This window comes from Hermetia illucens, chromosome 5 (assembly GCF_905115235.1).
Source record: "Hermetia illucens chromosome 5, iHerIll2.2.curated.20191125, whole genome shotgun sequence".
NCBI classification, from domain to species: domain Eukaryota; kingdom Metazoa; phylum Arthropoda; class Insecta; order Diptera; family Stratiomyidae; genus Hermetia; species Hermetia illucens.
Window position 1 is genome coordinate 105,234,684 of NC_051853.1, and position 121,512 is coordinate 105,356,195.

Consider the following 121,512-nt stretch of genomic DNA (forward strand, 5'->3'; position numbering starts at 1 on the left):
GTGCAGCAAGCAATCAAGCATATGGTGAGAGCCATTAGATTTCTAGACAACAAATCGCGGGAAGATGAGAAAGATTTGAATAGAGCCTTAAAATTACTCCTTCGACGGTCACGCAGTCGACGGAGGTGACACCCAACCGTAGGAAGGAAGACGAACATCCAGGACATCCGCAGGTTCCCAAAGAACAAAAAGGCGTACCACCCGCTTTGAATAAGGGGACTAAAACCTGGGTAGGCGGGAAAATAGCGCCTAAAACACCAAGGGAGCCGATGTTTCAAAGGTAAATGACGGTTGGACGAAAGTTGGACAAAAGAAGCCAAAAAAGGAGGAGAGAATGAGGATCCGTCCCGAGGCAATCATTATTTCAAGCACGGGTAATATGTGCTAGCACACATATTAAGGGGGTCATCCCGTGTGTCGGGTTGGAGAAATCGATTTTTTTTTTGCATAAATTATATCTATATATAGTGGAGAATATGTGGGCAAAGGGATTTTCCGATATTCGGAGTCCTTCAGAAATTACAGGGTAAAACAGGTAAGGAGTTTGCAGCCGCGGCTAGAGTACTGGATGAGAAAGAGCATCGAATCTTTTTTTGCCTGTTAGTTTTTTAACTGAGCCTTATAAATTCGAACACAGGTATAAATATAAAAAGATGGTAGACCAATCAATTGTCTAAACTTATTTGCTGTTTGGAATAAAAAGGATAATCCAGTCTAGAGTGAGCACTGAAAGGCGTTGAAGTTATACTCAGTTATATTTTGTTGTAAGTATTGTGCTGTTTGTGTGTTCAGTGATTTTTTTAAATGAATCGTACGAAGCGAGATCGTTTTAACGTTCAACGTCATGCTCGCACTAAAAACGAGTATTTCATGGGAGTCGATAGTTATCAGAGAAGAAAAAGGACTTCGCATCAACATCAGCAAAGAAACTTTTAGCAAGCACGAACATGGATGTTCCAATTGCGACAAGTTTTGCATATTGTATATTGGATTTTGCTGGAGTTTTCTCCGGTATTTGTGCAAATTTCTGCAAATAATAAAATATACGTAGTAGTAAGAAAGGAATGCGTAGGACATGTCGAGAAAAGAATGGGAACGCGGCTTAGAAATGCAAAGAAGAATCACAAAGGCATTGGTGGAAAAGGGGCTGGAAAACTTACTGATTACTGATTACTGATTACCTTATTACATTTTCTGGGCTAGCTATTCGTCGATACGCAAATTCGATAGAAGGAATGAAGCAAGAAATTTGGGAAACTTTCTTCCATAAATGTTCTACAGACGAAAATCCTCAGCATCAAAATTGTCCAGCAGGCGAGGACAGTTGGTGCAAATGGCGCAAAGCGGAAGCTAAAGGAGAACTGGATAGTTTTCACCACGAGAAGGCACCTTTGACTGAAGAAGTTCAAACAGTCATCAAACCAATCTACGAAAATTTGTCACGAGATGATTTCTTGAACAGATGTTTAGGAGCAGAGACCCAGAACAACAATGAGTCATTGATCTGGACTTTCGCCCCTAAACACCTTCATTCTGGGGCCAAGGTCGTAGAAATAGCCACTTTTTTGGTTGTAATTATTTTCAATGAAGGATTCAATAGCATTCTCAAAGTCCTAGTGACAATGGGATGTCAAGTTGGTCACATATGTCAGGTTTATGCCGACCGTCGTAATGAAGCGCGAATTTGGCGGTCCGAACGACGATCGACTGACTTCGCTAAAAGAGCCACAATTGACACCAGAGAGCAACAATTGGCCTTACAAGACATTTTTGAAGAAACGGAGGGTGCTCTCCATGGACCAGGTATAGCAGATTAATGGTGAGCTAAAATTTTACTGTTGATAATCACATTTAAATTTTCAAACGCGTTTTTCTCGAAACTGCATCTTGAAAATCGGCTGCCACCATAGCTCAAAATCTATCCAACCAAATTCTTTGAAATTTTCACGACTTCTTTAGTACATATTTCTACGGTCCGCAAACTAGGATAATTGCAATCGGACGGGTAGTTTTTTTTTTATTCATAAAAAAAGCTGTAAAAAAACACCAAAATTCAAAAAATTAAGTTTAAAAGCCCACCAAAAATTTACCTTTTAATATTTTCTAATTATCCTAGTTTGCGGACCGTGGAATATTGTCCACATTAAAATGCCGTTTAGTTTTTTTCCCTCAGATGAACACAGCGCCCTCCAGCGTGGCAGCAGAAAAACACCTTTTTTTGGAGATGGGTGCATAAATTAACACCTATTCCGAAAATTAGCTACGAAATCAAGCTGAAAAATTTATCACATATACTAGAGATATCAATAAACATATGGTGAAAAAATCACGTTTCTATCTTTATCCAGTCCTTCAAAATAATTTTTCAAAAAAGGCAAAAAAAACGGCCTTCACACGGGATGACCCCCTTAAGAAGAATGAAAGCTGACCCTGATCTCAAAGACTCGGAGGGGAATGTAAGCAGGATCCGGAAGAACCAAAAGGGATATCTCATGCTGGAGCTGAAAAGGTCCGAAGAAAGCAAAGCCGAAGGCTTCCGCAGCCAAGTCAAAAATTTACTTGGGGAAAGTGCTTCCGTGCGTGCTCAAAAGCATGAGATTGCAATACCGTGCAAGAACCTAGAAGAGGTCACTTCTAAAGCGGAAATCTGCACTGCCTTAGCGGAGTAGTTCAAGCTGGACGACTTGCAGGAGACATCCATTGTAAGCCTTAGAAAGACGTAGGGAGGTATACAGACGGCGACCATCCGGCTGCCAGCAGAATCAATTAAGCTGCTAGATGTCAGGAAAGTCCGTATTGGATGGGTAGTTTGTCGCCATAGAGAGCAAATCTCATTGAAAAGATGCTTCAAGTGAGGGGGATTGTAACAAGGATCCCAAATGCATGTTGTGTGATCGAAAGGAGGGCCTGGACAGCGGGCATATTGCCGGAAGCGGCAAGTGTTTCGAGTTAAAAAAAGCGCTAAGTGAAGCGAGAAAATGAGGTTGGTCCAAATCAACCTCAATCATTGTAGGATCGCGCAAGATCTGCTTTCGAAGACCACCCAAGAATCAGAGGTGCAAGTGGCTATAATAAGTAATCCCTAACAATAATGTATGGGTAGCCGATCCAACAGATGTGGTGGCCTTGTGGGCATGCGGGGACCACGCCATACAGGAATGTATGAGACAGTTCACAAGTGGGTTCATATGGGCAAAAATTGACGACATATACGTCTACAGCTGCTATGCTCCCCCAAGCCTGACCTTGGTTAAATTCGAAGGCATGCTGGACAAGTTGGTTCTGGATGGAAAAGAACGGAAATCAAGAGTTATCGCCGGTGATTTCAATGCATGGGCCACAGAATGGAGAAGTTCAATGACGAATGTAAGAGGGCGTTGTCCCCTGGATGCTTTCGCGCAGTTATATATCATATTGACTAACGATGGTCATTTTAATACTTACCGGAAAGGGGGGTTCAGTTCCGTTTTGGATCTGACTTTTGTTGACCCTTCACTAGGTCGCGATACGTCCTGAAACGTCAGCAAACAGTACACCCATAGAGATCACCAGGCAATAGTCTTTCCCCTGAAGAGCAAGTCAAGCGGCTGAAAATCTGCTCACCCAAAAATGAAGAGAACGTCAGGTTGGTCTGCGAAATCAATTGGCGAGCAAACATTCATAGGAAAGAGCGCTCCATATCACGGAGTGTATCACATGCGACCCATCGATGCCGTGACGTTATAATTTCCCCGTAGAAGACCCAACTGCTGGTGGGATAGTGAATTGTCAGATCTTCGGTCGGTGTGCCATCGAACCAGATGAGCGCCTCAGACAGCAATATGTAGTGACCAGGAGGTGAAACAGCGTTCTTACAAGGAAGACCGAAGAAACTTGACGCTCCCTATACAGCGAAGCAAGAGAGGCTGTTTCAAGCAATTCTGCGCAGAGGCGGATTCTGATTTAGAGGTCAGGCAACTCCACAAATTACATATCCCAATCTCCTACAGAAAATCGTTCAGGGTTTGTTCCCTCAAGAGAACACAAAGAGTTACAGTCTACAGACATCTTTTGATGTGACTTTAATACCCCCAGTAACGACGGAAGAAGTACTGGAAATTTGCGGTAGGCTGGGGACAACAAAGCGTCCGGCCTGGACGGCATACTAAACAAAGCCCTTAAGCTGGCCGTTAAGTCGAGGCCAGACATATTCGTAGAGTTGTTTGAAGTATGCTTGGCAGAAGGCATCTTTCCTGAGACATGGAAAAAACCAAGGTTAGTGTTGTTGCCTGAACCTGGTGAACCGTCTTCCTACAGGCCTATATGTCTATTGGGCACTATGGAGAAAATGTTGGAGCAAATAATCTACAACAGATTGCTCCTGGCTGTAGAAAATCTGGGAGGCTTATCAGACCGACGATTCCGTACGTACGTACAACGGTCGACGCCATCAAACTGGTCACTGGCTTGGCTGAAAATCCGATACACAGAAGAGGCGGCACTAGCAGGTATTGTGCTATGATTACCCTTGACGTGCAAAATGCGTTCAACTCTGGCAGTTGGAACCTTATTAAGAGGTCATTGACTGCGATTGGTGTTGTACTCAGTTACTTAACTGCGATAGTCGACCGCTACTTAACAGATAGAATGCTCTGGTACGACACAGACAATGGAACCAAAGAATACATTGTCTCCGGGGATGTTCCACAGGGCTCTGTGCTTTGACCGCTATTGTGAACATCATGTATAATGTCCTCAATGTCCCAGTTGCTAGCGAGGCAACAATAGTGGGTCACGCCAATGACATAGCGGTGATTGTTGTTGCAAAAGATCTGGCGGATGTGGAATTATATTCATCCGAAGCTGCTATAAAGAAGTGGCTGAAAGATGCAGGTCTTGCGCTCGCGGAGGATAAAACAGAGGCGGTGCTTACCACGAAGCAGCGTAAGGAAACCACTAATTGTATCAGATTGGGGAAGCATATCATCACTTCACAGCCAGCAATTAAATACCTTGGAGTGTCGGCAGATTCGAGGCTAAATTTCAAGCAGCACTTACAAAATGTTTGCACGAAGGCGTCCAATGTTATGGTCCTGACAAGGATGATGTCAAATGTTGGGGTCCGGCGATCCACTCGTAGTCTGCTTATAGCTAGAAGAGTGGCCGCTATACTGCTTTACGCAGCGTCAATGTGGTCAGCTTGCATTGCTCAAAAGATGAGCGCGGTGTATAGAAAGACCGCCCTAAGAGTGTGCTGTGGTTATAGAACTATCTCGAATGATGCGGCCTATATAATACGTATCTATGATGGACCCGATTTTTTCTCTGAGCGGCAAATGAAAAACACCGAAAGGGAAGAATTGTTAAGCAGGTAGCAAAAACGGTGGGAACAGGCGGACACCCCTCCGGACGGAGGCGCACATCGGCACTATATAACTTTTGTTTCTTATGCCACCCTCTGCCGCTACCCCGAATTTCATGTCATTCGGTCTTGACTGAAAGAATTCGGACGTTGCACCTGATTTTCGGCTTTAATGACTGGACTAAGGGCCTATTTTGGCTCTTATGATATCTTCTATGTGTCTTGGCATTGACTCATATAATTTTGTTAAATTTTCTTGCCATTATACTAAATTTCCAAAGTTGTTTCCTTCAGACCCTTTAAAGTTACAAGATATTTTTCTCGACATTTTTGTCAATAATTTGCAGTAAACTCTCAATTGGGTTGAGATCTGGACTATAGAGGAGAATTTAGCTCCGTAAAAAATATTTTAACAAGAATATTGACCTTTGGGAAACGGTAAATACCGACAACTTTTATAACTCAAATCATGTTTAACCTTTTCTAAGATATTATCTTAGAAGGTATTATTTACACAATTTAATCTGCTTACCTCTGATGGTAAAACATACTTGTGGCGGAAACCTTATACAGAGTTTAATCCACATAACATTCGGGCCACTATCAAACATGGTGGAGAGTCAGTAAGGGTATGGGGCCATTTTTCCAGCGCAGGAATATGGAATATTTACTCTTATAGACGATAAAATCGATAGATTCTAATATTTACAAGTGCTGCAAAGTGCTGAGCAGCTGAATATATTACATAAATTCGCCTTCTATCAGAACGATGATTCCAGACACATTTCCTATGTTCCTGAAATATGGCTCATCTATAACTGCCCGAAATTTATGAAAACACCTTCTCAGTTACCAGATCTGAACGATATTGAACCCGCTTGGGAAGAATTGGCACGAAAATTAGAAAAAGGAGGCTATTAAGCAGGAATAATATTTCTTCAAAATTTGGTGCAAATTTCGTGCGGTCGATACCCCGCAGAAGCAGTGATAAAAGGAAAATCAAGTACTTGAAAATGTTGAAATCCCGTTTCTTTAGCATTTGCCCGATTATTTGTTAGACTTAAATTCTTGCTTATGTGTTGTTGTTACGTTTTTCACAAGGATGTTTAATAAAAATATATTATGTTATATACTTCTCTTGAAAGGTCTATTAATTATCTAAAAAATGCATACAAATTTTGAACAACAACCTGATAAAATGGTACAAAAAGAATGTCCAAAACATGAATATTTTTCGTTATCCAATATATGAAAATATTCCTATCAAAAGTGCTACTGATTAATTAGATTTTACAAGGCTATAAATATGAAAGCGCATGATTTGTTTATATTATTTCATAAAATGTTAATTCAAAATGAAATGATCCTCGCAACAATATAATCTTGACTATAATGGAATTGGATCTAGTTGGGCAATGTCTAGTCATTTCTCCCGAATATCTTCCATCAAGACTGCTTAAAAATATTTTAATTAATATTTAATGGAACGGTTAATCTGTATCAACATGAACATATTGATCCACTCAACTAGTAATCAAATTCCATTCATTCCCCCGCCACCACTAACCGAGTTGATGTTTGCTCTCTTGGATGTAAATGAAATCCCATCTACAAAGTCGTAAATAATTAATACGATACCGATGAGTCTTCTTATTTTGAAGGGTTGAATTTTCGTCAGCCAAAAAATCTTCTTCCTTTTTTTCATTAGCCTTTGTCCCGCTCACTTATCATCGACTTCAATGTTCAGACCAATCTTGGCGAGTGAATTCTCATTAGCACGAATCACATGACCATACCATCGAAGACGCCCCTCTCGCAATTTTTCTACTATCGACGCAACTCCATATCCATCGTGCGATCCTCATTTCGGATGTGATCAAGGCGTTTCATGCCACTCATCCAACGCAACATCTTCGTCTCCATTACAGCACTAATATGCGTCAGACATCTCCTTCCACCAACCGCCGCTAACAAGACCTAGCTTCAGAAACGACAATCTGATGTTTACTAGCCACTTTATCTCTCTCTTGGACGTCGTCCTCCAGGACATTTCCTATAAAAACCACCGTGGAGACTGATCTAAAACATATATTTTCTCTAGTATTCCGATCCACGATCTCAATTCGCGAAAGAATCCCCAGTCTATATAACACCCACAGCCATAACCATCTGTTCAACACAAAACTAAGCCCAATACATATAGAAAAACCGTAAAATGATCTCGCAACGCCATAAAACAGCCAGTCATATTCTTCCCCAAAGCATCACTTCTCCAAAACAGCAAATGTTCTTGTTGTTCGCGCTTTCAAGCCGAAGTCATTGTCCCAATCGCCCCCATTAAATGTACAACAACGCAAAACCAATCATTGCGACTCGACTGTTCAGCACCACTCTGCACAGCCAGATTCCCCGCCTCGATTTCACTAATCAATTTCGTCAAAAAAGTTACAAATTCGAGTAAGCAAAGCAAAACAAGAAGTCGATCAAGCTCGAAATTTCAATATCTTAAAAAGACGTTCTGCAACCATTAATCATTTTCTATCCTTATTTATTAATGACTGTTAGTAAACACGTGCACCCCTCCGTGAGCTGGAAGTGTACACAAACCACGACTGTCCCTAAAAAATGGAAATCCTTTCCTTTTAATAGAGATATGGCTATGTCCATCCTCTCAAACTCCGCTAAAATCTTCGACCAGACTATCAAATCAACTATTGATGATCACTGCGATAGAAACAAAGTTATCCTAAATTTTTATTCCGCCAATTAATCAGATCACTCGGTTGAACCCACTCTTCTTATCCTTAAGACCGACGTTCAGAATTAATCATAAGACACCAACCGCAGACTATCTACTTGATATAAAGAAAGCTTTCGACTCCATATGTCACTGCGGGCTCACCTACAAAATAAAGAACATCCTTGATTTCTGCTCCTTTAGCTTCAACCGCAATCCCACGATAAAGTCCAGCAACAGCTATCCTCACTATAAATTAGGTCTACTGAAATCCCGTAGGGCTCCGTCTTTTCAGCAGTTGCCAAAGTCCCACAACCTAATCAAGATCTTTCAATATGCCGACGAACTCATCATCCACGGAAGGTATTGTATATGATCAGATTCGTGTGAATTCAAATTTTTAAGACTTGCATCGATACTTTATTAATTGGAAAATTGCCCCAAATCCACAAAATGTCAGACGATTGTCCTTCACGGGACTCCCAAAGTGACTTCAGATACCAACAATTTGTACTTTAGCCAGTTCCCGTCCCACACCCATTGAAGGACAAAAGAAACTTTTAATCATCATCATCAACGGCGCAACAACCGGTATCCGGTCTAGGCCTGTCTTAATAAGGAACTCCAGACATCCCGGCTCTGCGCGAGGTCCACCAATTCGAAATCGCTAAAAGCTGTCTGACGTCCTGACCTACGCCATCGCTCCATCTTAGGCAGGGTCTGCCTCGTCTTCTTTTTCTACCATAGATATTGCCCTTATAGACTCTCCGGGTGGGATCGTCCTCATCCATACGGATTAAGTGACCCGCCCGCCGTAACCTATTGAGCCGGATTTTATCCACAACCGCCAAGAGCCAAGAGTTCGCAATTTTTCTTGCTAAGAACCCAAGTTTCCGAGGAATACATGAGGACTAGAAACTTTTAGTGGCAACCCATTATTCTCAGGCGGACGTTGAAGTATCTGTCGTCCGCGCAGTCAAAAATGCTTGCCACTGTTGGCCAGCAGTCGAATCTACTCAAGCTAGAAAAAACAAGCATTCTAAACGCACTTGATGGAGTTGTTGGTATCGTAATAGGATAGTTTGTTAATCCATAAATTTGTTCCCTTTCAGTCGCCTTTTACCCCTCATGGATTCAGACACAATTAAATGCGGGATAACAGAATCTGTCTTAATACGCACCAGGGACGTTGCCCTGGTGGTCACGCTACCTCCAATCCTAGGATCTAATTCAAAAACACTTCATACATTATGAATTACTGAAATGTTTAGGTTATTTCGCTAACACTCACCGCGCACATGGAACCGAGCATTTCGTTAACCCGAAAAATGTGATTAAACGAATCAAATTCTCGTTCTACGCCCTCTTTCAGTGGACAACGAGGCATGACCCATGTGACTCCCACCTCTTCTTGGCATCTCAAACTTTTACCAAAGGAGATAACTTCTATTATGGAATATTCAGCAGTCCAATGACTGCACTGAAACTAATGTTTTACATTCTGTAATAGTACCATGTCTGGTCACCTTGTCCTAATAAAAATCATGTTTTTTGTAGCTAACTTCTTTTATATCAATAAAATATAGGGACGAGCAATAAGTTACAACTAAATACAAATTAAACTTAAATCTCAACAGTACGAAACATATTGAAATCACTACAATACACGACACCGGAGGGAGAGCAACGGTATTTACAATAAAAATATTTATCTTAGAAAAACGGTTTTCTCTTCTTTTTTGAAAATGGATATGAAGGAGTATCCGTATCGACAATAAGGCTTTCGGTGGACAGGCTGAAAAGAAAAATTCATACAATTAAAATAACGAGCCAATGGAACCTATTGAAGTTAATTACAATGATTTCTGTGGAGTGGTATGCTTCTCGAGTACAACTGTCTCATTTCCAATGTTATCTGATACATTCATAGATCCGTTGACCTCTTCCACCGACCTTTCTTCCTTTATTTTATTTATGCAAATAGCTGTGCATTTGCAGTTTTCGCTACACTGGCTTGAATTTTTGCGACAAGAGCATAGTTTTGATGCGCAATTACCTTTGCAACTACAACGAACCGATCCATCGGAACTGCGTTTAGCCCCTCGGGAGTTGGTCTTTAAGTAAAACAAACATCAAAATTGTTAGAAATCAGTACAAAAAAAGGAAAAAACTTAAATTCAAAAAGCTAAAGAGCTTTTTTCATAAAATATTTTACTTACATTTCTTTGCTTCAATGGAGTTCCGCGCCAGTCTGGGTCTGTCAAGGAGTCATCCAAATTCATTTCTTCCTCATCGGCACTGTCCAATATTTCATCTTCCTATTTACGCAAGTAAAAAAGAAATTAATTCATATCTAATTATCTTTAACCGGAAAACACTTACCACAACTTCTACTTTTGTTAAATGTTTGTTCATGGGTTTCTTGAACTTCAACTGTGTCTCCAGCTCATTATACAACTTCTTCCATTGTTCTAATTCTTCACGCATTGCCTCCATTTTATCCAGTTGTTCCTGCTGGATCTTTTGACTTTCAGTCATTTCGATTGGTTCTCCAGTGTTCGTCCTAGGACAACCGTTTAATTCCTTCAGAAGAACAGTCACCTTTTCTTCATAGCCCTTCTCAATAGAGGACATTTCTTCTTTATACTTCTGTTCCTTCTTTTCTAAATCATTCTTCAATTCGGCAATTTTCTCCTCTGCGATTTCACAAGATATTTTCAAATCCTCCAGTTTCATGTCTTTCACTGCATACTCTTTCCGAATTTCCACAATAGTGTTGAAAAGGTGTTTTAGAGCGGCGCGAGCTTCAGGCATGCTCTGCATTCCTTCACCAATAGCCTTCATTTTCGACTCAATATCAGATGATATGATTCTTTGTTGAAGGTCATTAATTTGAGCATTCCGCATTTGTATCTCATCCTCGATCGAAGAAATGTCATTCGCATCTCCCGTGCTAGAATCTTTGATTTCCTGTAGGCGAGCCGTGAGTGCCGCTCGATCTTCCATTAATTGTTCTATGGAATGGTTGGCCTCAATCACAGACATTATTACCTCTAGCTCTTGATCAATCCAGGAAAGTTTATGTTCAATTTTCCCTGACGTTGCGTTTTTCCGCTGAGCTTGAATCGCTTTCTGCCTATCAAATTGCTCTTTAAGACGTTTATATGCAGCCGTTTGTTCCGCCATTCTGCGTTTCAACACATTTTCTTTTTTACTATGCATGGACTCCATTCTGATCATCTCATTTTGCCGTTTACGATCTTTCTCTTTAAGTTGCATGAGTTCTTTCTCGCGATTCAACTTCCATTTCTGGAAGTTTTCGCTTTCCGTGCGCATTGCGCGAACAAGCGCCACTTTTTGTGCCTTCATGTCACGGATTTCCCTATTCATGTTATTAATCTTCTCCGAGTCTTTCTCACGGATCTTTATCATATTCGCCTGTTGCTTGTTTTTCTTACGAAGTTCAGCTATTTGTTGTTCCAGCTGCTGCAACCTAACCCTGCGTTCTTCCGCCAACTTCGCCGAAGGATTACCTTTCATACTCTTTAGCTTGCCCGTTAACTCAGCTTTCTCAGCTTCCAATATTTGAATCATGTTTTCATATTCCTTAAGCTTTTCCTCAGACATTTCAGAATTGTCCTCGTATGTGAATATCTTCGTTAGGTTTGCCGTGCATTGCTGATGTAATGCCTCCTTCAATCCCAGCTGTTTATCCAATTCTCGCAGTTCTTTTTTCAAGTCAATTTGCTTTTTATTGTACAAGTCTATCTTTCTTTGCATATCTGTCGCCATTGAACCCTCAATTTCCAATAAGTTCAGGCTACTACCAGCATTGGACATCGATTTTTTGTGATCCAGCAGTTCCACCTTATTCTGTTCCAACACACCAGTTATATCCTCTACGGCTTTACAAATATCGCTGAACTTCTTAGCGAATTCAACGACTTCATTGGGGCAGGTTTCTTCATTGAAATTTTTATGAAGATCTATAACTAGCTGATTAACTTCTGTGACTTTGTTATATAAATCGTCATGAGCAGCCTCTGCAACTACTGCCCTCATTTCGCTTTCAGCCACATCATGAAGAGTTACTTGTAGTTGAAGTTGTAAATTCTTATTCTTCTCTTTCAAATCATCGATCATTTTTTGCATATTCTCCACATCTTGTGAAGGCAATGCCGACTCCGACCCCCTGCCACCTTTGCTCAGAAGATCGAGCCTCAATTTTTGAACCAATGCATTCAACCGATTTATTTCAGCCGCTTTAGGATCTTGATTCACTATTGGTTTATTCTTTATTTTCCTAGCCCTGTCAGCATATCGTAAAGTACTTAGTGTTTCGTCCATATTATAATCTGCTGGACTGACACATGCAATCATCAGAGTTACTGAGTTCCCTCCAAGGGAGTCTTGAAGTAACCTTGTTAGTTTTGAATCCCGATAGCCGACGTAACCATTTCCTTGCGAACCTGGTTTGAATAATTAAATGACATGAGGCCAAATTTTTAATTTACAACAATTTACTTCCAAGTGCTGATATCACGTTCCCAAGAGCCAATAGCCCTTGATTGATCTTAACTCCTTCTTTGAAACGATCACCGGTCGCCTTCGTCTTCTTAGATCGTTCCGAGCCAGCCAGATCAACCAAATGAAATTTCGAACTAGTCGAGGAATTTCTGAAATAAACACAAACGCCAATTAAGTACAGTCCCAGAAATGACGACACAAAACATACGCATCACCAGTTTTCATCATTTGAATATTTATAGTGAAAATAGCATGTGAGCGGCTCGATTGGGCATTCATAGCTGTTGCACCGACAGCTCGACCCGATGATCCCTTTATAAGGCAGTCAGTTGTCTCCTTTGCTGTACTCACAGGCATCTCAGTTAGTCCTGGAATAATGATTCCCTTTTGACCGTCTTCCCTGATATCTACAACTGATTGATCACGCGGCGAATTCGATAACAAATCATACAATTGCTCCTGATAAAGTTCCATAAAGGAACATGTCACAGAAAATTCATGATCAGTCATATTAGCGATTTGTTTGAATATATCGTACATGGCTCTCGGTATAACACCAGTATCAGTTCCGAAATTTCCATCGAACGCAGTACCCATAGTGTGCGTCTTGCCAGAACCAGTTTGGCCATAAGCCAAAATTGTGACATTGTATCCTGAGAAGTAAAGAACACGATATTTGAGTAAAGTTAATCAAACAATAAATCTGGTCAACTGGATTCAAATAGACAATAGATTCAAAATGTCTACTAATTGCACCCTTCTTTGAACACATGAAAACATGATCATCATTCTCGCTTTTTTCCATACGCAATTTATTGCAGCCGTTGATTGCAATGCAAGCATACTTAGTGTACATTGTGAATTTGACACCATCTCAATTGGTCGCCCAACGTACCATCAGATCAGATTATCGCAAAGTACCAACTATTTATCGACTTTGGTGCAACCAGAAACATACTACGTGGTCCGTTATATTCATGCATTAGTTTCGACGCCATCTGGTTTAAAAAATCTCGACAATACGTTCACCTTACATCAACAAATATGTCCTTAAAGTTAAAAATAAAAAGGCAGTTGGAATGGAACTAACAAAAGAACTGCAGCAGATTAAAAAAGGAAAATTAGCGTTTTCTGCAAAATTTGACTACCATCCAGGCTTTCTTCTAAACCCAATTACAACAAACGAATTTACCGTAAATCGTTCATCCGATTACCAGACACTAATTTAACTTTTCCCTTTGCTTGGCACTTAAGTGGCAAATATTAGCATACAGTCTATTTCAGATAAGTGTCTCCATTTCCTGAGAGAGTGTTCAAACCAATTCATTTTAAAGTCGCCAATGTGTATAAAATGAAATTCGGCAGTCAAAGGATAGTATAGGACCCAGAGCCAAAGCGTGGATTGGTACCAACGATGGAGCACAAAACCTGGGAAACGCCTGTTAAACCAATATCAATAACTCTGCTACCAATTTCCACCTCCACGTGGTGATCACAAGGAATTCTTTCTGAAAGATAAACTGCAGACGGAAAAGGGCGAAGGCGGGCCACTCACTCCTAAAAACCGGACAAACTGGGCCAACTGGTTTTCAAGGTTGGGGCTGGGATAAGGCAACCATATAAGGAGGACAGGACTGACCCAAACACGACGAATTCAACAAAGGAAACCAAATTGACCGTATGTTAATTGAACTCCGCCATCGCTCAAAAGGCCCATACACTCTCAAACAAACTACACAACAAATGGATACGCAACGTTGCATTGCGCAATTGCACACCCTACGCACTTAGTAAAATTCTTTTCAAACTTTACAAGTTGTGAATGGGACGGATAACATGTCCTCAAGTGCTATTGCATCTATTGTTATTGCGTGCATTCTAGATCATGGCGATATTACCAGAATGTGATGAAAGAATGGCTAAAGATAAGAGTCTATTTCACGAATTACATTTACCTTCCTCTCTTGATTACCAAAATTATTAGAGGATAATTTCAAATCTGGTATTAAGTTTGAATTTTCCAACCTACCTGGTGAGGGGATCAGGATGAGGGGATATGTAGAAGAAAGAGAAAGGTTCCCCTTTTCTCCTCCCTTAAATGCCATGGCTGCCCAAATTAGGGTCATTTTCATATCGAAACCTTAGGGTTTAATTTTGAACCGTATCCTCGCAAAAGTAAAGGAGAGTATGAAGTGAGAAGCGAAACGTTCTCTCTCTAAAATCTAATTGAAAAATCGCGGCGGTCACACCCCCAAAAAAGTTACGGCGCTGCAAATGGAAAGTATTTTGATATCATCGAGGTGAAATTTGATTTGCCAGCCCAACCTCTGGAGGGGGAGGCAAAAGATAGGGTACGTAGGAGGAAGAAGTTCCCCCTTTTAATAACTTTTGAAGATTGGAAGATTATGGTACCAGGAAAAGGAACGATTTTCATAAATAAGCTTATCGGTAGGGTAGGTAACCCCGCAACTGTGTGGATCGGGAGGGGCTAAAGGGGCAAGCGGCGCCCCCTTTGCACATCGCAACGATGATTACCCTGCCAATAAGCTCATTTATGATACGGAAAAAAGGCCCCTTTCAAGGCGTTGTAACTTTTTAACAAGTAGTGACCGCTATTGGTCTTTAGTAGAAATAGAACGGACTAAGAAAGAATATTGCGCATGGCTATACACACTACAACGTGTTGCGCAAACGTTTCCGTTGAGCAAAATATTTCACACATGTTTGAAATTCATCAACAAAACGTAAAACGTTTGCGCAACGCATGAAATACGCCCATATATTGGAAAATACTTGCGCAACAGCATTGACTATCAGATGTCCTAGATATGGAGTAGCGACAACCTTCACAACCACCTGAAGAACGTTATCATTGTTATGGCCAGACATATTTGGCCAACCGCAAAAAAATTCGAACGACTATTCGAACGAAAGAACGCTGCATAACGACCAACACAGCAATCTCAAACAACACGGTCCGGCACAGAGACTCATCACAATCTACATCGAGCGCAGGAAAGATTTGACAGACGGCAAAAAGGAAGTCTCAGAGAACCAACCGGCCTATGAACTCTAAAAGTACAAGAAGCAATCCGATCAGGCGCTCAAGTTTTACCAACAGGTCAGCGGAATGAAGTCACACACCTCGATACTCATCCTAAAAGGACAGAAATCTGATTTCGAACAATATGAACATGCTAGAGCGATAAGTTGAATATTTTGATAACTGCTCAACAACCAGAATATGAGCGAGTTTGAACCGCCAACTGAAAACAGACAAATACTCCCACCACCAACCATGGAGAAAACGATCCGTGCAGTTCATAAGAAGAATCATAAGTCGCCGAGAGCCGAATGAATTACATCCCAAATAGTTAAACACAGAGACGACCAACTATACCAGGCGGTTCATCAACTTATACTCAAGGTGTGGGACAGCGCATTATTTCTTGATTGACAATGATTCATTATCTATCCCAGTGATGCCGGATAACCCCACTCCAGGTAAATCAACAACAGATCAGATTTATTCTCTACGGCTGCTCAATCATGTATCGATTTCATCCTGGCCTTGAAAAAAATGATTCGCGATGCTGATGTGAATGAAAGTCATTCTCCTCTTTAAGTCCACCCAGCTGCTGGCCTATTATGATGATATCGACATAATGAGAAATACCCAAAATATTCAAATTGCCTTCACTCACATCGAGCGGACGGTGTGTGATCTTGTGCTCTACATTAATGAAGTTAAGACGAACTACCTGGTGATAAATTCAATATCAAGAACGGGAACAACACCATTAAATAGCACTGGTCAACTGGAAACCATCTTTATTATAGGAGACTACAACTTTGAGACCGTTAATTTCTTTTATGTGGTGTCGAAAATCACAACCGATAGTCAACATAGCCTATTTTGCAATATTTCGCAAAAACTGTTCCGATCGAAATGTCTCATATCATAGAGTCAAAGGTTTTACTATACAAGACAATTGTACTCCTAGTCCTCATGTATTCCCCGGATACTTGGGTTCTTAGTAAGAAATATTTCGAACTCTTAGCGGCGTTCAAGAGAAAAATCCTCCGAAGAATTTTTAGCCCCCTAAAGGAGAATGGACAATTCCATAGCCTGTAGGACAATGAAATTTATAAGTGATATCACGTCGTCTAGTCGTAACTCAATAGGCAACCTATAGTAGAAGCAGAAGGTGGCAGACCACGCCCCAGATGGAGCGATCCCTAGGCTTAGATGCCAAACAGACATTAGGGATATGAAGTTGGTGGACTTCGGGGCATGACCAGAACATCTAATGTACCTTTCTAAGGCAGATATAAGCGGATACCCGCCGCCGTTGCTAATGATGAAAAGTTTTCTCTGCCACCGCCTGATTATAGGCAAAACGACTGAACACCACCTAACGACCTTTTTAATATCCTAGTAGCAATTTCAACTTTACCAAGATGGTGTAAGTTTATCCAAGATAAAAATAATAACCCCGAAGGTGGGTGAAAATCTGACACTTTCGACTGTGCGCAAAACCACTCCTCTTAAAATCATCAACTTCCCAACTATCCAACGATGTTTCGCAAACCACACTGTTGACGACTTCATCATCATTACGGGTGACCTCATACCCTTGCCGACAGACGACAATCGATGCAAGTAAGTAAAGGTTTTGGTACACTCATTGCATGTACGTATGTCGAGCGTATTATCAATTTTTCTGGCGCTTATGACCTTGTATCTAATACATAGTTTAGTATGAAATGGACTTAAGCGACTGCTACTCTAGAATCATTAAGGGTCTAACATATCCGGATTACTCAGAGTCTAGTGAACAACCAGTGTTCAGCCGGGAGCATAGTGAGATTGCTTATTAAATGACACAGCTACTCACTAGGCACGGGCATTTTTGGTCTTAGCTGCACAAAATCGGAAAATCACGGTCGGTTGGTTGATTGCGTAATTCCTTTTGTGGAAAAGATGGTAGCAGACAAAACATCCTTAAATCAAAAAAGATTTAGATCCAAAGGAACCACACCGGCATAGTTGAAGTTCCCTGAGTCATACATTATGTGATCCTGAATTAAATAAGTCTAGTGTAATATAATGTGTAAATTGTTTCAAGTTAGTGTCCTAGAAGCGACATGAGAGGAATTTAGCCGTTGATCTGCCTCGGAAAAGAGTTGAGCACTCTGTCCGTAAATGCATTTCATTTCCCTACCCAGAAAAAAACTACCCACAAAGCAACCTATGCCAGGCCGACAAGCGCTTCATCAACCGCGATATTTGGCTCTAAAATAACAATATGCCAATGAAGGTTTCTGAAAGCAAAAGCCTCTGTCACAAGTTTCGGCGAATAACTATGAATGAGAAAAGTGAAACGAAGAAAACGATCGTTATCACTAGTACAAAGAACTTTACTATAAACTAGACACTCGGGACATCGAGAGAGATTTGTATCGGTAACGCAAAAGGCACCACGCGGATGCCCCCTTGTATTGACTACTTTTGCTGCGTTAATGACAAAAAGGTAACTTGCCGACGAGCAGCGAGTTGCGTCAGAGTGCAAGAATATTTTGAGCAGATATCAACGGAAGAATTTTCTCAGCACTTCCGCAAGGACTGACATTTGGAGAAAATCCGGCTAACAACACCACGGCAAGAAGTAATGAACTGAATGGAATCGAGGCATGCAACGGAACTTCTTGGGAGTCTGAAATCGACCACCCTGAGCCAGTCAATTCTTGAATTACGTTATTAATGAGGATACAAAATCATCTGAATAACATGAATAGCAACCACTCCAATATGTAGGGAGCCCGGCGGATTTTTTTTTTATAAACGTCGTTTACAGATGTTGTTACATACCATGATATCCTTGGCAGAGTTGCAAATACGTTCAAAGCTATGACACCATTACGTTGCCAGTGCAGGCTCAGTTGAGATGAACTCCTGACTAACGCCTGATCCCGGCTCTGAACAGAAACTTCCATAAGGATTTGTGTCAACCAACGCGTGACCTCCCTACTCGCATAGACAATCACGGGGATCATTTAAGACGACAACACTTTCCAGTGGAGATAGCGGCTTGCAGCTGCGACCCAAATTAAAATGACAACAGCAACAATAAACACGACGACACAACCGACAATAGCTGCAATTTTTAGAAGGAGCAACAATTCACAACGCTCACCTCTTCTGCCAGCTAAAATGAGAGATTTCACCATAAATCCCTTTGCAAAAAGCGCCAAGTTACAACGTTCACCTACTGAAAAGCTAGAAACCCCGGCGAAAGCGACTGGAAATCAAAAAGGCAGACACCATAGAGGCTAGAGTTCTGGCGGCCAAAAAGGAGAGACGTCATCCAATTCTAGATCGGAAAAGGGGCCACGAGAAAAGATGGCAAACTACGAGCTGCATGACACTTCTTTGTTGGGAAAAAAAGGGTCACAAACTCCCCAACGAGGCGGAAATTTAAGTCATCTCATCGAAGAGACAAGGGTAGAGGAAGAAAAGCTACTCAAAAAGTCCGGGGTGGTCCTACGGAAAATGAAGGCTGCTAACATCGTCCAGCAAAATATCTTCATGAATGTCAAAAGTGGCATAATGGAGATGGAAGAACTACTGCACCTTATTGCACACCAGCGAAACTGCTAGAAGACAGCCGAAGGGGAGCTGAGGAAAAAGCACATCGCTAGTTCAACACCTAGTTACACAAAACGCAATGCTATCAGCCCAACGAAGGGGGAACAAACAATCGACAAAAGGAGGCGAAGGGAAAATAGCGTGGATCTGCCGACGAGCACGCAGCAAGAAGCGAGGGAGTAACCACGCGTCGAAAAATGGAGAAAAATCAGCAAAAACAATCTAAGCTTAATAGTCCACAACAACGTCAAACCAGAAGACGCTGGGGTAGATTTTAAGTCTATCCGGCCAACTCGAACCGGCAATATACTTGTCGAGCTTGGGTCGAATACTTATAAGAAGAGTACGTTCTGTGAAACAGTCCAGAGCATTCTAGGTACAAAAACAGTGATTTCCAGCCTAGAATCCATGTCCACCCTTGAAATAAGGGATCTGAATTGTATCACTAATGCAGAGGAGGTGAAGGAAGCGATAAAAAGGGATTACCCAGATTTGAGCAACCTTAAGGCGGGAGTCACATCAACAAATTGGCGATTGTCACTATTCCTGAGGAGGCAGCGAGCCAATTTCTCCATTGCGGAAAAATAAAGATTGGGTAGATATTTGGCGATAAGGCGAAGGGCAGTTCCAACCCGCTGTTTTAAGTGCTTGGCATACGGACATAGCAGGGACTTGTGAGGGGGAAGGCAGAAGCACTTTGTGTTACAAATGTGGCGAACCAGCGAAGACTTATGAGTCGGCAAAGTGCTGTGTCCTTTGCAAGGGCCACGGTCTGCAGAAAAATGTGGGTCATATTCCCAGTTCAGGGCGTTTCCAGGTCTTCAAAGAAGAATTACAAAAAGTGAAAAGTCAAGCACCGTGATCCACATCCTGCCCCTGATGGGGCAGATGGTGCAAGGAAGAATACCTGATTTGTTGTTCCTCAGCGAACAGTGTTGAGATAGGAGCCCACCATTGTGGTATGCCGACACTACTGCCATTTGGGTGAGAGATATGGTTAACTTACGAGTGCGGGCCCATGATGGAGAAGATGGCTTCGTTTGGGTTCGTTGCGCGAAAGCGACATTTTTCAGCGTTTACCTCACATCGAAAGAATCTATGTAAGCTTTTCGCAGCTTCGGAGGACGAGATTAGAAACACCGAAGAGAGAATTCTTGTCAGAAGAGACTTTAACGCCGGAGCCCTCCAATGGGGAATGCCTCACAGATTCTCGACACACCCAGATTTTGGAGATGGCCACCAGGACAGGGCCAATTGTTCTAAATACTGGTAGCACTCCAACATTCCGATGCCGTGGCTGCGAGGGCAATAACCCTAACGTAACTTTCACTACGAAGGAAATGCCTCAGACTTCTGCAGATTGCTCAGCGTGCAAAAGACCAAGACGAAATGACGCTTAGATCCGCAAAGTATAGGCGTGGGAAAAAGGAAATTCGCCATGAAATCAACAAGCAGAAGGCACGCTGCTGGCAGGAACTAATCAGCGACTTCAACAGAGAGCCACAGGGCGGATATAAACTGGTTACCAAAAACCTCGGTGCTCATCGTTCACCATGTTCTATAGAAACAGCGAACGACAGACAGCGCAAAATGAAGGTAACATCATGGCCGGCTCGAGGATCTATCCTTAGTCCGGAACTTTGGAACGCCTTATATGATAGTCTTCTACGACTCCAGATGCCTGATGAATCACATCTGGTCGGATACGCGGATGATTTTGCGGCACTGGTTACCGCACGCACGGTTGAGCAAGCTCCGGGCACACTGGGAATGGTGATGCGCGGAGTAAGCAGATGGATGGCTCACACTGGGAATAATGGCGCGGCGAGTAAGCAAGTGGATGACTGAACATGGACTCTCCTTAGCTTTGAAGAAAACTGAAGTCGTTGTGCTGACCAAGGAGAGGGTTCCCACAGTCCTCTCTATTCAATTGGTGAAACAATGGTCTTGTCGAAGCCGCGGGTCAAGTACCTCCGCACAATAACAAGCACGGAGATGAGCTTTTTCGAACAGATTCGCAAGACCGCAAATAAGGCTGCGGCTAGAATGTTTGCAATTTGCCGGCTGATGCCCAGTGTCATAGGTCACTTATCTAGCAGGCGTCGCTTGCTGATAAACGCAGTTTAGTCCGTCCTACTCCATTCCTAAGTATGTGCTGATTCCCTCGGTAAGGAAGTGTACCGCAAGCGCCTAGCGCAAATTCAAAGACTAGGGATTCTACGGGTTGTGTCCGCCTATTATACCCTCTCGGAGCTAGCAATAATTGTAATAGCGGGAGATATTCCGATCGCTCTCCATGCTGCCGACCGGAGTCTTATATACCTCAGAAAAGGCGGCGGAAATAAAAAAGCTGTCGTTTGTGAAGGGAGCCTGTACTCCCTACGCCTGGCAGCAATCTTGGAAAAGAGAATTGAGAGGCAAATGGACCGCGCATATCATAAAAGACGTGCAGCCTTGGTTCAATCTAAAGCACGGTGAGATTGACTATTATCTAAACCAGCTGCTCAGCGGACATGGGCATTTTCAATCTTACCTGCACACAATCGGAAAACCACGAGCACCCGACTGGATGATGCTTGCCACACCTTTTTCTTCTGCAAAAGATGGGAGCACCATCATCTCCCGGTGGAAGGGCGTGGCCACGTGGAGACGAGTGGTACGTTACACTCAAGACATTCTTAAGGCGAAAAAAAGAGAGATGGATAGGAGTAATGTCAGGAAACTGAAACTCCCTGAATCCACGGGGTTTTGCTCCTACATTGAATAGACCTGGCCTGAGGTAATCTGTCAAACGGTTCGGAATTATAGTCAGTAGACGCGCCAGGGGGTGTTTTAGCCGATAGTCTGTCAGAGACAGGAGTTCGACACTTTGTGCGTAATTGCATTTCGCCTCCCTACCCAAAAAAATAGGATTCGCGGATGATATTAACATCACAACACGTTCAATACACGAAGCCAAAGTAACTTTTCAAAATCTGAAGCCTCACAATAAGTTGAACTAAGAGTCAACGAAACCAAAACAAAATCGAATACCCATGCAAGATAATTGACGCCCACACGACAAAACATGATAATACGGGGGACGGCAGGCAAGCAGACGCATTTCGACTGCGAATAAGCCTGACAAATTAAGATTTTTACTCGACTCTCCTGAATTTGAAAAGACAAAGTGTATACAGGAAAAGAAAATTCTACATACACAGGGCTATCATCAGACATGTCTTACTATTTCGATGTGAAAATTGGACTATGAAAAAGGCACCTGATTATGTCATTAACATCTTTAAGTGTCTAGAGTTGCGGCACATACTTGTTAGATTGGTAGGTCCCTTGGTAGAGGAGGGATTGAATCAAAGAATCAGGTCCAACGGACTTGTTGGTCGCCTTTGACAACGCAGTTGTATTCATTCTATTCAAACTCCGCAGCTGCAGCGGACAGGCATTGTGGAGCGTATAAAGTACGCACGATCCCGGAGAAGGCAACACACCACAAAAAAGATTATGAACGAGATAGGAAGTCAGCAGACAGAGATTTTTGGAGGCAATGATCCGAAGGACAATGCTCTTTTTAAGACTGACACATTCTATGTCATGTATCAAACTAATCTACCGGAAATTGCCAAATTAATTATAATTGAAATATGAAGTGGTAATAAGATCCATCTGCGAAAAAAGATCGTTATAGGCTATACAACTGAATATTTAAGTTCTCTTCCAATTTATCCTCAATTTCCCCTTAAACTTCTTCAAAAAAAATTACTCTTGCAGCCAGTCAATAACTAACAAATAAATATCAATGAATGCAGCTTTGGCGCAAATCACATCAACGAGCAAAGTTGGGACTTGCGTCGGAAACAAGCTGGTTCCGCAGGACTTGCCATTAACATCGTTAACTTACCTTTGAAAAGCCTCTCTATCATCGCCTGAACCGAATCCGTGTAAATGAATTCTTGGGTGACCTCCGGTGCATAAACAAAGTTGAATGTGTAACTGTCATTGTTTTTGAAAACAACTTGAGGCTCATTGGGAACTTTATCGATGATGCTTTGGCAACCTCTGTCGAGTTCAGACTTAACGAGGGGCCTGATTCTCACAGCGACCCGCACACTATCAATATCCGACATCTAAAAATTGTAAGAAACATTAGAACATTCGAATTCGTTGCGAAAACTTAACATCTACTCACAATTCTAGTTCGTTAAGTCGCCTGCGTTCGCACAAACTACAACGAACTTACTAGCACCTCCCGACCGGCCGGTTACCGCCAAATTCAATTCGTCCAGGGCCAGGTGAACACTTCACTTCAAACTATAGCACCTTTCGGTTATATTAAAATATAAAAACAGTCCTAGCTAGATTATGACTTTCAACTTTTTCTAAAAATAAGTATAACGATTTCTGTTAAAAGTACAAACAAAAAAATAAGCAACAATCGTTTGGATTTGGTGATTGCTCTACGAAATGCCGAATACTTTCCGTTTACGAGCGATTTTCAAACAGCCACTACTGCCAATGTTCAAAAACAAATCTATTAGTCAACATTTTTGACGTACAGAGGGAGCTCAATATTGTCCCTGATAAAATATATATTTCAATCTTAAAGTAAAGTTAAATCGTAAAGATTGACTATTTCGAATTTTTTTTAAAGAAACCCTTAAATGCCAAAACTATTCTTTATCACAGTCCTGTAGGTGTTTTGTTGACTGCTCATGTTTGCCAACTATTCAAATTGATCAAGCAGCAACTGTCAGTGTCAAGTGATTTTGTATACGCAATCGGTAGTCCAACGGCTTAGTAAAATGCGAATTTTATGAATTAAATTTTATTTGCTTTCACAGGTGAGAATATTGATATCAATTTCCTTTATGTTTCAACTTCAATAGACACACGTATTATGCAGTATTGCCACGTAACTTCAAATCCCAATTGAAGAACCGCTTGTTTGACAGTCATTTATCGTTAGCCCGCGCCGCAACGCTCAAGATTTATTAACGCATTTAAAATTTTGGCTTGTTTTTCGTAGTGGATATAACACAGGGCTGAGTTTGAGACATCATAACTATTCCCGAAAAAGTGACTAGCTGCTCTAATCCCCCCTAAATGAGCCGAAGTAAGACTCAAAATTTATTCCAATCCGTATAGCCCGAGTGTCTGGAAGTTAGTGACCTTACTTGCTCAATACGTACGTTTTTTGCTTTCATTTATCAACTTCGTATCCTTCGCTAAATTGAAGGTCTTATTCTCCCAAGAACATGACTGACTTCTTACAAACAGCATAAGCTCACTGGCGTATCCTAGCTTGAAGGAACTCCCTGCTCCGGTGTCTTACAGCTCTTCTGATTAGTTTATGTCCAGCTTCAATTGTATAAAGATTCAACAAAAATTTTGCCCTAGCATAAGAAAGAGGTGAAAAAGTATAATTGAAAACGGTTTTCCCTAGTAGCTTCGCTGATCTGAGATGCAGTAACCTCTAGGAATAGCGAACAAAATAAAACAACCTGTTCGTTATTATGAACCTGTTCTGCTGCTTTCTTTTTCTTTAGCATTTGTCCCATTCACAAGCGCAGTCTACTTGTCGTGACCGGGTTCCCCATTTTATTTCCTCAAAGGCTTGATCTGGATACAGCCGCAAGGCTTTCAAATCCCCATCTAGCGTGTCAAGCCACCGTTGTTTCGGCAGGCCTTTTTTTGGTCGCTTACTATCGACTTGGATGTTCAGACCAATCTTGGCAAGTGAATTCTCGTTGGTGCGAATAACGTGGCCATACCATCAAAGATGCTTCTCGCAGTTTTTCCACATTCGGGGCAACCCCATATCGATCCTCATTTCGGATGTGTTCAAAGCGTATCACGCCACTAGTCCAAGGCAGCATCGTCGTCTCGATTAGCGCAACACGCCGTTCATTGGCTTTTATAGTCGGCCAACACTCAATACCATAGAGGGCAACAAAGCGAACGATATTGGAGTAAATTATAGATTTGAGACATGCGTTGATACGTCGATTACAAAGAAAATCAATTGTCATTCAGGTTGCACTAATGCGTGAAGCAATTTCGTCACGCAGTTCTCCAGTGGCAGATAACATTGACCCGAAATATATAAATCACTCAGTTCTGACAATGATAGTTTCATGTTTAATGAGATCAGGCGACAGAAATTCTGTTTTATTCAGATTCAATCTGAAACCGTGCTGCATCAGGTGATCATTCCATTTTTGGACAAGTTGCTCGAGATCATCCTTGCTAGGAGACGCCAGGAAAACATCATTTGCATAACGCATTGTATAGGGCACTGGACGTTGGGTATTCCATGTGGCAGTGTTCATAACAAGAATAAAGAAATGGGCAGATATATATATCCACGACACTTCGAACTTTACTCTTCGAATCCTGGTAGAGCAATTTAACACAGCACACAAGTTCTTCTGACAATAGGTGTCGTCGTAGAGCATACCAGATGAGTTCATGTGGCACACAGTCAAAGGCCTTATCTAGATCCAGAAGTGCAATGTAAAGAGGACGATGTTTCTCACGGGCTTTCTCCATGAGTAACCGCGCAATTTGTATTGCGTCAGTAGTTCCGCAGTTCTTGACAAACCCGACTTGATTCACGGTTATTTGAACAATGTCACGAATACGGTTGTCAGAAATGCATTCAAAAATCTTCACGGTATGAGAAGCAACCGGATCGGTCAGTAATTTGAACATTCTGCTAGATTACCTTTCTTTTTCCATATTGGAACCTGTCAGATGGTGTTCTACGTTCCTCAATAACCCGATTTAAGAGCTCACTGAACCATAGTGTTGGGTCTGGAACGTTTTCGAGAGCTTTTCATCGTCGAGAAACTTGTGGCCGAGGCGTTTCTTTTCAGAGACTTTCATTTCGATATCGTCATTCCAAGGCCAAATATCCCGGTTGATGAACCGCTTACCTGGCTTGGTAAACCCGAGAGTGGCATAGGCCGCTGGATGGTGTTTTGAACATGGTGGCACAATTATTCTACACTTGTAATGATTGGCAATCGTGTAAATGAGAACATTTTTTCTTTCATGAAATCGTCACCATTTAGTGCGTGGCGGGCCAGTGCGTTCCTCACTCTGTTTTATTGGTGGCTTGATTCGCTCGACAGCAATCGACGATCGATGTTGAGGTGCGTTCGTTTCATAGAGGACGGCTTTGCAGTCAGTGACGATGGTAAAATGTGGGCGTCATATGAGAATATAGTTGATTTGCGTTTGCCCACTATAAAATATAGAAAGACGAGACATTCGTTTGATGAACCATCTGCACTCCAAACTTCTTCCCCCGTGGTACCTGTTTCCGTCTGCCTTTTCACTCACATGACGGTTAAGGTCGCCCGCCATGATGACATATTCATCAGCAGGCACATTTCAGGTCTTTGTATCGAGAAGTTGCCAGAAGGCATCAGGTCGACCTGTCTATTGTGCGTATGCGGTGAAGAAGTGAATATTGCGATCAGCTGATATAATGGCGAGCTTCATTAGCCGGCCATCCAATCGCTCGATTTCTTTAATGGCATCACAGAAACCCTCAGAGATGGCAATGTCAACACCATATTGAGTGTATGGGCCACCAAAATAGGGAAATTTATAGTTATTTTTACCGCTTTCGTGTTCTATGGGGCAGCTTTTGCATTATCAATAACCAGTTTATATTTAAAAAACTTAGAACATTTTTTTTCTAGTATTTTTATTAAATCTACTTACCACATGCATTTATTTACCTTGCTAATTCTCATATATTTTTCCTAAAAATAATTTTGAAATGTTTAATTGCTAATTCATTATGTATGCAAAACAGCAATAATTTGCAACAGCATAAGCCACCTAAAAGGGTTCGTCATAGGTACTATATGCTGTATTATACTCATAATAGAAATTTCCCCTGCTTGTTGTAAAAGGCGACTAAAAGGGATAAACATTTGTGGGCTAGCAACCTACCAATTTCGAAACTCTACTGCTACGAAACGCCGACAATGCACAATTATGACCTGGAAAACGGGCCATGAATAGTTTCTGGAATGTGCGCACGCTCCTCGACAACGGTAACGAAGGTTCCCAGAATGCTCGCTTTCTTCAACTCGAGCGAGAATTCCAACGATATGGCTGAATTTCCTGGTCTTAACCGAAGTAAGATGCTGGGACTGTGGAAAGTACTCTTCTTCCTCTTGCAGCAATGTGCTTTTGTACATTCAGTACAAGCAGTAGCAGATGCGAATCCGGATAAAACTACACGCAGTGCAGGAGAGGCTTCCTAAAGGTAACATTGTGGCCGTCTTGGCGGCCGTAACGATAGTAGTGGAAGGTTTGTGAATTTCTCCAGCTCCTATCGCTTCGTCATTGGGACTATTATTCAAGCACAAAGCTTATCATAAGGCCGGTTGGGTTTCAACTAACCGACACCGTACGAGCAATCAGTTTGACCACCAGGAGTAGATGTGCGGAACAATAGAGGCGCTAACATCGCCTCAACAGGGATCAGCAGCTGATGGTCGGTTTCATTTATATGATCCAGCTATCACTCGTCAATGGAAGCATTGGACCGCCATCTCCTTTCTCGGGTGATACGTTGGTCGTTGGTCCCGAAAGGGTGTCAGGAGATTTGGCTGACCGCGGAATCTTGGAAGTAGATCAATGAACAGAAGGGATTGAAGGCTCTATTGACCGCTGCTAGTGATGGCGAGCTGATACCGTGTGAAATCCCGGGAAGTTCATCGTATTGTGCGCCGTGACAAAGGAAATTTGATATTGCACAGGTCAGAGGAGTGGAAGATGCCGTAGAATGCAATGATTTTTCAAGTGAATATCGCATCATGTGGTGGGAAATCTTTTGATTCGGCAGCTGAGGAAGTGGAAGGAACACTTCACCATGATTCTTAACCGTATCATTTCCGATGAAGTTCCTTTTTTGGATGAAATGGTTAGTCACCCTAACATACGGCAACGATAATCATTTCGGCATCAATGCACCCAAACGGAATAAAAGAGTTGGGCATGACGGTCTCCCCACAGGCTTATTTATCTCTGTATCTGTGGTGGAAGAAAGAGATTATCGTTAACATTTCAAAGAATGACACAAGTCTCGAGTGTAACAATGGGAGGGGTATCTGCGTGCTACTTGCTGCCGCAATGATAATAGCCAAAATAATTCTGGAAGGCATCAAAAACAGCTCGAAAGCTTGATCAACAGAGATCCAGCTGGTTCCCGCTCTGAATCTACCTGCATTGACCACATCAACGCCATACGGGACCTTTTCAAAGTGCGCGGAGTTTAGATCTTCGCTTCAGCTGCTCTTCATTTATTTCGAGAAGGAGGGAATTATCTGTTAAGCTCTACGCAGGAGGGGCAGTTCAGAGCAATTCATAACCACCCTAGATCCGTTTTTGCTCCCCTATCTAAAATCTGAAAATGTAGTTATCTCAGCACCAATATCAAGTTGAGACTGTTCTATCTGTGTTGCTATATTGTTGTGACATGTCGTCCTAAAAGCACTTGGCGCAGAACAGAAGATGAGGAGTCCAAGCTTCATGGCTCATTGATATACTGGATTTGCTTTGGGCTTTTGTAGTGCGAACTAGAAGAAAGTGTTCGTAGTATCGAACTTTATCTACTGGATATTGAGATGAAATTTATTTCCAGGAATAGATTTCATATAGAAGCATTATCATGATTTTGAAATAGAACACAAAAACATGTTGAATATGGGGCACATCAGGTGCCCTTACGCCCATTGTTGGCAGTTTCTGGTAATGTTTTCCATCTCACCAGGATTCCTAGGAAGTGGAGTTTAAAGGGGCGCTCCCCATACATGCAAAGGAGCGATTTAAAATTTTTTTTCATCGGATATAGTCATGTAGGGTATCACATGAAAGGTCTCGATTAATACTTTCCGAAACTGACATTAGTTATGGTGTGAATTGCAAAGTGCGTGAGTAAAGAGTCAAAATGCGCGCACTTGAAGTGAGACAGGACTCATTTTCGGAAACTACCCAACCCAAAAATCAGAAAAGTGCGCTTAGATCAAATCTAGGCCTCAAAATATGTCCCATTTCGATATCTGCTCAAATAAACTTACTAATAGTATATTACCAACTTTTAGAAATTTACTGAAAACCCCCCTTAAATCCATCCTGGGACCCTGATAGCTGATAGATAGCATTGGCCCTGGATATTTAAATCGTTCAGTTCTGGGCAGCTTACTGCCATTAGCAGAACCGAGCAATTTAAATATCTCGAGTCAATGCTATCAGCCAATGGAGAACTGCGTTATGCTCCTCACATAAAGAACACATAACACCTTTTATACCTGAAGCGTTCAGCTTCCGGTTTCCCGACTTGTTTTTTAAATCGAGTCGAAATTGTTCGAGATATTTTGGTTTTGGTTCGATTTCGCACCACATATTATCATTATTTGAGCCGACTCTCATGTTTATGGGTGTTCAATATTACGGTTACGGTTACGGAAATTCATCATTGCAAATACGGCGCGATGGTTGAGGGGGTAGAGCGTCAGCCTCTCAATCTCGCCGCTCTGGGTTCGACTCCCAGTCGTCAGGGTGTTTATGTTCGTCTCGTGTTTGGCTCGCTGCTGTGAGCCTATCACTTACACAGCCTTAAGTGTATTGATAGTCAAACTAAAGTACAATCTGACCCCTGTGGATGCCCTATATTCCACCAAGGAGTAAACAGAAAACATTAAATACCAATGGAGATGTTTGTGATTATATCTAATATGATAGATTTTTGAGCCAATACTGGTGGTGGCATTGAAAATTGCACCATTATTTTGAGTACATCCACATATGTCCCTCGTAGCCACTAAACGACACTTTATTTCAGTTATTACTTAATTGAATTAGTGAAAACGATAATAGCAGCTATGTACTTATGATTACAAAATGAGAGTTAAGAATCAGTTCAACATCTCCAACAGAAAAGAACAGATGCTCCATTTCACGATACCAATTTGTGCTACCTAAATTGCGCGGCTATGATCAGTATCAGTATAAGTGGATCAGGAGCAAAAATCGACCTTCTCTTTTCCGATAAAGCTTCAAGATGTTCTTTCTCGCCTGTTATTTCTTTATTTCATCGTTTTCTACATTCGTCACTACTACCTTGATCTACTATAACTTTGCCAATAATGGTGGGGTTTCGACCAACTTATTCTGTTCTGTTGTATTTCAACTTTCGCTTTGTGGGAGTATTTTTGGATGTTATTCTTTGAAATTTTAACAACTTTTCTTAGAACTCGTTTCACCGTCATTTTAAGTTGAGTGGATGAAACTATTCTAGCATCTATCCAGCGATACTAAAGGAGCGAATAAAGCACTTAGAGCAACTTCTACGTGGATGTCTTGCTCAAGGCTTTATGCCTTCCTCTTGGGAGAAGATTAAGATAATCTTCATAACTAAGCCTGGGAAAGATGACTATCCAAATAACTTCAAACATTGAAGGAGTGTTTGACTCTCCACTCTCCCAAAAGCTCTGTGATGCCGCCAAAGTACATGGTATTAATAAAACTTTAATTAAATGGATCTATGCTATGCTATGGCAGAGACTGCTATCTGCTCAAATGGGTGGAGGGTATGCGGATGATGTGGCTGTGCTAGTTGTTAGTTGAGATCTCGGAACGGCGTGTAGGAATATACAACGTGTCGTTGATTTGCTTGACCATTGGGGCCTCAGGCATGGACCGTCAGTAAATCCGAATAAAAACTCAATGGTATTATTTATAAAAAGGAGGAAATTGCAGGGCCTTGGCTTTTCAGAAATTAGGGCTGCAACCTTCCAACTCTCCGAATAAATGAAATATCTGGGAGTTATTACAGATAATAATCTTCTTTGAAGCAAGCATGTAAAGTAAAAATGAAACGAGCTTTGCTCCGAAGTGGAGGCTTAGGCTTCAAGTAGTAATGCGGATATATTTTGCTATCATTGGGCCAACGTTCGCTTATGCCTCCGTATTGCGATGGGGTAAGATGAAACAAAGGAGTTTCCGCTGTAAACTAGCCACACTACAAAGAACTGTGCGTCTGGGTGGCACGAACACGACATCCGGCGTATATTTAAATGAATTACTCAATTTGCAACCCTTTGGTTTGTTTATTCATAGCACTGCAATGAGAGCAGTTCATAGATTAATTTGATTAGATCTATGAGGGAACAATGGACACGAGGGCACAGCATTGAAAGAGTTATTAGGAAAATTGAATCCAGTTTTCGCAATGCCTTCAGTTTCTCGGATGTATATCATGAAGTTATCTTGAAACGAAGAGAAAACTGGATGAACCAAAGGAAGGCATGCCAGGATATACCGGTAGCAGTGTTCTGGAGTCTGGAGTCAACCTCTCGAATGAAAACCAGCAGTAGGCTTGGAATAATATACAACGGTCCTGGATGACTGACGAGCAATCTGCAGCAATAGTCAAGCTGCATTTAAGAAGTTGAGCAGTCCTTTGATCAATTAAAAAATCGTTCAGGAATATAGAAATGGATTGAACGCTGTTTCTAGATTCAATACGGTAGAACAACTCTGGGAACTCGGTCATTGTGGTACAGAGGGAAATGAACTCTGGGATGCTTTAGCAGGAGACGGTTCAATTTGCCCCATATCCGGACCGGAACCAGCAATTGGGATGTCAATAGCATTGGCTAATTCTGACATCAAAAACTGGGAACAAGCTTCCCATAATGATAGGTGCCTGAACCTTAATGCTACTAAACACATCAAACTTTTCCTATCAGAACAAAACAAGCATACGGCAAAGTTTATCCTGTCCGACGTGGATATAAAGTTTGGTGCAGAATGTGGAAAGCCGCTACCATTGTTTCTCAAAGGCTCCAAGTCTTCATTAGCATCTGTTTTCGCCTTTTCATCGGTGCACTCTGGCCTGAGGAAATCTCGAACGATGAGCTGAATCTATATCAAGTGGATAGGTCACACTTTTAGAAATTTGATAGGTCCCGAAACTTGTGTTAGTGTAGGATAAAATTTTATTGGTAGGTGTTTTTCTTCTGGCAGGTAAAGTTCATAGGATGCTTGTATCATACAAGTTTATTTCAACCAAATTAGCAGTATGAGTGGCAAAAAGAACACCTTAACTCTCGATATTTAATTTGATATTTTAAAATGATACTATGCACGGGCTAAAGCTGCGGGCATCACAAAAGATCGCAATTTAGCTCTGCAGTTCTGTCTGGCAGATGCTCTTAAAGTACTAGTGCACCTCCACCTCCTCCCTCTAGACCTCGGAAGGTCACGGTTAAATCTCACATATGCCAAAGGGATTTCTATCGTAACTGAAAGTCGGATACCAGTGAAAGAGTACCTGAACCAAATCAGGATAATAATCACGGGCGGGCACGATGCTGACCACATTGCCTCCTAGTGTACTGTTACGATCTTGAATGAAGTCTCCTAAATTAGTTCAAGGCCCAGACCCAATTGGATTATCGCACCAACGATTATTATCATTATCACATTACCATCACTCAGCGTGATCCAACATCAAATTATTACGCCTCAATACCCAAAGTGATGACAGCACGATTCCTATGATAATAGGTGTTACTAAACATCGCAGAGTAATACTAAAATGAATCGTTCAATTCATCAAACCATTCTTCATAGTACAATTCGCAGAGGCGACTGTCGGGTGCGACTTTGTAATATCACTATTTTAAAAAAGTGATGTGACATCACATCTCCTACTAAGGTGATGGTTTGCACCTCTCTACTTTCTATACCACATAACGGGACAGATTGTAAGTTGTTGCGGGTCTATAACGCCCAATTAAGAATGTTTACGTTAGAATGTTCACTCACACTAATTGATTTGAAAGTGAAGGTGACTTCTGCTTACACAATTCTAAATCGCACCATGTGTGGTTAAACTTTAATCATCCATGAAATGACAATTTACCATGATGTTCAGGAACATACTACACCCAACTAGAGAATATATAATTGTAGTGCTCATTATCATTCAAAATATCCTTGTTCTTCTTCTATGGCGCTACAGTCTAGTCCACTGAAGTCCGCAATGTTATAGCGAAATTAATTTAATCTAGTACAATTGCTGCAAACTACTGACCTGGATAATGAGAAGAATATGGAGTACAAACAAAGGGATATTCCGCAATGCAAAGACAATCATTAAAGGCGTACAAGCCTGACATCAAAAATAAATCCCTGAACGAGAGCGCTTCACCTATTTCTTCCTTCATTATGTGGTGACTTATGACAGCATTAACAAACAGAGAGTCTTCAGCTATTATCAGTATGCGTCGTCGCAAAGTCCATATGGACTACAATAAACTGCCGGTTTAGAAGATTTTGAAGACCACAAGTGGAGTCCGTTGTGCTTTGTGTTCGAGATTGGTAGAGCACTTCCTTGAACACCTCGATTGGGGAGACGACATCCTCTGGCCTCGTTATCATGTCGTTCACCTTTGTTCAAGTGGCTATACATTTGGCCAAAGAGACGAGAAGTACACACATTTTCCGATATTAAATACCTATTCCACATAACAGCCTAATATAATTTTTTTCCTGGGAACAAATAAAGTAGATGATACAAAGCATTTTTTAAAAAGTATATTTTCTTATGAGTTAAAATAGTTTGCAATCAGTTAACGATAAAGTCTTATTTTTTGTCGGGATTAACAATCGTAGGCTTGATTATAAACTTCCTGCGATCAGCACGGGCAATCTGAAATTTAGAAAGACGTGCATTAATAATTTAATGCTTTATGTCTAGCACATAAAATGTTAGCAACAAAGCATGATAATGCGAACGGTGGAGTTAACTTTAGTGTAAGCGGAATATTTTGTGTAAGCCCACAAGCAGGTAAATTATAGCAGCATTTATGATATCATCAAAAGTAATTATTTTCGTCTTCTTTTTGTTTTACCCATAACATTTACAAGAACAAACTAATGGGAGGTCAGCATTAAAATGAACAAAGCATTCAACATTTCAAGCAATTGCCTGTCCGCAGATTATAAGAAGTGAAAATACACGATTGAATAATAAAACTTATTAAAGGGATGTCTACTAATTGCTTTATTTCCCATAATGATACACTCACATAACCGATGCCTTGGAGTAGTATAGCTATTTGTTTTATCCCTTATGCTCCATGTTCCAGGTTTGCAGTGCATATTTTTTCGAATACCAATGCGGGCGGAAAATTTTCTGGTTTATAATTAATTTTTAGATAACCCAAGAGATATCCTTCATGCAGTTAGATAATTATGTACAGATTAATATTGCCTCATCTGCTTAATGAGAATTTCTATTTGTTTAGCGGAAAATCAGAAGGGTGTAAGCGTAACACTTCTCGATGGCGCACTCCACATCTTTCGTTATTTTTCGCAAATCAGGAAATATAAAGTAGAACTCCTCCACCGAAATTCAAGTTATGGTTATTCCCCAATTCTCTCTATATGAATGAAAATCCATTTATACTCACACAAATGTAGTCGCATAAAATTTCTCATCCCATCTATTTCTATACAGTTAGTAATTGTAAATGCAAGTTTATTTTTTACTGATATTCTGTTCATAATTTATATAAAAACTAAACTAAGGGAATGAACAAATTTTAATCATTCGTGGGTATAGTTTTTATGTATGTATGTATGCTTTGTAAACCCAATTTAATAGTCTATCTAAAAAAGAAGAAGAAAATACATTTCAAATCATATTTGCATCATGAGAGTGAGGTACTCAAAATAAAGTGTAGTGTTTTGAAACCTTAATACAAAATCATACGAAAAAAGTAGTTACCGGTGAGCAACCGCAAATGTTTTCATCGTAAAATGTTCCTGTTGTACATTCATGCACCTGTTTACATCGACATAGACAGTTTTCTGGGTCCCAAATGCGGTCAATTGTCTATTAAAAATAAAGAAATTCCGTTTTCATTAAAAAATATATTTTTAGTGAAAGACACATTCACTTACGCCCAAACATTTCTCCCTGTCCTCGTAATTTGTGCAAGAACATAAACATTGCGACTCGATATATTTTTGAAACGAATTACAGTCCTGGAAAATAGATAACATTCTATTTACTTCAAATAATAAAATAATATACTTTCAGTTCTTATTGAACATTAACTGATTTATTAAAAAGTCTGCGAAAATTTTAAATTTCAAATAAAAAAACAATAGTTCAGACGACCAATTATCATATATTTAGAACCTTTTGTCATGCCCATGCGAACAAACTCAATACATTTTTCCATTCAGTAATTCTCAAAAGGATCATTTGTTACTTCAGGAGTAACTGCCGATAACGCTTTCGTTACTTTCGAACATCTTTGAATAATACTAGTCAGTATTTTAGAGTACACAACAGTCATTCTCGTATGATTTGTTTTGAAGCCAAATAGGTTTTTTTAAATATTATTAAAACCCCAAATATAATATGAGTATTTTATTAAGTTCTTATTTCCATATTTGCGGAACTTATCATCATCATCAACGGCGCAACAACCGGTATCCGCTCTAGGCCTGCCTTAATAAGGGACTCCAGACATCCCGGTTTTGCGCCGAGGTACACCAATTCGATATCCCTAAAAGCTATCTGGCGTCCTGACCTACGCCATCGCTCCATGTTAGGCAGGGTCTGCCTCGTCTCCTTTTTCCACCATAGATATTGCACTTATAGACTTTCCGGGCTGGATTATCCGAACGCGGCCAAAAGTTCGCAATTTTGCTTGCTAAGAACCCAAGTTTCCGAGGAATACATGAGGACTGGGAAGATCATAGTCTTGTACAGTAGGAGCTTTGACCCTATGGTGAGACGTTTCGAGCGGAACAGTCTTTGTAAGCTGAAATAGGCTCTGTTGGCTGACAACAACCGTGCGCGGATTTCATCATCGTAGCTATTATCGGTTGTGATTTTCAACCCTAGATAGGAAAAATTGTCAACGGTCTCAAAGTTGTATTCTCCTATCCTTATTCTTCTTCGTGTTTGACCAGTGCGGTTTGATGTTGTTGGTTGATTTGTCCTCGGTGCTGACGTTGCCACCATATACTTTGTCTTTCCTTCAATGGTGTTGAGAGTGATCCTGCTGCTTTTATCTGGCCTCGCACATTGGTCAGGGTCAGCCTAGTCAGTCTTATCAATTTCGGCGGGATGCCGAATTCTCTCATGGCCGTGTACAGTTTTACCCTGGCTATGCTATCATAGGCGGCTTTAAAGTCGATGAATATAACTGGTGTCCATATTCCAACAGTTTTTCCATCGCTTGCGCAGAGAGAAAATCTGATCTGTTGCTGATTTGCCTAGAGTGAAGCGGAACCGATTATTGGGTGTTTTCAGCTCTCTCAACTGGACAATCCTCATATAAGGTTTTAAACATTTCAATTTTAGACACTGATAATTTTTCGTCTTAGCTTAACTAATAAAAAGTTTGCTTACCGAAGCTTTCTTGCGACAACTGCATCTGCACCGCTTATGTTGCTCCACTACAACGAGTGCCTTATTTTCGTGTACGAACTTTCCACCACCCACGTATTTTTCTTTAATAACCTAAGTAAATATTTTTTAAATCGTGTTTTGCTGATCAATTGATACTACCTCAAAAGTTATTTGTTCAGTTTCAATAGGTTGACATGCCAACTGTGCATGATTGCAGCATCCACCACACCGCTTTACCCTAGTACACGACGGAATGTATATAACATTACTTGCATGTGGTTCATCCGGTTGAAGCCTAACAATTGTATCACTGGGTATACAAACAGCTGGAACTGGTCTTCTGCCAATACCTTATTTGAAATACGAAATATTAATTCACAACACGCATATGCCGATGCGACATTTGAACAAAATACTTACTTCGTTGCAGAACGTCTACATCACCTAAAATAAATAATATAAATACCGATCAATTTTCATCACAAGATTAAAATAAGAAAAGCTTAACAAGATGGACTAATAACTATTACTAAACTTGCAAATACAAGAAAATAGAAATGTGCCTCACAAAAAAGGATTCTACCAAAACAACATAAATATTGCAAAAAATACTCTCAAATGGGTAAACGACAATTGTATCCACATACTACTATATATTATGGAAAGATTAAAAACATTAAGAACCAGTCGAAAATGCGAAATTTTGGGTGCACAACCTTTTCAGTAATGTTTAACAAACAAATAGAAACGCACAGATATATTTTAATAAGTCCTTCCCTAATCGGATGAGAACTAATACAGTGGGAGTCCGGCTGTTCACTTAAATATGATACTCATTCGATGATGTTTTACGAAAAGTCAAAATTTGTTAATACATAATAGCATGGCTTCAACCTTTTCAATACTGTGGCCTATATTATGATTTATGTCCCTGTGATATTTTGTACTTCAATAAGCAGCTAAAATATTAAAATTGTTAACTTCATTTAAATAGCTATCAAATGCATATGGCTGCTATTCACACCTAGGTGTCATCATTTACGATTCGTTTAAATGCGCTTCAATTAACCCCAGGGCTCCCTGAGACTCCCGCACTCGTCCTTTACTGTTCTGCGCCAAGTGCCCTTGGGGCGACTCACTTGTCGGCCATCTTTGGCGAGCATGGCGTAGCGAGTAATGGAATTGTTAATAATAATAATAATAATCGTTGGCACAACAATCCATATTAGATCAGGACCTTGAAGTGTGTTAGAGCACTTCGTTCAAGACCGTAATAGTACACTAGAGTAGACTGTAGGAGGCAATATGGTCAGAAATTGCACTCGCCCTAGATTATCATATTACCCTGATTTGACTCGACAAGTTCTTTCTTCGAAATAGTATCAAGCAGACACGCCACATAGGCTTGGAATTTCTGAATGATAGTAAGGATCACTTTCAATGTGCTATCCCCATGCAACAGCACAGAACAGACTCAACTTGATCATGGTGTTGTGATAATTGAATTTTGAGATTTTAGATAAAGCAGTGAAAGCGGATCTAGCGCTGTTAATGCATCGACGGGCATCCAGTTCGGTACCACTGCCGTCAAAAACCACACTTCCTAGAAATACAAATTAATCGAAGCCTTCGAGACTCTGCCCATTAATGCAGATAAGGAGAGCATGATGATCCGTCAGACTGAGAACTTTGATTTTGTTTTGCGTAGAGCACGCCAAATACTCCTCTTGCTCACGCTGTCGAAAGCCTTCTCGAGATCGATGAAGAGCAGGTAAAGCGAAGATGTAAACTCTGCCCACTATTACAAAATGATCCGTAAAGTGTAGCTACGGCCAATGAAGAAGAATTCAAAACGAAACTAACCTGTTCTACCAGTCAAACTTTCAAGATGCTCTCTGATGCGTCCCAAGATTATTTCAGCTATTATATTTGCGATGGTAGGGAATACGCAGACATCCTTCCAATTGTCACATTCAAAATGGGTGCCCACGGTCTGTATTCGGAGTGTGTTCCTGCGTAGCCCCTTTGATGGCGGTCCAATGCTCATCGACATTTCCTGGGGGGTTAGTCAAGGTTCTACCGTCCGACCAGCAAAATAGCTTTCCCACTTGTGAACGACCACTGGATCGATTTTGAACTTGAGGTCGCAGCTCTCCAGCCCTACTGCAGACATAACACGCGACGACAAGACAGTTCTTAAATCTAATACTGATCGCAAAGTGATTAATCTGATTGCTCGTATGGTGTCGGTTAGTTGAAATTTGGCAAGTTGTACTCGAAAAATGTGCCACTAATGACGAGGTGGTGGAAGTTGCAGAAATTCACATACTTGGCACCATTATCGTGACGGTCATCAAGACAGTTTTTTCCCATCACACGACCAAGCATGTTGTTTTCAGGGCCCACTTTTCCATTCAGATTATTCATCACCATCTCAATGTCACCTTTAGGAAGCTCCTCCTGAAGTACATGTATCTTTATATGCTCGAAGAAAGCATTCTTCTCTGGATTCGCGCTTGCTACCTATACTTGATTTTACAGAGTACAAAAGCACATTGTCGCAGAGGGGAGAGAAGTACTCTTTAGAATCCCATCATCTTATTTCGCTTAGGCCCAGAATCTCCAGCTTATATCGTTGGAATTTTCGCTCGATACCGTTGTTAAGAAGCGTACGCGTATTTCAAAAATCAATCATAATCCATAGCCAAAGATCGTACCCGTAAGGTAAATCTCTATCTGAGGCGTTATTGACGTTTCGGTAGCAGTATAGTCTCGAAATTTGCAGATCACGAGCCCACAAGTCTCCATCCCTTTTAGTCGCCTTTTAGGACAAGCATGGAAGACTTTGAGTCTATTCTTAAGCCCCAACTTAAAGGTAGTTCATTGAGTAGATATAAAAGAGGATTTATTTTGAGGTCTGGAATTTACGTACGGTCACCATCAGATTTTTCAGTTGGTTAGGTTTTGAAAATTAATTCTATCTTTCTTCACGTTTGTATATTTTAACGCCTATACTTCTCTATTTCGTAGCAAATGTCAAATCTAAGACCTATTTCGTAAAGTACTAATTGAGACCTATCATTTGATAGCTATATTCAGAGAAACAAATATTTCCAACCTCTCTTCGTTTGTAGCAGCCATCCTCCCTTTAAATCCCAAATCCCAGACATCATGTCATTCATTGGATTCCACAGTATGTCTGCCGTTTTTGAGAAAAAAAGCTGTGCCAGACATACGATAAAGACGATTTGAATAAGTTTTTACTTTCATACAAAAGGCATGATGAACAATAAAAACTAATAAGGAAATATATATATAGTTGCGAGAGAGGCGTCTTCGATGGTATGGTCACGCAATTCGTGCAAACGAGAATTCACTTGCAAAGATTGGTCTGAACATCGAAGTCGATGATAAACGACCAAAAGGCAGACCTAAGCAACGGTGGTTTGATACGCTGGATGGGGATTTGAAAGCCTCGAGATTGCACCCAGATCAGGCATTCGATAGAGCCAAATGGCGAAGCCGATCACGACGAGCCGACCCCGCTTGTGAACGGGACAAAGGGTGAAGAAAAAGAAGATTTTAATGCGTAAATATCATAGGAGGTGCATCAGGATATTTTCAGATTGGGTCAGTTGGGTAGTTTCTGAAAATCAACGTGCAATTTTAATCCTCTATACTCCTCATTTACTATTAACGTGGCGAAGGCCAGGTATCAAGGATGCCACCAGTAAACTTGCATTTATTCACAGTTCTAGCATTAATAGGTGGAACAGTTCCGAATAATTCAATGTGACGGACAGAGCCAAAGAGAGGGATACACACGGGGTCCAATAGACCCCAATAACTTCAAGCAGCTGCCACTTTCTAAATACTTATAATTCAAGTCTAAAAAACATGTCAACGAATTCTATGATCTTTTAAAAATATTCTAAAATAGTTTTAAAACTTACAGTCCACAACTGTCAAAACAATGGTTAAAGTGAATTCAGTTCAATTTCTTCATTGAATAACTTTTATTATTTGCGCTTTTAACTTCTATTACAACCTATTGTGTAAGTAAGTGCTCACCACAAAAAGTGTCAGAATTATAAAATAAGTTCAAATAATAGGCTCACATATATTGCACTGCCACAAGTACAATCGAACTTTGTGAAAAAACATGCTTTCAGTTCACCGGAAATCTGAAAACTTGAATTTATCGGACATATGTACTCTCGATTCCCTCATCGACGTTTTTGTTATTTTATCATGCATTATGATCTTTGCAGAAATGAAAGATGGAAATAGGAGAAGACAACGTTCTCAGACAATTCACCAGGCTTTGCAACACCGACTTCGCTCTTCTACAACATTATCTGGCATCAAATGCAGTTCTAGAGTGGTTTGGCCGAACCATACGTGGACGTACGAACATTTGTGCTTACTACCGGTAATCATTGTGTTTTCCCCGCATGATTCACACTCAATCAAATTAATTATAAATTCCCGATACGAAAGTTGTTAAATAATTTCAAGAATGAAGTAGCATGTGGACGATAGTTTGATAATAAACAAAAGCAAATGTTGAATATTAATTTGAAGTGCTTTTATGGAGTTTCTCATATATATTATATTTTTAAATTATAGATACGACCTCTGCCAACAATACGAACATGACTTTGAGAAGGCTGAAAAATGTCCGGCATTCGAATGCAAACCATCACATATGCAAACGTGAGTAAAAAAATATATATACAAACAGATGTTAGTGGCTAGCAGTATTAACTTAAAAGCTACAATGTTGATAAAAAAATTGAATAATACTCTGTATCTGCCTAGGTTCCTTTTTTGGAGAAATTGTAGACTTCGCTGATGCGATATTGTATTTTCTTCCTGAAGAAGTTATATGGTTTTAACCATAAGGGAGCATGAAGTCTTCCAATTACCAGACTAGTTTCTGTCAATGACGATTTCTAACGATATAAGAAGGGACTTCTTCCAAAATAATTTGGGGTTTAGTAACAAAAAAAAGTAGAGCACCTGCAAATTTATTCTGGGATTTCTTCGGCTGTAATGGGTTGAATTTAATTGTGCTTGAGTAACAATTGGAGGTTTGAAATAAAATCCCAAAATCACTTCGCTGGATTAATTGCGAAGTTTGGCTAAATTATATGATTTATGAAGCACGACGAAGTCAATAAAGTAAAGCAATTTGAGTTTGCACAGAAATCCCTTTTTTAAGATCGAACATTTTAGGGTAATTTACTCTTTCTTGAGCCTAAATGTAATGTATTTTCCATGTATGGAAAAGTTAAAAGCTGGGAGAAAGTCTTACACAAAACTAGAGCCGAAAAATCAAAAAACATTATAAAATCGGGCGAGGGAATTGTATGATGTTGAACTGTTATGGAGTTGACGGCGTTGAATAATTTGGTTTTCGTGGAGGGGAATATGGATGCGAATACGTACATAAAATTTAAAAAAAAATCATGCTAGCCCAGAGAAATTGGGTATTTGCCAAACATGCAAAATATACTAAAACAATGACTCGCAACATAAAGTGCGGAAGCCACGCCTTTGCTTATTGTTCAATTGTCTGAAGGTAAACGAAACTCCTCTACAATCCTCAGATTGCAATATTATTGAGAACCTGCGGAATTACGTTGATGATTGACTTCGCGGACGTTCCATTTGAATTTATGGAACGTGTTATCGAACAATCGAAAACAATCCAGTCAAATATGTCCGATATCTGATCAAATCTATGACCCGAAAAGTGAAGATTGTATTCTTATATGAAGAATTAACTAGTATTTTTTTTTTTTTGATTTTTATATATTACGATTTTTTAACTCTTAACAGATTTAAATTTCCCCTGTGAAAGTAGAGTTTCTTTTGTAATTTGTTCTTAGTAAGGGTTTTATTTTATCCTTTTTCGTTAAATTTCTTCGCATTGTATCCAATAGGCTATACGTTACGTTACTGAAAAAATGCATAAAACTCCTTTTCCACCTTTCTGAACATATATAATTCTTACAACCTGCTGAAGGTAGATCGATTTACCTAATCAACCTGTTGAGTAAAATTATCTTTATCAATCGGACTTCAAATTACTCCTTATTCAGCGCCACTACCTTCCCCCAGTTGTAGTTGTCCGTTAATTACAATAGGTTTTTCTCTGATTTCGTTTTCCACGGAGCACAAGACCTGAGCACCCTGTTTATCCTATCGAAGCAATGAAAAACAATCCAGCGCTAAATTTTATTATAATGAAAATTACATACGATTTAGACACTAGGTCGATGCCCCATACTGAAAGGAGTAAGTAGGGGACATACCATATATGTCCGAATATCTGGAGCCTTTCCAGTGATGGAACAAGTGGAAATCACACAGCGACAGATGTGAACTGTATGTGCATTCAAAACCTCAATATTTCCCTGCCATTCTTTGCTTATCTGATTGCTCTCAGGAATGTAATGTTGCGACCAAGTCAGTATTGCCTGTCCTGCCCCTTCTGAGTAGGAGTGTTCTTTCTGACATGACATTGTCATGTATTGTGGATCTGCCCTTTTATAAGATTGCCCGCTCGAACTTATAGTTTATATTTCAATAGCCATCACATATATTAAAGAAGGGAAGCCAGTTATCTACCAAAGCGTCTACATCTTTCTTGTTAAAATGACCGAGTTCGACAAAATAATATTGTATATTGATAATTTATTTTTTTTCCAGGAGAATAGTTGCCGCAATCGACAAGGTAAATTCTCAGATTGAAAGCCAATCACTAACAATTGATACTCTGACGTCAACCCCTCTTCAAAGAATTGTAACCCCTACTTTACCGAAGGTAGGGAAGGAAAAAATATTTATAACAACTCCAGAAATTTCACCAACGTTCTCTACATCACTTCCCGAAGATAATACGACGCCACCGCAGAATATAACAAGGCATGGTGAACAAGAAGATGAAGCACCACCTACCAAGAAAACCAGATTTGACAACAGTTTAGATTGTGCAGGTGATGCAGGTCCTTCAAAGAAAAAAAAATATATGCAAAAATTTACTGACAAATCGGACTGTGATACGAAAAAACTAAGTCTCCCAGAAGTTGGCCATGGCGATGGTATGTTGTCCTCCCAAGAAATTCAGGACATGCAGTTATCCGATACTGGTTATTCGGATTTGATGTATTTCGAATCAGTTGGATTCTTACGCTCCCAAAACAAATCTAAATACCATGGAATATCGAACGCACAAACTTCGAGTGGTAACAACTCTTCATCACCAGTAACAAGTTCTAGTTTACCTAATGATCTCACAAATATGCCGCATATGCGGAAAACTAAATTGAAATTATCCTATCGAATACGACGTCATGACAATCAATTGCAAATCGCATTAATCATCTACGAACATTTATCACGTAATCCCGCTTCACGACGGAATTTGCTTCAAGAATTTCAAAAGACTACTGATGACAATGGCATTCCAAATACGAAACCTGGCGTATCTCAGTCAGCTAAAAAACCGATGAAATCATTAAAAAGATCACTAAGATTATTTTAAATGCGATGGGCAAGAACATGATTTTATATAGTCGATTAAAATCTAATGTGGACTGTTAAATATGTGATTTTTATATAAAGTACATTTTTATGAACAGTTGATATTGTTTCACAAAAAAATGACAATAAATGAGTATTTTTAAGAATGTTTTAAAATGTAGTCTCTCATTCACTCACCATTTAAAATACCGTCCCTGGGATCTATTGTCTTTTTATCCACGAATCGGTCAATAAATTCCGAAACATTTGAAATACTGCTGATTTGCATCATTAGATCTAATGGTATCTGAAAGTAATGGAAGCAATTTAATTGAGGCATTGTGGAGATAGAGATATAAATTGGTATATGTACAACGGAAATGAAATTTTCTATTCTATTCAGTATGTATGGTACACAATAATAAGCTAACCACCAACCAGGGGAAACTTCCCGAGAAGATAACGCTTCATGCATTTAGTATGGCAATTATGTACATACATTGGGCCCACTTACAGTAAATTAAATTCATAGGGCTTTGTAGGTTCCATTTGAGTGCAGTAAGACCTCATTCTCGTATGCCGATTTCAACGACTTTTTTTCCAGGTCAATTATGAGCTCAAATAATAGTTTCCAAAAAACGAACTCGGAGGCATTTTTTTTGTAATGCTGCGTTCTGCCGATAGGAGCATAATAAGCAACCGTTCATGATTCAATAAAACAAATCTCATAGCCAAAGGAATTTCCACGGTAGTTCCTTTATGCGCCCGGCTTTTTTGCGATGGCTGATTCCTTTGAACCGCATGTCACCATAAAAATTTGCTCTTTGGCATAGAAGCCCTCAAATCTATACGGAAAAACTTCATGTTTGTGCGGTTTTTCCATTTTCAAAAAAGTAAGATGTCATTTGATAACAAAGCACGCACTGGGCGTTCTCCGACGACCTCGTCCATACGTAGATTTTTTTCTCAGAATATAATCTGGTAGGCTCTTAAATAAATAGTTTTCGGACTTTGCACCAAGAAAATCGACCGTTGAGAAGTGGTTTGCGCGGTGCAAGCTCGAAAGAGGCTGTTACCGACGAAAACATCTAAGACATCCACAAAATAATTTTGTATGACCGCAAAGTAAAGTTAATCAAGATAGCTGAGGCTCTCCAGACATCAAAGGAACGTATTGGAGATATTGTGCATGAATGTTTGTATATGCGAAAGCTCTGTCCAAAGTGGGTGGCGCGCGAGCTCACAAAAGATCGAAAACAACAACGAGTTGACGATTCTGAGCAGTGTTTGAAGCTCTCCCTCCACAAAAAACCTGAATTTATGCGTATTTGACAGTGGACGGAACATCGCTCCATTATACCAGGATCAAAACAATCGTCATCTGAGTGGACCACATGTGGTGAACCGATTCCAAAGCGTGCAAAGACTCAACAGTCGACTGGCGAGGCTATGGCGTCAGTGTTTCGGGATGCGCATGGAATAATATTCACCGACTATCGTGAGAAGGAAAAAATCATCAGCAGTGGCTATTACATAGCGTTTTTGGGGCGTTTGAAGAATGAAACCGCGAAAAACGGCCCCATTTGAAGAAAAGGAAGGTGTTGTTTCATCAACACAATACACCGTGTCACAAATCAATGGAAACAAGGGCAAAATTGCATAAATTGGGCTTTGAATTACTTCCGCATCTACAGGATTCTCCAGATCTGGCCCCAAGCAACTTTTCCCTGTTCTCAAACCTCAAGAGAATGCTCGCTGGAGGGAAATTTTGCGCGAATAAAGAGGTAATCGCCGAAACTGAGACCTATTTTGTGCCTAAAGGCGTACTATAAAAGTAGTATCGAAAAAATGGATAACCGCTATAAGCGTGGTATCGCTCTGGAAGGCTACCACTATTTTCTATGTTAGCTTACGAATTTTTCAACGTGATTGTTTGCAAAAAATTGATTTAAAGGGCAATAAGGGAATATCTAGCACGCATTATCTAATAAAAGATGTCTCAATAAAAGGTAAAGCTTAAGACGATTGCGAAGTTGATATCGTGCCAAGGACGTGATCAATTAGGTTTTATTAAAAAACTTTCTTCATAAGGGAATTTACATTTTTGTCCTTGGTCGCTCGCTCATTTCTTGGAATGGCTATATTTATATATATCTATATTTTTGGCAGAACAACGAAGCCAGATATTCTAACCATTAATACACATTTATGAAAGTATAAGAATGTTTTCTTTTATAATTTTTTTTCGTTTGCTAGTGACACAGATTTACGCGAAAAAAGGGTTTGAAAACCTGTTTTTAAAAATCATTTTGAATCGATCGGAAAACGAGATTTTCACAACAGAACTATTTATTATAAGAGAGCGGAAGGTCGGAATCGCAGATTGACACGATTTTTAAATATGTAATTTTCAAACCCATTTGCAGTCAATTAACTAATCAGATCCGCCTTTAGTAAAGGTTGAGTTTTTAACCCCATCCCCGAAAGAGATGGAAAGTTTATAGAGAGGCAAGGAAGTGCCCCCTCTTTAAAGCCGATATAAATTCGTGGGGGTCAACCCCTCCCCCGGAAAGGCAGGGAAAGAAGAGAGTACGCAGACGGAAGAAAAAATTTGTGGTGGTCATCTCCCGTAGAAAGGTTATGGCGCCTCGAAAAGGCGAATTTTCGAATCATTAAAAAGCTTATTGGTAGGGTAATAATCGTCGCGACATGCAAGGATGTTATAAAATGGGGCCGCCCCCTTTTCGGGGTGCCATAACCTTTCAACAGGAAATATCCGCCACAACGTCTTTCTTCGTCCTACGTACCCTCTTCTTTCCCTGCCTTTCCAGGAGTAGGGCTGGCCAATCAAACTTTAAATGATGATATCATTTGTAGCCCCACAGCTTATTAATATGGGTGACCGCCGCCATTTTTGACGAGATTTGAGAGAGCGGATCTCGGGCTTCTCCCTTCATACAATTCGTTATCCCTGGCAGGATATAGTTCAAAATTAAACTGTAAAGTTTTGACATAAGAATAGCCACACACTGAGGTGCCATGACTTTTTAAGAAAAATGGACCTTTTTTTTCTTTTATTGTACATATCCTTCCTATTATCTCCTCCTAACGTAGTACAGTTGAAAATTCAAACTCAACCACGAGGGTATGAGAGGAATCATAGCTTTTTAAGGCAAGGTGACCGCTACAATCCCTCCTCAAAAATGGTCCATCATAGGAGAAATGCACCCAAGTCTATGTTCATAAACATCTTAAAATATGAGTTTCACTTTAGCAAATTCTTTTTCTAAAAAAAATTATTTTCGATTCAGGCTAATTAATAAATTTAAATAAGGGGATTTCTTAACCACAATTCGTTAATTACGTATCAGATAGTTATGCAGACCTTTGATGAGTTATAATTAAATCTCGACACTGTAGAAATATTGGAATTTATCTGCTGAGGGTAGTCATTTTCCTATAATTTATCATCAAAGTTCCAATATACAAGTAATTATTCAACTAGTAAAAAAATGTCTCCACACTGTGCACCAACTACAAAGTGGAATATTGAAGGGTGTTTTATAGTTTTTCTTAGAGTATATCTATCTTTGTGTAAATGAGCATTTTTAAAAAATCCCCCTTCACAACTCATAATTCATTGCATAATTCTAGTAAGTTGGAAAAATTATATACTATCACGAGGAGACGTAATCATTATTAATATGTATATTTAGTGACGAAAATAATAGTACCAATAGAAATGAACTTATCTACTTACATTTAAATTTTTGCAAACTAGGCATTAACTATTATAAATTATTTGTTTTCTCGTTATTGTTGATATCATTTTTTTTAAGTCTTACAAAAAGAAAATCTACACGTTATGAATCCTGAAAATGACCTTGAAATTCCCGTTATACTCATTACACTTGATTTGACGTTGCAAAACTGTTTGGGTTTTTCTGGGTTTGGGTTTTTCTCAGTAGTGCACGTTGGTGCACCATAGGGTAACATAAATTATCATGATTGTTTTTTGTGGACCACAATTTTTGCATTTGTTTTGGTCAAATAAATTGAAATCATTAATTTTACTGCCGACTTTGAGTTAGTAATCTCTCGACTCCATCTCATACCATTTTATCTAATATTCGGAGTAAAATCAAGCTTGATTACCTGATATTACGCTTCTAGATTAATCGAGCAGAGGCGAAGAAGCAATCCCACTAAGTTTATAAAAGATAGTATAATGGAGTTCTATCCTAGCCAGGCCTGACGAGAAGAGGGAGGGAAAGAAACCATTCTCCCTGGACCCCGACTCTCGGAGGCCCAAAATAGAGACCTTAACAAAATTTGATAAATATTTTGGTAATGTAGGATGACCACTATTCATTCTCTACGTGCCCATGTATGGCTATTGCGAGATCGGTCCATTCGATACAGAAGTTGTGTGGATAGAGCGATTATTGCCAAAGAGCGCGACAAATCCATGCTGTGTGGAGAAAAGGAAGATTTGAGTTTCTGTAAGTAAGACTTAAGAAGAAAAATATAAGCCTAAAAAAACTTCAAGTTAGTTTTATAGGGAAGTGAGAGACTCTGGAAAGTGGTCTGGTTAGAGACGAACATAAGGCTGTGATGTATTTATAGAGGCAGGCAGGCAAGACCAGACGCATTTACCTATTTTTACGGAACATGCACTAGTGAAGAGATCTTCCCAACGTTATGGGAGATCCTCCCAACGTTATGGGAGTGACAGAAGCTTATATTAACACATAAAGCTTGTAAATCTTTAGGCGAGCCATCGTTTTACTGATCCATACATCCTTTAAGCACCATGGGGAAAGTGCTAAAGAGGATAATAACCGCCCTGAATAGTTGATGACCTGGTAGCTTTTTAAATTGATAGTATGATTTTTATATAACAATCTGACTGTTGATACCATAAAATTGGTTATCGGCGTGGCGAAAAATATGTGTATGTGGGAAATGCTTCAAATTCGGCATGTTAGCTCTAGTAGGAGTATATTGTCTCCGGGAGTATAAAATATGACTCTGTACTGTGGCCGCTATTGTGGATCCCCAACAGTATACTTATTAGCTGCTGCAGTACGCTTATTAGCTCTTGCAGTATACATATAATATTTATCAGTTCCTGTAGAATATATTTGTTACAAACATTTAGCCATAGAATGGACCAGCTGGGAATGATGCCGTATACACGAGTATACTTTTAGGTTGCTCGGAGCTAAGGAAACGACGAGAGAATGAGGATGATTTACCACAGATCCGAAATTTTCTGTGGGGTTCGAAATAGCAAAATACAAAGAAATAACTAAGTAAAAGTGTTTAAAGAATAGCCTTAAATAATTTTCAGTCCACGGCCAGATTTTCCTTGTACGGCCCTAGTCCTAGCTGATCTTTGAGCCATTCTATGCAACAATGTTTTAATTTTGAGCCTCAAAAGATGGTCCTTGCGAGAATGGTTCCCAATAGAAAAGTGGGCGGTTTGGAATTATTTTTCAAAGACATAGCGCAGTATTCGAAAAGAACTTCCAGACTTTTCAAAAGTAGATACCAATTATTCATAATTCATGTCAAAAAAAGACGGTTGAGACGTTGTACTGGACAATTGAAACAACCAAATTGACGTTAATAAGGATGAACTAAAACTGCAGCTATAGATAAAGAAATGACGCACTTGTTCATTTCATTATGAAATCGTATATAAATCATCTTCTTTAGCCCTTTTCCTGTTCGGTAGCGGGGTCTAGATCGTATTCGCCATTTTGCTCACTCAACGGCGTAGTCGGCTTGTGGCTGATAGGCTTTCAAATTACCATCTAACGTACAAAGTCATCGTTGTTTCCGTAGTTCATTTGTTCGTTCCCCACTGACTTTGATATTCACGCCAATCTTAACTGTTGAATTGACGCCTGTCTGGTAAGTTTTCCAAGATGAATGCAACCCCATATGGTTCAAGAATGTCCTCATTTCGGACGTAATAAAATTGCTAATAAATATATATAATTTGGTAAACTATATTAATTTTTGATGTATCTTAAAGGAAACATGAAACTTAATTTTGTTTTTCCTTCCCGTAATTCATTTCAGTTTTCGAATATTCTTCGAACAATTTTTGCCTTTCCATAAATTTTCAATCAGATTCAAGCTTAGATCGTTGTCATGAATGAATATCTGTGGACTTAAAAATATATCGTTCTATTATGTTTTTTAATATATTAAGACAGACATACACATTCATATTTCCATTTATTCTTACTAATGTCCCCACTTCGTACTTATATATATATGTTATCCTATATTGCCTCCACGTTGTTTAACTGTCGTTCGTCATATATGTGTTTTGGACGAAATTCTTTACTTATCCCGTGATGCATGAATCTTGTCCCATCGATTCATCGCTGAAAAATATCCTTTTCCAAAAATCCAGACCCCTTTTTGAGTGCATTTTCGCAAATGATAAGTGCGCTTTAATATTTTGGCAAGAGCGCTTTTTCGCAGCTGACCCGTCTAGAAAACTGACATCATTGAGTCGTCTTCTCACAAGTCTACTGAACACATAAAAAACTTCTTTTTTCTTATTCGCTGGTGTTGATATTTTTATTTTTACAAATACCGACATTTCGGGAACCACTTGTTCCCTTCATCAGTGACAAGACTTGTTAGCACTGATGAAGGGAACAAATGGTTCTCGAAATATTGGTATTTGCAAAAATAAAAATATCAACCTCAGCGAATTAGAAACAAGTCGGGAAACCGGAAGCTGGACGCTTCAGGTACGAAAGGTTTTGTGTATTTCTTAGTACGTAGCATGTAATATATGCATATGTCCACTTTCGGGTGATATTGACATTGATAGTCTTCAATTTTCAAAGAAGCAACAATTTCGACGTATTATAAATTTGTTAGTAATAGTGCGATTTCCATCAAACTTGGTATGATCATGCTCTACATTATAGCCTACATCACTGCATAATTTCGTGCCGCTAGGATGAATTTGAGGGGGGTTTCCAGCCAATTACAAAAAATTATAGTAATATACTATTATTAACTTTCTTTGAACAGATATCGGGATGAAAGGTATTTCAGAGCCAAGGCACCATATAGTGGCGGCCTCCTGATTTTTTTCAGATTTTTCGGTTGGGTGGTTTCTGAGAATGGTCCCCTTAAAGAAATGATCACTTTCAACCCCCCGCACTCCCCACATTTCCAAGAAATGTCAAAACTAAGAGCGGCTTCGAAAAGTACTAATCGAGACCTTTAATTTGATACCCCACATGACTATATTTGATGAAAAAAAATTTTACACCCCCCTTTTGCATGTATGGGGACCCCCCTTAAATTCAACGTAAGAGGATGTAACTCACTGTATGTGCGAGCGTTCACAGTTCCCACCTTTCTACCAAATTTAGTGTCAATCGCTATAACCGTCTCCGAGAAAAATGCGTGTGACGGACAGACAGACAGACAGACAGTAAACCGATTTTAATAAGGTTTTGTGTTTACACAAAACCTTAAAAACAAGTTTTTTATTATTTAAAACAATTAATCAGTGGAAACATTGCATAATTATACTCAAAACTACTAAACACGTTAATTCTCATTTGTTATTTCGGTTCTTATTTCTAAAGGGATCTTCTGTACCTTTTCTGACCATAGCTTTGTTGAATTGGATTTAATATCTTTAATTATACATAATTTTTATTTTTTCAGCTATCTTCACTTGGAATATACGTTTTTTCTTCGGCCCATATTAAATATTAAACAGCTTTCAAACAATATTCAAGTAAAAGAAAACCAACAACAATCATCAATTCCATTCGCCAGAATGGCATGATCAATATAAATAAAATGCATGCATTTACCCATTGAAGAAGTCAGGGCTTTCTTTGCATGAAATTGGGAGAAAAATAAGATGCATGGTTGGAAAGTGTCAATAGCCCAATTAGCGGTGTAGTGCGCCGATTTGGCCTATGACGGGGAACGCAGAGGAGGATGACTTTGAGCGTACCGCCCACACTGTGTAGCTGCTCCCTGCATTCCCCACTAGTATGGAAAATGTCACTACTATGTACAAAGCCGTAATGTCCGCTTAGCTGTCGGTCAGAATAAATATGTTATGCTTGTGGCTCGGATCATGCCGAGCCATCGTGCAATTCGGTCTTAGACTCCGCCCTGGTGGGAAAGCCGACAACAAAATTCCTCTCGAAGTTCTGTTTTCGTGTTGGATAATCCATTGAAAATACCGAGGATTCCCGACGTACTTCGTCTAGGATGTTGCTACCGCCAAAGGGCTTCGCTATCCAACTTGCACACTAGTGTAGTGTGACAGCACTGCAGGTTACAGTGTATTTAAAATGTAGTTACTGTACTGTCTGTAACTACTCATTAATAATAATCGTTGGCGTGACAATCCAATTAGATCAGGGCCTTGAAGGGTGTTAGAGCACTTCAATCAAGGCCGTGATAGTACTATCATATATATGATTACAGTACACTCTATGATGCAATGTGATCAGCATTGAACTCGCCTGTGACTATTACTCCTGATGTGACTCAGGTATTCATTCGCAGCTGAGTGAACTAGTATTCGATATCCAGTCACAATACAAACCCCTCTATTCCCAGTGAGATTTGAACCATGACTTCCATACAAAAGCTACTAACCGTTGAGCCATCCGGGCAGATAACTACTTATGGAGTGTCGAAAATTAAAAAATGTGGTTAGCTATACAAGGAACTACAGGGACTACAAGGGAGCAACGAGGTCGATATATTTTGGGGATTGTGTCAAACTCTGCTCTTTCTTCGAGACAAATCACAATACAATCAGGAACAACGGTATCAGGATGAACCGTTCATAGGGTGCTGAATTAGTTACTAGCATTAAAGGGAAAAAATGGAATAGAGTCTGCATATTTTAAACTGAGGAGTGATTAAATGTTATTTTCTCAGAAGAAAAGAACGGCGTTTACGATAATTTAAGTGAGAAAATGCTGATACTTTCATGGGGTTATGCAAATGCAGATCATATGGAGCACGATATGCTGCAAAAAAGGATGTAATTTATCAGGGAACGTCTGAAAAGCATGTTATATAAAGTTACTAGAATTCAAATTTGTTTAAATGCAGAAAAAACTGTATAACTAAACTCTATATTTCCACTAGTTAAAGTAAGGATCGGTACAGCTAAGGTTTGCATAAAATAGTTGAAAACAACGGTTATTGCTGTTTCACATGGGCTCACACTAACACCGAACTTAAATTTTGTTGGAAATACCAACCAACCAAAAGTATACCAAGAAAAAAAATACAAAACAAATGAAATAAAAGGCCTTCGAAGTCGCTTGAAAAGTCCATCCTCAATAAAAATAAAACTAGGTAGCTTAAGTACTGAGGAAGAGAGTAAGTAGCTCTCGAAATACGTATTTACTAACTATTAAAATATATTGTAGTAGGAGAAAGCTACCTAGTTTTATTTTTATTTAGAAGAACTACAAGCATCGGAACAATAACTATCCATCCTCAATTTTTCACATATCCGTAAATCAACTGCCCTATTAAAATGCCAATTTTGCATGTTAGTGGATTTTGTCTAAACGACGTGACCTTTTGCACCGTCTTATGTCACTCTGATAAAAGCTATTAGTTTCCTCGGGATGTCCTTCCTCAGTAGAGCATTCTAGATACACTACCTGTTCACCTTGTCAAAAGTTTTCTCGAAATCGATGAAAGGCAGGTGGAGCCGAGGTGGAAACTCCGCACACAATGATCCAAAGGGTGTTAATGTAATTGGTACGGGAGATTTCTATAACGAAAGCCAGCCGTCTGCCGATCAAATCTTCGAGGGTGTTCCTTGGTATGATCTAGAAAAGATTTAGCTAGTACCTTTCTGGCAGTAGGAAGCACGCAAATAGCCTCCCCAGTTGACCCATTCAGAACGGATGCCTTTCATCATAATTTTATCGATAATTCCATTCAGCCTGCCATTTAGAAACATCTCAGATTTACTATTGGGGCTGCATGGTACAGTTCCACAGGGAGAACATGAAGGCCACGAACACGACCGTTAAAGAGCTTACGATCAGCTACAAATTCTTCCGTGATTCAGTATGCGGACGGCAGCCGTATTGAAATACTAACGAAAAAACAAGCGAAAATTAGCGTCTATTAGATGTTAACGAGATCCCTTTTGAGGCTGATGTTAGGATCTCATTTGTTGGTAAATCCATTATGATTGACTTGATTACATGGTCGTTGCGGCTCAGTAGAAACCCATCATCCATTACTATCACAATGTCATCTTTAGAAAGCCTCTCCTGAACTGCGTGTAAATCCTCAAAGAAAGTTTCCTTCTCCGTTAGGGCGTAGCATTGCACAATTGTGATGTTCCCTATCCTCAATTGGAATTTTGCAGTTAACATCCTACCAGAAGCCGACTCCTAAGTTATGGGAGCACACCTTGCTGCAGTCGTCAGCAACAGCCCGCCCCGGATTCGAGAAGTATTCTTCAGAATCTCAATTCCCTTTAGGGGTGTATCGCTAGAATCCCGGTCCAATTTGGAGAAAACGAAGATTTTTTGGGCCCCATAAGAAAATCATAAGAGTTTTTGATTTGTTTTGTCAAATTTTTTTTACTCAAAATATTTGCTCCTCATAGATATGATTACTACTGGATGCAATATTAAAAATGCTGAACCAACCTTTTGGAAATCCGATAAAATTAATTGAAGTTGCGATAACCTGTTCGTATAAGTACAAATAAGTAAGGACAGTTACTCTTATGGCAATAGAGAACAGGTACAAATGAAGAATTTGAAACCGAGAAAAGATCAGGAAAATAAAGCATTTAATAGCACAAAACTGTCCAATGTCTAAGTCAAATCATTATTTTTAAATTTGTTTATGGTACGAATATTTTGCGCATTTAATAGCTTGGAAAAAGAAACTAGCAAATATCTTCAAAATATTAGTGAAAACATTACGCCATGTGAAAGGAGTACGGTGCATCCATAGAACGCTAAACTGATATCCTATCCATAAAGAGATATCTAAAACTTATCTAAAGTTAAAAGTTGAAGAAAACTGAACCATTTCATCGTTGATCAAACAGATGACAAAATATTTGTTTCTAATACCGTTCCCCAGTTGTTTGATGAGTAATTTCTTCCACCTTATTAACATTCCTCTAGAGAAAATAAATTAATTGCCACTTGGAAACTAGAAAATATGTTCGGCATATATTTATGTAAATAGCGGAATTGAGACGGTGGTAGACGGATGTGTTGGCTGTTGACTGTTGCAGGTATGTGATGAATCATGCAAATTCTCAATCTTACCTTGCACACGACTTTTTGGCGCCTGTAGCATCGGTATAGTGTTAACATAATCTAAAAACCCGTTGGGAGCAGCGCTACCACGTTGCACTTGGATTCGCCATGCTAGTATGCTAGAGTATCTATATACATACAATGTCGCTAAAGGTGGTGCGTTTAAATGGCTGTTAATTTCATGACGCATTCTATTCGACCTTTCCCAATGCCGGCTATTAACTTAATAAATTCCAAGAGAAGTTTTGTTTTCTCCTGTGAGATAAGTGACATATTCATACATATCAATGTAAATGTATGCGGTATGCGTTTTGAAATGTGGTGTTCGGTAATCGTCATTAGTTGCTACAGTAGCTCCGCATATCTCTGTCAATAGAAGATTTAGGACCAAATACTATATACTAATTTTTGGAATCGTCCAATACTTTGTTCACGAGTGAAATTAATACGATCGCAATGACCCGTCATGCTGAAATCCATGGTTTTAATAGCATTAATCTTAAGTCTGATTAAACAACTGAACGCGGGTAAAACCAGATGTCACCTGTGCAATCGAAGAGTATGGTAGCGGATCATTCTGAAAACAACTTCATATCTTGTTTCGATCATCTTATTTGAGACAAGATGTGGAGTTGTTATCAGAATGATCCGCTACCATACTCTTCGATTGCACAGGTGACATCTGGTTTTACCCGCGTTCAGTTATTTAATTAGACTTAAAATTAGTTGCACTAATTTTACCATGGGTTTCGGTATGACGGGTCATTGAAAATAGCTCCACGTTCTTCAGAAAGAGCAAAGTCAAACACAGCACTGGTTACCGAAAAAAGTAGAGCGCTCCCTTATTACTCATACTAAACTCTTTTTGGAAATCAGTAAGCATCGATCAGCTCTTGGTCTTGGTATGGAAAGATTAAAGCTACTCTTTCGGGATCTTAACATTCGTATCTATCTTCGATTTTTTGGGGTGGGTCCTAGTTTCACACTCCTTTGAAACAGGCGTGAATATAAGTCATTTCATCCATTCACCCCGGGTTTCCGAGCAAGAAAAGATGGTGGGATTTACGGTTGTTCTAATCATCCTAATTGGGGTCTATCAGATGAAGATTTCAATAAGATGATTAACCATATATAAACTCGTTAAGGGATTTATTGTTTCCGAATCTTGTAGGCTTCTCCGATAACAAAAACACGCACATAGCTTTCTTTTCTTCTACAAAAAAAAATATTTTCATACATATACATATTCCGGAAGCTGTTTACTCCTTTATTCAGTGCTTTCTGCTAAAGCGCTAAAGAAAGGAGTAAACGAAATACATATGTATATGCATGAAAATATTTTTTTTCTAAGATGTAACTATTCCGGTGTTTTTTAGAGATTCTTGTTTAAGAATATATAAAATGAAGTTACCTTTAAGGGGGTCATCCGGTGTGTCGGATTCGCGGAATCGAATTTTTTTTGGCATCAATTGTATCTAGATATAGTGTAGAATATATGGGTAAAGTGATTTTTTGATATACGGAGTCGTTCGGAAATTATAGTGTTGAACACGTGATAAGTCACATGCCAGATTTATGTTGATCGGCGTAATAAAGCTCGTATTTATCGGTCCGAATGATTTTCGAATGACTTCGCTGAAAGGACAAGAATTGAAGCCAAGGCTATACATGTGTTTCTTCAAGAAACCTAAGGTTTATGGACTAGGTATAGCAAATTAATGGTCAGTTAAGGTTTTATGGCTAAAAATCGCATTCTACTTTTTAAATGCGTTTTTTTTCGAAACCGCATGTTGAAAATCGGCTGCCACCATAGCCCAAAATCTACCCAACCAAATTCTTTGAAATTTTCACTACTTATTCAGAACATATTTCTACGGTCCGTAAACTAGGATAATTGCGATTCATTAAGTAGTTTTTTTTTATTCATTGAAGAAGCCATAAAAAAAACACCAAAATTGAAAAATAAAAGTTTAACACGGCACCAAATATTTAGTTTTTACTATTTTTAATGATCCTAGTTTGCGGACTGTAATTACTGTCTGTACGTTAAAATGCCGTATTTGTATCTTTATCCAGTTTTTCACAAAAAATTTCTAAAAAAGCCAAAACGGCCTTCACACAGAATGACCCCCTTAAATATCAAGCTAAATTTCTTAACCATTGCCCCAAACAATTAGACAAAAAAGCATAAAAATCTCGAATAATAACCAGCAATCAAACGAGTTATTAGAATTTTTTTTATGCTGCTACACTGCGTCATAACAAAATAATCATCCCGATATTAGACTAAAACAATGTGTCGAATAGCCAGGAACAATCTACCGTTCAGGCCGTACAAACGTAAAATAATGCAACTCTGTGGCTGGAGAACACAGACGTATGGCTCGAATGGTGCAGGCGCCTGTCCCGCATTGTGTGCTTTTGAACTAGAAGAGGATCGTCCTCGCAAATAAGAAGCTTTGACCATGGATTAGATACGTAGGTTCTGTCAACAACACGGAATCTGGTCCGCAGAGTCTCATTATGTGACGTTAATCGTCAAGCGTAATTTTCCGGATTTGCTGACATCAGTATCTTAATTTAATGAACTATCGGATATTCCACTGCTGGAACAGGCGACTTCGAAGCAGTCCATGTTATCATTATTTGTTGTTATTTTTTTTAAGTTTGAATTTTTACTACGAAAATCCCTGATTATGGACTATTTCTTGTGTGACCGTGCAAACCGTGTAACAGGTTGCTGGAATAAACAATCAACAAACAAGCTTGACGCTTCGGGTATAAAAGTTTTGCGTTCATCTTATGGGAGAAATTTCCTATGCACATTTTCGCATTCGAACATACCTAAAAATTCCAAATGTTCCTTGATCTATATTTTCTAAACTCCAACTCCTCCGTGTGTGTTTAATAATAATAATCGTTGGCGCAACAATCCATATTGGATCAGGACCTTGAAGTGTGTTAGAGCACTTCATTCAAGACCGTAGCGGTACACTACAGTACATTGTAGGAGGCAATGTGGTCAGCATTGCGCTCGCCCCAGATTATTATCCTGATTTGACTCAGGTATCAGCTGTCACAGCTGATTCGATGGTATCCGACTTCAAATCATGATACAAATCTCACTGGCACCAGTGAGATTTTAACCGTGACCTTCCATACGACACACTTGTGCTCCAACCACTCAGCTATCCAGACACCGTGTGTGCTTCAGGAAAAGCTATAGCCTCTGAGCACTCAGGCCATGGTGGCCCATTGTACTTGACTCCCGGAATATCCCGGATTCGTTAACGTAGCGCATGATTTCCGTCAGTGGAGATGATGCTGCCCGTTGCAGCTGGAGAACATCAGCACCGAACATCTGATGTCTGATACGTCCATAAGCAGGGCATTCACATAGAAAATGCTCCGTGGATTCCGCTTCCTCATTATAGGAGGGACACGTATCATCTTGAATAATTCCTATTCTGAACATATATCCAGCTAGTGAATTGTGACCTATCAGAATGTCTACAATACTCCTGCAAGTCCTCCTGCTTTTCGACAAGATAAACTTTGCGGTATGCATGTTTGGTTCTGACAGGAATAGCTTGGTGAATCTAGCAACATTTAGGCTCTGCCACCTATCATTGTTGTTTCCAATTTTTGAAGACAGTCTTAGCTAATACTATTGATACTCCAATTGCTGGTTCCAGTCCTGGCAAGGAGGAAGTTGAACCCTCTTTTGCTAAAATATCCTAGATTTCATTCTCCTCTACGCCACAGTGACCAGGTACCCAGAATAGTTCCACCATATTCAATCTACAGATAGAGTTCAAACGGTTTCAGCATTCCTGAACGATTTTTGAGGTGATCAAAGGACTACTCAATGCCACTAATGTATCCTGACAATCACTGCAGATTGCTATGCGCCTACTCTTCAACCGCACCGCAATCACCCAGTTATCGTCCTTAGGATTGCTTATACTTCGGCTTGAAAAACTGCTGCATATTGTCCCAAAAAAACCCACTTCTCGTTTTTATTCGAGAGGTAGACTCGGGCTCTAGAGTCCTGTTTTGTTTTTGAGCCATCTGTGGAGAAGACTTTCGTTTCAGGGTAACTTCATATCTTCTACCAAACAGATGTATGGAGACCCGAGGATTGTAAGAACTGGATTCAGTACTCCCAATAATTCTTTCAATGTTCTGTGATCCCCATGTCCATTGTTTCCCCATAGATCTAATTGAATGAGCTGCACTCATTGCAGTGCTCTGAATAAATATATCCAGGTGCTACAAATTAAATAATTCATTTAGAGTTGCGCCGGATCTCGTACTCATGGCACCGCTAATACCCAGACACACAGTTCTTTGCATTGCGGCTAGTTTACGGTGAAAACCTTTTTGTCTCACCTTAGCCCACAGCATATGCTTGCTCCATAGAAGTTTTTTACTTAGAGTGACTCAGGGATATCCAAGACATCTCACTTCTTCGGAGAGTTGCAGGGTTGTACCCTTCATTTCTGGGAGGCAAAGTCCATCTAGTTTTCTCCTTTTTGTGCCGTTCATATAAGTTTACTCTTTAGGATGATGACATCATACGCGTCATACGAGTGCAATAAATTCACGCGGAATACACACTTTTTACCTTCTATAACTTTGTTAATAATAGTTGGATTTTTTTTCAAACTTTCCAAAATTGTGTATTATATTATTATTTATAACGGTACTTCTAAGATGAGCTTAAGGAGGGTTTTCGGGCAAATTTGGGAAAATATAGCAATATGATATTATTAACTTTATTTTAGCAGATAATTGTATTTTGAAGCCTAGATTTCGTATGGATGAAAGTTTTTCAGATTTCTCGGATGGATAGGTTCTGAGAACGAGACCTGTTTCACTTTTCGGGACACATATTTTAAGCCCTCACACCCCTATGTTACACCCAATATCAGAAATAAGATCAGTTTCGTACTGATCGAGACCTTCCATTTAATACCCCACATGATCAAATTCCATGAAAAAAAAATGTACACTCCCCTTTCGCATATATGGGGAGCCTTTAAAACTAGTGTCGATTTTAATAAGGTTTTGTTTTAAACCTTTTAAAGCCTCAAAAAGTAATACAATCATATCGATTTAATGGGTATATCATCACTTAACACTTATAATCGATTCTTTTAATATTATTTATATATTTATATTAGAAGGTTGGGTTTGCAGAAACAGACAAATCGAAGTTCTAGGAATATGCACTGGAAACAGAAATATATTAAATAAAATCGTAGGCCATATATATGATTAAATTAATTGCTGCTAATTAAATGTAGAACCTAAAAATGAATCAGAGTGAAATTATGCGGTGTTTCCAACGATTAATTAATTGAAATAATAAAAACTTGTTGTTTCTTTTTCGTTGGTGTGGGTATTTATTCTTGCAAATACCGATATTTCGGGAACCACTTGTTCCCTTCATCAGTGCAAACAAGTTTGCTCATCTGTAGACATTAAGGTTCTATTTATACTATTCTAAATCTATACTATATACTACGATATTATAATATCGGTATTTGCAAGAATAAATACCCACACCAACGAAAAAGAAACAACAAGTTTTTATTATTTCACTTAAAATGAAGCTATAGACTGGGATATATATAGCATATGAATAAAAATATATTATTGTATTTAAGAGAGCTACGGTTTTGTTCACTGGAAAGCCATTACTATTGCAAACAAAAATTTGGCATGGAATTCTTATTCATTATCGTCAAATTATTGATCTATTGTTTGAAAAAGCTTCGATGGGGTAAAAGCAAAAATTTTCCGCGAAAATTCGGTATGATGTTTTTTTTAGGCTCCTGAGCATGTAGCACCTGATCCTTTGATCCCCTTTATATGGAGATTGTCAAAAAAATAAAATCTTTCTCTTCCCAACTGGTGGGGTACTTCTTCAAACTTAATTTTCACAATCTGTTGTTAGCAATCCTGAACAAGACACGACTGCTGAGAATGCTAGTTATAGTGATTCATATACTGATGGAACCTTGGACGTCTTTATTCAAAGTGATTATTGTCATTCAAATAATTGAAATTTATTGTTGTTGTTCTTTCTTATTTTATTTACTTTTGAATTACCACTGTGTTTAGCGCCATACTTAGCAGTGCATATAATGTTTTTTTCATTTATAAAACCCCAAAACTCCAAATGTAATGCACGTCTGGAGACGCCATTGATTCTGAAATTCATTTTTACATAAAAGTTGTAAGTAAATGATCGTCAGAGATTTATGGTCTGGTCGAGAAGATACTCAGAACTTAATGAGATTCGTTTAATAATACCTTACATGTAATTATACCCGAGTTTTTATGTTAGTTTGGGAGATTACTTCTTTCCCACTTTATGATGCAAACTCTCTTACAGAATGATGCATTTAGTTCGTGCTGGTTGCATAAATTATCAAGTCAAAAGCAATAAAAATGAACTAATAACAGTTATATATTTCCCCAAGGTAGCAGTAAAATGAAGAATTTAGAGCCCAACTTAAAAGATCATCATATAACGCCTTATATTTACCTCTGGGTTCCGAAATAAAAACTCTTGGGTTAAACGTTAGTGAAATCTTTCAAGAGCAAGGTAAATCTCCAAGCCCTGCACTCTCCGGATATGAAAGATACTTTCCAAGCTGGTTTGTCACTGTATAATGCATATTTCCAATACCAGTCAGAAACTTGACCTAAATATTTAGTCGAAATCACAAAATGCATTGATAATTGGTTTTTCCATAGAAATTATAGCATGTTATTTTCTACTTTCATTCATAAGAAATTCAATTATACTTTGTGTAAATGTTGGGAAGTATTACTCAACAAATTATAGTTAAGTTGAATATTTTATTTCGAAAAATGAAACAAAAAGTTTGGGTATTCTCAGCTAGTTTGCACTTAGCCTTGAAAAGTTTGTGAACCTATGGTGTCATATATACAATGACGATTTTATACATATATATATGATTACGTAGGTTGTTAATCTAACCTAACAGAAGTTGGAGGGAAGGGAAATATAATCTAAGGAGCAGAAATCGTTCTTTAAAACTATTCAACCAATGAATAACGTCGATATTATTAAATCCCGATATCTGCATCGGACTAATACCGTAAAACTTTGTTATTTTTGGCTTAAATTATTCCAAGAAATTCTCAGAAGTTCTTCGAAGTACTGTCCAAATTTGATTGAATTCTAATCATTTTTTCCTACTAAAAAATCTCAGAAAAGTATGTGAAAATAAATCTTCTAATGTGGTCTCCTCCCTTAATCCCACTGTTGGTATAGTTGTAATACTGATAAAGTCAGATGAAGTATTAGATATAAAGTCCCTATAAAAATTTTTGAAACTTGTATTCTAACTATTCTGTCGGATAATATCCAAAAAATGCACGATTACTCCTCTACACAAAGTATAAGCCAAGAAATATAAGCTACTTTAATACTTAGCCAAATATGGTTAATAATACTAGCTTATCACATTTTCAAAATTCACTAAAATGCTCTTAAGTCCATTTAAGACACCCAAAAATTAGTAACAGCGTTAAGCTTACACCCAATTACGGTATCTACTGAATAAAGTTGATAATAGCATATTACTGTATTTTAGAAGTTTAATTCCGCCATGCTATTAACATAGTATGCTGGTCCCAAGCCCAGGTAAAGGAGGAGGGTTTGAGGCAACGTACTCTGTACTATCCTCAGTAAAACAAAAATAAAATGCTGAGATCAGGGAAAGAGGTAAATAGAGTATAGTTGGGGTTATTCTACTATGCTAAATACTACCTGATCTCTCTTGGTGACAGCCCCGCGACAGGTCGACCAAGAAAATGCATCCAATGTCGTTACTAACATGATGATCGAATTGAATCACAAATCTCGGAGAAATGCTAGGGCGTCCATCTCAGTCGACGCGGCAGGACGGGCCCCGGTCCTGTCGAGAAATGGGCAAGGGTTCTTGACGCATGGACGGCGTCAGGACGTAAGCAAGTTAGTCCGAACACAACGAACACAACAAATACGTGGGGTCACCAAGCCGGGTAAGCGGTACATCAACCGAGATACTTGGCTGTGGAATGATGATGTTGAAATGAAAGTCCGTGAAAAGCCGAGAGCCTCTACCACAAATTTCTCGACGATAAAACGCCTGGTGTTCATCAAGGAAGCGCCCTGTCTTTGTTCTTGTTATGGACACCGTGACACGGGATATCCAACGTCCAGCGCCTTACACATTGCTTTATGCAGATGATGTTTCCCTAGCATCTGATAGCAAAAATGATCTCGAGCAACTTGTTCAAAAATGGAATGATCGCCTCATGCAGCACGGTCTCAAATTGAATTTAAACAAAAGTGAGTTTTTGACGACCGATCCCCATGAAACAGACACACTCACTGTCATTGGCAGTGATCTGCCCAGAACTGAGCAATTTAAATACCTTGGGTCAATGCTACCAGCCAATGGAGAACTGCGTTATGAAATTGTTCCACGCATTAACGCAACCTGGATGAAGTGGCGTTCCACAACTGGTGTTCTCTGTGATCGACGTATCAACAAACGTCTCAAATCTAAAATTTACCGCAATGTCGTCCGTCCAGTCGCTCTCTGTGGTTCTGAGTGTTGGCCGACTATAAAAGACAATGAACTGCGTCCTGCGGTAATGAAGACGAAGAAGCTACGCTGGACTAGTGGCATGACACGTTTAGATCACATCCGAAATGAGGATATCCGCGATCGTTATGGGGTTGCACCGATCGTGGAAAAGTTGCAAGAGAGGCATCTTCGATGGTATGGTCACGCAATTCGTGCCAACGAGAATTCACTTGCCAAGATTGGTCTGAACATCGAAGTCAATGGTAAACGACCAAAAGGCAGGCCTAGACAAGGGTGGCTTGATACGCTAGATGGGTATTTGCAAGCCTCGAGATTGCACCCAGATCAGGCATTCGATAGAGCCAAATAGCGAAACCGATCACGACGAACGGGACTAAGGTTGAAGAAAAAGAAGAAGACTGTATTTTAGAAGTTTACCTGAAAACCGCCTTTAAGTTCAATGTAGAAGTACGAAATTTGGGTCAGTATAAGTAAAAATATCAAACATAATTCCGAAAAGTTTGAAGGCAATCCAACTATTATTCACAAAGTTATAGAAGGTTTTATATTTCACATGAATTGAATGAAAAATATTGCACTCTAAGACGCATATGACGTCATCATCGTATAAAGTGAACCCATGTGAACGGAGAAGTTGGTTTTTCTAGAAACATCAAGGAATTTTCTGAATTTTTAGCTGCGTAGGGAAAAACACGCATAGAACGTTTCTCATACTTTATACCCGAAGCTTCTAGCTTCCCGAATTCGGACTTGTTTCAGTCTCGAGAGCGGAAACTATAAATAAGTTAAATAGCTAGCTGATAATAAATTCACAATACACTCATTTTCACATGATATTTATATTCTATTAATGAGTAAATATTTATTCTTTCAGTTTATCTAAAAGGCAAGTGCGTCAAAAAAATAAAACCATATCTCTTTGCTTCTGCAGTAATATATTCGTACCTCGTTGACATTATAATCAGGAACTTCATCTGGTGGCTCCGAAAATTGTACATACGTATTTCCATCAAATTTTCCTCCATTATTTGTTGAATAATGGAATTTCTCATCTATTTGTGCACGAATATGAATCACACTTATCGAAATAACAATAACATTCAAAACACTATGTAAGCTGATCATGTTGATAATTTCTGGCTATTATTCTTTCAAGACACAAAATCAAATACTGATTTTTTTGTTTTAAATCTTTGTTATACACAAACGTTGCTTTTCAAATTCTTATCACTTTTTTGAGATGCACGCTTTACCGTTTGTTACAATACTGACTCGACACTTCAAGCACTAAACCACTAATTAAAGTGAATTTCAAAAATCTTTTAATAAGAGGAAAGGTAAATAGCGATAACAATTGTCATGTTCCATTGGTAGCGTAATAGTAGGCGATTATGATGCATAAGAATTTATGTCAACAACCTTATCAAGATGATGTAGGAAAAAATAAGAAGGGAAAAATAAAAATATTTTTCATATCTTGCATGAATCCGAGTTACCTGTAGGGATTTTCCTTAACACAGGTCAGTACGATTTGTTAATTGTCTTTGCTATCGGTGTAAATTTTATGTGATTCAATATTTTGACCCATTTATCATTACGGTATCAATATAGCTTTTCCATTCTTAGCCTGAGTCATTTGGTACTGAAGCCTATTGCAACATCTTTTATTTGAGTCAAGGTAGATGATAACACGTTGTTGTTATAAGTTGACGTACGAAATAGATGTGCTCCGTAAACAGAACTAATAAGTATGTACGTAATTGGTAATTGTTTAGGAAAGGTGCTCCCTATCAGTTATCATATAAATATGTTGACAAGGTCATCAATTCGATCATTTATGAATACAGAAATTGCACTTCTATTGTTTAAAATTCAAAGCATGAAAAGGATGAGAATTTCATAATTATTTGGAATAACCGCCCCTGTGCCGATTTTAGTGATCTTGACACAAGTTATAACGGATTTTAAGGATTTTAGAGGGTAGATAATGAGCCCAACAAGGAAAACCGTGTATAGAAGGAATAAACTCAAAACAATGAACGGCGTCTTGCGGTAACGGAGGCGAAGATGTTGCGTTAGACTAATGGCGTGACACATTTTGATCACATCCGAAATGAGGATATACGCGATCGACATGGGGTCGCACTGCGCAACTGCGAGAGAGGCGTCTTCGATGGTATGGCCACGTAATTCGCGTTAACGAGAGTTCACTTATCAAGGTTGATATGAACATCGAAGTCGATGGTAAACGACTAAAAGGCCGGCTAACGGTGGCTTGATACGCTGGATGGGGATTTAAAATTCTCGTGATTGCATCCAAATCAGGCATATGATAGAACCAAATGGCGAAACCAATCACGACGAGCCAACCCCGCTTGTGAAGGGGACAAAGGCTGAAGAAAAAAAAGAAGTTGAAATAACCCTGGAACTTATGAAGGAAGTTTGAACGACGAACAACTGGCTCATTTTCACTCTAGATTCTACGGCATTGTTCAAATTACAGAGCGATTCGGTTATCCTCCCATGTCGTGAAGGCATTTGAAAACATTTTTTGGCCATGTATCAATCCGGGTTCGTCAAAAACCGCGAAATTAGGGATGCAATACATTCTGCGCTGAGAAGGCATTTCACCGCGTATCACTTATCTGATATGAATTGCGACAACGCCAAGTGCTAGACCGAACCCAACAAAATGGGCACCATCACTATCAGTGCTAATAACAAGCTTTTGTTGTTTTTTTTGGTTGAAAAATGCTCTAAGACCTTAAGAATGACAAATCAACGGATTGAGCTGAGGAAAATATTTAAAGACTTCTATTCCTGATGAAGTACGATGAAAATTTGAAACGAGCAAATCTTGACCGATTGACTTGAAATTTTAACTATACATATATTTAAAATTATATTGTTCATTGAAAAACATAGGATATTTGCGATATATAACATAATTTTTTTATAAATAAATTTCGGAAAATTTTTGTAGAAAACTGTTAATTTTCTTCCTAAAAAGCCCACCGTTTTTGCAAAAACCGACATTTTGAAAGAATCCTATGTTCTTCTACAGCCATATATGTATATATATAATTGAGAAAAAAAAACTATCTGTTCCCCGTAAATTAAAAATTGTAGGCGCAATTAGTTCGGCTGCGACGCCTTAAAAAAAAAATGTTGCCGAAGAAAAACTATGTATCCGCCATTTTCTTTTGCATTACTTTGAGGAAAATAATTTATACAGTTTATCAGATGTACAATCTTTTTTAACATTTCGATTTACTTCATTATTCCACTGAACCAACGATGACTTGCTCCATGAAATTGCTTTATGCATCAGCACAATTTGGATGAAGTTACACTACGCAACGGGCTTTCTTTATGATCGACACACAATGACCTTGCCCGTCAGCTATGGTTCTAAGTGTGCAGGTCGGCTAACAATGCGATAAATGAGCGATGTAACCTGCGATGATCACGTCCAAAATAAAGATATCCGCAATCGATATGAGGTTACATTGATCGTAAAAAAAATCATCTTCAATGATAGTTAAGCTTGGCTGAACATCGAAGTCGAAGGTAAACGACCAAAAGGTCGACCTAAATAGTAATGGCTCGATGCGTTAACTGATGGTTTTAGAGCCTCTCTAAATTATCCGGAAATAATTTAAAAGGTTGATTATAAAGGGAAAACATTTTTAAGTGCTCCAAAAAGTTTTGAATGGGTGAATGAATATGGAGTGTTTCAAGCAGGGTTGGATTACATTGCTGCAGGCTTTGGCTTATCATATGTTCTACTAAAGTTCAGTTCCGAAAGATCAATTCTAGTCGAGTATCGTTGGAAAGCCTAATTATATACATATATTTTTAGTACATTCAAGGGTGCAAATAGGTGAGTAATTTTTATTGATCGATTTTTCAAAGGCGTTGATCAATTCATCAATCTGTGGAAACGTGGTTTCTGCCGACAGTAGCAACGAACTGGATGTCGTTTGATGCATTAAAAACGCTAGATTCGTTTTCGCTTCCCGCATTTGCAAATGCAGTTATCTCAACACTAAGATCAAGTTAAAACTGTTTTGTGCTAATGTTGTTTCGGCGTTGCTATTTGGGAGTAGCACATGGAAAGTGACCACCACTGCCACCCGAAAGCTCCAAGCCTTCGTGAACACCTATCTAATTACCAAATGAAAAAGTGGTTGGCGAACATGCCTGTCATCCGTGGGCCATGTGATCGAAAGGCGGAAGTGGCAATGGATAGGTCGTAATAAAGAAGGGGCGACTCTCCCATTGTTGGCTACGCCATGCACTCTACGCCCACTCCCCCCAAAAACCTGTTGACGAACAGTAGAGGAGAAGTGCAGGCGTCCCAGGAAGTTCTGGGAGCAGTTGAAGCCTATTCCAATAAACAGGATTTGGACTTTGCAACACAAAAATCATTGAGAAATGGTTGGCTAAGTTTAAACGAGGCGAAATGAGCACCGAGGATGATGCACGCAGTGGACGCCCCAAACAGGCTTTTACCGACTAAAACATCAAAAAGTCCACAAAACAAATTTGGATGGCCGCAAAGTTAATTGATCGAGATAGCTGAGGCTCTAAAGATATCAAAGCAACCTGTTGGATATATCGTTCATGAATGTTTGGGTATCCGAAAGCTCTGTTCAAAGTGGCTGTGTGACTGCACAATTGTCCAAAAACAACAACGAATTGACGGTTCTGAACAGTGTTTGAAGCCCATCCTTCATTAAGAAAAACCCGAATTTATACACCTGGTATATGTAGTGGGTGTATTCAGCGTTTTATATCAAATTTGCGGGACTAATCCCGTCCTGAAATTACGACTAAGAATACATGGATCTTTTGTAGCCTCTGCTGCTGTCTGCTTCATAACATATCATCCGCCAAAGGAAACGTAGTTCCGAATTTCGTCCTGCTGCTTTTCAACAGCGTTCTGGTTTAATGGTGTGGCTCCATTTCTACTCCTTGGGAAGCTGAATTAGATCGGGTCTGTTGTGATCAACATTTTGGTTGGTGATGACTTAGAATGAATTAGATCGTGTCTACTGTAGTTTCACTCGATCATTTTCCAAGACTCTCTGCAGAGTATACTCTTAATAAGGATGGTAGTTTACCACTTAGTTGTAGTTCACCACAAGGTTTTGACGGAGAATTTTGCAGACGGAATTATGACGGCTGGGGTATGTGCTGGGTGATATCCTCTTCATAAGTAGTGTAGTGCAAAGTTTTTAAGTCAAGCACCCCCTTCCTCCCTTATGACGTGCGATAGTCATTCTCAATTTTTTAGCAGCTCTATTGTGCAGGTTGTTTGTTTATAAGAACTACCCCTATCCGTCTATTGACAGACTATATAGAAGGAGGGAAATGGCGAACGTGTTGATTGATACGATTTAATTATTCCCGAACAGCAGAAGGATAAGATCTAGACGTCGTTCAAATTCACTCAGTAACTTCGATTTAACAATTGCTAGCTGTTGTTGCTTGTGATATACCATACCCTCAATTTGGAACTCACTGTAGCTGTATCCTCGGAATTTTTGCTAAACCCAACTGAAGTCCAGTAAGGAGCGAAGTAGGTTTTCGTCTTTAACAAACATATACGCTTCCAACAAGTCTACAAAGATGAAATGGGAAACATTATTGGAAATAGAGGTCAAGTTGAAACCAGATAAGCACAATACTGCGATTGCTTTTTCAAACCCAACATGATCAACACGTTAGAAGGTCCACCTCAGAGATATAAAGGGATGAGCTAGGTTCTGCGATGCCATTGATGATATACGAATTCCGAGCTACTTTTTAAAGGTAGCTGAGTCGCCGGACAATGTTTCAATAATCTGTAGTAATTGGTGCATACCAAGTGAATGGCGCAAGAAGATAATTTGTTCAATATACAAAAACGTAGATAAATTATGCTGCCACCACTACAGAGGAGTGTCAATGTTAAATGCATAGTATACAATTTTGACTAAAATATTAGAACACTGACTCGAACAGCATGCATATATTATAACTGACCTTAGAAGCGGACAAATTAAGAGACCAGATATTCGCAGCAAAACAGCTTCAAAACAAGCCAGGAAACCGGAAGCTGAGCGCTTCAGGTATGAAAAGTTTTGTTTGCTTCTTCTGTGAGTATATTTGAGTGTGGAACTATCCCATTTGTACGTAGCCCATTATGTATATGCATTTAGCATGTCTGACTACCCACTTTAGTGTGATATGATGTGATATTTGAGCCACTGTAACTTTGGTACTAATAGTATGATTTTGATCAAACTTGGGGATAATATGCTCCACATTATATTTACTACTACCAACTTTTATAACTCTGGGATAAACTTAAGGGGGGTTTTACTCAATTTTCACAAAAATTTGGTAATATACTATTATTAACTTAATTTGAACGGATATCGATATGGAGAGTGTTTTGTGGCTTGGGTACCATATAGACGCAGCTTCATGATTTTTTTCAGATTTTTCGGTTTGGTAGTTTCTGAGAATGGGTCCGTTAAAGAAATCATCACTTTCCACCCCCCCCCCCCCCCCCCGGCTTTCTAACAAATCTCAAAACTAAAACCGGCTTCGAAAAGTACTAATCGAGACCTTTCATTTGATACCCCACATGACTATATTCGGTGAAAAAAATTTCTACACCCCCTTGTACATTTATCTCACTGCATGTCTGGGCGTTCACAGTTGCTGATAGACGGAAAACTCAATTTTAAGCAGCACATAGAGCATACTTGCGAAAAAACATCCAATACGAGTATGGCTCTCGCAAGGATGATGCCGAACGTAGGAGGACCGCGGCATACTTGCAGGCTGCTCATAGCCAGGGTGGTGAGATCTATCATGCTGCATGCAGTGCTAGTTTGGGGAAACGCGCTGCAGGTTTTAGGTAATACATATAAACCGAATACGGTTTACAGAAGAACAGCCTTAAAGGTGTGTTCTGCCTTCAGAAGCGTCTCAAACGATGCAGCGTTCGTCATCTCGGGAATGATGCTGATTGACATCCTGGCAACCGAAATAATGAACACCAGGTCCATCTCTCCCTTATCGCATATTCAGATCCTCAAAACTCATTTCTATACTTTTACTTCAAAATCAATTAAATTTAACAGGAGCTTTATGCACAATTTATATATAGCAATCACCAGCTGAAACTTGAAATATTTGCGTCTACCGATAGAACATGACAAAAAAAGGTTTTTTGTAGATAGTAATAATTTATAATAATGAACTCCATAGAGGACGAGCACTATGAAACCGGTTTCACTATACGCCGAAGAAGAAAAATTATGGTTTGTAGAGCACGTAGAGGTCTGTACAATCATTCATATCCATATCACTAAAACCGTACTAATATTTTGTTATTTTGCAATCAGTTTTTATTATAATTTCAGTCTCGTAAATTTCCAACAACAGATTCGCACACTATCGACAGCAACAGCCACTAACGACCACATAGCTGGAATTTCCATAACAAATTCATTCAAGGCTTTGAATTTTCACTTCACTTTACAATAAACGCACATCAGTAATAAAAATAAGAATATTAAGTACACCCACAGGCAGTATATATTGAGTACACTTGTTACGCAGATAACCGAGAAACAAAATTAATTTCTGAACAAATAGAGGAAAGCAGTTGATTTCTGATATTTAAATGAACGGAAAAACAGGCAGTATGGAGCTCACAATAGGGACTTTTGGGAAAAATAGATTCAGTAAGAAAACTCAAATTACGTGCAAACCACTTCCACCTGCTACCAGCTCCGAACACTCACTCGTCATTGGATTTAACCGAGATCACCTGTGTCGCACCTGAGCGACTTAAGCAAGCAAACTGACTGCCGAGCTCTCAACTCAGTACCGACAACAGATACTAGAGATAAACACCACGAAGTCTACCACTACCAGATATTCACTCCGCCAATGTAACATTCACGATTTTTGAATCGAGTTTTAACTGCATGTTTTTCAATGGTAGCAGATAAAAGGTGAGTATCCGCGAGTTCGCGAAGAGAGCCCTCTAACAGAAGAGCACGAGGTACTAATAAACTTTAAGCCGTCCGTGGAATTTAGATAAAAACACTCTGCATATAACTACGAAACAGTAGCTGCAGCTTCTATCAGATATTGGGTGCCCAAGAGGGCAATAATTCACAAATTTACAAAGATAGTTAATGAGGTCTTTGCGCATACGATAAATAACCGCCACCCACTTTTATTCCACGAAGCAATCAAGAATATCAAATTGTTTACATTGATTTGACTATGTATGTATTTCAATTCCGACGTAGATACTATACTATAGAAATACTAACATATTACGCATACAGTGCGGACCATCTGCATATTGCATTTAGCTTTAACGCTGACAATTGTTTAATATTACATAATGTCACATAAAATAATCCAATTGTGTTTGAATGACCTTCGATTATACTGGGAATGCAGCAGGTGTGAAGCGCCCGAAAATACAAAATTCATTCATAGCACTTAGGCCAAGAAAATAAACTAACAGAATCCATATTATTGACAATAGGGTTACTTCCGTCTTATGCTCCATACCTTAGCCAAAAAGTTGGGAGGATTTGTTATGTGACTTTGGTGATACCAACACCGAATTCTTTCAAGAAAATTTTCGAGAATATTTCTACATAAGTATCTATTTCAGGGCTTTGAGCTCTTGTTAATCACCTCTAGAATGTTCATTCCTTTGTAGGGTATAGGCACTTACAGAGTCGATTTTTCGTATTGCCAATTTTTCCCTATTTGATCTTGAATGAAACTGTGCTTCAGTTTTATTATCAATACATTGAATGTTGTGCAAGGGATAAGTCTATAGCAACAGAACAGTACAAAGATGAATACAAATATCCATACCAAGCGTGGTTTGAGCACGGAACAAAGAAATCGAGAAACTGGCCCTCGACTATCGCACCGTCGCCAGCATATTTTACAGCAGTTCAACTACGTTAAGTCACATGAGCTTGATGGTCAACTGACATCACTGTTTCAATAAATTCGTAATCCATCAAATTTAATTTTCAGGGTATCGATCCTTTGTTGCCTTGCATAGCACGTAACTTTGGCCTGTTGAAATCCCAAGCCCGTTCTTCCTGGAAATTCAATATTTCAAAGAGTTGACTCGTTCCGCCCTTTTGTTAACTTTCAATATACGGGTATAATTTTCATTTCATATCCTCTATAATATAAAGAGATAATATACATAAAACCAATCAATGAAATATAGGGTGTTAAGAGCAAATTCGAAGGTGGCCTGAAAATTATCTGTCCCGTAACTTGCACAGCCTTTAGAGTCGATTCGTTATCTGTCTGTCCGTCTGTCTGTCACACCCGATTTATTCGGAAACGGCTGGACCGATGGTCACGAAAATTGGTGAGAGTGTGCGGACTGTTGTTTCCTTTATATATAACAAGTGGCTCATGTTGAGTTTAAGGGAGGCTCCCCATACATGTGAATGGAGGGTGCAATATCTTTTTTTGCAGTATGTGACCATGGGAGTAACAAATGAAAGGGTTCATTTACTTTCCGAAACTGCTCCCATATTTGATATCGGGTGAAACGTAGGGGAGTGAGGACTCAAAATATGACCATCAAAAAGTGTAACAGGTCTCGTTCTCAGAACCTATCCAACCGAAAAATCTGCAAAAAAAATCACATTGATTCATCTCTATGAAATCTAGGCCTCAAAATATATCCGGTTCCCATATCTGCACAAATAAAGTTAATACTAGTATATTTCCACATTTTAGAAATTTACCCGGCAGCCCCCCTTATACCCATCGCGGAAGTACAAAATTTGGCATGGGTGTAAGGGATAAGATTGCACAATTTGGTCAAGCTTGGAGAAAATCCAGCTATTATTAACAAAGTTACAGGGGGTGAAACTTTGCCATTTTTTGTGAATTTCGGGCATTCTACAACGTGTATGACGTCATCATCCCATATCAATTCGTCAATACCACAACGAATATGATGATGAATGGGGTCGCAAGAAATTATTCTGTTTTAGTTTTTTAGTCATTTGTATATGAACATCATTTACTCCTAACAGCCATGTGTATATATAGGTATGTCAATAGTATATGCGTGCTAATGAAGTTTGCGGGTAGTATCTAATTCAGATAGATATATTTATTAAACCAGTCGTGTATTAACGTACTATATATGTACATATGTATGCTTTTGTGCACGAAGTAAATCGGAAATATGGATACGATCAATTTATATACGTTCATATGTATTGACAGTATTCGGAAATAGGTAGTTTGTTTGTTTAGGGTGAGGATAATATCTATGGCTGTAATATGTACGTATGTCTAGTAGTTTGGAAAAATATGAAGGAATATGTTAGATTTGTAGCTATGTACGGATAGAAAAATTAACGTAGAAGTTTTTCACATAAGATGAACACAAAACCTTTATACCCGAAGCGAGAGCTTCCGGTTTTCCGACTTGTTTTTATAATCTCATGCTATACCGAAGGAGGATTTAAGGGAACGTATGTTGTACTCTCCTCAGTGGAACAAAAATAAAATAGTGAGATCAGGAAAAGAGATAAACAACGGAGAGTAGCAGTTGCTCTATATACTGCATCCTATCTGACGTCTCTTTGCGTAAGGTCTCGCGGCCTCTTGACCAGGAAAACGCATTCAACGTTGTTACAAAAATGCTCTTGCATTAAAAAGGCTCGGGAGCACAAGCAAATTACCTCAAGCGACAAATTTGTGTAAGAAATGTGCCTTCTTTCAACTACTAGCCATAAAGATTTATAACGTACATGCCGATGACTATATCGTCATTTTAGGTAATCTTAACGGTCATTTGAGTGGAAAGGCAGACGGCAACTGGTGTCATGGAGGAAAAGGATTCAGGACATACGATGAGGATAGCGAGCCTATAAGACATTCTCATCGTCATTCACGGCGAAGCCATTCCCTATGAGAACATTGCATCTCAACATCGACAGTTGATTGCTGCCCTACGAATTAAGCCACAGTTAAGACAACGTGAGGGATACCGCTCATGACTATATTTGGTGAAAGAAAATTACACCCCCTTTTGCATGTATGGGGACCCCCATTAAATTCGACGTAAAGTGATGTAACTCACTGTATCCGTGAGCGTTCACAGTTCCCAACTTTCCACCAAATTTGGTGCCAACCGCAACAACCGTCTCACAGAAAAATGCGAATGACAGACAGACAGATATAGCAGCAAAGGATAAACGGGCCAGGGAGAAGTAACTTCTTCATAATATTTAATATTTTACTTGAATGACAATTATTCTCGTTAATTATGACGTCAGCATCTTATTAGCATGGCTTCAGATGCAGCAAATTCGCGCGAAATTGCTAAGTTTGAACTGCTATAACTGTGGCACTAATATTTAGATTTCCATGGAATTCGGCATTGACCGTGAATTAATATAAAGGAGCAAATGCCACCTTGTAACCACTCCGGTCACGCTGCTCCCAGGGCAGAGGTGAGGCAGCATCTGATCAGTTGCCTCTGCCCTGGACAAAACCGCAAGTCATATACTTTTTGCAACTTGAGTGCCCAAAAATGATGGTTCCGTGGACCACAATCGCGGAAGTATGTTGCTTTTCAACTGTTCCGGTCTGCCAATAAGTGGATGGCGGACTTAGTAATCCCTCGATTCTCAAACAAAATTCTAGTTTAGCCTCGTCCGGTTTAGGCCTGAATTTTACAAGGCGGTTTTTGTCTTCATTATAATTCATAAACATGTCATGTCTTGGAATTAATATAAGGTAGCAAATGCCACCTTGTAACCACTTCGGTCACGCTGCTCCCAGAGGATAGGTGAAGCAGTGTTTAATGAGTTGCCTCTGACCTGGACGAAATCGTAAGTCATATACTTTTTCCAACTAAGTTGGTATCCAGCTAAACAAATTGTCCAACGCCTTTGATATTCCGTCCATTGATGAAGGTAGAACGGCTGCAATAAGCCGTCAGACTGAGAACCTTGATTTAGTAAATATATATCTTTAGTCCGACGCCAATGACTTCGCTTTAGACTTCATCTGAAATTTTTAAACGGTGCAGCCCGTAACATTTTTCCTTGTCATATGTCGCTCTAACAATAGCTATGAGTTTTACCGGATTGTACCTCTTATGTAGAGCAGAGGGGAATTACAATTACCGTTCCAAGGAGCTCAATTAACGCGACTACGGATGGAAGTTCAAGAGGAACAGAATGTAACCGATTCAGATCTTCAAAGTTAGCTCGTAGCAAGGGATAGCAGTTCCTCCACCAGAGATCTCTCTGCGGTCCTCGAAGAATTGTTTACCTGCTGCTTGGCTTCAGTTAGAGTTGGACAATCCAAAAGAGTCTGGTGGTATAGTCCTCTCTAGCCAAGTGCCACGCGAAAATCGGGTCTGGCCAAAACAATTTCGCGACCAGATATTGTTGTAAGAAGGTCGGTTCTTTCTCGTCTTAACGCAAGTGGTGAAGTCAGTGAATATCAAGTAGTGGGGGTAGATTCCACTCTTCCAGTATCGTCAGTACCTCTGCTTGGAATACACTGGCAAATCCTGGAAAACCGCATAACTCGGTTACACTGTGCGTACCTCACCGAAGTCACTGACCATCTTTGATCCGTCGATTGAGAATATTGTGTCATAATTTGGAAACGTGTCCACGGTTTTCCACTCTCCCTGGTTGGCAATCCTGCAGAAAATTTCCATTTGAAGCCCGAATTGCATGTAAGGTAGTTTACTCAGGATGCTCTAACATTCCCGAGGTGCTTCATCTACGATATTACAATGCGGGAAGGCCTTCATTATTCAATATGAGGACCTGCGCGATATAAGGTATTTAATATAGAGATAAATTGGGACGAAGTGTAGCAGTACAAAGCTCTAGTTGTACCTGAGGCAATGTCTTTTTGCTGTAATTTGCAGGGGCTTGAAACTGTAAAGGGGATTTCAAATGCCTCCTCCAAGGCTCCAACCTCGGACATTAGTTCGTCTGTCATACCAATGGGGCCATTGGGAGCGCTGGGGAGCTTGATCTTGATAACTTGACAAGATTTCCTTCAACCGATCTTCCTGGGGTCTCTTAACACCCCCACAGCGGAATTCAGACTGGAAAGTATCCATCTGCGATCCGAAAAGGATCTTCGATTAGACGCTCTCCAGTTCTCCACCGTAAAAGTCCCATTGTCAGTCACAATTTCCCGGGCTGTAGTAAGTAGAACGTTGTTGTGATATTCCTATTACATATTGATAGCTTTGTATTAATAATGAAATCGAAGAAAAACTCACCACTTTCGTTGGTTTCCGAACTGCCCCAAAGAGTGTGTCCCGCATTGTTATCGCAACATACAAACAGGTTGCCTTCCTTGCTGCGATGATAGACGGTAGATGTTGTAGCTCCTCTGGTGGTGCTGATCCATTATGAACCATATAAGCCGTATGCTTCAGTTTTACCACAGTTGGTTTGCTAAAAATTAGATCAGAATACAGAAAGGAGTGCAGACTCTTTTTACCGAGGATACATGATCTAGGCTTGTCCCAATCAGTGTCTATTTGTTTTGGAGCCGTTGTACGATTCGGCCTTGTCTTTATCTATTCGGAGCTTATCCTTATCCTTGGATCCTCTGGAAACTAAAGGTGAGCAACTAGCCTCCTGGAAATTTTATCGCATGTGACAATATTGAACTTCACGCTCTCCCAGGCGCCGATGATTTTAATGACGCATGAACCAAGAAAATCTGGGAATTAGTACCCGCGAACCATCTGGGGGAATTAAAACGGGCAATACTGCTTTCCTTCCAGGAAATGCTAACTGATGATAATCAGCTCTAACACTGATCCATACTTCTGGCGCCAGCTTATCCCTAGCGGAGTTATCGTCCACAGCGCCATTCGTAAGTGGCTCCTGGCCACATCGGTTTCGCAGTGCACGCTCCGTCGATTAGATGTTCCTGCTTCACTATCTATAGAGGTGGCTTGACGAAAGTCAGTCATAGTTTCTGTTCGATAGTGGAAACCCGTATCTGTAAAAGCTCGGTATATTAGATTTATTTCGTTACTAAAGGGAAACGAAGGCGAGTTTGAGAACAATGGCAAAACCATTGCAAAAATTAAATCTTCAAATTAATTTAGAAAGTGCTGCATAGTTTGCTCAAATGGAGAATGTAAGGCGTTATTAGTAGTAGTTTGCGTGAAAAGTTTCCTGACAATGCATATCAGCTTGCTGCTCATACCGGCATATGACGTCACGTCCGACAAGGCTGCATTGAACGCTCCGCCAAAGCATCAAACCTATGTGCCGCTGTAACTACACCAGGCAAAACGCAATTAAAACATTGGCACGTATTTGACACCAACTTCACTTTGTTACAAAATAACCTGAAATACATTGGGCTTTGCTTCATGTCGTGAAAAAGAAAAGATTCATTTTTATCTGTTCATATTTCGTGAATGTCAATGATCGCCCCGTGAGAAGTCCACCGGGTCCAAGTGTGTTCTGTTTGCAGTGACAAATAATTTTCGTTCAAATCAATATGGGTGACAATTCCAGTGCCTCAAATTCGAATGACGAACGCGAGCTGAAGGAGATTCGAAATTTACTTTGGGGTCCAAGTATCCGATTGGATGTTTTTAGACGATGGTCGCAGGGTTCGTAATTAGTTTAAGTCAATTGCTGCTATAACGGTGTGATTGGAAAGTGTTTCTAGGAAGGCTTCAGTGTTTCTTCCGGGGCTTATTGGAATATTGAGGAGGGGACTTTGTTTAGGTGTGTTACGTCAACAGCTGTATAGATTTTCGGATTGGCGTCAGATTTGTTTACGGTCGTTTGCTTCCAACAAAACCCAGTTCCGGCTATTGAATATTCCCTCTTTTGCCATTGCTGATTCATTTACGTTTGTGCTCTAAATGTTTCTTTAGCCATTAATTCATGTTTTAGTTTCAAAAAGTTCGTTGCCTGCCTGGAGCAAATGCTTTAATCTCATCTGGGACTGGAATAATATTTCATTCGCTAATTTATCATCGCAGTGCTTCAAGTTGGAAATTCTAATGCATACCGAGCCCGTGGGAAATTTAGATGGAAACGCTAGCGAAAATTTATTGTGTGAATGACCCCTTTGAAATTTAGGAATAGTTGCTTTTAGTCATCTGCTTTAACTATGAAGCAGCAAGTTTAATTAATTTTGGTCTAAGCAGGACACAGGGTGATCTCAAATTTTTGCTTTTTTAGTGGGAAATTTATGGCTTTGTGTGTATTCAACTCTCGGTTTCCTGACTTCTTAACGATAAACAGTTGTGTTTTAGAAAGTGCTTTAAAATTAGGAGCTTAGATCTAATTTTTATTCATGAGGGTTGAGGCTTTATCGCTCTTCATTCTTGTAAATGAACAGCCTACCGTCTTATTTAGGTTATTATATCTGGTAGTAAGAAAATCTTCCAATAGGATGTTGGCTTGTCGACTGCGTTAATTGGGAGCTAAAAATCATCTTTTTCTTCAACCTTTGTCCCGTTCATAAGCGGGGTCGGCTCGTCGTGATCGTTTTCGCCATTTAAATCCCCATCCAGCGTATCAGCCTGCCTTCTGGTCGTTTACCATTGACTTTGATGTTCAGACCAATCTTGGCAACTAAATTCTCGTTAACGCGAATTACATGACCATACCATCGAAGAGGCCTTTCTAGCAATTTGTCCACGATCGGTGCAACCCCATAACGATCGCGGATATCCTCATTTCGGATGTGATCAAAACGTGTCACGCCGCTAGTGCAACGCAAAATCTTCGTCTCCATTACCGCAAGACGCCGTTCATCGTCTTTTATAGTCGGCCAACACTGAGATCCGTAGAGAGCGACAGGACGGACGACATTGCAGTAAGTGTTAGATTTCAGACGTTCGTTGAATCGTCGATCACAAAGAACACCAGTTATGGAACGCCACTTCATCCAGGTTGCGTTAATGCGTGGAACAATTTCATAACGCAGTTCTCCATTGGCTGATAGCGTTGACCCGAGATATTTAACCCGCTCAGTTCTGGGAAGATCACTGCCGCTGAAGGTGATTGTGCCTATTTGGGGATCGGTCGTCAAAAATTCAGTTTTGTTTAGATTCAATCTGAGACCGTGTTGCATGAAGCGATCATTCCATTTCCGGACAAGTTGCTCGAGATCATTTTTGCTATCAGATGCATATCCCGTGCCGCTCGACGGTTGGTAGACAAAGTACCGTTCTTGTCATTAACGCAACAGAAGTGTTCGATATCCTGTATGCGTTCTTTACGGCTTTTGGCAAGTCGATACAGATCTTTGTCGCCATCCGGAGTGTCCAGTTTATCGTAAAGATTTTTGTAATGGTCTGCTCGGGTGACAGCTACTGCTTTGCTTCCAGGTTGACGTTCTTATAAATTTGCCAATTGGCCAGCGTTTTATCGTCGAATTTGTGGTAGAGGCGTTTCTTTTTACGGACCTTCATTTCAACATCGTTATTATAAAGCCAAGTATTTCGACTGACGTACCGCTTACCCAGCTTAGTGACCCCGAGGGTTGCAGAGGCGGCTTTGTGGATCGTGTCTTTCATTTGGTTCCACGATTCCTCCACATTCGTAATGGTCGGTAATCGCGTGATTGAGATCATATCTTCTTTCTTCCCACGAAATGGCCACCATTTAATGCGCAGCGGGCCAGTGCGTTCCTCACGCCGTTTTACCGGTTTCATAGAGAACGGCTTTGCAATCAGTGACAGTGGTAAAATGTCGGCGTCTTATGAGAATATCGTCGATTTGCTTTTTACTGTTCCCAATAAAAAATTTAGGAGGATGAGACAATCGTTTGGTGAACCATGTATTCATAAGTACAAGGTCATGTGTGTCTGCAAAATCGATTATACGCTCGCGCTGTGCGCTCCGAACCCCTTTCCGCCATAGGACCTCTTGCCTTCACCCACATGACCATTAAGATCGCCAGCAATGATGGTATAGTCGTCAGTAGGCATGTGATACGTCTTTTCATCGATAAGTTGCTACAAGGCATCTTTCTCGGTATCAGGTCGACCTGTCTGTGGTGCGAACGCGGTGCAGAAGTGAATAGTGCGATCAGCTGATATAATGGCGAGCTTCATCAGCCGATCATCAAATCGTTCGACTTCTTTAATGACATCACGGAAGCCCTCTAAGATGACAATGCAAACACCATATTGAGTGTGTTTGCTACCAAAATAGAGAAGTTTATAGTCATTTTTGCCGTGTTCACGTTTTTGCAGACAGCAGATATCAATGCGCCTTTTCCGAAGGGCTCTTGCGAGTTCCTCGGTCTTTCCAGTTAGGGTGCCAACATTTAGCGTGCAGACACGTGTTCGTTTTGTTCGGACTGACTTGCTTACGTCCCAACGCCGTCCATGGCCATTTCTCGACAGGAGCGGGGCCCGTCCTGCCACGTCGACTGTCGTGGACGCCCTAGCATTTTGTTGAGGCTTTGGAAGCTAAAAATCTTGAGCTCCTTAATTCGCTGCTTCCGTAGTCATCGAAATTCCAAAAATTCTGGATGTTGATACTTTGCTTCAAATTGGATAAGTACAGAAATATTGGTAATTTCTATAATTTACCCCAGTAATTTGCCAAAAAAATTGTTTCACATTGGCTGGACGACGTTCTCAATAGCTGATAAGGCGAAAAAGCTTCACGCAAGCAATATGGATCCTACTTCGGATTTATGTTTGCTTGGACGAAAGTGTTCTTGGTAGCTTACATTGCTGGACAATTACTAAGTAAACTTAGTTAAGTAAGTAATATCAAAATTATCCGTTGAATTACTTTTAGTCGCCCTTCATCTTGGTGCAGCCTGTCTCGCATCTTTCACAACATCCTTTCTTACGCCTTCCTTATTATTATTCTGTTAAGGGGAAGTCCGCACCGCACTTACTACTGCAATATATATTCAAAGTATTATCTTCGGGCTGCAGCTCCGTTTTTCCTGCTATGGACCTACAAATCATCAGAGCCCTCGTAGCTTTCCGAAAAGTGTTTCCGACATGCATCTTCCAGAGCAATTTTTGGTCTAGTGTAATTCCCAAATATTTGACCTCTGTTTCTTGTTTCACCTCCATGTCACGTAACCTTATGGCTCTCAAGTGATCAAGTTTACATTTTCTAGTGAATAGTGGTTTTGGCTGGCTTGATGCGCAATCCATCCTTCCTGCACCAGGCACTCGTAACTCTTAGTTCAGTTTGGAATCTATCACATTGGGTATCCTCATATTTGCCCTTACAAATTAAAACAATCGCATCCGCGTAACCTTGGATTTGTATTCCAGTATTTGTAGCACGTCCAGGAGCTCCCATACTCCACATTAGCGGCGATAGTACCCTGCCTTTTGGACAACCGTGAGTAGTATTCATGACAATAGCATTTGTACCTGCCGGCACTTCTATTCGCGTACTCTCTAGCATTTTGGCCATCCAGAAAGCCAGGATGTTTCCCACTCCCTTGCGGCTTGTATCTCTGTGTGTATGTGTTGTCAAATACTTCTTCGTTATCCAAAAACGCACACAATGCTATGTCTTTTTATTCTATGGCATCCCGTAGTAAATCCGCCAGCTGATGCAGAGCAGTTTCAGTTGACCGTCCTGCCCGGGAAGCGTGTTAACATTGATGTAGGGGATTGCGGTTTAGAACGTTAGTTCTAATGTAGTTGTCTATGACTTTTTACCCGCTTTCGCAATGAAGACAACTTTAGCCTGCCTCTCTGGATTAGTGCTGGGAAGATACCATCTGCTCCGGGTGATTTCAGTTGTTCATATGCAAAAGCGGTAATACTCGTCGAGAAACTAATAAATAAATAATCTGGTTGCAGCTTCCCATATTTTTTTATATATATTAGAAGTGTGAACTTCTATATACTTGTTTAGAAATGCTCAACTCTGGTCGTAAAAGCAGATTTTAACTCAAGTGAAAATAATATGCAATACTCTCCAAAACGGAATAGCTATGGAGTGAAGTGGAGTTTGAATTGGATTTTCAATTCCTTCACCCAAATTTTTCGGCTTTTGTTTCAATTACATTGCTTACCAGTCCCAGTTCGTCGAAGCAAAAAGGTGTTTGGTGGTAGCCAGAAAGTCGGCTGTCATTGATTACGTTGAGATTAAACAATCTCAACAAAGTGTAGTGCTTTTCGATGAATTGGTTCTGTAAATCAATATTTCGAGCGGGCATGATAGAATCGGTTTTGGGTGATTTTCTCGGTGCTCTGATTGTCGTTATGACGGTTCTTAGAGTCCCAAAATTCGGTACAAATTCCTTAGATTTCGCGCGTATGGCGCTGTCTACTTATTCCACGAGATTCATGAAAATGTTGAGGCATGACTCTGTTAAGATAGACCGCGGTGATGTCGAATTATGTCAAATTAGCTTGAAAGTGAAATTAAAAGTGGCTTAGTAAGTCGTTTCTCAAGAACTATATCTTTTACGATATCTTTCATTCTTATAGCGGTGCAGTTTTCGATGTTTTCCGTCTACCTCAAGAAGCAGCACTTATATTAGTTCGATTTTGTCCTTATACGAAGTACTGTGCGAATGCTGTTAGTGAGAGAAGCTTCTCTTTCGTTTTGAAAATCCTTATCCACAAGGTCTCCTAAGATGCTTGCTCGATACTGCAGAATTTTCTGAGCAAGCTACGATCTCGTCCTTCAGGGCTCTCGGGTAGAATTTTTGATTGGCAGATGATTTGGCGACCACGTATGCCTTGCAACTGAAGCGAGGAGCAACGAAAGCGTTCCGATCCATTCCTCATCAGTAGTCCTGATTTAAGTTTCTTGAAGAGTTTCGTTTTTTAAACTTGCAATCATGCGCGATTGCCTTCGACCGAACTACCTCGATCAAGGTCCTTTTATTCCGCTCAGGGACATCGTCTTGGGAAGAATATATAGATCATCATATATTGCTGAATATCCGCTTCTTCGAGGATTTTAGACTTCTCGAGTGGTAATTGGAGTGTTCCATGGTGCCTGTCCACCATTCCGGAGAAACTAAAAATTATTGTCGGAAGGACATGATACCGGAAAAGATCACTTGTTGCATCAAGGTAAAATCTCAGAGTAATTTCCTTCCACCGATATTATTTCTTCTTTTTATCGATTAAGTTCTTCATTCTGCCTTATTCGGAGACGTTAGCGAGTTCAATGAACTATGATATTTTGCTTCAAACACATAACAATAGCGCAACTACGCAGATGACATCTGTTTACTCTATGGTCTTTGGCAAATTGCTCTGAATTTAAAGGAGGCAAGTAGAATCAAACTAAAGATGGGCTCCATCAAATACAAAGTTTCTTCGTCTGACTAGTCATCGTACTCTTCCTATCTGCATTAATGGGCAGAATATCGAAGAGTTGCCCCTAAATACACAAAAGTGTCAGGTTTTGTCTGATTGGCGTTTTTGCCAAGATACCCTGTTAGGTGGTTTTGTAGATTTATTTGAGCACTAGACAGAAGGAACTTCAAAATCGTAAGATCATCAAAGTTTATTGGAACGTACTTGGCGCCGTATGGCGATTTGAAATGAAAGAAAATTTGATAAACAACAACGTTATATTCCCAAGACTTCTGTCTCACTGAGATTATCTGATCAATCATTAACTTCCCACATAAAAATTCTTCCTGGTTTGAGTGTAATTCCGTTATATTTCTAGCGATTAAATTATTTAAAATAATAAAAACTTGTTTTTCCTATTCGCTAATTTGATTTATATTTTGAAAATGCCGATATTTCGAGAACCATTTGTTCCCAACTCACTGTTAGCACTGATGAAGGGAACAAGTGGTTCAACACTAGCGAATAGAAAAAACAAGTTTTTATTATTTTAAATTCTCCAATAAAATTTTTGAGAAGGTTTCGAGCCTTCTTTCTGTTATTTTCAATAGCAATTTGTAACATATGCAGAACAGTTCTCGTTTTTTTTATAAATGGGACTATGACACTTTTGCGTCAATCTTCCCGGCATATTTTTTTCAGAACGAACCGTATTTAGGAACTCATGAAGCTTGGTCGACATCCTCATACTCCTTGCTTTTAGTAGCTACGGAGGTATTCCAACTACAATCGGCGCTTTTTTTCTGATTGTCTTCTCCGAGAGGTGGTGGAGGCATCCTTCAATGTGCAAAGATTGTGTTGTCGCATTAAGTAGCTCCTCAAATTATTATAGACTTTTTATCTGCTCCATGTTTCCAATAAAATTCCTCGCTGCGTTCCTACAAAGTGTATTTTCAGTTTTTAGTTCGTTAAGTTTAATCTGCATATCTTGCCAGCATCAGTGTTATATATATGGTAGCTTTTTACTTTACTACGGTGGATATTGCACATCAACGCGCCATCGTTCGCAGCCTGTGCACTGAACAAGTTCTTTTGTGGCAGTATCAGGTCAGCGTATTCCGATTATGTGACGCAGACAGGTCAAGATGTACGCTTGGAGTCAACTTTGTGTTACTCCCATATAACAACACAGAATCTTTTATCTTGGTGTTGAGATAATTGTATTTGCAGATTTAAGCAGCGAAAGCGGATCTAGCGCTGTTAATGCGTCGGACAACATTCAGTTCGGTGCCACCGTCATCAGAAATCTCGCTTCCTAGATATACAAATTGAGCGACGTCGTCGACGCTCTACTCATTAACGCACATAGGAAGAGTGCGAACCTTACCAGACCGACTCTGCTTGCCTCTCTTTTCAAATCCAGAGTCATTTGGCCAAGGTCTATGAAAGCAAACAGATGTCATCAGCGTCGTCGGGGTGCTTGAGGCAAGATGACATCGTCTACTGAATTCCTCCACGTTCTCCGGACAAGGCAGCATGAAGAATGCCACCGATAACAAAGAAATAATATCAATGATAAGATGCAACCCTGCCAGGCTCCGCTTTATATCTCGAAATCCTCGTGAGATTTTGCCTCGGTGCCGCACCTGCCATTTTACGCGATCATATATGATAATAGCTATTAGTTTCTCCGGAGTTCCCCTTCTGCGTACGTCATATACGCTCCGTTTATGCTATCGAAAGCTTTCTCGAAATTAACGAAGAACTGGTGTAGCGAAGACCTAAACTCCACGCAATGATGATGTGTTAATCCAGAAGGATTCGGAGTAGAAACCAGCCTGCTACTTGTCAGTGAAGCTTCCGAGATGTTCTTTGTTGCGTCCCAATATTATTTGAGCTTTTTTTATATGCAACGGCAGAGTGCACGCAGATACCTCTTCAATTGTCATATTCAAAACGGTTGCCCCTTTGGAATCTTAGCCATCATCACTCTGTGAGAAAGGTCTCGGATTCCCAAGAATTCCGTACGAGTGGAAGTAGCAGATTTGCAGTAACTGCGGGTTCAGCGACAAATAATTCTATGGGGAGATGTTCAGGCTCAGCGGCCCTAATCCAGCCAGTTCTTAAACCACCCCTTCGCGACGTGGGCAACGACCGGCGTAGCATCCGAGAAAAGAGCATTATTGATCACAGCCCAATGCTTATCAATATTCTCAGGCGGGTTGCGCTGTGTATCTGCTGTCCGATCAGCAAGATTGTTCTCCTGTCGAGTGACAGCTGGATCATATAACTGGTCTGAAGTTGAGGGAGTCACAGATCTCCCAACTCTACGAGAAGTGGCAAACGCAACACACCAGCGAACGTAAGCAACCATCAGATTGTGATCTCTTTCGAGACCGATGTCAGCGCCTCTCTTATTGTGCACATCCAGTGCTATATGCTTGCTTTTCTTCTTTTTGCAGACCTTGTTAGCTGTACATCTTAATTCGACCTATTTGTCTAGTATGTAGTAATTTCATAACCATAATTCTTTTATGGATTGGCCTAAAATCTGTAACAAAACTATGTCTCATTACAGTGTTCCAGACCTTTTTCTGCTTTTAAAAATAGTATCCGTTTGACAGTCAAATGCGTCACTACCTAAAAATCTAGTTTCCTGGACTGCGAAGGCATCTATTTCATACTTTTCGCCCTATTTGACAATGCTTTAAAAGGGGCCAGCTCTGAATCGGAAGCGAACGTACTTTTTTTTGCGTTGCTGTAGCCGTGGTTACATTTCAGATCAACATCCACTTGTTTCGGGCTCCAGGGCAATATTATGCTGTAAACAGGTTGCGTCCGACAGGCACAGTCCCCAAACCTAAAGAATCTGTCGACTTATGTCTATTTTATGCCGCAAAGACCTCGCAATTTTCCCTTTCTTATTTGTCTCTTTGCATTGCCGAGAAGTTACCAGCGTGGAGGTAGCAGTAGGGCTGGAGGTGTGAAATCGCGTTCAATAATTGAGGAAAATCATTGATTACCTCTGGGGGACGATTGAAGCACATTCCCAGAGATTGCCAACAATGGTGGTGGCTTACAAAATATAATGAGAATATTACCCGGATAGATTAGGAAGTGATCTCTCTGTTTAATTTCATGCTGAAAAGAAGTATCAAATTTAAAGTGAACACATCATATAATTTAATGAACTCCTTAATTTCTAAACAATTTGCCGCCGCTTCTTCTGCATAAAAATTGTTCTATAAAATCATTTATTTTAGCGTGCGAGAAAACAATATAATATGGTACAATATCAGGATTTATAGTCTTATATACATTATTATTTACTTTCCCAGGTTTTGAATTTACCGATATCGAACCTTCAGCTTTAGTGCAAAAACAAGGCGGTCCCTGCGCTGTGATAGCTCCTGTACAAGCATTTCTTTTGAAAATACTTTTAATGGAAACACCTGGTCATAGTTTTAGCGATGTAAACTTCATATTCACTTCACAGTGGCTCTATTTTACAATGTTCCCTTCCTTTCAGCTAACATTAGACAAATGTAAGCGTTTGTTAATACAGGCGTTGTGCAACATATTAATGAAATGTAAAGTTACACATTACCGAATCGTAACATTGCCGGAAGTTTGCACTGAAGCCAAAGAAAATGCAAATGAGGACAGCGAGGGCAATATTAGATCTACGGCTGATGATGAGATGCAGCGTGAAGACCCCAATACAGCCGTATATATAATTTCCTCTATAACTAATCGAATTGCATTGTATCACACTTTATTATTGCAGCACAATGTCCAGCCAGAGCATCGCGAATTATCACCAAAAGAATTCCATGAGCGATTAGGGGTATTAAACTTCGAATCAATCGAGCAGGTAGAAAAGTATTACACAGAAAATTTTAATGCTCTATCCGGTCCATACGGAGTTCTACTTTTCATGTACACTGTTTTGTTAACAAAGGTTAGACCAATTCTACCAATTATCCCTAAAAACAATACATATTCATAATATATTGTGTGTAGGGTATAGGGAATGTAACTAGTGAATTATCAGACACATCAGAGCCACTGATACATAATACATACGGATATGGATCCCAAGGGCTTATAAATCTGATGCTAACTGGAAGAGCAGTTCCCCATGTATGGGACAATGACCAAGATGTCGGTGGTTTAAGTAAGCACAAAAATGTTGAGCTAGGTCCCGAATTGTTTCATTAGTTTGCATTTTGTAGAATTACGGGGTATTAACCAGCAAGCAGACGTCGGATTCATTACACTAATGGAACAAATGCGTTATTGCACAGTAGGTTCTTTCTATAAAAATCCAAAAAATCCAGTTTGGGTGATGGGATCTGAGACGCATTTAACAGGTAAGTTCAAATTTTGCATTAACCTTAGATAGTGCTACTGAGTAAGATTGGCATATTCGCTTCGAAAGGTTATTTTGGATTAATTAATAATTGTTCACTAGGAATTTATGTTTTATAAGCTATAAAAGTCATCTCTTCTCCTCCAGTTTTATTTAGTAATGAAAAACGACTCGTGTCACCCGAAACGCCATGCGAAACGGCTCGCAGAGTATTTAAATCGTACGACCCAGATGGCAATAATTTCATACCCAGTGCTCTATTGGGTGACGTATTATCTGCCCTCGATTTGGTTAGTGATCCTGAATAGTAAGACATATTTGAAATAAAAATCAAGTTCAATTGAATCATTTTCAAATTTCAACCTTTTTATGAACCTCTAGCGTTGATATAATGCGTAAAAAATTGGATCCTGAAAATCTAGGAATCATTTTGCTTAATGCATTCATGGACGAATTCTTTCCGATAGACCAACGATCCACTCCAGACACGTTTGACCTAATGCATTATAATGGAATACCCGGGTCAAATCTAGCGAACAAAGTAAGCAACTTTTCTATATATTGATACTCTTATTCAAATCACTATGCCACGAAACCTTTCTTAAATTGTAGGTAAAGTATCGCAAGGGCACTGCAATTTTACTCGAAAGTGACTTGAAAGTCATGTGTAGTTCTTCCAATCATATGCTAACGTGCCTCCAGACCAAGTGGCCGAATATCGAAGTTAACTGGCATGACGGAGTGCCATCTCTAAATTGACCACAATACTTTTACTTCAAAGAAAAGATGATATTTTATTATTATGATTTTATCGTACAACACAGACTTTCGCAAATTTATGTTCCAGTTGAATAAATGCAATGAACAAACCACTTACACAAATGAAATGCTATGTATGTAATGGGTAAAAACAAGCAAAATCATAAACAATAAAATATGAACAGTTAAAAAGCAACAAAGTTATATCTAAGACCAAAATAATAGAGTTATCAAATGCTGATAACATACAATTCTCAATTATCTTTCCAATACTACTAATATGACTACTCTTCTACTAAATAGAAACATAATTTCCTTCAATCAATTACTAAAATTGACAAATACCTGTTTACTATTAATGATGTGTATATTTCACTTTTTATGGAATAAGTATTTATTGTTTTTGCTTTTTAGTAATAAAAAAGATTATTTTTAAATATATTCACATTGTGTTATCTAATGTTGGCTGAATTGCAATTTGTTTTCTAGTAATGACTACAGAATTGAGAACTGTAAATAGATTTGGGGCTTACGCGGAGTATGCAATTTATCTTTTCTAGGTCATTGTCAGTTAAGAAGAGAAAAGGTTGAAAGGCTGGCGGTTATCGAAGAAATTAACTGATTTAATATTGATAGTACATCCACCTCCAGTGAGCGGAGTTAGGGCAGAAAAGGCAACATAATTGACAATCCGTTTTGTTATTTATCACTTTGAATAAAGTGCTGCAAGCATTCCAGCGTACCAGCAAGTGAAGATGGGACACCATACAGGGAGAACTCCCTTTAGTGCGACAGCATTTTTGTTTCTCGCTCGCCTTTCCATCACTTGAAACCGATTTCATTAAGGATAAGTGATATATTCTAATTCAATTGAACTGAATCCAAAACGATTTCATTTTTTTCTCGCACTTTTCTAAGAAACTATTAGCTGGGTGGTGGTTGCTGTAACTGTGAACCCCATTTATGTCGTGAATGAGGAGATCGGTGCCTGAGTTTAAGGAGGGCGGTGCTCCCTGTACATGCCAAACATGGTGAATTTTCATTTCACCGAAAATAGTCATGCGGAGCTCTAAAAAAACGCCCCTACTTACCTAAGTAGGTCTTAGTTTTGCTGTAAGTTAAGATGATAGTCCGGGGGCTAGAAAATGATTATTTATTTCAAGGGCCCAGTAACAGAAACTCCACAACCAAGAAATCTGCGAAAAACGTGGTCCCTGTATACATCTAAGCCTAATATTACTCTCGATATCTATTCAAGTAAAATTATTGGATTAGATACAGTAGCCGCTGGAAAATTAGAAAAAAGTTTTGCCTAATTCTCATTTCTTATAATTTCTAATTTCCAACCGTTTTTAATGATGTAAAAATAATTGAAGATTAATTATGCGTATAAATTTATAATTTATAAGATAACGAGATTAGAAGGTGAAGAAATTATTTATTTTAGATTGCCTTTTGTCAGCTTTTGCAGACAAGCTTACAGTTTTGTCTCCAATACTTTGTATGGCAACAATTTTGGACACTTATAAATAGTTCTTGTTAGTCCAGCTAAGCAAACCATTAGGTAAATTATTTGCCTCTGCATGAGAGACCCATATGTTTAGTTCCTGATCTTAGGAATCGCAGCTATTCGATGAATTTAACTTTTGATCAATAATGTGATAATTTATTTTTCGATCCGTGCTCCTGTTATTTCCTACAAGAATCAGGAATCCTTACATTGTGTATTATGCCAATCGGAAAGCTTATAATGTACTTGCTCCAGAAGTCGGAACAGTTCTGTGCTTCTTGTCTAAACATTAGAATTGCAAGTAGAATATTGTCTTCCTCTTAAAAGTCACTTTCCCCGGCGATATTCATGCCAGTGTTATCGACACGGTGCTCTAAACTTTCTTCCAATTCGTTTCTTGTACAGCCTCAGAAATCGAATCCCAAGTAGAATACAGAATAGCTTTGCAGATTGAACTTTCTTCAATGCACTGGGCACCGTTTGAACAAGCATTTTTAATGTTTTTTGTTCCTGGTAATGTTGAAAAAAAATTAACGACCTCACAATTTTATTCACTGTTGCTGATCACTAGAAATATTGTGGCTTAGCCGAAACACTGTTTACTTATACAGAACAAAAGGACTCGTTCCGGCTAATGATAATAACGTGGAAGGCGCCGAGGATTGCGCACTTTTCACGATGAAAGACCTGGAAGAAGCGCGCCCGGATCCGACGCTATCCAAACAAAGGTACACAAGCTGATGTGTCCCACCATTCTCCTAGAATCCATTGTGGTGGTGGTCGTGAGAGAAACTTAATTTATCCTTCTTGCAAAGGAACGTTAAACTATCAACAAATGCAAAGAAAAAAACTCAAGGAAGGTGGTTACTCATGAGGAACGATAACATATACCCAAGAGGCAGAGAGATTGCGTGGAAGCGGAAAGCATGGTGGAATTTATTCTTTCTTTACCCAGTTTCTAAGCAGGTGGATGACGCCGATCATATGTTTTTTAGTGAAAGTTGGATGAGCAAAAGTTGTGTGAAAGATGGTGAGGAGCGCTGACAGATGGACCCGATTTGCGCAGTATGTTCAAGCTCTTGTTGCGAAGAAGAAAGAGCTCGACTGATGGGCGACCGGATGGCAGAGGGCTCTTTGAACCAACAATTCCCTTCATACTCTACCGTCCCTTTGTTGTAAGCAATTCACTGACTTGCGGGCTCCCTAAAGCGAGACTAGCCTAAAGTAATGTGTTAAACGAAGGTATTCAACTGGTAGTCAGACGGTTTAAAGTTACGGAAGTACATTTAGTATATAAACATACCTAAACAAGTCGGAAAACCGGAAGCTGGGCGCTTCAGGTATGAAAGGTTTTGTTTGTTTCTTGTGTGAGTATATTTGAGTGTAGAACTATCCCATTTATACGTAGCCCGTCAAGAATATGCATTTAGCATATCAGATTTAGTACTTCGGGTTGTAAATTTACACGGTAAGGCAACTTTGAGCTACTGTAACTTTGTTACTAATAGTATGATTTTGATCAAACTTGGAGATAATATGCTTCATATTATATTTTATACTACTACCAACTTTTATAACTCTGACATAAACTTAAGGGGGGTTTTACTCAATTTTCCCAAAAATACGGTAATATACTATTATTAACTTAATTTGAACAGATATCGATATGGTGAGTATTTTGAGACCTGGGTACCGCATAGAGGCAGGTTCATGATTTTTTTCAGATTTTTCGGTTGGGCAGTTTCTGAGAATGGCTCCGTTAAAGAAATTATCACTTTGCACCCCTCCCACTCCCCGCCTTCTTAACAAATCTCAAAACTAAGACCGGTTTCGAAAAGTGCTAATCGAGACCTTTCATTTGATGACTATATTCGGTGAAAAAAAATTTTACACTCCCCTTTTACATGTATGGGGACCCCCCTAAATCTCAATGTAGAAGGATATCACTCACTACATGTCCGGGGGTCCACAGTTTCCACCTTCTCACCGTGTCAATCCGTATAGCCGTTTCTGAGAAAAGTGCCTGTGACAGACAGACAGACAGACATTGAACCGATTTTAATAAGGTTTTGTTTTACAAACAAAACCTTAAAAACGAGAATATTGAAAAAATGGGAAATAAATCACAAGAAAATACCTTGTAAACAGAAAACGAAATATTAAGCTTGGAAATTGGAACCACTTATTCTAATTTCAGAGCGGTACATGTAAATAAATTCCTTGCTCTAATTTAAAAGTTTTTATCATATATGCGAATTCTAATTTTTGAGCGGCTAGTATACTATTAAAGTTTACGTGATCGTGCATCCCAATATTCTTACATAAGGAACTCATGGAACCTAGAATATAGCATCGAACATCATGACCGGTGTTCGGTCTATGCCCGCTTCAATAAGGAAATCCAGATATTCCGACTTTACGCCGAGATCTACCAATTCGATATTGTTAGCAGCGATCTGTCGTTTTGGCCTATGTCATGGGTCCATCTGAGGCAGGATCTGCAAGATCTTGTCTGCTCTCATATAAGAGCTTTTATTTGTGTTCATCTTCAGCTCGACTCTACCTGTCTTTTTTCCAAATCCAGTCATTTCATTAAGGCCAATGACTCGGTGGGACCTTGTCGCTCTCCGCTTGTGAGCCACGTGACATTTATCGACGTCATAAGTTGAAATTCCTCTCTTGAGTGTAACATTCCGGATACACACCGTGCTCACCCTAATTAAAGCTTTTTTGAAATCAATGAAGCGGTGAAGTGGATGAACAGATTCCGAGGATAAGGATGAGTGGAAAAAGCATCTCTGCACAGATAGGAAGAGTTCTGGTGAAAAGCTCCTCGTAGAGATTTTGGAGGAACAGTTCGTATGCATATAAAACGGTAACTACCCATTTCATCAATAAGTATTGGAACTTCATCTGATGTTATACCGTTGAGAGCCGTGGTGAAATGTTTCTTTCATTACTTTAGCTTTTGGTCCTCGTCAATGAAGAGTCAAATCTTAATGTTCCTCATAGGACCATCGGAAGACTTGGGGCCACCTACAAGTTCATAATGCGGTATACGGTAGAAAAATCGTCTTTTTTGCGGTACTTTTTGTCTCCCTGACCAAAGCAATAAATTTTTTTTCTCCCGAAGGCCCGTTGTTTTTATGGCCTCATCATATGTCCAAGCCTATTCATTATGATTGCAATGTCACCTTTAGGAAGTTTCTTCTGGACTGTGTTCTGCTGTTCATGGAAAGCCTTCTTCTCCTCTGCATTGGAAGTCTTCGTTGATGAGTAACACTACACTATTGAGATGTTCCACACACTGGACCGTTGATATTCTATCTTATACAGGCTGCTAGGACGTCAGAGCGTGCCTAGCAGATATGGTAAGTATTAATTAATCCAACATACATATACTGCAGGCTTGGTACAGTTGAATAACACAGTGCCAAAAGGAATGGAATGTTCCCCAGAGTTCCATCATCTTACCCCTTACCTAGTCGGGGCAAGCGATTGTTTTGGGGAGCTTTGGTATCGTGGTGGCGGAGCTCGCACCTTCCAAAATTAAATCATGAACCGTTGATGAAAGCAAAACATCGTAGCCAAAAAGATCATCATCATCAACGGCGCAACAACCGGTATCCGGTCTAGGCCTACCTTAATAAGGAACTCCAGACATCCCAGCTTTGCGCCGAGGTCCACCAATTCGATATCCCTAAAAGCTGTCTGGCGTCTTGACCTACGCCATCACTTCATCTTAGGCAGGGTCTGCCTGGTCTTCTTTTTTTACCATAGAAAAGATCAGTCTGATTAAAAAAAGCTACCTTCATCACCTTTTACATATCATAAATTTTTTAAGAACGAGAAGCCCAAACATTGTTTATACTCCGAGAGAGGGTGTTCATGGTGTACTTGGCATGAAAGGTAATCAAAGAAGATGAAAGTAATTGCGAGCATGGTCCAGCAATAAAGCCTCATTGTAAATTGTTTAAACAAACATGAGTTATATCCCGGAATTATTCAAAGCTAGGACAAAAGTTTAAAAATGCGAAGGTCAAAATCTGTTTCCAGTAGTAAAACTGTCTCAGATATTGCTGAGAACTGTCCGGAAATTGAATTCATAGCTATCTCTCTCTCTCTCTAAGGTTCCTAACAGTAAAAATATTGATGGGTCCAGTTCCGATTTGCTTCTTACTTCCATACATTTTCTCATGTTTTTATACTTTTTATAAAAAGTTTTTTCTTGTTAATTTTTAGCTGTTTTTCTTTTGTTCAATTTGTTGGCCCTTTTCTTTTTTCCTAAGCTCCCAGCAGAGGTATCAGGATAGCTAGGTACCTCAAGGCAAAGTCGCATTTCATCAGAAGCTGACTTTGGTAGTCGCTACTTTCAAGTTGGATCGTACATATGGCATTTTTGGGGCTTATTTAACTCTATTTGTATGGATGAGTTGTAACCCTGGTTTCTGTATTTGTGGAGTTCAGGTCCCCTAATCGTACACTTGAAGCTCTGCACAATGACGATGAAGATAGAGAGTCAAGAACCTCTTATATCTTCCCGAGCTGGCGGAACGCAAGTGCGTCCCGGCGAACATTTCTGCAGAGCTGCTCTCACGTCCTGTCTGTTCTTTACGGTTGCTCCTTGTTTTACTAATTTCTAAACGAAAATAGATCGTCTTATAAAACACTAAATCAAAATCTCTTTACATCTTCAAAGGTGCGATGGCTGAGAGAGAGGTTTACTTATCACTTCTCATGAATTAATAGAATAATTTAAAATTGAAAAATTCCATTTAGAAGATAAAAAACAAGACAGTGCAAACAGAAAACATACACAAACAAGGAAGTCGTGTAAATATTGTTGATTCGTTTCAAACGCTACTCAATGTTACTTTTATCATCCTAAATCAGACGCCGGCTAAACGAGCGAAAATTGTATAAATTTGTATTCAGAATAATTAATTATTGCATGGTAAAACACCAACGTGAATTCAAACAAATTTTCAACAGAAGAACAGTTCTTGAAATAAACACTATCAAGCGGATATACGGCAACTTTTCGAAAAATTGGTATTTGGAGAATAAAAAGTGTCCCGAAAAACGTGACTGGGACGTCTGAACGATAATCTTAACCGGGATCCGGAATTGACCACATTGTGCAGTATCATTCTTAATGTTTTATCTTTGTGCCAGTTCAAGTCTTATTCAGTATTTATATTCAGTTTATTGTATGCGCAAAAAGTGTTGCCAGTTTATTATAGTAAACGTTTGGAATATGCAAAGAGAGTCATCAAACAAGTTGTTTCTGGTGACGCATTTTCGCATTACATCATGTTGGATGAAGCATATTTCACTCCCTGCGACTTATTGAATTGGTGAAGTTATTGATTCTATGCCGAAACCAATCGCCAAATCATACACGAGTAGTCATTATATAACATTAGAGTCACTGTTTGGTGCAGAGGAACAGCTAAAACGGTGATAGTCAATGTGTTACCTCTCTCATCCTTGAGGTAGTATGGCTCAAGGATGAGGGAGGTGACTCATTGACCATCCCTGGCGTCCGATATCGTCGGAAATGACGAATTCATGGCTACTGATTCCACATGGCCGCTATATTTGCCTGATTTGACCACTATCTACTTTTTTCTGTGACGATATTTGAAATCTAAGATATACGTAAATGTCCCGAGGACCCCATAATTTAAAAATCAATATTATCAAAGAAATAAAAAATAACACCTAAAAACGAAAAACGTGAGGAAAAAAGAGTGCTCAACTGTATTAAGTTCAAAGGTCTTCACTTGCGTGACGTCATATTAGATTGGATGCAAATGTTTTACCGTCGGCCACAGTAAACTTGTTCAAACACTTTTCTTGAAAATATTAAGAACTTTTATTCTGTTGGTATTTCTCATGGGTCTCAAGCAGATGGTGTTCACTATATTCAGAAGTTCGCTCATTAGAACTGGAGAAATTTCTTCAGTTGACTGTTGTGTCAACCGAATAAATTTCGAGTTTAGTTTGATTTAATACATCTTCAAAAGATTAAGTTCAATGTTTGAATTGAAATGGAACGGTTAAGAGTGAATAGCCATCTGGAAACGTGATCTTAATTTATTTTTTATGAGAACACGCATACAAAAAACCATCTTTTAACCACGTCTAATGTTCTTCTTCATTTCATGATCATAACGGCGCAAAAGAGGGCAATGCGGTCAAGCTTTACGCTCGCCCGTGATAATTCCCCTATTTGATCCCGGTATTTTCATTCACAGCTGACTCAACTGATATCTTTCCCGATATCGGCCACCAGTGAGATTTCAACCGCTACCTTCCTTGGTGACAATTTAGTGTTTCAAGCGAGACATCAAAGCAGTACCTGGGGTAATGGATTATTATTTTTTTGTTCATTTTCAAAATGCTCACTGAAGTGGGGACCAATGCAAAAGCTTACTACAACCAAGTGTACAATTAAATAAGGGTTAACTTCCCGTACTCAGCAAACCTAGAAACAATTCTTTATAAAACATATTATCAAATCTTTTTATTTTTTCGTTTGTTTCAGTAAGTTATTATTATACATGTATCTCTTGTGTCGTTGTGTTGAGTTGTTGTGTCGTGTTGATTTGTTGTGTGGATGTGTTGATCTGTTGTGTCTGTTGTGTTTGCTGTGAAAGTCCGAATGGAACTGCATCTGAGGCGGTCAGGCTCTTTGGCGGATGGTTTTCTATTGTAACGGTGTTTGTGCAATCTTGAACTTTATAAATTCCAACCAAGTAGTCAGATAATTCGAACATATTCGACCGCAAAGAGATAATTATGAACTGGGCGTTTTTCGTTCGTTCCTGATCAATAGAATATTTATTAATTGTCCAGTTTCTGTCTACAAAGTATACTCACTTTTATGTAATGTGCTACGATTGATATGTTTTTGAAATCCAGTGCTGCATCAATTTCATCCATGAAATACAGAGGCGATGGTTTGTAGTAGTGCAGAGCAAATACTAATGCCAACGAAGAAAGTGTTTTCTCTCCACCCGATAAGTTTGAGATATTCTTCCAAGTTTTTTTAGGCGGTCGCACACTGAACGACACACCCTCTGTGAATGGATCCATTGAATCCACTAATTCTAGTTCAGCATCACCACCTTGAGTAATCATTTGGTACATTTCCTTCAACTTTTTTGTGATAATATGGAAGCCTTGCATGAATTCAGTATAACGTTTCTTTCGAACATCATCGTAAAGTTGACGCATCTCATTTCGAATGTTTGTGATGTCTTCTAGAATCTTCACGCGTTCCAGGTATGTTTCCCGTTTATTCATGTACTCCTGAATTACAGACAAGTTCGGTTTTTTAGCATTCAACTTTTCCTCTTGAACCGAGAATTGATATTGGAGGTCTTGCAGCTTATATGTATTCAACTCTTCCTCTGTGTAGGTTTTCAGTGGTTCTTGTCCTTCAGTTTCCCCCGGAATTTCTTGCAGTTTCAGCGGTTTTAGCTAAAATCAATAAGTCAATCACAAATATAAAATACAAGTATCATATAATTACCTTATTTTTCCAATGAGGCAATTGACTTTTAACGTCTGAAATTTTCTTATCAAGCGCTTCAAGTTTTTCTTCTATACTCAATCTCTTCAGCTTCCCATCGCTCTCTTTCTTTTGTATTGCCAAAATTTCCTTTTGTATGCTCGACGAATCTTTGTTAGCTTTCTCGATTTCTTCCTTGGCTGCTTCTATTTTATTTGTCCATTCCACAGCTTCTGCATCATGCTTGGCACGCTCCTCAGCCAGTTTCTTAACGGAGTCTTCAGCTTTCGATATTTCACTTTTCAGCTCCTCAATTTCCTTTTCCACTTTCTTCAGGTTCCGTTCTGACGTAGTAATTTCAACTTTTAACTTCGATATATTCGAGGAAAGCTTATTGATTTGCTTTGTCGTATTGTCGATGACCTGCTGCACCGACTTAACTTTTTCACCGTGAATATCTTCAATTTTCTTATTGGTGTCCTTAATTTTATTAGCTATCTTACTAGCAGCCTTATCAGACTCTTCAAAGATTTTTCGTCGCTCTTCAATAGTTTTCTCTAGTTGTTTCACTTTTGCCGGGTCTGCGACGGTATTATCAGCTCGCTTCTTTTGATTTTCAAGTTGTGATTGAATACGAGGCAATTGTTCTGAAAGACTTTTCAATGTAACTGATATTTTCTTTACTTCAGCTTCTTTCTTATTAAGGGTCGATTGCAAGCTATTCAGCTCTCGCTCAAGACGCCCTTGTTCCTGTTGAGCATAATTGACTTTTGATTGCATTTCTTGTGCCTGAACCTGCATATCCTCCAAATCTCTTTGTGATGTCATCGAAGTGTTCGCACTTTTTGTAGCTACCTGAGTACCCATTTTACCACGGATTTGGGTTTTACCTCCTCCCGACATTGTACCTGAAATAAAAGTTTATTGGTAAAATAACACTTAATAATTAAAACCTTAATGCTTACCAGATATTTCTATAAGATCGCCACGTAAAGTTACCACACGAAACCGAGTAGCTCCGTAAGCAATTCGAGATCCTTGATCTAAGTCATTGGCAACCAATGTATTTCTAAGGGCGAAATAAAAAGCTGGCAGGACTCGTTTGTCTTCAACGCGCACCAAGTCGAAGAGACGATGAGCGTTTTCGGGCCTTAAAAACATTAAATCGTTTGTTCCATAATTAGTTAATTGAAGAAAACAGAAAGCTTACGTCTTTATCCTCTGTTCACATTGATGTCGTAAATGTTGGACTTTTTCCAGGGCAATTATAGAAGCCCTACCGATGTTGTATCGCTTAAGAAACTCAATACAAGCTTGTGCCGTATTTACTGTATCAACAACTATATTGTCAAGCCGACGACAAGCTGTCGAAATAGCTACATCATACTTCGAGTCGATCCCACCCAAATCGCCTAATCTTCCATAAATTCCAGGAATTTTACCTTCCACTTTCTGTTTCATTAATGAGTCTAGCACTTTGTTGTTCGATTTCGCGACTTTCATACTGTTCATTCTTTCTGAAATCTAATATTAAGTTTTTATTACAATTCGAAAACAAATTCATTTGATAAAACCTACTTCTGCGCGCAGAGTGAATAACTTCTCACTAAACATCCGTTCTTCGTTTCGACAATTTTGAAGCTCTTTCGTTTTCGTCACAATTTCACTTTTAAGTTCTGGTATTGATTGCTGGCATTCATTTAGAATTGCTTGCTTAGACTCAAAATTTTCACGAGATTCTTCATAAGATGATTTCAAGCTTTCGTATTTTCTCTTCTCGGTGGTTTCGTCACTTTTCAGCACTTTCAATTCAGATTCAGCGAGCGACAACTCTGCTTTTGATTCGTCGGCATTTTTCTTCAGATCAGCCAACTTTGCCTCAAGCTTTTCACGTTCATCAATAAGCGGCCGGGTCTGATTTTCTAACGTTGCATAGTTTTTCTGTAGTGTCTCCTCTTGTTCTGCTTTCTTTTTGGTAAGTTGTGTAATTTTTTTCTCACATTCTTCAATTTCCGAAAGATTTTTTTCAGGTATCTTTTTCAGTTGAACCAATTTATCCTCGTTCGTTGTCAATTGCTTCTTATTCTGTTTGCGACGATTGTTTATGGCTACCATTGTTGTTTGGGCTTCGGTATAACTGTTGAGATGGAACTTCAACTGCTGCTCCATTTCTTCTTTATCTTTACAAAGTTTGTCGAATTTACTGAAATCCATTTATTTTTTTTTTACAATTAAAGATCTTACTAAGTACGAGCATGTACAAATCTTACATACAAACTATATTTTATAAAAATAATTACCGGAAAGGCTATTGGATATAGAATGTATATCTTCAAAAGCTCGATAGAGAGCAAAAATAAATACAATTTTCAATCGGACTATCAAACAGTATTACGTTCCTGTTTTATGTATGTATGAAACATTCCTTTTGAAATTTCGTCAAGATCTCCAGCAGTTTAGCATTTCAATCTGTTACACGCATCAATCACAGACAAAGAAGCTTTTGGGGACCATATACATATGTGTGTGTGTGTGTGTGTGTGGTGGGGAGAAGCTACAGCTTCTGAGCACTCAGGCCGTGTTGGCCCATTGTACTCGCGTCCCCCGTCTAACGGAATATTCCGGATTCGTTAACGTATCGTAGGATTTCCGTTAGTGGATGTGATGCTACCCGTCGTAATTGGAGAACATCGGCACCAAAGATTTGATGCCTGATGCGTCCATAGGCGGGGCATTCACATAGGAAATGCTCCGTGGATTCCGCTTCCTCATTACAGGAGGGACACGTATCATCTTCGGTAATTCCTATTCTGAACATATGCCCAGCTAGTGAATTATGGCCTGTCAGAATGCCCACAATACACCTGCAAGTCCTCCTGCTTTTCGACAGGATAAACTTTGCGGTACGTATGTTGGGTTCTGGCAGGAAAAGTTTGGTGTGTCGAGCAGCATTAAGGCTCTGCCACCTGTCATTATGGGAAACCTGTTCCCAGTTTTTGAAAACAGATTTAGCCAATGCTACTGATACCCCAATTGCTGGCTCCGGTCCCGGCATAGGGGAGATTGACCCCTCTTTCGCTAAAGCGTCCGAGATTTCATTTCCTTCTATGCCACAGTGACCAGGTACCCAGAGTAGTTCCACCGTATTGAATCTAGACATAGAATTCAAACGGTTTCTGCATTCCTGAACGATTTTCGAGGTGATCAAAGGACTGCTCAATGCCCTCAGTGCAGCTTGACTGTCACTGCAGATTGCGATGCGCCTGCCCTTCAACCGCTCGTCAATCACCCAGTTTGCCACCCTTAGGATCGCATAAACTTCGGCTTGAAAAACCGTTGCATATTGTCCCAAAGGAAAAGCCCACTTCTCGTTTTTATTCGAGAGGTAGACTCCGGCTCCAGAACCCTCTTCTGTTTTTGAGCCATCGGTGTAGAAGACTTCCGTATATCCCTCCACGCATTCCTCTGGGTCTTCCCAGTCCTCTCTACGCTTCAGGGTAACTACATATCTTCTACCAAACAGATGTATGGGGACACGAGAATCGGAAGGCATTGTAAGAACTGGATTCAGTCCTCCCAGTAACTCTTCCAATGCTCTGTGCCCCCCACATCCGTTGTTTTCCCATAGATCTAATCGAATTAGCCTATGGGCTGCTCTCATTGCAGTGCTTTGAATAAATATATCCAGGGGCTGCAAATTGAGTAGTGCATTCAGAGCTGCGCCGGATGTCGTGCTCATGGCACCAGTGATACCCAGACAAACAGTTCTTTGCAGTGCAGCTAGTTTACGGTGAAAACCTTTTTGTCTCACTTTAACCCACCACACTACGGATGCATATACGAACATCGGCCTAATGATGGCAACGTATATCCACATTACCACATGAGGTCTGAGTCCCCATGTCGAGGCAAAGGTCCGTCTGCACAGCCCATAAGCTGTGAGAGCTCGTTTCATCTTTACCTCTACATGTTTGTTCCAAAGAAGTTTTTTATCTAGAGTAACCCCCAGGTATTTCACTTCTTCGGAGAGTTGAAGGGTAGTACCCCTCATCTCAGGGAGGCAAAGTCCATCCAGTTTTCTCCTTTTTGTGAATAAAACCATTGTGGTTTTATTTGGATTAACTGACAAACCATGTCTAAGGCACCAGCTGTCTATCAAATCAACGGCACGCTGTATATTCCTACACACCGTTCCAAGATCCCGATCAACAGGAAGTACAGCCACGTCATCAGCATAAGCTTGAGCGTGTATTGGCAAATTTTGCAGTTCGCATAGCAGTGAGTCGATCAGCATACTCCACAGAAGCGGCGAAAGCACACCTCCTTGGGGGCAGCCCTTCGTTGCCTCCGTAGTCAGGTAGCGATCGACCCCTACCTCAGCGCACAGCAATCTTTGCGTTAGCATAGCATGGATCCACTTAATTAAAGCATCATCAACACCATGCGCTCTGGCGGCATCACAAAGTTTTTGAAAAGGCGCACAGTCAAAAGCCCCTTCAATGTCCACAAACACCCCCATCGCGTACTCACCATTCAAAGTTGCATCCTCTATCTTTGTGACCAAAGAATGAAGAGCAGACTCACAGGACTTTCCACGTTGGTAAGCATGTTGGTTTTCACTAAGTGGGTGTGACCTAAGTGCCTTTCCACGAATGTGACGCTCCACCAGTCTCTCCAAACCTTTCAGCAAGAATGAAGTCAAGCTGATCTGTCTGAAGTTCTTTGGATTAGAATAGTCATCTTTCCCAGGTTTCGGTATGAAAACTACCTTAACCTGTTGCCAAGAAGAAGGCACGTAGCCCAGAGCAAGACATCCTCGAAAAATATTTGTTAGAGGTCGCTCTAAATGCTCCATACCCTCCTTTAGCATTGCCGGATAGATGCCATCCATGCCAGGTGCTTTGAAATGTTCAAAGGACAGTATCGCAGCTCTCACCTTTTCAAGGGTAACAACCGCTTTCGCAGTGTTCCAGTTCCTCTTGCAACACTTGCGTGTTGAAGGGGTTGCAAGAACCGTCAACTCTCCCCCTACCACTTCTCTCACCCGTTCCCCCGGGTGGTGTACTTCCAGGAGGGTCTGTACTGAGTCCAGTCTGGAGTTCGTGAAAGTACCGTCGGGTTTTCTAAGAGAATCCAACTTGGCCGACTCATCCCTTTTGAGGACTCTGCACAGCCTTGAAGTCTCCCTTTCGCCTTCCAGTTCCTCACAGTACGCTCTAAAGGAGTCTCGTTTCGAGCACCTCACGAGCCTCTTATATTCACGTTGTGAGTTCCTGAAATTTAACCAGTCTTCGTTCTTGTTACTTTTGCAAGCACGATTTAGAAGTCGCCTGGTTGATTTCCTGAGTTTTTGCAGTTCTCGGTTCCACCAAGGAACTGTTTTACCGCTTTGGCCTCGGGAAATAGGACAAGCCTCTTCATAACACTCTAAAAGTGTGTAGTTCAGAGTTTTCAATTCATCTTCCAGCACCAAAGGAGTCCTTAGTCGCCTAGGGAACTGTACTTTATTGCCAAGAAGTTCATTGAACTTTGCCCAATCCGTTTTCCTAGGGTTCCGTCTTTGTACTGCAGACTGTTCGCCCGCAATAGTCAGATTGAATTCTAGATATCGGTGATCTGACAGTGAGACCTCGTCTAGCACTCGCCAGTGTGTAATCAACTCTAACAATTTTGGGGTACAGATTGTTAGGTCAATTACTTCGCTTCTTCTCGGTCCCACGAACGTAGGGGCGCACCCCACGTTTGCAGTCATAAGACCAGCTGAAGTGATGAAATCAAATAGCTTCTCTCCTCTTGGATTGCATTTGCTACTGCCCCAACAAATATGTTGAGCATTCGCATCGCAACCTATTAAGAGTTCGAGACCACTTGATTCTGCATACGCCACCAGATCCCTAAGTTCTTGCGTCGGTGGAGGATACAAAGAATCATAGGGTAAATAAGCGGAGGCAACTATGATGTTTTTCCTCTCGCCATTTATCTGGTATTGTATGATGACCGTAGCTAAGTTCTGGGAACAATATTGTCTCAGCATAGTTGCCTCTAACCGTCTTGACATCAGGACGCAAGCTCTCGGTCTTATGGATCTTTCGTCGTAGAAGATCCTAGCCCCCTTTACTGATCCAATACCACAGATTCTGTTAAATCGAACCCACGGTTCTTGCACCAGAAAGATATAGGGGAAATCCTGTAGCTTTGTCATTCTCGCTGCCAACAGGTAGGAGGGAGCTTTGGCATGCTGCAGGTTGATTTGACCAATCTTTATGTTTTTCGACATAAACTTAGTCTATTGTCTTATAGAAAACAGTTAGAAGCGTATGCGGCAGTCCGCGTATGACGGGGTTTCCCCCACACCGTACCGCCAGAGACTCGATCCCCTCGTGATTGATTTCTCTGAGAAAAGCCGTACTTGGGAGTACCGCAATTCCCATGTTCTCATCCACGAAAGATCTCACCTCATCCCGCAGAGCATTCGTCTGTTTTCTACTTAGCACCTTACTTGGTTTGCGGTGTCCGGGTTGCATAGATTCGATCACTCGAACTGGCATCAAGTCAGTTTCGTTCACGTCTCTGGCTACCCTTCCTTCCGCCTGTTCCTTGGAAGGTGTAGGAGAAGTTACTAGCAGGTAGGATTCACTCTGTAGTCCCTTCCCCAGTGCGAGCCCCCATACGGGGGTTCCGCCCCTGTATGCACTATCCTCCGCGCACGTCTCCATTGTGGGAGAGCGCACCGAAGATGCTGCAATTTGCTCTATGTTGTGTAAGTCGAAGACCATCATTGTTCTTCGCTCTCAAAATGGAGATGATGCCCCACAGTCTCCTGATATGACTGAATTTCAGTCTATATAGGAAAAAGTGGAGCACCATATGGTGACTTCCCCTGAGCACATTTAGACTCTGTTGGTCCAGTTCGAATACCAAGTTGAAGCCCTCCACGTTTGTAGATTGGTCCTTCCTGGCATTCATGAACTTTACCCTCCAGTGTCCAAAGTCCATGCCCGGGTTCTGTTCACCCAGCAAGCGGATGATGTCCTCTGCCTTCCTTCGAGGGCCCGGTAGCCAACATCCGACATGTTCTGTCCTGCGTAGCTCAGTGTTCACAATAGTGAACTTGGGCCGACCGCCGGAACTCAAAGTTGGGATTACCTGCTGGAGCCACTTTAAGGCAGCCTCGTCAGCGCACTCCAAATGTAGAAGCCCATCACGAAAACCTTGATCGTTAAATCGTGGTTTCGTTCCAGGCTCCATCATTTTCTTCCACAGGCATTCCTGGAGGATGGTAAATTGTCCCTCTGACATTTTGCCATCCTTGGAGGAAACTCCCACGGCAGCAGTCAGAACAGAGGCCGCAGCTTGCGCATACGTCCTCTTCCTTCCCGCCTTCGTGTTCGTATTCCTGTGGGAGGGACCAGCTTCATTGAGATCTCTCTCGCTGATTTGATCACCTCCCGGCACACCGGTCCTAATCCCCGCGAGACGCGTGGATGTAAGCCCTGGTGCGGAGCACAATAAAGCGTCGGCCACAGCAGATGTGTTGGTCTTACGCTTCTTGCGCGCATTACCGCTGACTGAAGAGTCTGGTGCGTCCAGTGTGGATCTTACCGGGGTTTCCAGTTTATCCCCACCTTCCGCCGGAGATTCCGCTACCTTGCGTCCGATTTCTCTGGGCGTTACCGCGCCTAGTGGTACAGCCACGTCCATGTCCTCATTCCCAAGGTGCTTCATCTTCCTTCGCAGTGCTCTCTTCTGCCGTCGGCTTAGGGCCTTTCCAGGTTCACGGTGTTCGGACCGCTTGGATCCATTTCCACATACTGGCGTTGAACCAGTAGCGTCCACGTCACCAGCTTCCCGTTCTTCCGCTCTTCCCAGTAAGGATGGCGGAGAAGGTTCTGACAGGCAGGATTCAGCCTGTAGTCCCCCCTCCTTAGTGGCCGAAGTTCCCTTCTGCCAGGCCTTTCTCTTCCGCTTGCGGGTAGATTTGGGCTGTAGTACCGCGGACGGGCCGGCCGTAGTCGGATTTCCAGTTTCTCCCAATTTGAGAGTTTCCGTACTTTCCTTTCTGGCTAACTTCGCCGTAGGCACTAAATGCAAACTTTCCACTGAGTCGGAAAGCATGCCTTCTACAGATTGCTCTATAGGCAAATATGAACGTGGTGAGGCCTCCAAAATCCGCGCCTCGGCCGCGACATGATTGCTCATGGTCGCGGGTGGATTCGAAGTCTGTGACTTCTTACCACTTGGAGAGTTTATATCCATTGTTTCCATATTCATATTTTGGACACCCTTAGTGTAGCAGTAAACTACTACAGGCTCCCCCACCACGACAAGGTGGTGTCCGAGGGGGAGCCCATATACATATACTATTCCAATAACCAAGCCGGTTATTTTGGATTCACCATAGGTTTTCAAAAGGTAAAAGGTGACGCTCGAAATTTCAACATTATTTGTTTTTAACAAGAAAGTAATACGCAATCATTCTGAAATTTTAATAAGAGCTTAAAATATACAATTAATTGTGGATTAACTAATTTATGTTTTTATGATCAAAGTAGACTCTTTGAAAAAAAAAGGATGATATCACGGGGAAACAAACAACCTTAAGTGGTAGACCGAATTCAAGAAAATGAGATTCTTTCTATTCTGTATCTTTATACCAATCTGTGCACCCTCAAATACATATCCAAATATTTTTCTAAAATTTGTATATTTATGTATGTTAAATTGTTAATACCTCTGTCCTGGGAGCAGCATGACCAAAAGTGGCAGTGGATGGAAATTGCTCCTTTTTATATAATCGCAAACACGACAAGGGCGGGAATTATATTTAACTTAAAACCACCGGACGTCCGGATAGCTGAGTGGTTAGAGCGCAAGGCTGTCACTGGTGGCAGTGGAATTTGTATCGTGAGTTGACGTCGGATACCAGTCCACTAAGCTGTGAATGAGTACCTGATTCAATAGTTTCGGGCGAGTGCAATGCCTCCTACCGGGTACTGTAATCCTGTAGTGTACCGTTACGGTCTGGAATGAACTGCTCAAACACACTTCAAGGCCTTGATCCAACTGGATTGTTGCGCCAACGATTATTATTTTTATTAAAATTTTTTGTTTGGAATATGATTTTTTGAACAATTTAACACAAAATAGAACGATTTTCAAGACTTTTTTTCATAAATTCGCCATTTTTTCTTTTAAATAATATTTGCATATTTTAGTTTAGTCTACAGAATCGAGCCGACCCCGCTTGTGAACGAGGCAAAGGCTGAAGAAAAAGAAGAAGTTTAATCTACAGAATGGAAAGAAATTAATTGTTTTGAATTTGGGCCGCCACAGAAGGCAGTGTGCTTCCCCGAGTGAGACCATTTTTTTTTCAAGGAGGTTATTTTGGTCATGTATACTGTACCATGGGATGTATACTGGTACCATGGGAACCGGGGTAGCCCCTGGACTCTTATACTTCGGGAGAATTCCTGTCGTATATGAGTACAACTCGGTTGTTTGCGGTTGGCCCCCTAGTGGGAGCTTCATGGGGGCTGTTGGTGATGTTCAAGCGAGAAGAGACCTTCGGGCCTCGGCGTGGTGTTGCGTTTCAACACGGGTGCCGTACTCCTTAGTTCGGTAGAGATTTAGGTAGGTCTTGCATCCACCAGTATGAATGTTATGCCATGTACTTGCATAGACTGGTACCGTTGTTGCTTGTCACAGCGGGGCTCTGATTGTGGTCCCAAAATCAATCCATGTCTTAAGAAGACGTAGGATTAAGTCTCCACGACAGGTACCTACGTTAAAACCCAAGGACTTAACTGTCAGCGCAACTGGTGCTCTGAGGTGGCTGGGAGGAAGGCGGGGCGGCAACCCTGTCGGCTGAACCAAAACCAAGTGGCCGAGGAGAACCTCCACGTGGTGGCACCGGGAAACGCTGTATCAATCCCCCTTGCAACACCTTCCTGTGGAAGGGTTTGTAGAAACCGTCAATTCTCTTCTTCCCACTTCTGAGACCTGTTTTCCCGGGTGGTGTATTTGCAAGAGAGTCTGTATAGACTCAACCCTGGAGTTCTTGAAAGTATCATCCGGTTTTCTAAGAGGGTCCAGCTTGGCGGACTCATCTTTATTAAAGACTCTGCACAGCTTGGAAGTCTACCTTGGTTTTAAGGCTAAACCTCGAAACCCCTACCTTTCTCATATATATGACAAAAATTTCACTGCTTCAAAAAAGTGTATTGTGCCAATATTTTTCCTTACCTTGCCGGATTTGAAGACGTTATAGTACCATATAGTATTTTCTAAAGACCTTTCTTTCATAAGGAATTGTATTTCAAATTGGGATTGAGAAGAATTTGAAATATCAATAGGTTGAGCAGAAGTAGGGAACACGTTTAACCTGTTTGCCAGCGGGTCAATCGTGTGCACCTTTTTTTAGTTGCCGATTCAACTCCTTTTTCGGTTACTTAACATCACCAAAAATTTCTTTAATACAATCTTCGGCGGGGAGAGGAAAAAAGTAATTTTACATTGGGATTTAATTTCATTTTAACCCACGCTGCCCATTATGGCAAGCGTACTCGGCGAACACCATTCCCAAGAAGCTGCAGCTAAACCAGAATTGAAAAGCCGTTAGTGGAAGATCATGAAAGACAAAGTTGCACGCACAATCTATCTTGGAGTACTCTCGCTTGATTGGTTTGCTACTATGAAAATACAGTTTCGTTCCGTTAGATAAGAAAAACAAACGACCATTTATGTATACAAAAATAGCTTAAAAAGTGGAAGGATCAAAACCTCCGGCTACAGTTACATGCAACCAAGTGTTAATATAACTCTGCGGAACAGCAAGGAAAAAGTTAACGTACGAAACCTGCTCCAAGATATGTTTATACACAGGGTACGATAAAAGTTCTGGCGGTTTTTGATTATAAAATTTTTTAAAGATCCTTGGAAAAAAATAATTATCAACGGCCCAATAGCCGATATCCGGTCTAGGCCTGCCGTAAGAAGCCCGTCATCAACGTTCAATTCGGTCTGTCAGTTAGAGACGCAGTTGGTCTTTCAGTTTTGCCTGTTGAGGCGGTCGATGATCGAATGAAAAATGATTCGGTCAGTCGGTCAGGCATGTTTGTTTAGGATGGGAGCGAGAATTTCATGTTTGTTTAGGCTGTGAGTTAGAATTTTATGGGTACCTTTACCGCTAATGAACATTTTCGATAAATGATCAGACACAAAAATGTCTCAAATTCTCGTCGCAGAGCCATCCGCGTCCAGATTTGAAATAATGATGTTGGGAGTTTGTCGGTAGGTGGATGGTGCTCTCAAAATTCAACTGCCGGCTAGGTGCATTGCAGGCTCTTTCGACGGACTGAACGTGAATGGCGGGCTTTAGTAAGGAGCTGCGGGCATCTTAATTTTGGGCCAAGGACCACCAATTCGATATCCCTAAAAGCTGTCTAACGTCCTGGCTTACCCCATCGATAGATTTTTCGGGCTGAATCATCTTCTGTTCATATCTGTTCGGGGCCATAAAAAAGGATTTTTCAAGATTTTTCTATAAACACATTTTTAAATTAAAGTACACAAGCAATCTACCAATCCATTGAGCAACTCTTCAGGGCTGTAAGGAAAAAATTTATTTTTTTAAAAATGGCGACCGTCTTTTGGAAGTCCTCTGTGGTGAGCAGTAGAATTCACTGGGATCACCATCCAGAAGTATAATAATTTTTTTCATGAACTGCATAAGTGTAACTAGTGATATACACAAGATTAAAATTTTATAATTTTTCGCAAAATTGTTTAATTAAAAAAAAAAAAAAAACTCGCCAACTGTTAAAATTGTGTGTTCACTGGATATTGAAATCAAGTTAGTTAAATTTCCATGTTGATCAGATGAAAACTCTTCAATTTGGCCGATTTCGAGAATATGGTTTTGAGAAAAATGCGTTTGAGGTTTAAAAACGTTATAAGTTTTCGAAATCATAATAATACTGTCCATAATTTTTTATTGGCCCTAACTATGAGATCCTAGCGCAATACATTTGCCCTTCCACAACCATCGTTTACTCTTACAACCCTTTTATAGTTGTTATGTTTCTACCCGGGTCTCTTTGCCATAGTGAAAAGTGAGTGTTTAGCGGCTCAAATGCATTTGCTTTCTTAGCGGTTACCCCAGGGAAACTAATTTCCAAAATATTATATTTTATTTCTGTATACAAGAACGTCATTGATTATGAACCTAGGGATGTTTTAAGCCTTTGGCACACCGAAAGCGATCTGTCGCGGCAATGTCACATACAACGCGATGTCTTATGAGCGATCCAATATTATGGTTAGTTTCTGACGAATCGCTTTAGTAGAATCGAATATTTCTCATAAATTTTACGGAAAAATGAGTAAATAAAATTAAACGGGTTGACAAGATTATTTCCTTTATTGACTAAGAATTTAGTGCAAAAAAACAAAAACAAATACAGTATTTCGGGGATCTTCAGTTTCAAAAAAGGGAAAACAGTGAAGTCCCTGAAATACTGTATTTGTTATTATTTTCACCAAATTCTTAGTTAATAAAGGAAATAATCTTCTTAACTTGTTTAATTTTATTTAAACTTTAGCTAACTAGCCACAACCTTACTCAAACCTAAAATGAGGCGTTCAGATGAGGAGGCATCCCTGCTTGCACTTCAATGCAACAAAAGAAAAAGACAATGTTGAGTGCATGAGGTAAACAGTAAAGACAAATGAAGATAGATTTTTTTAGTAATTCAATTTATTTTGAAAAATTATTATTATTATTAGAACCTAGCATTGCGTACTATGAATCAGAGACAACCAATAGAAACGAGGCAAAGAAATAATTTAGGGCAAATTATGGAAAAGTACTTTATAAACAAATAAAATTTCTAAGATTTTTCTTTCTTTTCTATTAGCACCTTCGCATCTTTTCTCATTGCACTGAACAGATCGCCTACCGATTCTGTAAATTTGTACAAACAAATCGCTGACCCCCGCAATCTAGAGTTGATCGTCGCGGCAGATTGCGTTGTGTGTGGCATGCGCAGTGCAATATTGCATTACACAAGTACATTGAAAGATCGCTGCAGGCGGAGATCGTCGGCTAAGAAACCAAGTTTTGGAGAAATACATGAGAACCGATCACTGTCTTGTACACTAAGAGCGTTAGGAGATATGGAGAAATTATCAACAGTATCTTTATTGTTCTCATTTGACCAGTGTTATTTCATTTTTAGAACGCATTTTTGGTAACCGGGAGCCAGACCGAGGATGCCAATAACTGTGGAGCTACTGACGCAATACACGTTGGCTACTCATGCAAGTTTCCTTGGCATCTTACAAGAAAACCGAGCAACTTGTCCAAAAGTGTAATAATTTTAAAGACCTTAGAATCATAAGGAATTGTATCGCCAATTGCAGTTGAGAAACATTTAAAATATCAACAGGTTGAGCAGAAGTAGAGAACTCGTTTAACCTGTTTGCCAAGAGTTGTGTGCGTATTTCTTTACCAGCGCAATTTGGTTTTTGGTGTTGAAGCTGCCTTAATTAATGTGCAGCCCAAGATCTTGAGCGCAAACCACGTGCTCGATCTGGATCAAGGCAATTTGTACATCCGGGCTATTCTTCCCATAATGCTAATATCGTCAGTATAGGCTGGTGGCCGGGTGGACTTGAACAGGATAGTGCTTCTCGCATTTACATCGTCATCACGGATTACTTTTCCAGGGCCAGGTTAGAGGATGCATAATAGGGTATCCTCTTATCTTCGACCGGTGTTAATTTTGAACGATCTCGAGAGTGATTCTGCTGGTCGGTGATTGTCATCCTTATCAGCCTTTATCAATTTGGTCGGGATACTAAATTCTCATGATCGTATACAGTTTTACCCTGGCTATGGTATCATAAGCGGCCTTGAAGTCGATGAAAAGATTATGCAATTGACAGACATATTCCAGCACTTTTCCCATCACATGCCTCTGAGCGAAAATCTGATCTGTGGTTGATTTGCCTGTGATGTCGCCTCTTTGGTATGGGCTGATGATGTTCTGGGCTTATCGGACTATCCAGTCTAGCAAAATAGTGGAGAATATCTTATAGATGGTACTAGGCAACGTGACACCCCTACTGCTGCACTTCATGATATCCCTGTTGATGTGTATGGGACAGTTAATTCCCCGTTGCCAATCGTTAGGCCTTCATTCGCTGTCCCGCACCTTGAGCATCAGTTGATGTAATTGGTCGCCTCCATATTTAACCAATTCGGTTGTAATTCTATTGAGGCTTGGCGACTTACGACTTTCAAGCCGATGGTTTGCAGGGACTGTTTCTACCATGCATGGTGGTGGCAACCTTTTTCCGTCCTTTTCAGTTGGTGGGACCTCCAACTCACCGATATTTTGGTTGTTGAACAGTTCATAAAATTTAATAAATGCTGAAATTTATTACCTTGTGAATTTACCCAAGCTTTTAAACGTTTTCAGATGTTAACAACGATGACCGTCGTCATTTCTGGGGTAATTTCGTCCCTTGCTTTTGGGGCCCTTTTTAACGATTCAATTGATGCACAACATTTAGCGTACACTTTTTTTCAAAAAGTCCCAAATGAAAAAATCATCATGTTCCCAAAATGTAGGGAAAAGTGGTAATGCCGGTTTTCCAAACGGATTCGAAACGATGGGATTAGTGCGGACTATGAACTAACTTTTTGGTACACTTTTGCATTGATTTGATTCCGGAGACTTTTTTTCGTACCTTTAAAATTCAGATTTTCATAGATTTATTGAGAATTTTTGCATGTGTTTTTGCAATTCTTCAGCAATTGGAAATCATTTTGCCATATTATGTAGCACTTCTGAGATTGAAGAGAATTTTACGGCGAACAACGTTAATTTAAAAAAAAAAAGGCATAAATGTGCCACAACTTTTATCTAACCCTATGCATAGTAAGAAGAAGTAAAAGTGTTGTTGCTGTGTTATTAAGAAAAAAAGTTGAAAAGGGAGAACTGTGTGATCCAATTGCTTTTTTTCTTTCTTTTTGGTCGAAAAAAGCTACTTGCGAAATTATTTCATACCATCAAGATACGTTCAAGGAATCGGGATTAAGATTGAAAGTTATGATACTCACGCTATTTCCTCTTTGATTATACTCTCCTTCTCTTCGCGTTGTTTCTTTAATTCTGTATAGGTAGCATCGTGTTCACTCAATTCGGTCACAATTCCTTCTCGTTCAGAGCCGAATTCTTCCAATTTCTTATTTTGTTCGCTCCTAGAAAGAAAAATATCGTTAGCAACTATGATAAAACTTATTTGGACGGTGTTACAAGTATTTTTGAATTTGGAGGTTTTTGGTTCTTGTCAAAGCATTTTCCAGCTTCAGGTACTCAACAGCTTCGTTAAATGGTTGCTCCAGATCTTTCATTTCACGCTCGGCCAATTTGCATCGGTTGTGCTTTTCCGTACGTTCTTCTGTTAGCTTTTCCACTCTATCGTTAATCTTGGTCAAGGGTTCCTGGTGGAGTCACAAAGTGATTAGAATTGATTGGTATAAAAAACTACATGAATTGAATACTTTATATCGATTGGTCCCGATGATATCCTCTAAATACTCCAGCATTCCGCATTCGTTTTCGCCTTGCGCTTTCGGCTTCATCAGGGAAATTGATTCCACTTCTCCCTGAAATGTACGTGAAATCTATTCAAAGCTAACTGTCATCAACTTCAAGACATACCTGCAAAATTAAAAACCGATTATGATCGAGATCGACCCCGTGCTGTTTCAGCAATTTGGAAACTTCCTTGAACTGTACTCGACGCCCGTTCACCGTATAATATGATGTATTGTCGCGGAATGCAGTTCTTGCTATAACGATTTCACTGCCTTCGATCTCTTCGAATTTCCCATCGGGTAGATCAAGGATCTGTTTGAAGTGCACCGCCACCGAACACATCTGGATGTTGCTGTGCTTTGCGGAGTTGTGCAGTAGGACGGACAGCTTCTTGCATCGGATTTTCTGCGCTCTGTAACCGAACACGAACAACATGGAATCGATAACGTTACTCTTCCCACTTCCATTGGGTCCAATGATCGCTGTAAAGCGCTGCACAGAGGAAATTGCATTAGATGTATAGAATTGGAATCACAGAGAAATGCTTACATGATGAAAGGGACCAAGTACAACCTTCCCGGCGTAACTCTTAAAGTTCTCGTTTTCAATCTTTTTAATGATCAGCCGCGGGCCCTTACTCTCTGTTGAACAATGAGGTTTGATTGGAGGAGGAATGTATATATCACCTACGCGTGTTGCTCCTTCTTCGTCTGAATAGTAAACTTCCTCCGGGGGAGGCATATCTTCTTCGTCATCTTTCTCAGGGGGAGGCGCTACATTTTTGGAAGTATCTCCACCACCTTTGGCGCCAGGAGTACTACCCACTCCTGATTTCCTTTTGCCTCGAGCCATCGGTTAATGACGGCAGCTGCAAAAATACACAAATCCGGTCAACAACCGCTTTATTGGTCTATCATGTTAGGTTATACCGCTCCTAAAACTTTGTTGATAAGATGTCACTTTGAGAATTTGAGATTATCCTCAAAAATGTAAAGTACCGCGCGAGCGGCGCCAAAACCACATACAATAACGATTCCAAAGCTTCACTTGTTTGAAAAATTCTGACAGATGCTCAGAATAGCCAACGGAAGGATTGATAAAACCAAAACATGATAATAGTTGTTGGTAACCTCTAGTGTTGGCGTCGGTTAGGTAAATGAATACCCTATGGATTGGTAGATGGCGCAAATTTAACTGAAAAATGGAAAACTGAGCAGGTTTCTCATTTGGGATATTGCTTTTGTTATTGATTCCAAGCTTGTGGTTACAATATTAAACATAAATTTATATGCTTATTGAATGAAATTCAGCGAGACATGAACTAGACAAAGATTAAGGCACGGAAATGTATCCAAATTTTCTGTTGGAATTGAGAACATTCTCTATCTAAAACCGACGCAATCGACATTCGTGCAATAGTAAGAACATTTTGACTAATTTTTTTGGCAACAAAGAAAAGTCAATAAGTTTTCAAATCCTATAAAAATTTGAATACGGCTCAAAATGTTATTTTTTAACAGCAGTTTAACAGAGCAAGAGCAGAACAGCAACCGAAAAAGCCTTCTTTGCAATACATCTTCCTTCAAAGGCATTTTAAAATTTGCTTGTACGGCGGTCCAGTGAAAAATTCGTTTCGTTGGAAGGCGTTCATCCCGAATTTATAAATTGCATGGGGCCAATGGGATAAACTACATTCTTGTGCAAATGTTTTGAGATTTACCTCCGGAGCAGCAGAATAGGTTGCTGATGAATCGTGCGGTGTATTGGTCCGATCGAATAAACTAGAATGCCTAAGTTTCCAATTTGATTCTGATTGAAATGAACAAGGAATGAATGCTTAAGTTTCCAATTTGCTTTGCAGTTTTATGTGATTTCTAGTGCATTGAATTTGCAAGTGCACATTTTGAATTTGCAAGTACATGTCATTCAAAGCTAAAAGTAGTGTTGAGTAGTTTTCAAATTGGGAGGTTTCTTTATTGAACCAATGGAAGATGAAGGTATTAATTTTTGTGTAATGGATGATCTGCTATCGAAGTCCTTTGGATCGCGTTCGTTTGCTAGTAAGGTGATAAATGTTGGTATTAATTATTATCATGATCATCATCAACGGCGCAACAATCGGTATCCGGTCTAGGCCTGCCTTGATAAGAAACTCCAGACATCCCGGTTTTCGTCGTTATGTAGGCTACGGAATCGTCCATCCTCATATAGAAGGCCAAAAATTCTTCGGAGGATTCTTCTCCCAAATGCGGTCAAGAGTTCGCAATTTTTCTTGCTAAGAACCAAGTCTCCGAGGAATACATAAGGACTGGCAAGATTATAATCTTGTACAGTAAGAGCTTTGACCCTATGGTGAGACGTTTCGAGCGGAACAGTCTTTGTAAGCTGAAATAGGCTCTGTTGGCTACCAACAGCCGTGCGTGGATTTCATCACCGTAGCTTTTATCGGTTGTGATTTTCGACCCTAGATAGGAGAAATTATCAACGGTCTCAAAGTTGTAGTCTCCTATCTTTATTCTTTCCGTTTGACCATTGCGGTTTGATGTTGTTGGCTGGTTGGTTTTTGATGCTGACATTGCCACCATATACTTTGCTTTTCCTTCATTGATGTGCAGCCCAAGATCTCGCCCCAATCAGCGCCTGTTCGATCTGGATGAAGGCAGTTTGTACGTCTCGGGTCGTTCTTCCCATGATGTCGATATCGTCAGCATAGACCAGTAGTTGGGTGGAGTTAAAGAGGATCGTACCTCTTGCATTTACCTCAACATCACAGTGCCAGGTTAAAGAGGACGCATGATAGGGCATCCCCTTGTCGTAGACCGTTGTTGATGTCGAATGGTCTTGAGAGTGATCCTGATGCTTTTATCTGGCCTCGCACATTGGTCAGGGTCAGCCTAGTCAGTCTTATCAATTTCGTCGGGATATCGAATTCTCTCATGGCCGTGTACAGTTTTACCCTGGCTATGCTATCATAGGCGGCTTCGTCGATGAAGAGATGGTGCAACTGATGTCCATATTTTAACAGTTTTTCCATCGCTTGACGGAGAGAGAAAATCTGATCTATTGCTGATTTGCCTGGAGTGAAGCTTCTTTGGTATGGGCCAATGGTGTTTTGGGCGTATGGGGCTATCCGGCCTAGCAAGATAGCGGAGAATATCTTATAGATGGTACTCAGCAACGTGATACCTCTATAATTGTTGCACTGTGTGATATCTCCCTTTTTATGTATGAGACAGATAATGGCTCTTTGCCAGTTGTCAGGCATTGATTCGCTGTCCAACACTTTAAGCCTCCATATTTAACCAATTCGGCTGTAATTCCATCGGCTCCTGGCGACTTATGATTTTTAAGCCGGTGAATTCCACGGACTATCTCTTCTATACTTGGTGGTGGCAGTATTTGTCCATGGTCTTCAGTTGGCGGGACCTCCAACTCGCCGAAGTTCTGGTTGTTCAGTATTTCATCAAAGTACTCAACCCATCGCTCCAATATGCCCATTCTATCGGAAATCAGATTTCTCTCTTTATCTCGGCAGGATGAACATCGAGGTGTATAAAGCTTCATCCTGCTGACTTGTTGGTAAATCTTCCGCGCCTGGTGCGGTTGCTCCCTGTACTTTTCTAGTTCACAGACCTTTTGGTTCTCCCAGGCTTCCTTTTTCCGTCTGTGAAGTCGCTTCTCCACTCGCCGGTGTTCGTGATGAGTCTACTCGTATGCCCGCGTCCTTTGAGAATGCAACATTACTCGGTATGCAGCATTCTTCCGTTCCGTTGCTAGCTTACATTTATCGTCATGCGATTATTGCGGCATCCATTTCCCTCTTATAGGTGTTGCGGAGGGCTGTGTTGTGGATGGCCTCAGTGTTAACTCTCACCTGATTGTCAGAGGGAATTCTGAGTGGTGTTGTTATTCGAGCTCGGATCATTATCTCGCTGGTGTTGCTAGCGAGATAATGATCCGAGTCTATATTGACCACCCTACATGTTCTGATATTTATCAAGGCTGAGAGGTGGCGGGGTTCGATCAACACGTGTTCAATTTGGTTGAAAGTGGTCCCGTCTGGAGAGGCTATGTATGTTTGTGGACCGCTTTCCGCGCAAACCAGGTGCTTTCAACAACCATTTCGTGTGACACTGCTAATTGAATAATTCGCAGTCCGTTATCATTTGTATTTTGATGTAAGCTATGGGAGCCAACGTATTGCCTGATTACAGGCTCCATCCCTACTTGCTGTTAAAATTCCCAAGTATGATTTTGATATCATATCTGGGATAGGCTTCCAGGGTTCGTTCTACTGCCTCGTAGAAGGTATCCTTCTCCGACTAGGCAGTCTCCTCTGTAGGGGCGTGGACGTTAATGAGGATTATATTTCTAAATTTGCCTCGCAAGCGCAGAGTGCATAGCCGTTTGCTTATGTTTTTAAGGCCCATAACAGCAGGTTTCATTTTTTGGCTGACTAAGAAACCTACTTCGAGCACATGGTTTACTGGATGGCCACTATAATATATGGTGTAGCGACTTTTCTCCAGGAAACCGGTCCCTGTCCAATGCATCTCCTGTAACGCTGTTACATCAGCCCTAAATTAGAAAAGGGTGTCGGCTAGCTGCTTGGTAGCTTCATCTCTGTACAGAGAGCGCACGTTCCATGAGAAAACTCCTTTGTCGTTACTGGGTTCGTCGTTGTATTACCAGTCCAGCCCGAGGCTCCTGTTGTGGCTTCGTAACAAGTTGTTTTCCGTGTAGGGTTGTCAGCCCTATCCAACGCTCAACCTGGAGGACCAGTTGGTGTATTTTTTTCCCCGTTTTTAAGGCGCGGGAGACTCACCTTCATCCTTCTCTGTCTGCAGCTTTTCTTTAAGAAAGAGTTCCCAGCGGTCACCACGTAGTAGAGCTGTTGGTATCGATTTAGCAGGCGTTTTCCAAGTTTTATGCTCCATCGTGTGTACCAATCTACGTTTCGCCCTGGGACCTTTACTACCCTTTGACCACCTTATTATTATTAAATGCCGGTATTAAATATTTGGCAGTGGAATTTGTATCGTGATTTGACGTCGGATACCAGTCGACTCAGCTGTTCATAATTATTCTAGTAAATAAGGACTGCAACGTTAAAAACAAATTCTTTTGTCTGCTATTTTTTTTTCTGAAAATAATGTGTGGCGAACAGAAAGATTCGGGGATTTAAATAATTTTCATAGAACTGTTGTAGGTACGGAAAAAAACATCTGAAAATTTGTTATCGATTTTAGCTTTATCTAAATTGGGTAACGGTTCGAGAATCCAATATATAATTGATACTCCGGAATAGAAATATCAATAAAAAATGATAATATAGGGAGCCGCGGAACTTTGACTTTGGTGAGTATTTCGGCAGTTGGAGTTTGTTTTCTTATTGAATTCGGTGTAAACAAATTTTCTAAATGGGCTGCGCCTTTTTCAGCGTCACATCATCAGTCATCATTTCCAAAGCGCAAGGATGGTAAATTGTTGCTTCGCTCTTTTTAGATTCCTACAAGCCCTTCAGGGAGAATAATTGGGGTTTGTTGTCGCTGTTAAACATTTAAGGTAGTTTTGCATACCTTTATCATTCAGAGCTTTCCAAAGGCTTGTACCCTCTGTTAGCTCAGCTTATAACTCAGCATGTCTCAGATTTCGCTTTTGGTTTGTTATTTCATTGAAGGCATATATCGATCGGTTACCCTTTGATTTTGAATCGTGAGAGTATTGTTGAAGCTTGCAATGGCTATGGCGATGTCTCGATTCGTCAGAGATGTTCCATTGGATAGGTGAGAGCTTATCTATTTGCGATATTTCAATCAGTTAGAAGATTTGTTTGTTAGAGCTTATGCCTCGCTTTCTGTACGGTGCTGTTCGAATAGTTGTTTGATAACAGGAGAGTGATCGGGTGAGAGATGATAACTTGGTGCAGCTGAAATCGTTTCTCAACGAATATTTTTTGTAATTCCAAAATTTATAAGATCCGGGATTTTGTGGCGGTCGGCCAGTAAGTTGGGTCTCAGATGAAATGATAATCATAATCCTTTGCACAATCCAAAACTCGCGACTAATCAATCCGAAAGGTGCTTCGGATGAACTAGTCGCGAGCCCCAGTAGATACGCTTCGCGTTGTAATCTTCCGTGGCAATGAACCTACTGCCCAGAGTCGAAAAAAGTCTCGAAATTCTTTGGCGTTGAATTTTTGAGGATAGTAGAGTGATGATAAAGTTAGTTCATCGGACATCTTTGATACACGAATCGAATTTGTTTGCAGGTATTTGGGATGATCAAGGACATGATGCTTTAGACGTTATTTAGGGATGTCGATACCACCACAATCCTTACCTTCAGGATGTTTCGTATCGTAGAATGTGGATCTTTCGATGTCGAACTTTTATATGTTTGTTAGGTGTGTTTCAGAGGTGAGGATAATATCTAATCTACACATTTACACATTCCAATTCGAGTTTGTATTTGCATATAACTTTTTCATCCTGGTGGTATATTTTTAAGGCTCTCATTTACTGAGTAAAAACTTGAAGCGTTTGCGACTGATTGCTAATTAATTCCTGCATCATTGCTTGCGTAGAGTTTATGAAATGGTCTATACGTTGCAAGGGTGATAATACCAATGCTTCCAGGTTTTGCTGCTGTCGATTTTCGCAACGTTCTTCTTGATCATTGGATTTTGCAACGTTTGTGTATGTAGCCCGGAATTAAAGCAGGGGTTCAACTCTATTCGTGGTAGACAGATTTTGTGGTGGTTTGGAAGGCATATCCCCCAGCAGAAGTGTTTGATTCCTGGAAATATATGGAAGGCATATAATTTTACAGTCGTAGCAGCACAAAGGTTAAAGGAATTTGCTTTTTAATTTCGAGGTTTGATTAATACTCACCTACCGATGTGCTATTTGGCATTTTCTTGCAAGAAATTAATCTTTCTTTCGTTGCGGTAAAATTATGTGAACTAATAAAAAAATTTATTTTAGTATGTTACTGTGTTAGTTACGTTTATTCAAACGCGACATTTTACTTAATGGATGTTATACATCCTAGGTAGTATGTGAAGTAGTGAAGACCGGACATATTTGTAGATTTGAAAAAGATCCCAGCATGCTACAAATGCTTGGTGGATTGGATCTTTTCTGAGCCATGGTACCGCTAAACGCTAGTGTTGTTACCTAAACCTGGTCTTCCT

The 121,512-nt window shown here is 40.0% G+C and overlaps 5 protein-coding genes across 10 annotated transcripts; 2 read left to right on the forward strand and 3 right to left on the reverse strand.

Moving 5' to 3' along the window:
- Positions 1-9,650: 9,650 nt before the first annotated feature.
- Positions 9,651-23,687, reverse strand: LOC119658496 (chromosome-associated kinesin KIF4). The gene is made up of 8 exons (XM_038065958.1): positions 23,441-23,687; positions 23,153-23,378; positions 12,814-13,258; positions 12,603-12,754; positions 10,461-12,547; positions 10,298-10,396; positions 9,936-10,192; positions 9,651-9,873 (listed from the first exon to the last, which is right to left on the reverse strand). The coding sequence occupies exons 2-8, from the start codon at positions 23,376-23,378 to the stop codon at positions 9,792-9,794; spliced, it is 3,348 nt and encodes a 1,115-aa protein (XP_037921886.1). The 5' UTR covers positions 23,441-23,687; the 3' UTR covers positions 9,651-9,791.
- A 294-nt stretch (positions 23,688-23,981) lies between these two features.
- On the forward strand, positions 23,982-44,417 carry LOC119657164. Of its 2 annotated transcripts, none has more exons than XM_038063947.1 (4): positions 23,982-24,092; positions 40,984-41,144; positions 41,342-41,428; positions 43,430-44,417. In XM_038063947.1, the coding sequence occupies exons 2-4, from the start codon at positions 40,993-40,995 to the stop codon at positions 44,262-44,264; spliced, it is 1,074 nt and encodes a 357-aa protein (XP_037919875.1). In that variant the 5' UTR covers positions 23,982-24,092; positions 40,984-40,992; the 3' UTR covers positions 44,265-44,417. The 2 variants fall into 2 exon arrangements, with proteins under 2 accessions (XP_037919875.1, XP_037919876.1); XM_038063948.1 differs by having other exon boundaries at positions 40,984-41,119.
- LOC119657165 (vascular endothelial growth factor D) lies at positions 33,862-72,140 on the reverse strand. 4 transcript variants are annotated; one of them, XR_005250119.1, is made up of 10 exons: positions 71,973-72,125; positions 65,154-65,503; positions 44,441-44,549; positions 37,133-37,156; positions 36,872-37,062; positions 36,713-36,823; positions 35,248-35,331; positions 35,072-35,179; positions 34,755-34,953; positions 33,862-33,991 (listed from the first exon to the last, which is right to left on the reverse strand). XR_005250119.1 is itself a non-coding variant. In XM_038063951.1 (9 exons), exons 2-9 carry the CDS (start codon positions 65,331-65,333, stop codon positions 33,926-33,928), a joined length of 873 nt encoding a protein of 290 aa, XP_037919879.1. In that variant the 5' UTR covers positions 65,334-65,503; positions 72,014-72,140; the 3' UTR covers positions 33,862-33,925. The 4 variants fall into 4 exon arrangements, 3 of the variants coding, with proteins under 3 accessions (XP_037919879.1, XP_037919877.1, XP_037919878.1); XM_038063951.1 differs by lacking the exon at positions 34,755-34,953 and having other exon boundaries at positions 72,014-72,140; XM_038063949.1 differs by lacking the exon at positions 34,755-34,953.
- Positions 72,141-78,596: 6,456 nt separating this feature from the next.
- Positions 78,597-90,124, forward strand: LOC119657562 (ubiquitin carboxyl-terminal hydrolase MINDY-3 homolog). 2 transcript variants are annotated; one of them, XM_038064521.1, is made up of 9 exons: positions 78,598-78,903; positions 87,891-88,024; positions 88,082-88,279; positions 88,340-88,513; positions 88,576-88,729; positions 88,788-88,925; positions 89,072-89,231; positions 89,306-89,465; positions 89,537-89,683. In XM_038064521.1, exons 1-9 carry the CDS (start codon positions 78,789-78,791, stop codon positions 89,681-89,683), a joined length of 1,380 nt encoding a protein of 459 aa, XP_037920449.1. In that variant the 5' UTR covers positions 78,598-78,788. The 2 variants fall into 2 exon arrangements, with proteins under 2 accessions (XP_037920447.1, XP_037920449.1); XM_038064519.1 differs by having other exon boundaries at positions 78,597-78,903; positions 88,082-88,513; positions 89,537-90,124.
- A 7,572-nt stretch (positions 90,125-97,696) lies between these two features.
- On the reverse strand, positions 97,697-115,394 carry LOC119657812 (structural maintenance of chromosomes protein 4). Its single transcript, XM_038064922.1, has 12 exons — positions 115,247-115,394; positions 114,867-115,185; positions 114,441-114,809; positions 114,281-114,385; positions 114,033-114,220; positions 113,837-113,977; positions 100,291-100,915; positions 99,923-100,236; positions 99,678-99,862; positions 98,734-99,620; positions 98,079-98,681; positions 97,697-98,023 (listed from the first exon to the last, which is right to left on the reverse strand). The coding sequence occupies exons 2-12, from the start codon at positions 115,167-115,169 to the stop codon at positions 97,754-97,756; spliced, it is 3,990 nt and encodes a 1,329-aa protein (XP_037920850.1). The 5' UTR covers positions 115,170-115,185; positions 115,247-115,394; the 3' UTR covers positions 97,697-97,753.
- Between the last annotated feature and the right edge of the window lie 6,118 nt (positions 115,395-121,512).

Bases quoted from the DNA above. Each gene is read 5' to 3' on its own strand.
- LOC119658496 (XM_038065958.1), bottom strand. From the start codon at position 23,378: ATGTCGGATATTGATAGTGTGCGGGTCGCTGTGAGAATCAGGCCCCTC. The intron at 13,259-23,152 runs GTAAGTTAACGA...TTTACTTCTCAG, and splicing joins GATAGAGAGGCTTTTCAAAG to GATACAATGTCACAATTTTG. The intron at 10,397-10,460 runs GTAAGTGTTTTC...TTGCGTAAATAG, and splicing joins TAACAAAAGTAGAAGTTGTG to GAAGATGAAATATTGGACAG.
- LOC119657164 (XM_038063947.1), top strand. From the start codon at position 40,993: ATGGAAATAGGAGAAGACAACGTTCTCAGACAATTCACCAGGCTTTGC. The intron at 41,145-41,341 runs GTAATCATTGTG...TTTAAATTATAG, and splicing joins AACATTTGTGCTTACTACCG to ATACGACCTCTGCCAACAAT. The intron at 41,429-43,429 runs GTGAGTAAAAAA...TTTTTTTTCCAG, and splicing joins AAACCATCACATATGCAAAC to GAGAATAGTTGCCGCAATCG.
- LOC119657165 (XM_038063951.1), bottom strand. From the start codon at position 65,333: ATGATCAGCTTACATAGTGTTTTGAATGTTATTGTTATTTCGATAAGT. The intron at 44,550-65,153 runs GTACGAATATAT...CATTACTTTCAG, and splicing joins CTGATTATAATGTCAACGAG to ATACCATTAGATCTAATGAT. The intron at 35,180-35,247 runs GTAAGTGAATGT...TATTTTTAATAG, and splicing joins ACAGGGAGAAATGTTTGGGC to ACAATTGACCGCATTTGGGA.
- LOC119657562 (XM_038064519.1), top strand. From the start codon at position 78,789: ATGGGTGACAATTCCAGTGCCTCAAATTCGAATGACGAACGCGAGCTG. The intron at 88,926-89,071 runs GTAAGTTCAAAT...CTTCTCCTCCAG, and splicing joins ATCTGAGACGCATTTAACAG to TTTTATTTAGTAATGAAAAA. The intron at 89,466-89,536 runs GTAAGCAACTTT...CTTAAATTGTAG, and splicing joins GGTCAAATCTAGCGAACAAA to GTAAAGTATCGCAAGGGCAC.
- LOC119657812 (XM_038064922.1), bottom strand. From the start codon at position 115,169: ATGGCTCGAGGCAAAAGGAAATCAGGAGTGGGTAGTACTCCTGGCGCC. The intron at 114,810-114,866 runs GTAAGCATTTCT...TCCTCTGTGCAG, and splicing joins TACTTGGTCCCTTTCATCAT to CGCTTTACAGCGATCATTGG. The intron at 99,863-99,922 runs GTAAGCTTTCTG...AATGTTTTTAAG, and splicing joins TGTGAACAGAGGATAAAGAC to GCCCGAAAACGCTCATCGTC.